Raw genomic sequence first — 121,896 nt, 5'->3', positions numbered from 1 at the left:
TGTTGTCGTTGTGTGCGCTCACACGTGTTGCTCCGTGGGTCTATAGTACAGTGGTGGCAAAGGCGTCGTGGGTACAGGACTGCGTTGGTAACCGTGTTTTGTGCCGCTGCGTTATCTAGATTGTGCTCTCCCATCCGTTGTTGTGGCCAGGTAAGACTGGAAGTAGTAAAACGTAACGCCGTATACCACGCCACGGAAGAAGGATGACGTGGGGATATGTTTTCCCGTCATCGGTGGATTCAGTCTAACGTGTCGTCACATGCTCAAACCACTGTGCTTCTGATTACGTGCGATAAATACCCTGCACGTCAGTGACAGCCGTGCAGCGTTCCTGCTTTTGGCAGCTGATGGTGAATTCGTGGCACGTAAGACAGCCGTGTGGAAGGATGGGAATGAAGCGGCTGCTGTGAGTAACACAGGGACAAACTCACTTTACTGCAGTGATCTTATCTGTGTGTTCGAGAGGCTCAGTGAAGCGAAGGTTGGCGGATTCGCTGCAAGATTGAACAAGGCTCGACAGAAGAACGTACGCCTGCACGTACGTAGGCCCGGTGAAGGCGCTAGCAGCACTTATACGCGCTTACTGTTCCGAACCGCAGAACTTTGTTTCCGCGAAGCTCCACTTATCGTAAGAGCAATATACCTCGGTGTACTTAAACCACAGCGGTGGTGTATTCACACCACAGCTCTGAGTGGCCGCCCGAAACGTGTTCAGTAAAGCAAAACGATTCCGATGAAGTCATGACCAGGATGCGTGCTTGTTCTCATAAACTGCAGATCGGCTTGCCATAGGTTATATCGCGATGGAATGCGCAGCGATTGGACCGTTGGTCCGATCTCTACAGAGCGCAGCCCGGCCTGGTTGTGCCTATGGTACTGCGCCGTAGGCGAGAAATGTAAACGAGAGAGGAGAATCTAGCCCGACACGATGGCGGTGTAACGCCGACTTCCGGCGTCACTTTAGCTTCGCAAAGAGTGACGTCAGGGTCCCTCCTCAGATTTGCCTTCCGCCATATTTAAAACCCAACGTCAATTGGGCTGTGTTCCAACACTCGCTGTAGACGGCTACGCGGGCAGCAGCCATCTTAAGACTCGTTCCAATTCTCACGAAGACGTCAACGTAGACAGCTTAGCGAAAACAGCCTCGAAGCCAAGAACGATGCAGGCTAATTTCCTGTCCAAACAAGATGGCGGCTGAGCAGCACGCTTGGAAACTCGACAGGAAGGTAGTCTGGCCACAAGAAAACGTAGTCAGGTTTTCCCATGGCCTTAATGTAAGTCCCATGTTGTTTTTCATAGGTTCGCAGGCGCAAATACTTAAAATGCAGAAATAATGTGTGCTTTTCTCAACTTTTTCTTGTCGCCGCGAAGCGACCTCACGTCTCAGAAGCGTCTTCCATACGTTTCTTTAGACGGCTCGAAACGTGTTCCAGTACTTAGCCTCGAAGCTGTCTCGACTGTCTCATTAGCTGTCTGCGTAGCCTGTCTCCGATGCTGGCCAGAATTGGAACACGCCCTTGATGTGTTTGTGCTGTCACGTCGCTCATAGAGACACGTGACTTGGATAATCATTCAAGGCAACATCTGTTATTTCGTGTAATTTGTTGGTTCAATAGACAAATTAAAGTGTAGAGAAATAATAAAACACACAAACAGTATGTCTGCGCGTTTTTGTATTACTTCGTACTGCAGCAAGAGTGATGTACTTCCGTTTCGTCTGCTTGTTCCAACGTCGTGCAGTCGCGCGCGCGGACATCGAAACTATGTCATTTTATACCGTGTTCCAGCGCGCGATCATGCTCTGTGATTCGCTTGTGTCTGCCTTAGTATTCACGTAACACAGACTTATACCGCTAGTAAGGTGTCCTCGTGCACAGCGGGCAAAATCGTGCGCTGCGCGAAGCAATGGCAACAGCTCGCGCACAACGCCGTCAGCGGAAGTGCGTCGCGCCGCAAAAAAATCGAGGAGAAAATAAAACGAAGGCGGGGCCCGTGACGTATATGCGTCACGCGATCCTCTAGCTCCGATATGGGAGAACGCAGGGAAAGAGCTTCGCTTGCGGAGGCTAGACGGGGCGAGTGGAGAGAGTGTATATCTTGGCCGTGGCGCTCGACTCCTGAAATTATGGGTTCGCGGCACAGAAGTATTTCTATCTAGGCTTTTAATGAAGCGATTTCAAAAACTTTTGCCGCAGAACGCTCCCCCTAAAGGACACGAAATAATTTCCAGCGTATAACTGAAATTTGCTATATGGCCTGCTGAGGGGCCCTTTAAGATTGGAACGCGACAGCGTTCAAAGATTCCTGACTGATTGTAGAGCTTCCAGGCAACCGTAGCTTTCTTGTGAATGCACGGAGGCAAGCATCATCTGGATGGAAGCGGGGCCCGCTTGGTTCCAAGGAACCAAGCGGGCCCCGCTTCCCGTTTTTTTTTTATTTGAGAAGGGGGGGGGCGGTTGGAGTTCAGGTTTAGGGATGGTACTGCAATCTCTAAAGTGCGCCTATGTTGTGGTTCAGCCGGCAGCCGTTGTGTTAGATGACGACAAAGACGAGCTGCATTCCTCAAGCCGAACGCGCGTGACTTCGCAAGAAAAAAACACAATCAAAACAGCACCCATCGACCAATGATAGGAAAGCACGCTGACATTCGGGGACGAAAGAAGGGGAGGAGAATGGTAAAACAGGTGGTGGGTGACACGTGGATCGTGGCTCGCAGTAGTCAAGGCATCCGGGGCTCAAGAGTTGCGGGTCACAGACGGGACACATGGCCCAGAGACTGCGAGATCTCTACCCAGTCGGCGAGGACATTACCGACGGCGACGTGGCCTTCTCCTGGAGCTGCCTGCCGTCGTCCCCTGGTTGGCAGAGACCCTGCAGAGGAAAGACGGCAGGGCTGAGGAGCAACGGTAAGCCCCTGGATCCATACCAAAAGAGATTGCACGCCGCCTTGAGTTCGAGTCATGGTAATCATGGTGTTTTTTCACTATAACATAGCGAGAAATTATGATGGCAACGACGTCAACACAGCGATTCCGCAGGTCCGACCGAGGGTATGCTCCCATTCAAAACAGCAACGAAGACAATCTACCTAGACAGTTATGGCATATGGGGTGCTAGATAAAAAATATTCATGAAGTGCCTGCTGGAATTTATCGCTCACGGCCAACGCCGCCGACGCCGACGACACCGGCTTTTCTGCGACACGTGCTCCTTAACGCTGTCGCGTTAAAATTGGCAATACAGCAGCCATGGCTAGGGAGACAGCCGAAACAGCTTCGAGCCCAAGTAACGGGAACGCGTCTCGAACCATGTTGAAGACGCATGAAAGACTCCGCAGCGACGTCGAGAAAAATCTAAGGAAAGCACACACTATATATCTATGAATTTTTAAACTCTTCGCGTCTGTGAACCCACGAAAAACGCGACGTGACCCACATTAAGCGCACAGTAACGCGTGTCAACGTTTTTTTTTTTTTTGCGCGTAGTCGACCTTTTTGTCGAGATCGAGTTTTCAAGCGTCCCGCTCAGTCGCCACTTCGTTTGGGCAGGAAAGTATGTAGCCTGCATCGTTTTTGACTTCGATGCCGTCTTTGCGGAGCTGTCTTCTTTGCCATGTTGTTGTGAATTGGAACTTGAGATGGTCGCTGTCTGCTTAGCCGTCTACTTTGCCCGCCTACGGGGTATATCAAACAAATTCCGAGACTGAAACTGAACTAAGAGACGGCAGAGACCAGAAAGGGATTGCGCCCTCGAATCAGAAACCCTCGAATCATTTAGTTCTACTGGATATGTCTTGGTTCCGTTCGATCCCGCCTACATTCTTGATACCCCGTTGCGACCAATGCTGTGGACTCTACGCAAGAGGTTCGGTCACGAGAATTTATCAGTCCACGCGTTCTGTCTGAATCCAATCATCCAGTAGATGTAGCTAGATGGTAGGCTGCGAAATCTCAAGCGAGGGCAAAGTTTCCTGCTGAAACACTGGAGCGAAGGCAGGCCAGACTAGCACGGCATAGAGAAGCTTACGAAGCGCGGAAGCGTGCCAAGATCGAAGCCACAGCAACACGAAAATTGTGACTTCTGTACGTTACATGTTCATAATTACCGATATACACCGCAGTATAACTTTCCACGGCTCGTTTCGAAGGCAACACCGCATTCACTAGAGGCGCGTTTGCACCGCTTGGAAGCATCGAACTCGTGGCTGAGTGGTAGCGTCTCCGTCTCACACTCCGGAGACCCGGGTTCGATTCCCACCGGGCCAATCTTGGAAGTTGCTTTTTATTTATGAAGCGCCTGCCGTGATTTATCGCTCACGGTCAACGCCGCCGACGCCGACACCGACGCCGACACCGACGCCGACGACACCGGCTTTTCTGCGACACGAGCTCCTTAACGCTATCGCGTTAATAACAAGGAGACCAAGCCTTGGATACAAGCAACGGCACCCGCAGCGAACACTTGACGAACCACAGCCTTCGGCTGGCGGCAAGCTCGACTGCGACGGCTAGGTTTCATCGCGACTTGACGGACAACCCGTTCGGCAGCGTGTGTAACGTTTGTGGAAGACTATGGCCTAACTTTAATGAAACGCTGTGTGCACGCAGTCTTTGCAAAACCAAGTCAAACAGATCTTTCACTCGGGATAACTAGGTTCACAAGAGTTCAACCTCAGCCAATTTTTTTCTTTCCTCGAAGTTCCCGTACACACTAGCCCCAAAATTCTCTCTGTCAATTATTGCATGAAACTTTATGGTTTCGCGTAAAGGTTGGCAGAAACACCAAACTGTTTCTTGGCGGGAACGCAGCCTCTGTAAAAAGGCGCAGTTTCGCCCGGAAGGCGAAGCATCGGTTGGGATAGCAAATTAGTGGGTGAGCGTGTACGCACCAAATAATCGCCAGAACGTCCGAGCCTCTGATGCAATCGAAAGAAGCCACGCACGGCGCAGAGACTGCTGCCGGTTGTGTCGTTACTGCTCTCCGCTGTACCCGAAAAAAGTCAAAAGCGTAGAGAGAGCGTGTCTAAGAAGGCTGTGAGACCGTCAAGAGCGTTGTCAGAAGAGGAAGTTATTGTCGCGCATAGTTGAACGACGGCGCTAGTTCTCGTTGCCGAGAAAGCGTCGGAGTGACTGAAATGGCATCTACTCTGCTACTCTGCTAGGCCTCGTGAAGGCACTAGTAGTACTTAAAGCCCCTTAAACTTAGTAAAGTAGCGACACTCTCCTCCTCCGCTTTCCCTCCTCCTCGTTTCTCCTCTATTTCACGCTCCCTCCTCGACCGTGGCGCTGCCTACACTGCTGGAGCGTAGCAACGGCGCCAACATGCGCTCCTCGCCACTCCGTACACGCTTCTCGAGCAAAAATGGCGCTGATGCAAGGCGCGAGGGCCCACGTGATGCTATTGGCCAATAGCGACGCGGCGTCGGCCTTGGCCAGAGCGCGCGAGGAGGAGGCGGTATTCTTCAAAGCGTGGCGCTACTTTACGAAGTTTAAGGGGCTTTCGTAGTATTAGCGCACGAGGCGGATAGGAATCACGTAACCACTTTGGATTTCTGAATGCACCAAAAATTTTGGCGGGTGTTATGACACCGAAAACAAAAAGCCTTCTCGCACTCGCCTAATATTCGATGCATTTCAGCCTCTACAAGCAACGAGACTTCCAGAGAGTTTCGCTACCCTAGACGGCAACGGAAAGAGGTTAACTTCGTGGAATGCGAAGAGGGACCGGACCAAGAGTACCTGTGTAAGCAAATGTTTTCGAGTTTTTTGGGCACACGCCTGTACACAAACACACACTCGCACACATATATTCTGTCTGCATTTCACGCATGCGGGAATGTGCTTTTTGTACGTAGCCAGGTTGCATAATGACGGAAACGCACGTGATTTTTCAGCATGCAATTCTCTGCAGCTAGCCGTTAATTATTTAAAATGAAAGACACGACAGAAATGAAGGCTGTATTGAAGCTGAGAGTTGCTCTTACAGGCTTAGAAACTACTCGCTGCAACGCTTAGGTTTAACTTCAGGCTAACGTTAAACATATATAGGTTTGCCAAGTTTCAATATGTATGGAAGTGTTCTTCCGTTCATGGTCGCAATGGAAGTAGAACGCAAAAATAAGGAAGAGGTGGTGACACCGCCCTGCATGCAGCGCACCATCTCATCATTACGTCACAGGTTTTCACAGCGTCTGCTCGGTGGTAGTTGCGTACCAATAGTAAGCAACAATTAGACAGAAGCCATCTCCCGATGACTGTCGACGGTAATGCTTTTAGCATTGCAACGACACAGGGGCACACGGTATTGCTACCGTCGAAACGCCTTATGTATGAGGCGTGTACTGCAGCAGGACTCCTGTCTCGCGCTTCCCTATGGACACGCTGCACCCTCTAGCGTCGACTTCACGAAGCGTGAGCATGAATTCCGAAATGCGTGGTGCTGCGGTGCGTGCGCTGAGAAGCGCGCGCACCGTGCGGCCGCCGGGCTCTTCTATCGCGCATTTTTCTGGACACGCCGCGCCATCTAGTGGTGCTGCCATGAAGTCCACGCGTGGCCTCCGAGATTAGAGGCATAGCGCGTCACTGCGAGCGAACGCTAACAAATTGTTCGCCCTCAGGCCGCACATTCGGTGGCACATACACAGTGACCAAACTTGGCCAGCAGTTCACTGAAAAGCGGCACATGCTCAGTGCATTTGTGGTGCGGCTTGCTAAAGCGTCGGGCTGTTATCCTTGAAGAACCAATGTGAAAGTGGGATTGATTGAGCCCAGCATTCGAGAAATTTAAGGAATCTTCTTCTTGACTCGGCTTGGAATCAAATATGTTCATTGCAGAGCACCACAGGCCGAGTGGTACATACCCAGTGTCCCATATTGTAATCGAAGCGTTTCTTCGAACGACGGTACCTTACTGGTCCTGCATATTACGGTGGCCAATGTCGGCATGAAAGAGGCTCGTGGAAGAGTGGCACGTATGCACACGCTGCCACATACTCAGCGACCCAAGTCGGTCCGATTGTTGCCTTCAAAACGTGTACTTCAGCATAGCTGCCCAATGTGCTTCCCATCCGACCACGAACTACCCGATAGATAGATAGATAGATAGATAGATAGATAGATAGATAGATAGATAGATAGATAGATAGATAGATAGATAGATAGATAGATAGATAGATAGATAGATAGATAGATAGATAGATAGATAGATAGATAGATAGATAGATAGATAGATAGATAGATAGATAGATAGATAGATAGATAGATAGATAGATAGATAGATAGATAGATAGATAGATAGATAGATAGATAGATAGATAGATAGATAGCCCCCTAGAGCAGTGCGCAATGTACCCAAAGGATGTGAACGCATTAAAAAGAAATGAAAGTAACATTCAAATTTCAGCAAAGGTTACGTGGCAGCTAGCTTTTGGGAGTTTCCTGACGAGAGAGCACACACATTAGGAGAATGCCTCATGGAGTCAGTATGGCATCATCGGTGCCCGGGCTGGAAACAAAATTATGAAAGGCAAAGCTTCGCTTTCATTTTTTCGGTTATGAAGGTGTTTTTCTCTGCCAATGTGGTTGTAGAGTTTTTAGCAAATAAGCATTTGGTTAGTTTAATTCTATTTCTTTAGAACTGTACTGACAGTGATGGATTAAGGACGAGATGTGAGAACATAAGCCTCTACCTAACGTTCATTCGTTTGCAGCAAAGCTGCATGTATATGACTCAGATCCCGGGAGGAGGAGGACGAGGGAAAACATTTAGTGAAAGAAAAAGTAAGCCCAACTTTGGGTTTCGTGGCGTCTGTGTGCAGAAACTATCATGTGGGCCGATAGTGGTGATAGTGGCGAAAGGTACCAAGCTCAATGGCACGTACCCCCATGGATTGGGAGACTTGTAACTCGTTCTTGAACTATCCTTGTCACACCTGGGACCCAGAGGTCCCAGGCACAAGGGTAAGAACAGTTGTTTTTGAAAAAAAAGTTCAACTTTTTTTTCAAAACTTTTTTTTGCACAACTTTTTTCAAAAAGGGCTGTTAAAAAATTATTGGAGCAAACCGTGCGAACGAGCTGGTGCCACTGGTCGCGCGTTCGTCGTCGCGTAGTCTTCTTCCACAGCTGGCCCCGTTGCTACCCGTCACGTTGTAATGGGGAGGCTGCGTTTATGGGGGTACGAGTATTCATTGTCTACGTTACGGACAGATTTAATAACAAAGGTGATACGCGTATGTGTATGCGTACCTATATTGTCACGATAGCCACCGATCAGGACAATAAATATGTTCGTACCTTTTTTCAGAATTCTGCGTCACATCTGTGTCGTGACCTGAACAGCTTCGCTGGTGATTAACCTTCACAGAGTGATATAGCTCATGAATTTTTGTATAAGGTGTCACCGCAGGCAAGTAGACAACCAACGTTCTTCTGTTGACTCACGCTCTCACACACGAAACATATTTTGCATCATTTGACCGTCGCCCCCTACAGGGCCATAACTAATGCTTATAAACTGTGGAAGCATCTTTGCTGATACAGAACAATTTAGCAAACGCAAATGTCGTAATTTCTTAGCCTTAGAGGTATCCCAACATGTTTCTGAATTATACTGCTCCCAGTTTGCGATGACTGCAATATGGACTACCCGGGAGACTGTCCCGTCCATGGACCCTTAACGCCAGTCAAGGACACTGCGGTAAGTGAAGTGCACTTATATTAACGAGTTAACATTCTTTGGATACCTGCCGTATTTTTTCCCATCCATCCATCCATCCATCCATCCATCCATCCATCCATCCATCCATCCATCCATCCATCCATCCATCCATCCGTCCATCCGTCCATCCGTCCATCCGTCCGTCCGTCCGTCCATCCGTCCGTCCGTCCGTCCGTCCGTCCGTCCGTCCGTCCATCCATCCATCCATCCATCCATCCATCCATCCATCCATCCATCCATCCATCCATTCCATTCCATTCCATTCCATCCATCCATCCATCCATCCATCCATCCATCCATCCATCCATCCATTCCATTCCATTCCATTCCATTCCATCCACCCACCCACCCATCCACCCATCCACCCATCCATCCATCCATCCATCCATCCATCCATGCATCCATCCATCCATCTACCTACCTATCTGCCACCCTACCCACCTGCCCACCTACCTACCTACCAATGCGCCTACCCACCTATTGGCGTAGTCGTCATCGGGGGCGGGACTGAGCAATGGTACCAAATATGGCCACGGCGCAAAGAGTTAAGACACGTCAAAATATGCTCGGATTGAGTCGAATTTCTCATGGAGGTTTCTGTAAAGAAAGGAAAGTAAGGACATTGAAATGAAAATCTGAGACATTTTGGTCTGGGAGGGAATCGAATCCGGGCCTCCGTGGATCGAGACGAGCACGCTTCCCCGTCGCCACGGCGGATCCACGGTTCTGGCTGTCTAAAGGTGTCCCTAGATTATGTCTTTTCCAGATTAATATAGCAATCACCAGGACCTCAAGAAAGCGCGTTATAGCTTTTTGCTAGTGCTGAAGTCCTGTAAAGGCTCCAAGCATACAATATACAGCTCGCGCTGATGATTAGCGGGACTGCAACTGTTTCGGCAATCACGTGTGCTCGAGTTCTTACACTTCAGACACTCATGTTGCCTCTAAAAGAGAAAGCTTATAGGAAAACTTGATACCTCTCCCTTGTCACGAAACGCTTCCCTTCAACGACCACTCCCTTTGTAATGGAAGTTGGTGCAAGCGACGTATACGATGCGATAATTCAATATGCTGCGACACGGTTCTTCCGTGGTTGACCGCTGTTGACACAACCACTGACGCCACTCACACTTGTGGATGTCGGATGTCTTATTTTCTTTGCCGCAATGCTTTGGAGAGAGCGGTATAATTTCTTCATCCTTATTGTTTTGCGCACATCATGCTTTAAAACTCAAGTCGAGCTTATAGCTTCAGCGACAAATTCCTTTCATACACAGATACACTTTCGGCAAGTGCGTAACTGCTCCATACATAACAGGTTTAGGACTGTACCGTAAAGCAAACAATCCTGGATAACATAAGTGCGAATAACAGGAAGTTATTTTTTTATTTGCACCGAATAGGCCGGATGACTATACTTTGAGGCAACGTGGTCGTTTTTCGCAGTGATTATGGACATACCTCTTACGCACCTGTGCACATTTCGCTGTAACTGTTGACACTGCCGTTGACATGTGTTCACTGAGGGAGACGTGTACATAAACTTTTAGTAAACTGCTGTCTTACGGTGAACGACAAGGATATTGTGAGAGCTTGGTGTTTCCTATGCTTCATTTTGCCTTCAACTTTCCTTACTTTCCGGGTAGCCACCTGTGAAAGTCCGGTTTCTGGAATCGTTACATTTTGTGCTCACCACTGCAGGTCCTTGCAAATCATCCCGTGCTCGACGGCTGGCTATCGTGACTCGTCGGGACAACGTTTAGCGACCTACACCGCTGTATCTCATCATAACTGAGTGTTGGCGAGCTTGCTTATTAACGCTACCTGAAAGGTGCCTGTCAAGGATATAGCTTTGATCTGCCGGCTCTATTGACGCTGTGGAGCAAAAGGAACAAATCGCTGTAAGAAAACAGCTGTGCCCGGAAGAAATACTCATTGTATAGTGCAGCCACTGTTTAAGGAAATAGTGTCTATATGCATTCATTGCAGGTTCCCTTGGGTGACCCCCAGCGCGCAAACAAGACAGTGCCCGAGGGGTTGTGTGTGCGCCGTTCGACGATCAAAGGCGCCCAGTACGGCGTGTTTACCATGAAGCGGCTGCCCAAGAGGCTGTGCTTTGGGCCATACGAGGGCGTCAAAGTGGACAGCAGCGCCGCAAACGGGTACACCTGGCAGGTGCGTGTTATGTGTGATCTCACGTGTCAGCGTACCAAGCCAATCACAGGCACCCGATAGATGCTAGTGCAGTGAGTGTAACGATTAACGGTTGGCTCTTTCGTATCGCTCAGCAAGACAGCACGAAGGGACTAAGCTCATACAGTGGAGTGTCTCGTCCCTTTGTGCTGTCTCATCTTCAGCGAGTCAGTTGACAGCTGAAGAGAACTATAGTTAACAAGTGGCTCAGGTTTAGACCATTCGTGCGTTGTTGCCCGTTGCAGGTCCGCCACAGCGGCCAAGAATTCCTGGTGGACGGCCGCCCGTTAGACCGTTCCAACTGGATGCGCTACGTCAACTGCGCTCCCGAGCAGAGCCAGCAGAACCTGGTGGCGTTCGTGCGCCAGGGTGCCGTCTACTACCGCACGTGCAAGGTGGTGAACGCCGCAGAGGAGCTGTTCGTGTGGTACGGGGACGACTTCGCCAAGCAGCTGGGTCTCATCGGCAATTCAGGGACACAGAGCAAAGGTGCGTATTCGTTCCTTTGTGTACCGGTTGTTTCACAAAACTTAATAACATTTTAAGGATAATTTTGTTCTGATTAACTTTCCTAATCGACAAGTTGTCACTACAAATGTTGTGGAGTACGTAGAGAAAGGGCTGATAGCAGCCTTGAAAGCAACTAGCCTAGGACTTGCGTGGTCTTTGGACAAGAAATGCAAGGCCAAAAGATAACAAAATGAAAAAAAGAAATAGCACGCCGCAACACGCCCTCGCCCCCCGGTCATCATTTAGTTATCACCGATCGTTCCTGCACAGTGTATTGCATATTTTTTTCTCTGCTACATTTGCACTTGGTAGTAAACAATATGCTGTCCAGGAACCAGCACTGTTGTGCTGCCTATGTGGTGGCTCGAAGGGCCAAGTCAGGTGACCGGTGGAATCGCCTTTAGCTGCGAAGCCACCTGAATATGTGCTGCAAGGTTAAAATTTTAAGACTTCCTTAGACTTGTTCGAAACAACTAAGGGGAAGAAAAACATAACTTTTGAAATATAACTAAGTCGTGATGACTTACCGCGTTTGTTTTCGTTTCGCGTCTGTCTTAAGTGGCCGAGGAGGATGTTGCTGCGCCACGTGAGGTCTTCTCGTGTGAGGAATGCGGTGACCTGTTCACCGTGAAAGAATCGCTGGACAACCACCGGCGACGCGAGCACAGGCAAAAGACCCAAGGAAAACACAAATGCGCCCACTGCCCCTACTCCAGCAACAAAAGGTGAGCGAAGATGTAGCGTCTGCTCACATCTTGAAATATGTGGTAGTACACGCGGTTTTCTGCTGGCTGATGTGTAATAAGTATTCCTTCGTTTTCACTATAGCATGTTTAAAACGCGCAAATGACATAGGCTGGGATTGTAGGTATACCTCATCAAATATTGTGGCACATGAACGCAAAATAATCTTTATATATATATATATCTATATATATATATATATATATATATATATATATATATATATATATATGCATACGGGTGTAATTACCGCGGAAGTGTAGGCAACCTGCACATTCATGTGCAGAAATGTTAACCATTGCACCTTTGAAAAAGAAAGTTCAACTTCACCGCAATACACCAGCGTAACTAAATGAGCGGCATATTTGGCAAGATCGACCTATCTTAAACAAGCTTCAATTAGCAACACGTAGAGAGTACTTCCTTCTAATAATAGGTGCATTTACGGCGCTCATCCTAACTTTGCTGCTGTCTTGTAGAAATGTGTTGGTCAAGACCAGAACGCTGCAACAACACACAAACCTACATAATGCAACTGGGTGTGGTCTGCCCGGGACTACCGTTAGTTACCCTTTGCTCCTCGAGAAGGCAAGTTATGTGTTGAATGAGCTCCTGAACAGGTGTTAATCGCGTATCCGGGACCTCAAAGAGGTGCGACGTAATGCATTTCCCTCGCATTTACAGCTAAATCGCCGCTGATATTCTTGGAATGCCCCGAAAGCTTGTAGTTTAGTTCTCGTTCGTGTCCTCTTGAACCTTACGTATAATCTGGTGCGAATACGGCGGAATAAGCGCAATTCCGGCATCGAAAACGTTCCGTTTGCCTTTCTGTCGCACGCATTCGCAGTCACAACGTAACCAATCACGAGAGGATCCACACGGGCGAGAAGCCGTTCGCGTGCCACATCTGCCGCCGGGGCTTCAGCCGGCGGGCACACGTCGACCGGCACCTGCTGATTCACACGGAGGATCGTCGCCACGAGTGCCCGGTGTGCGGCCAGCGCTTCACGCAGGCGTCAAACATGGCGCGCCACCGTAAGCTGCACTCGGGGGAGAGCGTGCGCTGTCACGTGTGTCCGGAGTGCGCGAAGCGGTTCGCGCAGAGGGCTGCCCTCGCCACTCACCTGCTCACCCACACGGGCGAGAAGCCGCACGCCTGCGCCGAGTGCGGCGTGAGGTTCGCGCAGCGCGGCCATGCCAGACGACATGAGTTGGTAGTCCACGGCCGTCAGTATCCGCTGCACTGTCCGCACTGCGGCAAGGGGTGTGTGAACATGAACGCCCTTAGAGGTCACGTGCACGCTCGTCACCGAGACGATGAGGACGACAATGGAGCGACGACGACAAGTGAACCGACAACGAGAAATAACACGACGACGGCAAATGTACCGGTGACGAGAAATAAAACGACTACGGCAAATAGACCGACGACGAGAAATAAACCAACGACGAAAAATAGACCGAATACGAGAAAGTAGACCGACGACGACGACAAGTAGACCGAGACCGATGGCGACAAATAAAACGACGAGGACAATTTGACCGATAACGAGAAATAGACCGACGACGAGAAATAAACCAACGACGAAAAATAGACCGACTACGACAAAAGAACCCACGACGAAAAATAGACCGAATACGAGAAAGTAGACCGACGACGACGACAAGTAGACCGAGACCGATGACGACAAATAAAACGACGAGGAAAAATTGACCGATAACGAGAAATAGACCGACGACGAGAAATAAACCAACGACGAAAAATAGACCGACTACGACAAAAGAACCCACGACGAAAAATAGACCGAATACGAGAAAGTAGACCGACGACGACGACAAGTAGACCGAGACCGATGACGACAAATAAAACGACGAGGAAAAATTGACCGATAGCGAGAAATAGACCGACGACGAGAAATAAACCAACGACGAAAAATAGACCGACTACGACGACAAGTAGACCGAGACAGATGACGATGAATGAACCGACAACGAGAAATAAAACGACGAGGTCAAATTGACCGATAAAGAGAAATAGACTGACGACGACGAATAGACCGACTGCGACAAATAAACCGACGACGGCAAATGAACCGACGACGACAAGTAAACCGACAACGAAAAATAAAACGACGAGGACAAATAGACCGACAACGAGAAATAGACCGACGACGACAAATAGACCAACGACGACAAAATAGACCAACGACGAGCAATGAAGGGAAAATCACACAGCGAAGAAAAGCTGGGCGAGGAGACTGGACTTCGGGCTCTGCTATTTAAAAACGTATGAGAATACCAACCAGCGTGGAACGGTTAAGTGCACCGACGCGCGAAGTGGCATATACTATATATGTTACGGACGAACATATAATCGAAGCGGCTTCGCGAGGATTGTAATCGCAATGTGACTGCATAAGGGAATCGTGAAATGTGTTTGAATAAAAAGAAGCTTGAAAATAAAAACTCATCATTGAGTATCTGTGCTGATCGTGTTGTCGGAAATTACTGTTTAGATTGCAAAGAAACTCCTAAAACAATAAAATATACCAAAAAGATCTAAATACAATTCAACCATGTCTCTAAAGTGTTCTTGCCCCAAGGACTCTTTGCCAACTTTAAAACTTTCAAAAATCGTGCACAAAGCTGCAATACAGTATCACGTCTTTGCAACTCCACTTTTTTTTGTGCGTGTGTGAGACAGAGACAGAAAGGGATGGCACGAAATAAGAAATGCACCGCCTGTTATTTCGGATCAGCATGCCTAACAAGGCAGCGAGTCATTTGGTGAGAAAGTGGCTGTAGCTTCGAGGGCTTTCGCTTCAATGCCACTTCATGCCACTCCCTAATGCTATAGTATTTGTTGAGAGTTTACTGAAAGAAAATATTTCTGCCTTGACTTTGTGCACTATACAAATTCAGAAGATGGCGACAGCAGGCATACTTCTTCTCCTTAAACAGTCCCGCTTCAGTATTTAGCGTGAACTTTGTGCAATCATTACCAAATGTTCAAAGAGATTGAGCATCAGGTTGTCAAGTCAGATAGTTCAATTCAAATTGAGAGTATCTAAAACGTTGATTTAAAATGTCAGTAATTTATAACACCTTTTGTATAGTCGTTCAGCATTGTTTCCATCATTATTATGGCTGCACATTTAGTACGTACTTTAACCCCCCCAACCTAAGTAGTGCCACATCATTATACTTATTTCCTGTTTTTATTTGCTAACTGCAGCAAGAGAGTTGAGTTTGTGCTACGCGCTACATGTTGAAGTTTACATATGTGCTCATTGAATGACGCTTTTATTTGCTAGTTCGCATTATGTGAACAGTGGTTTGTTTCGAAATCATTACATTTTCCCTTTTGTTTTTCATTCTTTCGGCCATTTTTTGTTACATCACCCGTAGACTTGGCGCCGTTATCACTGGAAATGGTAAGTGAGCCGCACGGACAACGTGAAATTAATAAGATAGGAGGAACACCGTCTTTACAAAATACATAATCAGATTTTATCTGCGACTGTTCTTTTTTTCGCCGAATGGCTCATATAAGAATGTTCGCATAAAAAAGTAATTATCGGGGTATGATATAATCTGGCAGTTTTTTGCAGAGTGCCATATAAAGTCGTGTCTTATCCCCCCAGCATTCACGGTCGTAAAGACTCTTGCAGACCCTTGGGACACCTGTGCCCACAGTTTTGTCCGTTTGCAACAGTTCACAAGCTGCAAGTGAAACAAAAAATAGAAAAGTTGCAGAGTAGTACGAATTTGGGCTGGTTGCATGGTTCATGATTACGAGCAATAAAAACAGCGCTAAACAACAGGACGAGTTGTCTGTGTCCCTCGGCTCGTCCTGATGTTTAGCGCTGTTTTTATTGCTCGTAATAGAAAAGTTATCCTGAACTCTTGAAAACGCATTGTGCAGGTATTGAAGGGCGCATTAATTTGCTTACGCTGTATGGGCTAATAGCGCGTCTACAATGATAAAAGAAGCGATAATAAGGTGGCACAACGCTGGACAAGTCAGAAAGGGTCCAAGAAAAAAAAATACAGAGGCCAGCACCTTTCGGAAGTTCCTCAACCTTCGGCGTTCTGGAATCTAGCGATTGCCTATGGACCAACAAACGAGGTATAAAGATTATAAACAGGGATAACGTGCCTCAGAAAGGCACGTTATCCCTGTTTATAGCCTTTATACCACGTGCGTTACTCCATCTGTCAGCCCCTTTCTTTTATTTATTATGAACCGGCAAGGACTACACTGCATTCGAAAGAAACAAAAGTGTAAAGCTGGCCAGTTCTGCAAACTTCGAATGTGCTGAAAGGCCCAATTAAATGCCGTATGACACTGTGAAATTCTCGGCGTTCACTTCTATGTACTTCTGCTGGTGTTGTTGTTAGTTAATAGAAGTTTGGCTACCGACGAGTTCGATACACCAATATTGTAGGTAATGCACACATATATTAAAAACACCACCAGAGAACAGTATAAACAGAAACATCAGAAGAAATAATCAAAGTATTTCACAATCGTACAGAGTGAAACTCCCTAAATACAATCTATAAATAGAGAAAAGTCTCGCTATAACCTACAAACATACACATGCATAATATTGCGTCAGCGCATTACCAGTCATTTCTTTTTCAATTTTGTTTCGGTGCGAAATATTAAGAAAGGATAGTTTGTCTTTCTTCAGTAATTGTGAGTCTTTTTGCGGCACATAGACCAACATCTTGTTTTCAAATATCAAATTACCAGTGGAAAGTGATTTACATTGTTCCTGACTGTCCTTAATAAAGGGTTGAATTTTGTTTTCTGCATGTACCATCACCTGTGAATATCAGATGCGCATTCTAAACGCGTATTCTAAACGCTTAGAAACAGAAAACGTTTATGTTAAACGTTTCTAAAGGATAAGAAAACCAAAGCTTATTGAATAAATTCACTTCGCCTGTCTGTCACGTGGCGTCAAAAAAAAAAAAAAAGAACGCGAGAACGCACAGCGTCAAAGAAAGTGACGTGCACGCAATAAAGATGCATTAATATGCCGAACAGCACTGAACTCTTTGTGGGATAGCCGGAGACTAGCCCCGTTCCCAAAGGAACAGAGGATGGTTGCCAGCCGATCGCTAGGGCACTGGGTACTCGCAGCTGTCGGGTAGAATGTATTTGTGTATATTGACACGTGTATTTGCGTCGCAGGATAATGTTGCTGAGCATTTTCGGCACGTATACGACATTGGTCTGCCGACTCTTCTTCGCTGAGGATTCGTTTCAGCGACATTTTTTACCTTCTGTTGCACGCCGCCGCGGTTTTCGACCAGCCATCGCAAGCTGGGCAAGGGGAAGCGGACCAATTGCAGACGCCGGTGGGGCCCTCTTCAACCTTTCAATCCTTCATCCTTTCATCATAGATCCTTTCATCTACTTTCAATGCGCTAGCTCGGCCCCACCGAAACCATCTCCACTTATGCGTGCTCCTCACTCTTGCCAAAAAATTAAAATAAGAAAAAATAGTCAAAGTAGGCAGTACTGTTCGCTTTCAAGGCAAACAAAAGTAACCTCCTATAAACGAGGAAAGAGTTTGATTGGGCAATTCAAATAATGGTGCGGGCCCGGGGCACCACCCGAGGCTTGCGCTGGCGGTTACTTAAATTTGATGTCAAGGCATTGCAACAACAGATTATAATAGCTTTACGTCATAGGGCCCTTGGTTGGTCATACATATGAACAATGTTGACAAACATTTAAACGGAATGCTTCTTTTTTGTGAACTCTGGTTAGACAAAACTGGCACCGAAGCTGTGCCTGCCTCATCAGTTGTAATACTGGATATAAAATAGGATGAAGTTGACGAGGAATTCAAATGGTGTTGTCAAATAGCTAAGAAGATCCAGTGTGTCAGTCATTTGCGCTGTCGTAGCATCAGTGGCTGCTACGAAGCGTTATGTTGCCTAGTTTTCACGTTTCTTTGTGTATCGTGATGGGCGACAGTAAAAAACCGAGAGTTTCTGAACAAATACATTGTGCGAAAGAATACTCCAAGCAGAGTAACACGAATGACATTCTTTTTTTTTTTCGCCGCAGTGAAATTAAAACACTTCATGCTTTCCAAATAAAACAACTTTTCGTAATCGTTGTGTCCTTCGCATAAATTAAACTTCAGATAAATGAGTCTCTATTTTCTGTTTCTTAGAGTTCCGTTTAAACTGCGTCCGCTGAAATATGGTTAATGCACGGAGGTATTATAAAACTTAGTTTATCTCTAAGCCTGTGCAGTACGTTAAAGGAAAATACACGTCATTGTTAATCTATGGCTAAAGGTTTGTTTGATCCCAAGGTTGCGATTAAATCGATGAATACATAAGAAGATACATACCTCTCCTGCCATCCTTAAGACGTATGACTAGGATCATACAACCGTAGTAAAGCGCATAGCTCATAAGCTTGTGGGTAAATCCGGGATATCCTGCCATAGTAAGACAGATGTTTCACGCAACATTAATGAGAGTTAGTAGCACAGATTGTTAAGCAACTTTTGCATATTGGAAGTAAGTAAGGGCTGTTTAGCAGCAAATCTAGTCAAATGTTAGTTTATGCAACACACTGATCATACATGGCTCTTCCATTCACCCAAATCAGTTGGGTCTTTTCCGAGCTTTGTTATTGATCGGTAATAAATAAGGTTTCGGGGCGCATGATTTGCGAAAAGGATAAATCATGATGCCTAAATTAACTGATAATTTGGTTACTTGTTCTTGCTATTTATTGGTCTATGTTCACTGAAGCATGAGCTGGCGAATGAAAACTTAAAATCTTTAAAATAATATCAGAATTGGTCACTTTATTGCACATACAAAAGTGACATCTTCTGCTACATTGCCTGAAACCACCAAGCACTATTTTTGGTAGCTGATCAGTCTGCAAAGCGACAAACCAGAACTTCAGAACTTGCGTCCTGGCGTTGTGCCTAGTTATCGTTTTGTTTTCTTTCGTTTCTGAGTTTAATTTACAGCCGCGAGTTATGAAAACGTTCTGGAGCGATGGGTTGAGTACTTAGTTGTGCTTGGCTGGCTTTCTCGAATAATGTCGGGAGCCGGTGCTCATCCACATATAAAGGGTGTTTTCTTTTTAGCTGCACCAAAATTTTAAAAATCACCTATGGCAGAAAGCACAATTATTAGCCTCGAACGAAATTACTCGATGACGTGCACATTACGTTCCCGGGAAATGAAACGTGTAATTGACTAATTAATGAAATATAACTAAATACGCTTTTTACTTAATAATTTACCATACATATTGCCATTTACAAGCTTTCACCAGGAATGTGCAAGGCCTATCGACTTGCAATGAATTCGGAGGATGACACCGGTTTCGAAATATGTGCCGTCAAACTTTCATTTTACTGTTGTCCCACTTACTTTAAGAAAATGTTAATTTATGCATTGAAACTAGCACAAAAGTAACTGGAATACCAATGTATCTCGTCACACATTTTGAAAATTAATATCTTCAAAGTGGCGTCATCCTGAGAATTCGTCCTAATTGGTTACGCCTTGCTAACTCAACGACTACAATTCGTAAATGGTAATATGGGGCGTAAAGTAATTAATAAAAAAAGTTAAATAGTCATAGTAGGGTAATTATGAAAAAGCATTTTAATTTCTTGTAGAAGTAATGCCCGCCTCAAAGAGTAATATTGTTCAAGAGTTAGAGATGCAATATCTACCATAGGCGATATCTTAAAATTTGATGCAGCTCAAGAAAGAGGCACCCGGCCTAGTCTTATAAACCACGTGTTTTTCATCTACTAGGAGTTCTTAAAATCAGAACAATATGAATGACGCTGAAATTACGTTCACCGTTCGACTGTACAGATTAGCAGCTTTTATAAAAGAAGTAATTTGTTAGTTTCGTAAGTAATTACCAAACTAACATAAACTTTTTAGTCTAAGTATCATAAGCGTCTCATGCAAATGAATATTTTTGAGGAGGTAGCTCTCGACATTATCGAAATGAGCAAATAGCTCTTCTCTAAACAAGCTATCGTAAGCGCTTTCCGGGCAAAGATGTTGCATTCGAAGGCTCGTCGAAGCGAAGCTGACGCCTAAAAAGAGTGCCTGTGTCGTCAGTACCACCATTTCGTCTCGCTGGCACTAAGTTGACCCAATCGCCTAAGCTACGGCCAGTGGCGTAGCTAGGTCGTCTGGCACCCGGGGCCCGTAGGTCTTCTGTCACCCCCCTCTCCGGGTGTAGCCGGCGGAAAGAGGGGTGCCTTCAGACGTATATGACACCCCCCCCCCCTCACTGGCCCCTTGCACCCGGGGCCCACGGCCCCCCGGCCCCCCCTGTTGCTACGACACTGGCTACGGCCTCTTGAGCGGTTGCATCGGGATCGCCCTCTGTATAGTTTCGTTTTCGGCGAAATCGTAATGCCTTGAAGCCGCTGGCCTTGTATATCTGTGACAGCCTTCCGTTCCGTGTCCCTTCTTCACCGTACAATAATTAACATCCTTAAAAGTAAATAAGGGTGCAAGTCTGTCTACAACTCGCATTTCTTACACCCTTCTTTCACTGCAAGGGTGCGAGTTATAGAAAGATTTGCACCCGTATTCACTTTTAGAGGCGTAAATTAAATTACAGTGTGCCCCGCAGCAAAATTTCGGCAATCCCCAAAACTCGATGCCGTTTGCCACCTAAAAAAAAGTTTATGCAGATTCAACCACGGGCTTCGAGATTTGGGCATGAGCGACGCGTGCAAATCTCGGAGGCCGTGATACCAAGCCTTATTATTTCAGGAGGGGGGGGGGACGTAATAGAAACTGGCGCGCGCGCATGTGCTCTCGCGCACCCGTGTTAGGCAGTGTGACACCCGCGGCGACCACCTCGAAGAGCTTAGGCATTGGTACGATAGAAGTACACGTTCGTGCGTGTTTAAAATGTAATCTAAATTATGCGCACTGTGCATTGCTGGCCTTATTTCCATGCAGTAGAGAAAGAAAACAAAGAGAGTGCTATAGTTGCTGAATTGTTAGCTGCGCAGCTCAGACTCTGAGCTGCAGCTCCGCCTCGTCCAACTGGCTGAAGAGGCTGCTGGGACCCAAGACCTCCCAGCCTGCATCTGAGGCGGTGGCACTCGCCCCCTGACCTGCGTCTCGGGGAGTGGGTAGATCACCTTTTCCGTTGGACATTAAAGTTTATTCTATCTATCTAGGGCATCGGACTGGTGTGCAGGGGGAGGGAGGTTCAAACTCATCATGGGGCACGTAATTTTATTTTATTTTTTTGTGTATGATCTCTTTGGCAGGACAGCGACAGCATGGAGCAGCCAGGGTGAGAAAATTCCGGAGTGGTTCTCAAAAAAAGCTTCGCGTTAATGAAATCCCAGGACACCTAAGCACTGCTTATGATAGTGAAGTACTAAAGCGCCAAACAGACGAACAAGAAGGGACACGGATGGGCGCTGTGTCGTCTGTTTGGCGCTTTAGTACTCCAGTACCATGCACCAACTAGCCCAACAAAAAGTTCCACTGCTTATGAGTTGTGGATGCGAAAGCGTTTATGTCCACTTGAATGCCGCTGAGTGGTCCTGCGAGTTTTCGATTCCTCGCGGTGAATTGAGACTGTTGGCGCGTTTTGATTATGCCTTTACGAAGCATGGTTAGAACGTAGCCGAGAGCCTGCACGGACAAGGAACTCGCGCATAACACACGCTTCCGAGAGTGAGAGCGAGGGTGACGTGGCGTCGAAGCGATGTCCTTTCCCCTCAAGCAACACCTGGCGCGCTAGCGGATGCAGGTATTCCCTTTCGCCCACTTTTGCTCCGTCGAGCAGCGCTCGATCGTGAGGTGGCGTCACAGCCTAGAGGAATTTACCTGCCGTTTCGCTACTACAGATGACAGACGCCGGCTTTTTCGCTCAATGGGCCATTTGACGCTTTCGCATCAAAATAAGCAATAACCAGCCGACGTTGTCGACCTTGTATTTGCACTCTTTTTCCGAGCCAGTTTCGGATTCACCAAGCTTACGAATGTCAAATTTGCGTAGTTTATGTTCGCATCGAATGTCATTGTTCGTGCAGCTGTCACAAGGTATATGTTTAATTGAAACTTCTGACGGACTCAAAAAAAAAGAATTAGCAAAGCTTTATGATGATGGACTCGAAGGTTCTCAACTGCAGTAGGTACCGAGAATATTATATTTACGTTTATTTACGATTACTTTGTTTATGTGCTCCTCGCGACGCTTTCCATTTTATGCTGTCGAGGTTTGGAAATGTTTTCTTCGCACTATGTTGTTCGGTAAGGTAAGCCCCATGACTGTGTCTGCCCTCTACCTTTGCACAACACTAAGGAAAGCTTGGCTTACCATAATGGCGTAGTGGCATTGGCATCGCGCTAGCTACTATGCCCAAAAGCGCAGAATCAAATCTCGGCCGAGGGCGGCCAAATTTTCGATGGGGGCGAAATGCAAAAACGTCCGTGTACCGTTCATTGGCTGCACGTTAGTGAACCGCAGGTCGTCAAAATTATTCCGGAGCCTTGCCACTACGGCGTATCTCATAAGCGCACCGTGGTTTCGGCACGTAAAGCCCCAGAATTTAAGGAAAGTTCGACAGCGGGCTAGTTTGTTGAACATCTAGTTTGAGAATTTCTACGCAAGAGCCTCGAAAGGACCGGAGTGGAACTAGACAAGTACTGATAGAATGTTCTGCGTTTGTTCATCTGCTCCAGTGTGGTGCTTTCCAGGTTGCTGAGCACACACTTTGCATGCAGCTGTCGTGAGCGGTCTGTAGAGCAGGATGAACGGGTTGTCACCTTCGCCCGTGTCTTCGTCACGCGGATGTCGTGCTGTTCTTGCGACGGTGAATTAGACAATTAATGGACCAGAATGCTCTGACGATGTTGTTGTTGTTGTTGTTGTTGTCCTTAGTGGCCGTGGCACATACCCACAGTGGGGGATTGGCCAAGAATCGGGCGGTTTAATTAGGTGCCTAAAATAATAATCCCTTGCCCACCGACATTCACTCTGGTGCTTCTTTTTCTTCCGCCTCTACTACATAGCTAGCTGTGCGAGGGCGTCAAAGTCGCCCTTCTCGCGGAGGTTTCCTCAGAGCCGAGCGTCACCTTTGTGCCACAGCAGCGACGATTTACTTTTCGTCGGGCTTTGAGCACAGCTTGAATATCAGTGCCCCGTCTTTTCTTCCTATAGCCGCTCCACCACGCGGATCAACCAGGACATTGTGTTTATTTTAGAGGGTCGCAGGACGTGCACGGTCACACCCGCGGGAATATATGCGCCGTCATGCCGAATTTGATTTGCGAATCTCACAGACCTCAACTTTGTGTTTCGTTTATTCGTTTCTTTCTTTCAGTGTGAATATGTACGTTCGGAGAAACTTACGCGATGCCCACCTGAGTGCTGAACCACACGATAGCTTTACTATTCCTGCTTGCATTTACATCTAATGGTATTCCCTCCAATGCATTTACGACCGCCACACTATTCTTGGCCAATCACCCTTAGTGGATACGCGTGACTGGCACCAAGGTCATGATCATCATTTACGCTGTAACTCCCTTCGAAGATATAGGAAAGCGCACAGCTTCTGTGAACTTGTGGTGTCGACGGTCAACAACAATTTACCATCATCCTACAAACCTGCAGCCACGTTTTTTTAATTAGGTAGACAAGATACACATATGTTGATAACTTATTTATCTTTTCATGCTTGATTCTGCATGCAGGAACAGAATAACCGGTCTTGGTATTGGTGGTGATGAACACTAGCTCACCTTTATTAAACGTGTAGACTGCTGCATTTTCCACTGAGTGGTTACCAGTTCTCCGTATACGTAAGGTCGCATTGAACGCCGTGCTGCACAAAGCGAAAAGTGAGATAAGAGCAACCGTTCCTGCAATATTCACTCGATACCAAGAAATTACTCACAGTACGTCTGGCCGGTACGGATCTCTGTAACGAAATGTGTACACCCACTCTCGATAGCCATATTCGTATTGTCTCTCTATTGAGTAGCAGCGTCTTTTGGTCATTATGTTGTAACTACGACTCTTAACCCAAATTCTGCCGTTGATCTTGACCACCTGAAAGTAAAAATACGGCATGTAAAATATACAATGTTTAAGCAGCCTTGAAGCTTAATTGCTTGAAGCCTGAGGAAACTCTCAAACATGCTTGGAATGACTGAGATATCATTCAACTGTGGAAATAGCCGTCGGCTGGCGTATACTACTGAACAGGCTTGACTTTATTAGGTAGCCCTAGAACAGCGTGCTACATAAAGGTGTTTTTCCGAGCGTCAGAGAAGCCCGCGAACACACGCAAAGTGCCTCGAGCGGCCAGTCGCACGGCAATATTTGTGTGTACTCGCGGGCTTCTTTCACGCTCGGAAAACACTTTTATGTAGCACGTATTGAGCAACAGAAAGCTGTATCGGGAATTTTTCAAGTTGCTCCGCAATTTTCTCATTGACACTTCTCATCTACATATAATATTTGAGGAGTTGATTAGGCGCAATGTAAAAAATAATCTGAGTATTTCCAAGCGAAGGCAAACAGCATTACCTTGGTTCTGTCTAAGTACGTGCATGGCATTTGCATATTTTTAAATCTTGGTGCATGATAGTTGGGACAGCCTGTATAAGTTCTCACGTACCTTGTTAAATAGATACATGTGACAGCATCACTGGTAAGAACTGTTGCAGTCTTTCTGTACTGAAGATTGGCGAGCATATAGATTGGGAGTAAACTGCCAAAGGTAGCAAGCAATTTGTGTGTTGTGTTAGCCGTACTTTCCACACCATGAACGGAGTAACCAGCCAATTTCGCAGTGTTTGGAAGTTGTGTAGTGTTCCTCGTCAGAGGAACAAGTTAGTGACATGTAGTTCTGGACTATTTTACATATAAAACGCGTATGTTTATGACTATCTGAGCGTACACCCGTAAGCATGCGTATACGGACCACAGGGTCGCCGAAAAAAAAGAACAGAATGACTTGGTAATTAACAGGCATAATGTAAACTGACAAGTGCACTAAAAAATTCGCAACGCCAAGTTTGGACTGCAGTCTAAATTTCATGTTACACTCATAGGCCGAGGAGAAAATCAGTTTTATCGCGGAGTCCCTGGTCCGTATACATTTGTTCACGGGTGTACGTTTGTCAGAAGAAAGCATTTAAACTCGGTAAAATAAGAATAAGTGCTTTACTTACATCACGAATATGTTGTTCATCGTAGTGCGCAGGGTCATCTTCGTAGGGGACTTTCAAAACTTTGTTGTTGTCAGCCAGCGCACCCAGACATTGTGCAACCATGAATATCGTCCAGAACATTTCCTTCAACTGAAGGCATCTTTGTGGACGCATGGCCCTGCAGAGCCATTTGTTGTAAACATTTAATGCACACTGAACGTACACATTTACTGTATATCAGGTTTGTTACTGAAAATGTTTAGCAATTACCAGACACTGCACAACCCATATTACGAGACGATTTTTCATCTAACACATAATTTGACGACGTACTTCAGAATTTATATATTTAATTAGTTCTTTATTTATTTAATTATTGTGCCCTGAAGTCGTATAAACATTAAAGAGGAGAGGGGTACAATCAAACATACAAGCAAAAAATGAACAAAAAGAATATAGACTAACACAGAACGCAACCAGCAAACAATATTGTCATCAAATGAATTCCTCGCGTCAATAAGATCAGGTATTACATATGCAAACAGGGCAAAATAAAACAAAAGAATACGTAAACTGAACAGATAAGAGCACATGGAAAAAACAAGAAAAGTGGCTATTCAGATTATGCTGGCCAGTCATCGGCGGAGACGATCAGTGTCTGTAAACCAGGAAGGTGGTTCCAATCGGGGTATGCTTTAGGAGCGAAGGACTGGGAATAAATGACAGTGTTTTGACGCGGAGCGCTAACTTTGAGCACGCGTTCTAGACGTGGGGAAATTACGAAAGTTTGTTTGATGCAATGCGTGTTTAATGAGGCGATAATTACGATACGTTGTCTTCGTCAGGTAAAGGAAGGTTATGACTGGATTTCGAGCTGGTTACTCCAACTATGCGATGATAGTGGCATAATGAAATGAGCGGAGCTATTCTGCACATTTTATTGATTACTGTAACGTGACCGGGGCCTGTTGAGCCGTTTAGGTTAGGGCAAACATAAGTGATGTATAATTGTGCTTTAAGCGCTGTTGAAACTTTAGGAACTGTAGCAACCGCAACTGTAGGAACCATAGCAACCGCAAGATAAAAAATTGTTTTAGAAAACCAAGCATATGATTGACTTAAGGTATGACTGAGCGAACAGATTTGTAAATGTCTTATCGGCGATGTTAACGCAGCAGAATGCCGATGTAGTAATAATAACCAGTTACAAAATTAATTGAAATACCGTTAAGAGAACACGTAGGAAGGGGATCGACAGTGGCAAATTCTCATTAATTTACTTCTGGCTACGTTCAATTACATATTGCACATTTTACACCAGGTAACGATGGTGTTAAGGTCAGTTTGGGGATTTAAGGTATCAGATTCGGAAGAATTTTTGCTATTAAGTTAACACGTACACTGCCGGTTTCCTATACTCTGCGCATTACATGACCGTACCAAACTACACGCTTCGTTCCTCCTAAACCTCAGCTAGAACATCGGCTATCACCGTTCGATCTCTAATCCTGCATGATCGTCTTTTCCCATGCCTCTTTATTTATTTATTTTCACATACTGCGGCCCCTGGTGGGGATGCAGTAACGCTAAGCCTATCATTGATTTCGTTACATCGCTCGTGGAGTTTTACACTTTTGCAGGTGTATAAGGGATGTTCGATTGTCCCATATGGCGCACACACTCACGTTTACAGGGTAAGATCGAATAGTTGGTGCAGAGCAATCAAGGTACCTTGTTCGCCTGCCTTCTCTGTAAATAATTACACATGCAACATAAGAAACGAAAAGTACATCAAATAAATCTTCAAAGCTATCGCTGTCAAATTCTCCTGTCAGATATTTCTGCTCGGTCCAAGGCTGTCAGAATTATGACACTACATTCAGCTACGCCTTTTCTCATCGAACGTCTAGTTCCTATTCGTTGTCGTTCGTTGTAAAAAAGATAACAATGTCTTAATGGTTGGGTTGTTATCCTTGGAACGAGCGATCACCCGTAAGGGTGTAACATTTTTTTTAGAGTGACAGTGTCTGCTCAGGCGTTGTCCTCCAAGTTTCGGCCCACTATGTTAGTACTCTTACGACGCGCTGATTGTAAAATATTATCTTCACGGATATCTTTAAGCTGAAGATTACCACACGGAAGTGGATTCCATACGGGCTCCAACGAAATTTTGATCTTCTGAGCATTTTTTCCCCTTGCGACCACGGTCTCCCTATGACTACATCGCCTAGATAAATGTGCTTTACATCTTTAAAAGATTGACTGCAAACACCGAAGTATATATCCGCGCTATCCAAAATTGTCTTAGTCTACATTTCAGTCGCCTGGAAAGCCGCCCATTGAAGTCTTCAATTATTGGTTATACTGAGAAAGAGTTTGTTTATTGCAAGTACACGGAAAAAAACAGAACCCACAAGACAGAATACTTTTGTTTTTCTTAGGCCTGGAAACATATTTCATTTCTTGCAAGAACATCTTATTCCTTTAACGCACGTACCATTGTAAGGATCGCGACATGCTGACGCGCGACATTGTTGAAGCCGAAATAATTTTAAGACTTGGGTCAGTTTGTGTAAACAGCCCTTCTATGATTCTGAGCGATGAAGAGGTTGAATTTCTTAGAAGGCGATGCAAGCATACATGTCAAATGTTGTCGCCGAATTGCATAAATCACTGTTTTCATGAATAAAGAGATGTTGGAAGCCACTGCTCTGTCTTGTGTACTCTTTCTTTCTTTCCCAATGTACTCGCGCAAAACAAACTTTTTTCCCACTGTTGACATACCGACATGTAATCTGTTACTGAATACCCCTTTCTAAAACCGCCTTGTTGTCTGGGTTGATATTGAACGTCAAGTGTTAACCTGTTACTATTCGAAACTACTTTAGTGAATATTTTGTACCAAAAACAAGCTCATGGGCCTACAATTCTTTAATGACTCCTTTTTTTATGAATTCACATTTCGTTGCCATCATGGTAAATCTCTGGTAGACTTCAAGTCACGAGGCATTGCTTACAAAGTATCGCAAGCGTTCAGAGTAGGGCAGTTCCGTCAACCCTTGCCACGTCAGCTACAGTTGTTGCATCTTCTCTCCGGGGCATACCTTGCAAAGCCGTTCTACCCTCCTCCCTGATTACAAACCAAAGTTATATTTCTTCTTTGATATCACGTTTTATCGTGTTCATGTGGCTATTGCGAATTATACAGTTCATCATGGAATTCATCTGCTCTCTTTATTACGGCATCAAAATTTCTGTTTTCGTTTGTTCTTTGTTACTTTGTATACGTGCGCATTGTCCCTGCAAGAACCGTCTACTTGCTAACTTTATGCATTCTCCTGTAGTAACTGCTTCGTAAGTTCCTCAAATGTTATTTCACCCTTTCGTATATTTTAGATTATAACATTGAACATGCATCTGCTAGAGTCTGAACACGTACATTTGGAAACTGTCTTGTATATACACACAAAATTCTGAAATTGTGCGATCAAAAGTTGAAGATGCACTCACATTGAAAAGGAAACGCAGGCGGCAAACCTTGCTCTGAGCCACACATGCAAAAAAATACTTTACAGGATGGCCTCCCATTTAACTAGTTGCACACACTACAATGACCATTGTCGTTCTGTGGAGATCATCACACAATGTTGCTCCTAAATTTACAAATACGTCGCAGCACCAACTGTCATACAACTTCGTCGGTTAGCATAGTGAACAATGAACTTAGGATATTTAACATCTCACAGCGTATACCTGGTGCCCCAGGTAACTTGAAGCAAATTTTACAAATGCGGAATTGCCGCGTGGCTGTATAGAAACAACGAAATGTTATTTGCCGTCGCTTGAAGATACTCAGAGTATTTTCTGTATTCCGCCTAATTACATAATTAGTCTTAATTCATTAATCAACTTCCCAAATGTTATACTTAGAGGAAAAGTGCAAACTGCCGTGCGACTGGCCGCTCGAGGCACTTTGCGTCTATTCGCGGGCTTCTCTCATGCTTGGAAAAACACTTTTATTTAGCACCAGGGGCGTAGCCAGGGGGGGGGGGCGGTGCTTATAGGGCTCAAGCCACCCCCCCCCCCTTCGAAATTAATTTTTGCTGTCATGCACCACCGACCAAAGCAATCACCGGCGCTGGAAATCATTCTGGATTTTGTCTAGAACGTTTTTTTTCACGCTCGAAATATATTTCTGCACGAACATTGCAAACTCGGACGGGATTTCGCGGCAACGCCCATGCACCGGGAGTCACGTAACGTAAGCAGCCCCATCCGAGCACAAAGTTTCATGGGCGTTTTGATGACGAACGGGCTCGTCGCGGCATATCGCGGAGGCTGCGGAATCTACGGAAAGCATGGATTTCGATTCCTAAACTTTAAGGGTATGGAGTTACCGTGAACTTTTCATGCGAAAGGTACATTGACCTTTACAAAGTCGTGCTTTAGATTTTCAATTCCGGAACTTTGTGGGTTTACTGCAGTTATGAACATTTGACGCCAAAGGTACATTGACTTTTCTAAAGTCGTACATCGGAACATGCAACGAGCAAGCCAAATCAACACACTACCAGACAAGTTGACAACGCGCGCAGCGAGGTCCGATGAGACGAAGCGTTGTGGTGTTTCATTTGTGCCGCCATGTCACAGAAAAGAATATCATTTTTTTCCTCTGCGCCAAAGTATCCATGTCAAGACACTAAAACCAGCAAAGGTAACTGCGTTCTTATTCATTTTTCTACTTTGACTTTTTTCGCGAGGACACATTGAGCCTCTTCATTCCTTTTTTGTTCTCGCTACCCCCGGGCTGTGTGATCTGTGGATCTGTGATTGAGTAACATGTTTATTTGCCTTGCTTGGCGTATTATATACAGTGACCTTTCCTTAGATACATAAATGTATTCGATACTTATACGTATATTTAAATACCTTGTTGCGAGGTATCGTGTATACGTGTAGTGAACTTTGTTTTCAGTGGCACTTTTTTGCTCTTTATCAAGCTGTATCTTCGCATTTGTATATTCCATTGGATCATCACATTTCTAATGTACGAGGGCGAGTCAAATGAAAGTGAGCCAACCCACCCCGCGCAATAATGGTTCGGTTGATTATCTGCGAGGCATGCGCGTAGCAGACAGGCATCTCTCATTGACAAAAGTGACACGCAGGAGGGAGGATAAATGCTCGTTAATGCTCTCATACACTGGGTTGAACATTGTTGCATGACATAATGGTCACTCCAAAAGTTGAACAGCGTCGTGTCGTGAGGTTTTTGACAGCTGAAGGTGTTTCCCAAAAACAATTTAGTCGTCGTATGGCTGCCGTGTACGCTGAACCTGGCGTCTCATTGGCCACTGTGAAGTGTTGGAGCAAACGGTTCAAAGAAGGACGCGAAAGTTGCAATCCGATCTAAGCCCGGCCCAAACCCAACGTGCAATCACCCCAAACACAGCACAATTGCAAAGGTTGATAAGCTTATTGAACAAAAGCGGAGGATAAGCATCGATGAACTCGCACAGCCTATGAACATCTGTCGCGGTTCGGTTCACACTATAATTTATGGACATTTCGGTTATCAGCTTTTTTGTGCGCAATGGATGCCCAAGATTTTGAACCACCGCCAGATGACGGAGAGGTTCGGCGCTGCCTTGACTCATCTGATCCGGTATCACAATGAGGGTGACGACTTCTTGTCTGCAATTGTGACCGCGGACTAATCATGGTGCCACCATACTACGAGCTTGAAACACGACGGCAAAGCTTACAGTGGAAACATTCGAATTCACCACCACCAAAGAAAGCATAGGCCATCATTTCTGCCGGAAAGGCGTTGTTGACTTTCTTTTTTCAATCGTCAGGGGCAATTACTGATAGAATTTGCTAAACCTGGAGAGTCTATAAATTGTTTCCGATATTGTGAAACGCCGGATGGGCTGCGTGTCGCAATCAAGAAAAAACGACGTGAAAAATTGACGAATGAGGTCATCTCGCCCCATACGACAATGCACGTCGCCACGTCGTTGATGTGGTTAACACAAAACTGGCGAAATTCAAGTGGGAAACTCTGCAGCATCCGCCATACAGCCCAGACCTGTCTCCTTGCGACTTCCACATCTTGGGGCATTTGGTAAAACAGCTCAAGGGAACCAGATTCGTGTCGGACGATGACGTGAAAGAGTCAGTTACAGACTTTTTGAAGCAGCAACCCAAGGAGTTTCATGAGACGGGAATCACGCGACTCGTTATTCAGTGAGAAAAATGTCTAAGTGCTCGTGGAGCCTACCTTTAAATAAAGTGCCCCGTTTATCATATATTCGCAATGACTCACTTTCATTTGACCGGCATTTCATCATAATATCAATCTTCAGAAATATTGAAAAAATAATTAGTTAATCTGCGAGTTTCACTCAGTTGTAAATGTCCCCCACTGACATATAATGATGCGTTGCCTAAAAAGAAGAACGTTATCTACAATAACAATGGCCATACAGAGATTGTACCTTCCGCGGTCCGAACAGATGCGCGTAGACTAAGGAAATAGAGCTCCGCGAAAACAACGCATTTTTCACACTTGTATAGACTTTTTTTTCATAATGTCGACAACCTTGTGCGCACAATGAGTCAAGTCACCACAACAATTGTGAAAGCATGTCCTTGAGCTCAGGACCCGCGCAAGTTTTTTGTGAGCGACGCGCCCTCTGCTACAGGTGTTATTGAGCCTGCTGCGTTGTTCAGGCACGCACTCAGCGTTCTGGCAGCATAATATGGCTCCGCAGACGGGCGTAGCTTCCCCGCAAAAGGGTAGGTAACAATAGGCAGTTTAAGAGATAGCGCTTCTCTGCGTACTCAAACCATTAGGCCGACTCGTTTTATTTTATACTCCTTGCCTTTATTTATTAATTTTCTTGCACGTCTTTCTTTTTACTTTTTTTATAGTGTTAGTCAGTGCGTGCGCAGGGAGCTCGCTCAATGAGCTCACCTAATTGCTTCAATACTTCGTGAGAAAATGGCGGAGACTCCGGAGATTCGGCACTATGTCCGATTACTGATTGATTGATTTGTAGAGTTTATTAGCGCAAGGGCCAGATGTGGCCAAAGAGCCCCAAGTCGATGATCCGTGCTTCTCTATGATATGTGAGTGTTAATTGTGGGGAGTATATGATATACACGGCTGCATGGTGGCCTAAAAATATTCGCTAAATAGTGCAAAATATACGTATGGTGCATTGTGGCTGTAAAAGGGCCTAAAATTTATTCGCTCTGAAGTGCGTAAAATACAAGTATAAAAAAATGACAGTGATTGATCGTTTCTGCGATGACAATAGATGTTTTTCGAGATGAGGGATGATAAGTAAAATATGTAGCGTCTCTAGCACTAGTGCCTCAGCAAGGCCTTGAAGGCAAAGGCTGGGAGGTACGTGCTCTAGAAAGTGTTTTCATTGCAGCTACGACCGCCAGGTGGAGGCCGTGCTACAAGTAGCCTGGCTTTGACGTAATAGATCTGCTGAAACCCGCAAGGTGGAGATGAGTAATTAATAAAGGGAAAATCAGACATCCACCTGTTCGTAGGGTTCCTCGAAAGAAAAGCCTCACAGCTGGAGAAAAATTCTTCCCGGCCCGGGACTCGAGACCACCGCCTTTCCGGGGCAGCCGCTCTACCATCTGAGCTAACCAGCCGGCTAGCAGATGGCAGGGAGAAGTCGAATTTGTCGACAGCACGAAGCAACGGCACGAGTTTGACATATTAGTTCTGTGGAAACCAGCAAGGTGGAGAGAAGTAATTAATAAGGGGAAAATCAGACATCCACCCGTTCGTAGCGATTGCTACAAAGGAAACCCATACGGGTTCCTCGAAAGAAAAGCCTCACAGCTGAAGAAAAAGATTCTTCGAGTCTCAAAGGTCTCATCGAGCGAGATGTGTTCATGTTTACTTGTGCGCTCGTGAAACTGTGCTGATTAATTTACTTAAAACACGTTGACGGGCTAGTTGGTTTGAATCCATGATAGAATGTGTAAGCGCGACTGGACAAGGTCGTAGAAAGAAGCAAGCACACAAAGACAGCGCTGCCTCTGTGTGTCTGTTTCTACGTCCTCGTTGAGTCGCGCTTGCACATTCTGTCATTGTTAATTTAGTTAGTAAGCGAATATTTGCAAGTTTGTACGGCCGATAAAACTACTATCATTACTTCGTACAGCTATCTACTAATTTGCTATCGCAATCGGTGCTTCGCCCTTCGGGCGGAACTGCGACTTCTTTTATGAACTGATCCCCTCATCATCAGTTGTGGTTAACACGATCCGGACTGAGGTAGAGGCGCGCCATGAGTAGGGCGGCAATGTTCTGTGCATGCAAAAGAGGATATATAGCCTCAATGGCACTCCCCCCCCCCCCTTCAGATATGCGCTCAAATCTGTTCACAATACGTTTTGAAATAAACGCATTTTTATATGCTGCAGTAAGCTTTTCCCTCTTGCGTTCTGCCTGAGCTGTTGCACACATTCATAATGAAGTCCACGGAAACTACAAATAAAGCGCCTATCCAGTGGTTGCACTTATAGTTATTTACTTATTTATATACTGCAGTTATCAGAGGTGATTTTAGTAGGGTGGTATAACAAAGTCATGCGTCAATGGCAAGCATATGCTGCATAAAATTGGGCTAGTGCGAAAGCTTCTACGTGGTCACAAATGCAACGGCGCAAATTTGCGACTAGCCGCGCCAGGAAAACGAAACCGAAACTACACTAGAAGCATCCGCCGCACTATTTTTTGCTCGCGGAAGGAGCTCAGCATGCGTTTATACAAACGTCACAGAGTTCACCGGTTTGTAGGCATCACGTGATCCGTCATGGCGGCCTGAGGCTGCTAGCCTCCGTAGGTCGTTCGAAAATTCTCAGCCTTCGCTTCTAAAGAAAATTCCCCGTCGACGCCCGCATTCTTCGCCGTCACCATGGCAGGCACCACGACGTCCAAGTGGACCGTGACCGCGACCACCCTCATATCCGTGCTAGTCATTTTCTACGCCATATACTACAAGAGACAGGCCGACGACGTTCTACGTGAGAGGCTGCAGCTAATACTCGACGGGCTGCTCAAAGCCGAGAGTCAGGTCTCCGTGGCGCCCAAAACCCGCATAGCCATCGGCTTCGGCTCCTGTCAGGACCTGATTGTTCAGAGTTCCGAACTGTTCGCGCACATCCAGCCGCCCGACGATCCGGAACACATCGATGTCATCGACACCGAGCGCGATCTTCAGCGTGTCTTCGCCTACTACTTCCGTCACGGGGCAGCGGCCGAGTAAGTTGTTTACGCAGGATAAACATTCCGTTGCAGGAAAACACCGTTCTTTGAGTGTTTCCTGCTGTTTCTATGCCTTTTGGTTGAATTGGTTAACTCGTTTGAAAGCGTCCCACTGCGTTGTGACTGCGCCTTCTTGCCTGCGTGGCGTTTATTCAAAACAAATCGTTTTACTGCCTTGTTTTTTTTTTTTTTCTGCAAGCGAGCGCGCAGCTGACGCTATCTACCGACATTTCCGCTTGGCGAGGCGCCCGCGGATTAGTGCCGACTGTGCGTTAGCTTGCTGCCGTTTCGTTTAGCCCCTTATTTTTTCTGCACGATCGTGCTTTCCGAGCAGGTTCAAGAGAGCTTCGGTGGCATCAGTAGTTGTTTTATTGCTCTGATCAGCGCTTGCGGCCATGACCGACTTAGCAGCGACGTGCGCGTACGTTTAAGTTGAAATGCCACTGTGATATTTGTCAGGATCGTCGTCTCCTTCATTTCGAGCCGTCTGCTCAGAAGTCAGTTTGCCGCGATTGTTGCATACTCTACGTGTGCAACTTTTGCTAACTTGTTCTACTTGTTCGATGAACTTCTTCGACGAAGCCAGTTGTTCAAGCTCAAATGAAAGAGAGGTGTGTCGAAACACCCACTGCCGACAAGGTGACTTACAGGTCTTTTGTCTTTTTCCGTTATCTATGCAGCCCAAAGGTTGAGAGTGGTTTTGCTTTGGGTTCGGTTTTGACGCACTTCAACTGAGGCTGCGTCGACCGCGTTATCGGGAGGGTTGGCACGTTGTCAGCGCTCGGTGTGTCATGTCTATCATTCGAGTGGCCGTTGAGGTTATCCGCCTGGTGATAAAGGTCCAAGGTGTCCACCTGTGCAGCTGACGTGTTCTGGCTGTGAGGGGTGTCTTCTTTTCTCTCTCTCACTGACACTCAAGCAACGTTTACGAAGTTCTTTGAAAACCTTCAGTGGTCACTGTCTAAGTTTTACAAGACCCTATTTTCTTTGCTGCTCCGTTAACCCATCACTAACACCAATCCTAAATGGTGGAAATATTTGCCTTCACTCCGCCGTCCAAAGCTGCAAGATAACGGGCGGCCTTGACACTCTTTGTCGCCCACATAACATTGTCATTGACTAAAATATAAGCTGACACCTATCGTTTACGTGAATCCTTGTGTGTTGAAAAGCTTCGGCACTTGTGTGTGTCTGTGCATTGCATGCCAAATCCTTTGCACTTTTGAAAAGTGGTCACCGTTTTTGTTTAAAAACGTCACGGTATATGTGCACTTGTAGTCCAAGAATAAATAACGGTCAGTCATAGAATGAGTACAGTGAATATGAGCTCCTCAAGGGGCGCATGTGCGTCTTTTAACTAAACTATGCTCATTACAAATCTTTATTTTTGCATGCGTCATAAATAATTGCACATGTAGAAAATGCAGTAAATGTTGCTTGTTATTTCCTGCCAAGCTGCTATCACCTAATGTACTATATTGCAGATCATAGCAATGCAGGAGGCACACGGGAATATATTAGGAAATATATACATAGATTCCACAACAACTGACTTGTTTCTCTGCAATAAAAGTAGAAAGTTGCCTATCAAGAAAGCGGTCAGGTGAGGACACACAATCTGCAATGCTATTCACTGCATGCTTGGAAGTATTCAAGCTATTACTGGGAAGGCTTAGGAGTGAGGATCAACAGCGAGCATCTTAACCTTAAGTTTGCAGATGACATTGTCTTGTTCAGCAACACTGGGGATGAATTGCAAACAAATGATTGAGGACCTTAATTAAGAAAGTGCGAGAGTGGGGTTGAAGATTAATATCCAGAAGAACAAAGCTATTGTTCAATAGCCTGGCCAGGGAACAAGAATTTGCTAGGCAGCCTCTAGAGTCTGTACAGGAGTATGTCTATCTAGGTCAATTACTCACAGTGGACCCTAATCATGAGAAGGAAATTTACAGAATAAAAATGGGTTGGAATGCATATGGCAGACACTGTCAGATCCTGACTGGAAGCCTACCACCATCAATGCGTTCTACTGGTACTAACATATAGAGCAGAAACTTGGAGATTGTCAAAGAAGCAAGAGAACAACTGCTCAAAGAGCGATGGAACGAAAAATGTTTGGCGTAACGTTGAGAGACAGGAAGAGGTCAGTGTGAACCGGAGAGCTAATGGGGATAGCCGATATTCTAGGTGACATCTATAAAAAAAGGGGAGCTGGGCAGGCTGTGTAATGCGTATCTAGGTAACCAGTGGACCATTAGAGTTACAGAATAGGTGCCAAGTGAAGGGGGATGGGGGGGTGGCACAGTAGAGGACGGCAGAAAATTAAGTGGGGTGAGGAAATTGGAAAATTTTCAGGCACGAGCTGGAATTGGCTAGTACAAGACGGGAAATTGGAGTTTGCTAGTAGAAGTCTTCATCCTGCAGTGGACATAAAAATGGGCTGCTGCTGATAGCAAATGATTCAGTAGTAGATTGCAAAACTAGTGTAATCTATGACAATGAAAATATAAAATATTGGGCAATGCACATAGACATAATCTGGAGGTAGTGTTGACAATCACACGCTTATGCTACCAGGTGCCTGAATTAATATGGATTTTGACAGCGTCTACACGTGTATACTGTTCATCGGTAGAAAAGCACTACATTGTACTCTAAAAGGAACTGCAAACTCAACTTTGCATGCTTTGAGAGCTTTTCCAGTGACAAAATCGTCCAAATAAAGAGAAAAAGGAAAGGAAGAAAAGCTTTGAAATCTGAGGCTGCAGTGGTACACCGGTGTTGAGGTTTTACGTGAAGTTCACAAAAGGTAACCTTCGCTGTCTCATCAGCCTTTCTTCAAGCAAATGAATACAGCAAAACCTTTTTAAGTCAAAGTTGAAGGGGGAGCCAGAATTAGGTAATTTGTTATATCCATTGATTTGATATGCCCACTATTGCATTTACTGCACTTTCACTGGGAATTTCACTTCATTAAATCCATTATTTTGTTATATGCCGCTTCTTTATAACAAGGTTTCACTGTAAAAGTCTTGGGAGGATCCATTACTAGCCTAAAATTGTTTTGTGTTGCCCTTAGGCCTTCCTCTTAAAAATAGTAATGGGAATTGCATTAGTGAATTGTGCTTCTACAATACTGAAAATTCCACTTGGTGCAAGAGGAAGCTTAAATGGCCAGAATAAATGCAACAACGAAAGACATGCAGTGATGCCACCTGGAAGTTTCCGCACTGTCTCACTGTTATCATGTCCATTTTTGACGATGCTTGCTTGAGCCGAGTTAATTTTAAGTTAATTAAATTTTGGGGTTTTACGTGCCAAAACTACGCTCAGATTATGAAGCACGCCGTACAGGCAAATTCCGGATTGCTTTTAACCGCCGGGCATTCCTTAACTTGCATTTAATGCAATGTGCACGAGTGTTTTTGCATTCAGACCTCATCGCTAGTTATTCTTTTATTGTTAAGAATTTATGACACTGTACTCTAAAGAAACCAGAGTGAACTTAGCAAGCTTCAGGAGCTTTCATGAGCTGCAGCGGCTCAAATAGGGAAACATACTTTGAAACCAATTATGTCACACTGATGTGCTGGGGCCACGGTGTGATGTTCAAAAAACTTTGGTCACCACAATAGAAAAAGAATGTCAAACTCTCACCAAAAATACTGCAGGCTACAGGGCCTAATCAGGAGGGGGAAATACAGAGCACAATGCAAGATACAACAATGAACAGCAATAATGAGAACAGAAGTCAAAATTGAAAAATTGCTACAAGGCACCAAAAATCAATGCTTCTTTTTCCATTTGTTCTGTTGCCATGTGGTGAAAGAATATTGTTATAGCCTTTTGTTGTGAGAACAACTGTCTTTCTCAAAACATGGTTTGGCGTTCAATGTTTCTATCAAGTTCATGTAATAGAGTATGTTTGACACATCTTTTTTACAACATTGAACGCAGATTTTGGGCGTTGAAGGATTAAGAAAAAAAAGAACTAGCAGTGCCTGTGGCATCAAGTGATGTCCAACATCAGTTTGGAAACTGCTGGAGAGTCTGTTGCTTTTGTATGTGTGTTTACGATGGGGCTTTCACATGAAAGAATATGCTGCTTTTTGTTTCTTCCTTGCAGGCGATTTGTTTCCAACACAACGCTATTTGCCGAGCTCGTCAAGGCGGCAAAGAGCGCCGACAGTGCCGAGTTCCACATTGGGGGCAATGCACCCTTGATGGCACGGCGCTTTGCCTACGAGGGCTGCGAAGTACTCCTCGGGGCTCACATGTCACCCAAGCTGCGTGCCGAGCTGCCGGAGGGCATAACTGTGGCGGGACCGGAAGTGAGCGACGACGAGGTTCACCTGCTCATTGAGTACCCGGCCGGCGAACGGTGGGGTCATCTTCACTCTCCACGTGCCAACAGGTCAGCAACAGATGCCTGAATCTCAGTTTCTTACCAGGCAGTTTAATAAATCCGAGGAAAAAGGTTGTCAAATTTCATGTTGATGCATACAGCCAATGCATCTAAGGCATGTCCGATAGCTTATCACTGTCTTTGAAAAGTGTACAATTATTGCATTCAGCTAGTGCTAACATGTGGAACAAAATATAGGCGGTTAGCAAAAAAAAAGTTTGAAAAAAGCTAGAGACTGCACAACAAGCAATAGAACGAAGAACTGTAAGCATGACTTTAAAACACGGGGAGAGAGCAGGGTATAACAGGGAGCATACAGAGGTAGCTGATAATCTGATTGAAATTAATATTAAGGTGTGGATTTCTACAGATTGTGCAATGCAAAGGGCAGATAACCAATGGGCCCCAAGGGAAGGGAAGCACAGTCGAGGACTACAGAGTGTGATGAAATTAGGAAATTCGCTGGCATAGGATGGATGGAAGACAGGGGTAATTGGAGATTAGTGGGAGACATCTTCATCCTACTGTTGATTAAACTTTATGATGACGATAAGTAACGAGCTAAAGGGACATGCATGCAGCGCTCATGTCTTTCCTGCCTTGTAATTTGTATGTAGGCAAGAAACGGTGAAGCCCACGAAGGCGTAGGGAAAATTCGAACAGTATAAATTATTAGCAAAAGGGAAATGATAGTGGATAAAAAGACAACTTGCGACCGGTGCCATTTTTAGTTACAATTAAATACAGTGAACAGGCAACAAAGACAAAAAAATGTATTGAGGAAACCAACTGTGTTTTCAGTCGAAGGGTGGAAGTAATGCAGAAAAGGGAAATTAAAGTCTAAAAACTATTCCAGCACAAACCATCTCAGGATGACTGCCGACTTTAATGCGATTAGCATTCAAGCAATGTAGCGAGACACGGTATTGCCACCACCAAAACATGTCATGTACTATGATTGTATTGCGGCCAGATTCTGCCCTTGCGCTTGCCTCTGGACAAACTGCGCCATCTACTGGCATCACCACAAACGAAGTCTGCGCTTGGTGTGTGTGTGAATATATATGATGCAGGTTCGATTGCGCACAGTGTCAGAAAATTGTATGATTTTTATTTTTTTGTCTTTGAAGGGTTGCACACATCCCATGGCAAATACCCAGTGGCCCCTGTTTGCATCAAAGAGGTTCATTGAAGAGTAGCACATGCCCATTGTCAATACACAAATGGCCCGCATTTTTAGACTGCACTATCTTTTGGATCAGCCCATATTTATGGTGAGATAGGTGGATAGCTGCATAGCCAGAAAGAAAACTGGTTTGGGTAGGCTAAGAATGCTTACCGCCTTTTAAGAGATCAAGCCCCTTGTTATTTGTGTGTCCTGCACAGGATTCATTTTTCAGCTTTGGGACTCCAGCAGTAATTGTGCTGTGGGGCTATCTGAATAAATGGTCCAAATTGCATGACGTGCATTTTTTTCTTTTCCCTTCATCCTTTGGCATTGACTTGTTCGCTGCTAACTCTGCCCCAGGTTCATAATCCACAATGACCACACCAATCCCAAGTTGGCCTCCATCGAAAGCTTTGTGCCGGAGCTGGAAAAATTCAAGCCGAAGCTGTTGGTTGTGTCTGCGCTTCAGATGATGGACAACTTCCCATTTGAAAAAGGTAGGCATGGTGCAGGTATCTTTATGGTTTTCTCTATGGGCAGCATTATGGAGCTTACAGTGTTGGTATATTACTGCAAAATTGTTTGCTCTTAAAGTAGCCAACCAATAATTTGAACTCGACGGACACCACCAGAAAGTCCAAATCTTCAGAGTTGAAAATATCAGAGTTTCCAGAAAATAAGTAACTTTATTTCGTAAGGGGCTAAAAAAAAGTTTGTCAATGTGTTGCTATGTGTAATACACTTGTCCACTACCCGGTCAGTCTGTAGTAGCTCCACTGTTGTCATGCTGTTGCTACAGATAGATGAAAGTACGATCAATTCATGCACCAAACCTCCAACCCCTGGTAGCATAACAGAAGTCAAGCACAATGTGATAGCTGCATGATTGACTGTTTCTTTGCAAAAGGTATTGTCCAGCACTGCCGTTGGTGCAAACATCAAGGGTGAAGTTGGTGCCACTTGTAGGCACTTGGTAATACGTAGTGATAGACAAAAATTTACAGTGTCAATCAAAGTTGCCCATGATCGATCTGGACGCATGGAACTTGCACGGCAAACCACAGATGCAGCTTTTAGAACTTTTCGGCCTGGCTCAACTTGCCTCGTGTTTTAGGTGCAGCCAGTGACTACTGGATCGACTAGGTTTCTCAAATTTTTGAATTGAGAAGGCACCAACAACAATCCAGCTACCATGATCTATTCTCCCACCAAGCCAAAAATATAGCTCTTTTTGCTCAACTCGGTAGCTAAATTATCGCACGGATGTGCAGGCAGAGTCTGAATTATGAAATGGCTTGCTATTAGACGTCCAAACTGTTCTTCGTTCTTATAGATTAAGTCAGAGCCTATGGCATCAGTGGTGGTCCCACAAAGCTGTCTGAATGATCGAGCACATCCAGAATATTTCATTTTTCATACCTTTTGTTTTTTCACTGTTCACAATATTATAACGGTACACATTTTGCTGCTAAAGCAATAAATTCAGGTGCCACGAATGGCTTTTATAGCCATTGTGCATTGCTGCATCCCTTCCAGGTGCTGGAGACTCAATGGAGACTCACTTGGAGGCTCTATAGCCTCTATAGCCAACAAGTGGTCCCAGTAGCATATCTTGGCAGGTCCACTGGGAAGCAATCTTCCTTTGATGTACTATTAAGGCGTGCTATATGTTGGGCTAGTTTGTTTTGCATAGCTGTCGAAGATAATTGGTGTGTAAATGCATGCAATATAGTGTGCCTTGAACTTTTTCAGCTACTGTACAGTCTACGCTCGTTACAACAAGCACGTGTACAACAGACTTTCGAATATAACTGATCATATTTCAGCCTTAGTTTGTTGTACCTATTTAGTTAACGCAATGAAGTTCGCTTTTAGTGGACTGCTCTACAGCAGAGGAAATTAGCCGAAAAACATACTTTTGCCATGTCGACACGGGCTGACTACTGACTTGCGAGGGCCAGTTGATGATCCCGGCTCAATATCGCACTCGAGAGAGAGAGGAAGGCGGAGCGGAAACGCAATGTCTTCTTTCGCAAGCAAGGCACAGGAGATGAGGGGAGACAAGAGAGGGTGGTTCTACTCCGATGGCTGCTGGTTCCCAAGCGGCCGCCCCATCTTGAAAGTGATCTGCGATGTGAACAAAGTGCGCACCCGTGGGGGCCTCATCTTCAAAGCGATCTGCGATGTGGCCAAAGTGCACCCAGTGCCGGTAGCTTCGTATGCGCTGTGCTTTCAACGTTTAACTCTTTCGTTACCACGCCTATTCAAATCGATCACCGGTGATCGATGCTTTAAACGGCCGATTTCGACATGTTGGAATCGTTTCTCGTGCAGCTAGCGCCATCCAGTGGTTAGTCTAGGCAGTGCACTTGTAGAACCAGTTTAAATTTTCCCGCTCTGGCGACGTTCTGATTTTTGATGCGCCTTTTTGAGAACTAATGTGCGCGTGTTGTTGCAAAAGGGGGCGTGGCGGCCGCGCTTGAGAAAAAATACTGCCACTCGTGGTAATTCAGCATTAGCGTGAAATTTTTGTGATCAAAAGGCTCCCAGCAAGTCAAATATTGAATCATATTGTCGGCTTTGTTATCTGGCGGCGTTGAGTGGGGATAATTACCCGAAAATGACGCCAGCTATTCACTAGTGAGCTTTGACTTGGAGTTCGGGTCGTTTTATTCCACGAAAACGCATTCCTGAAGGTCCGCCTCATGTCCAACATGTATACCTAGCCTTTACAGCCAGTTTGCAGCAGTTTTGGTTTCGCTTCTCTTGTTAAATCCGCCAGAGGGCCGCATCCGGTGTTACTATCGCAACAACGCCAGTCGCTCCGGTCTCTGCCATGGCGTCGTCGTCGGACGCAACTGCGCCGCGCGGAAAGCGTTCTGCTCGAAAGTATTCTTCACCCGCACCTGATTTTAGTGACGAGGATTCGAGCTTCGAGTCCGAAGATGACAGTACTTCTGCTTCAAGCTCTGACGGCGACGATGTTTCGAGTCAGCCCGGGACATCCGCAGCTGCTCACCGGTGAGTTACCTTTACGGCCTTGAGCAGTCACCGGCGTCGCGCGCGCTTATCTGCCGACCTTTGTGCACAAGCTTAGAGCTGTTCTTGCTATCTGCAGGGTCCGTACGTCGCTAGGCCAGGATGTGCTGCCACCGGCTGTGAAGAAACTTCAGTTCACGCCAACAAGGCCGCCCGGAGCACATCTCGGCCCAGCACTTCGGAGCAGCGCAAGACGCTTTACAACGGCGCGCGATTTTTTCCTCCTGTTCTTCACCGCAGAAGTAATAAATACTATCTGCAAGAACACGAATAAATATGCTTGGATGCATATTTTGGAGCTTCCAAGCTATGCTGAAAGAGATGGGTCGTGGAAGGAAGTGACTCCCGACGAATTAGTGAAGTTCATTGGACTGCTCATTTATAGGAAAGGAAAGAGAAGGAAAGAAGAGAAGAGGCGGCGTGTGGACTATCATCCCAATCGAAAAGCCGGTGCTGATTGACGACTATAATTCCGGGATGCTTGGAGTTGATAAGTCGGATCAGCTGATTGCATCCTATAACGTTTTGATGAAGTGCGTGAGGTGGTGGAAGACGCTCTTCTTTCATTGTATTGACATGGCTGTTGTGAATAGCTTCATTCTTTTTCAAGAGCACCGCCAGCAACACCTCTCAACACCGGAATTGCAGAGGAGCGCCCACTTCGACCAACTTTCTTTTCGGATGGAGCTCACCCAACAGCTGCTCGAGCTTGATGATGAAGAGGTTCCCAGAGTGCATCCTGTCCCAAAAGAAGTGCCGCACCATCCGCAAAAGATGCCGAAAAGGCGAAACTGCAGGATGTGCTATCAGGAACGCAAAATCGAACAAAAGACAAACGTTTTCTGCGAAAACTGCGAAGTGCACCTGTGCCTCACGAAAACGCGCAACTGCTTCACCGCATGGCACGAGCGCTGAAGCTGTTCCCGGTCTTTACTTTTTTTTATGTAGCTGAAGAACGGCGCGGTACAGAGAATTAATTTTTTTAGACAGTATTCCTGAGTCATTGATCTTCAAAATGTATATTCTAAATTTTCTTTCTTAATAATGTGTATGTAGATATTGTGCCTTTTCTTTCTTGTTTTTATCAACTCGCCACAAAAATGGCACTTTTCCGAATTTTTTGTATGTTCCCTAATAAATTGTTTGCTTTGTAACTTATGTTTTTGGAAAGAGCATTTCATTATGTGCAATTTGGCATGCTGCAACGTGTTCTGGAATATTATTTGTACTGGCAAAAAAATTTCTTCCGAGACCTATGAAAAACGGCCATTTTCTCGCGGTAACGAAAGAGTTAATTTGTGTTGAAGCAACAGACAGCGTAGAGGTCAATTTGCTCGCTGCAGCTACTGCTGCACTTATCTTGCTTAATTTGCTGTCACAATCAATGCTTCGCCTTTCGGGCAAAACTGCGACTTCTTTTTTTTTTATTTTGGGCGTTCGTCACTCTCTTTGCAATAAAGTTGTTAGACATTGCAATGAAATTTTCAGAAGTCACGCGTTTCGGATATTACGGACTTCGGATAAAATGGACATTTTTCGTTGGGTTATCGGGGTCCATTTACTTATATTGTGCTGCTTTATGGCCCGTTGTTATATCATGTGTGATTTGATCTTGTTCGTTTTTTTTTAACCACATGTTTGATTTCACTTATTTCAGTTTGATGGCTGTCAGATTCAGGTCATTTTAGTGCCTTTGTAGGTGTGGAATATAATAACATTACTGATTCATTCATTGATCTAAATTTAAATTCTCTTATGTGCTGCTCAGTTACCTTCATACTCGTTGCTCCTTCTCGTGTCTGTCAGTCTCATGCTATGATTTTGCTATGCTATATATAAATTTTTTCTCGTTAACATTTTAGCGCCCAGAATTGTGTTTATATCTGATAATTCTAGTCCTAATTAAGCTGCATATTCACTTCATAAATTTCACTTTCTATGATGCAAATATTGCAGACAAGCAACAATTCCTTTTTTCTTGTCACATCGTCGGAGCTTTTTCAAACAGGCTGAGACTTCCCCAAGCTGTTTATTGTGGCTCTTAGCTTATCATTCTTATCATTGTCATAAACACTTGCAAAACAAAGGCCTCTCCCTGCAGTCCTCAATATCTGAAATTTCTGATTGGCCGACTCCATTTCCTGCCATTTTCCTATTGGCTGACCTGTTTTCCTGCTGTCGCCATGCTTGTCTCCACTTCCCTGTTATTGGCACCCGTTTTGTAGCTCTGATAGACAACTGGTTATCTGTCCTACACATTACATGGCCCACACAATTCCATTTATTTGTGTAAATGGCAAAATATATTGATTGACCTGTTGATTAACATTGCCTCATGCCATATTCTATGAGCCTTCTACAACGAGTATGCGCTGGACAAGATGAACATTTTTTGTTTGGTGTTGAAGATGTTGGAACTTAGCTGTTTCTGTATACCCGCAACATACTGGCGAACTTTTTATTATATCATCGTTATTCTATTTTAATATAGGAGGTGGACAATTTATGTTCCACTTTTGCAGCAATGCATTTTGAATGGTCAATTTGTTTTCGTTTTTTTTTAAAGGCCAGAGACAGGAGCACGTCCGTGAAGTCCAAAACCTGATGAAGCGCACTGACCAGTCCGTGCCACTGCACTTCGAGATGGCCTCGTACACGGACACGTCACTGCTGCACGAGCTGGTCGAGCACGTGCTGCCGTACGCCGACTCACTGGGCATGAACGAGCAGGAGCTGCCCAACCTGCTGAGCATCCTCAAGTACGGCAACGTTTCGTACGTCTCCGACTCGTACCCCCGGGTCGCCACCGTTCTCGACGCCATGCGCGACGTCTACGAGTGAGTTTCAGACAACATCAGTTCAAGCTGGTTCCCAAGCACTTCGTGTGACTGTTGAAAAGCTTAGTTTTGTTCGTGGTTGGTGCTACTTACTATAGGAGATATCAAATGGAGCTACATCTAGAGATTAGGCTTCCATAATCATTCATGATTCGTAGCCATAAAGGAGCTTTTATACGGGACAAAATGACGAAAATGGGAGATTCTAGTGGTGCCACCTGTTGTGGACTATAGTTGCTCTTATGTGATGTCAGCACTGGCTGATTCAGAGAGAGCAGCATAGAGGGAGGTCATGTCGATTCATCCATTTTTGCATGAGGGGTTCATGTTCAGGAGTGGCAGCTCAACTTTCAATGGTAGTTGTTAATGCAGCAAAGTGATTTACTGGCACACTGAGACATGCGATAGCCTTCTAGACAAATAACCTGTTGATCTAGCTTGACTACGTATTTTCCTTTGGTATTCTGTTCAAGTACAATTAAACCAAACCTATATATATAACTAATGCACGTAAGGCGAATTATCGGATATAACAAAGTAAGTCTAAAATGTCTCTCGCCAATACTAGCGTGTAAGGAGCATAAATATAAAGAATTATTGCATATAATGAAGTCTAAAAAAATGCTTGTCACTAATATCAGCGCATAAAAAGTATAATATGCTCAAAACAAATATCGGACGTAACAAAGGTACCATATTTGCACAATTCTAAAGTGCACTTTTTTCCTCTAAATATGGCCCCCAAATTCATGTGCACATTACGAATAGGTTCGAGGAATGCGAAAACCATTGCAGTGACCTTTTTAAAAATAATGCTGTTTTATGCATTGAAGCACAGAAGTAACTGGAACACCAGCGCATTCATCAGACACTTTGAAAATTAGTATCTGGAAACTGGTGCAGTCCTGAGAATTCGTTCCAATTAGATATGCCTTGCAGATTAATTAGCTACAGTTTGTAGATGAAAATATGTGTCCTAACTTAATTGAAATGTTAATTAGCATAATTGTGTTGATTAGTCAACTAACATTAGATTTCTCGCAAAAATGATGGATGCCTCATCGAGTAACTTAGATCAAGAATTACACTTGTGCTGTCTGTCACAGGCAATTTTTAAAAATTAGGTGCAGCTAAAGAAACTGTACAGTCAACATCCAATGAAGTGGGCAGTCCAACCCAAAAGAAACGAATGCATGCCTTTAACTGCCCTCAGTGACTCAAATCGCCATCGCCACGTCTGGAATAGCCTTAAAGACCTGCCAGTACCATTCGAAGGTCTTGGTGCTCGTGTGAAAGAAGATGGTGGGTGCGCGCATATGTCAGTATTTAAGTTATAACGTTTTATGTCCCTTGACAGTGGCCCCTTTGCAGTCTTGGTATGCTGCACCGCAATACATTGCGTATGCTTGACCGCGTAACACCGCTGTACAGCGGCCAAGCTGACTTTCGGGAACCGGCACTGTGCAATGCTTTCCATGCTTCGACGCTATCACCATAGATGGCGGAGTCAGCGCCATTGCTGACAGCAGCGAACACATTAAGTGAAAAACACAGCACCAAACAGCAGGAAGCTCGATAGGGAATGTCGAAGCAGCTAGGCCGTACGACAGCTCTAAACTACTTCTGTATTTACTCGATTGTAATGCGACTGCGTTGTAACGCTAGGGGTGACTTTTTATTGTGTGCACAGCGTGGAAAAAGAATTGCAAAATGACGTGAAGCCAGCCAGTGCAAAGGAACATTAATTTAATGAACACTGTGACTAGTGATTATCACTTTCAGCAAGTAGTAGTGCCTTTTCTAGTCATCATCTTCAGACGATAAGTTTAAGAAAATTTGAAACCAAATTGCATATTGAATAATTATATTCACATGCATTTAATTAGCAAGTTGAGCTATTTGAACATCTTTGAACATCGTCATTGGTAAACAATTATACACAAATAGTCGTTAGACCAAAAGATTGTGTACTTGGATCATGATTAGCTTGAAAAGTTGAGCAATTCCCACTAGCTTTCTGTTGTCGCCAACTTGTGCCACAGCATCAGTTGCCCATGAACTCAGAAGCACTTGACCCTGTGCCAGCTGTCACTCGTCGCATTTGCTGTAACCATGGATTGTAGGTGGCGCATGCGAAAGAGTGCACCCTCGCTGTCCACAATCCCGTGCCCCTTGTTACTGAGAGGCTGGCTTTCTGGCAAAGCTTAGAAATCTAGTGGCTAAGCGCGTTTTGCAGGCAAAATTTCACTCAACACGTAATTGTCACTAAATGCAGCACAAAATCTGGCACATATTCTTACATTACAGGGAAACAAACACAAAGAACTGTGTTTGCTCTCGCGTGGACAGCATTATATTCGATTCGTTTCGAATATTTGAATATCTTTAGTACCTAGTTACTGAATACAAATTTAAAGGTATACTATTCGATAATATTCGAAATTTTCGAATATTCGCACACTCTGTATATGAAGCATTTGTTGAAGCATGAGCAACCATATCATGAAAGAGGTCGTACCACGCGGCATACATCTATTCGACAATCTGCAATGTGCTCGGGTGCTTGACCCTTCCCACTTGTGTCAGGGCCTGACCTTCGTGGATCCAGTCAGTGTACATCTTCTACATCCAGTAGTTGGAGAATGGGTGTCATCCCGCAAAGAATCATGGTGAAGTGCGCCTTTGTCTCTGCCAGCTTCATCGACTAAGAGGTCACGTACCCGTGAAACGAGTCCAATACCAAGATAGACTTAGGGTGAAGAGCACCTGGTCACTGGCACCTTCTTAACCTCATCAAGAAGTAGTGACGCGTCCATCGACTCCTCTTTCCGATAGCGAACAACCACATTCCTGGGGAAGGTTTCGGAATCTGCCAGGCATTCAACTTTGCCTTTTCATTCCTAGTAGTCCTAATGCAGACTTACGGGGCACCAATGCTGTGCACATTCGTGGCCATCAGCATGGCGAGGTATACAGCCGTTTGATCTGCATTGCCACTGTGCCCCAGTTACATGCTTGGCAAACAGCGCAGTTAAATCATGTGACTCTGGATGTTCAGTAGCTTTGATTTGAAATCTTCCAGCAGCTTCTGTCATATAGACATTGGCCGGAAAGAAAAACCATTCCTTTGCATAAACCTTTACACCCACCCACGAGACACTTGGAACTTCTCCCGGGGTATTCCCATATCGCGAGCAAAGTCACTTGCCTTCCTGTGTGTCAACTCAATACTGACTCCCATCAGGCAGCTAACGTTGTTCATTAACAAACTCCACAACACTCCGCTCTAACTCGGAGTGCCAGCAGTGGTGGGGCCCACAAAAACCTTTACGGTCAGGCTCGCTCTGGAAGAGCATCTCCTGCTGGAGACGCAATCTGCAAATGGTGAAGTTATTGAGATCGAGGTGTCAAGCAGCAGCTGAGTTACCGATCTCTTCGGACATCAAAGTGGCTTTCCTTTTGAATCAACCATCACACTGGGTGTGACGCGTTGCCATCATAGATGAGATGTAGAGAACACAGTAAAAGATTGTGACAAGGACCAATGCGACGTGCCAGTTCATATAAAAACAAAGAAACGTTTCAACTTGTTCTAGACTTGGATTTAGATTCATTATAGGCACAAGTTGCCAACATAGATCGCGAAATGGCCAAAACTAGCATCAACTATTCGAATTGCATGCATTGCAGCATATCTTAGTCGACTTGAATTTTGGTATTTGCTGTGTGAGGGTCAACTTCAAGCCATGAAAATCTGGAAAAAGATCATGTTATAATCAAATAAATACAGTACTATGGCAGATAGCGGATCAGTGCACAAGAGCGCTGGTTCAAGACTGAGATAAAGAGGTGGCGGTGGTAATCCCAATGCCGTTTGAGACCTCCAGTCATGGCAAAAAGTCTGAAAAATTGGATGGCAAAAGGTTTTCGTGTCTGAAATTTTAGATGTCCTTATACATTGGCTCAAAGGGAATATATGGTGGTGCCGGGAAGGCATTCAGATTGTTAGGCATGCCCGAAACATTGGTCGTTGACTGTACGGTTGTTATAGCACTAGCTTTGCGTTCTCTCCCGATTTCCATTCGGTTCAAGCTCATTATGTGCTAACGAAGTTGCCTCTTTGCTAATGCGCAGGTTGCTGAAGGCAAATTCCCCGAAGAAAGGCAGCACCAATCCAGATGACGAAGGTCGGAGGCCGCTCACCCGCCTACACATCCACACGCTTGCCTTCCAGGCTATCCTCGTCGCCAACGACTCGCCGTGGAAGAACTCGCTCGCTGCGGCCGCGAAGGCAGCGCTCACTGCCCACCGTTACACTTGTGGCTCGCACGACATTGATACAACACATGCACGGGTAATCATGGATGACTCGTTCACAACGAGCCGTGGCAATGGTGGTCGGCGCATACCGTTCAACAACGAACGGCCCGTCGCCTGCTGGCAGGAGCGGGACTTCGAGATCTGCGTCGCACCAGTACTTGTGTGCACCAAGGTCCTCCATACTGGCGGAGGCGGGGACAACGTGTCAGCTGCTGGTATAGTACTGCAAGTCTAGCAGCAGCTCCGGGCTGACCGTGAGCCAACGACAGCCAAATCGCAAGCCATTTCTCGAGTGGTTGTATAATAGCAAACTTTTGGATGTCACAGGGCGTTTTGGACCCTGCCACCAGTGTGGAATAATTGGTTTCATCAACTCCGTGTTTTGGTTGTTTCTTAACTGGGGGGAAGTGACGGCTGAGGTTTAAGATGTTTCTTGATAAGCAGCATTGGGAGCCTATCATATCACTACTCCAAAATAGCTTGTAAACTTTATCCCTATCACAAGAAAGCTGATAAAGATTGTTTTAGTTGAGCTAGTTACGTTAATAGTACCAGGCATTGGCCACTTGCTGTGTTGAGGGTATCTGAAGTGGTGAAATGGTAGCACTGATTGCTGCAGTTATTAATTGGTCATTGTAGAGGTAGTTGTACATTGAGGTTTATTCTATTTGTTGTAATATATACTTTGAGAAAAACTGTTTATCAGTCGCATCTAGATCCTGTCTGGGTTCACGGTTTTGATTGGTTTCCTCTACATATTGCCCTATTGTGCGGAAATTCCTTTTTCACCTTTTGGGTGTTAAAGTATACATTCCTCTGCAGTGTAAGCTGCATTTTCTTAGGCTAAATTCGTTTTTCACGACCATTCTTGCTTTCTTGTTGCATTCAGCTTGAGTGACATGTATTGCAGTTCATTATAGAATGCATAGTGCTCCCAACATATGACCAGTTCTTTCTTATTTATTTTAAAAGTGTCCGTAGATTGGTCTTGCAAGCTAGATCCACCAAATCAAATCAAAATTTTTACCATTCTTTACGTGTTGGCAGCAGTAAGGTTAGGTTAGACAGCCATGCAAAAGCACAGGAAGAGAAGCAACATATTGCTAGACCTTGCCATTTACCATATTTTCTGGACTATGTCGTTCGCAGGGGCAAATTTGGAACTGTAGTGTGTTTCTTTATTATTTATTTAGCTAGCAGCCACTGTATAGTCTAGGATGAATTCCGATTGAATATATATATATATATATATATATATATATATATATATATATATATATATATATATATATATATATATATATTTTCCATCCAGTATACTATCAGCAAAATATATGTATTATCAGTCAGTAAAACTGTTTCCTTTATTATAGTGCATATTATTAGACTTCGATAAATGAACGCACTAGACAATGCAACATAATAAAAGGTTCCAGATGCATTTAAGCCAGGCTTATTTTTTTTAAGATGTGTCTACGAGGGACACTAAATAGAACATACCGTATTTACTCGCATAATGATTGCACTCGCGTAATGATCGCACCCCTGAATTTTGTCGTCAAAATTCGATTTTTTTTATTTCCCGTGTAATGATCGCACCCTGAACTTGCCGCAGCGATGTGTCGTGTGCCAAGCCTAGCTAATAATGATCGCGCTTACCATCTGTCGAATGCTACGCGAACGACTCGTCTGCACGCACCAAACATGCTTAAGTAGATGCCTCATTTCATTACTTTCATCACTTTCCGCACTTCCATGGCAAAAAGAGGTACAACCAAACTTGCCTTTATTATGGGTAGGCTTTATAATGGTTGTAGTCAACAAAAACAAAAAAGGCACCTTTCGATTCTTTTCATCTGCAGTCGTGAGCACGCAACAAATCGCGCGCGGCAATGATAGTAGCCACGTTTACACTGATACGTTAAAAGTGTGCCCTATTCATACGCCAACGCTTGTAACACAGCTAAGATATTCGCCCGCCCTTAGCGGAAACGTGCCGTGTTAGGATAGTAGTGAAAACAGATGCTGCAGTTTCCGCAGCACGCCGGCCATGGGTTTCTGTCACTGGCAGCTAAGCGCGCCCATCTGTTTCTGTCCCCTCTAAGTGCACATGGGTACGTTATTGCCGCAAACTTGCCGATATTAACTATATTATTCATCACTGACACGGAAGAAACTGGTTCAATGCACGTAATGTACTCACGAGAAGAAAAAAAAAGATAGCGTTCGGCGCGTTCGGCTTGCTCCGCAGGCCGCCATTTTTGTTTTGGCGTCCTGCATCCCGCAGCAAACGCGGAACGAAAAAAAAAATTTTTTTCTGCGGGAAATTTAATTCGCGTAATGATCGCACCCCTGAATTTGGGTCAATTTTTTCTGACAAAAAAGTGCGATCATTATGCGAGTGAATACGGTATATTTGTGATGGGTTAGTAAATTGCCCATCCACAATATAAAAAAAACTGCTCCTACTGTGAGAATATGGTTCGTTATACAGAAAAAGGCAAAAACACAAAACTAGAGCCAAGCCTCCTGAAAATTTCCATGCTAGCTAGCCATGACGTCATGAATGTCAACACCGCCTCCTAAAACCTAGGTAAGCTTTTAGGCGTAAAAATTAATGACGTATTCCGAAAGAGCCAAAGACAACCTTAGCAAGTTTCATAGACATTTACTGAACCACAATTGCCAATCAAAACCACAATCAAAAGCGTGCAGTATGCTTCTAACGGTGCTATGCCACATGTGTTGTGAAACAGATAGGCAAAGATGCTTATGGCAGTTGGGTTGGCGGCGATAGCTGTGTACGCAGTGTGCGAGAACCTGCAACGAGATTTGCTGGAGCCTAAGAGGAAAGAAGTTAGTGCCAGCATTTTTGCATGACATGTGGGTGAGCACTATGGGCATGCTACTGTGGCAGGCACCTACAGCTCACAATTGCACATGCCTCGCCGTTCTTCGTTCGCATGTAATCTAATGACCAGAAAACGTATCATTCGACCGTGCTTTGGTGATGAACTGAACGTTCGTACCGAAAGATAGTGTTTTCTGGGAAGGTATTAAGTGGCAAAAGAGAAGCGTAACTGTATGGGGTCATTTTTTGTGTTCTCGATCATTAACGTTGATGCCAGGGAATTGTACGAAATGGGATTTTATCAATGAGGTTCTGCTGTAATACACACATGGCACTAACAATTATTTTGAAATACCATGATCGTTTTTACACATAGCAGGTACTGTGCATCTGATGAGGTAGAGAACCATATTCACTTTGCGAATAATCTGCTCTTCAGAAGATTCCCTTCCTAAGAATGCTAATTATTTTGCTGACAAGCGCGTATAATGCCACACTGATATCCTCGCATATTTTATACGATACAATCTACAGACCTACGATCCAAATGGGTTATTTTCCTTGTTCTCTGCTGCAAACATGAACTGGGAAAATTAGTAAGAGCGAGGAGTGTAATCAACAATTTTCTACTGCAATTTGCTGTTTATGCTAGACCTGCTTCTTCACGGTGTCGTTTTTGTGTTGTGTTGAAAGGTTGTCAGGCATACTGTCGAAAACGCAAATGGCAAGACAGTAAGCTAAAAGTGAAGGGCTCTTTACTTTCTTGGTAGGAGGCAGCAACAATTTCCTCTAGTAACAATATATATATTTTCTTTTGCGCATCAGATATGGCACAAATGGTGCTTATGTCGGAAGCTGTGCTTGAATGCCATGTTTTGTGATGAACAGGATCAGGCTTTCTTGTGAAATGCCACCACCCTTTCTACTCGATTTATTTTTCCAATTTATTGCTTTCTAATTGCTTTTTTTAGATAGGGGTTGAGTATGTGAAATTCTTTTGTGGGGAAAAGTGGGAAAATGTGTTTTTTTTATTGATTGTGTGTGCTTCATGTGCGAGAGAGAGGATGCAGCCAAGCAGTTGGGCATTGAATTTTGTAATGACGAGTTTGTATGCATCATTGAGTGTGGGTTGTTGGATATGTTTGCAAGTGTGTATGTACTCCTCACCATAAAAGTTTCTTGGAGCGTGGCATCTGGGAAGGAATAAAATTTGGCCGTAGCCGATGTGTTCACGCCTGAAAGGGAGAGGTGTGCTGTAGTCCGATCATAAAGTAACAGAAGAAGTAAAGTGTAAAAGGTTAACTAAATTTGCATAGTATAGGCTGTAGCAAGATGTGTATTTTGCAGGAATGTACCAAAAACGATACAAAAAAAAGTTGGGGACATTGATGGGTGGTGCTTCATTTGGGTTGCAACTTCAGTTGGGCCGCGACAGTGCCACCTTTTGAAGACAAATCTCTGGCTATAAGATTTTTTATTACTGAAAAAAAATAGTCTACATTTTCTTTATTTTTTTATTCCTGTAAAATCACACCTTCTAATGGTTTATACCTTCCAAATTTAATCAAATTAAAATTTTTCTGTTGCTTTTGTAAACACAGCACTTCAACATAGCGCTGTCAAATTCCAAGCTTCAGTTCCTCACCTGTTAAAGCAGCAACAGAATTGAAAATTTTTCGTAAACTGCATGCTCCAAAACTTTTTTGTGGTCAGGTGTGCATCTATGAAATCTACAGAGCCTCGACTCACTATGCTGTATGTATAGTGAACCACATGTTTCAGCAAACAGCTAAACAGCAGTTCTGAGTTGCTAACTTGCTAAGGAATGAGATGTTATAACTGGCCCGACTTTCCTTATTGACTAGGCTCAATATAGCTCACTTCCTGCATGGAGATCTAATTTCAGAGTGTAGTACTGACAACTTCAATAATATTACCCCATCGGGATGAACAAATTTGCGTTACACAATATTTCAATTAAATGAAGTGTTTTAAAAAGCGTGAGCACCGTTTGGTGCATTGAAACAGGGTTGAGTTGAAAAGAACATAAAGATAATCTAACGTCAAATTAATGGAAGCCAACTGTGCCCGTACATATGGCTTGTATACTTGCCTGGTTCTTCAGGTAGTTCATGGAACAGAATTTTTAGAATCGGCAGTAGTTCAAGGTGAAGGCAAAGTTAGCAACACGAAAGATTAGCTATGTTGTGGCTATGCCAATAGACGGCAGTACTAGTTTAGTTTGCTAGGCTATTTTGGGCCATGTCCGCAGGTGGCAACCTTGTTTCACTTGCACCATTTTAGTTCTTGCAGGTAATTGTTAACATGGAACATGATTGAGCTGTTTGTTTGAATGTGTCAATCAGTGTACATTTTATTTTATTCTTATTTTTAATTTTATTGCTGAGTATGCATTGGAAATTAACCTTGTACTTGCTTGCATGTTGCAACCTGTAAGTTTTGTTTTCAAGTGGTACTAAGTGCTTGAAGGTATACAGTGCTGTACAATCTATTATACTTTTTCTGATTGCAATGCAGCCAAACAGAAAATATTGACATTCATTGTCAAATAGAAAGCAATACAGTCAAATCTCAATATAGCACTGATATAACAAATTATCTGATATGCCAAAGTAAATCCAAAATGTTTTTCGCCAAGACGTTTGTATAATGATCATATGCTTATAATGAATATTGGATATAGCAGATTTTTTTTTGTTGACCGTTGCTATAATGAGGTTCTGCTGTACCAGGGCACCAATACCGAATGTTTCAGCTCAGTTCCGTCTTTTGGATCGGCTTGGAACATTTTTATGGCACATACTTATGAAGATCCTGCTTAATGGACTTTTTTTCTACTATCTTAGGGCATTTTACATTGGCATCCATTCCCAAGTCTCATATCGTTGCTAAGTGTTTTTTTGGGAGGCCCCTTATTGTTCCCAGAATATTTTATAAAAGCTGAGCAATTCTCTGAGTTCGTCAGGTAAAGAGATGGTATGTGTTCTTTAAACTTAGAAAAAGCTTCTAAATGAATTGTGCTTAACTTGGCAAAGACTGCTAGTGTTCTAGCACTTTCATTCTGAATGTGGCATTGTAAAGTGCAAGCTTTTACCATATAGCTTAGTGCAATGTGTGTAGCATTGTGCTTTCATATTTTTTAGAATGTGAGTAAGAACTTTTCAATTGAATCTTGCAATGTGTGAGTACTGCTTTTTGAGGACTTATAGTTACAAGTATGGAAACTTGTTGAGCTGACAGTCATCTTTTCTGCTAGCTTGTTTCTAGTAATCCAGGTGATATGAATTACTATGTGTCGCATGGTAACACTGCATGTTGCACGTTTTTTTTTTCAGACAGGTATATTTTAGAATTTGTGTATTATGCTGAAGCGACAAGCCGCTTCAGCATACCTTAAACAATGGTTTTGCCATGGTTAGTGTAGGCACTTGCGACGGGAAACGATTGCATTGGGAAAAACCAATGCGCTACCGTAGTTATGTTTATACGTGGCTCAGTTGTGGCAAGTGTGTTTAGGCTTGAGGTGTAGGGACCATGGGAGTCTTTGTATTACCTGTCATTTTGCTCTTAGGGCCCAAATATTTTGTATTGTGAAACTTTTGAAATGTGATAGATGTCCCGAGTCCAGTTCTCTTTTTCTCCTTTATTGGGATGGTAAAGGCATTTCGCGAGGCTGTACTATAAGGGAAACCACATTTTGTGGACCGAAAGCTGTGACCAAAGTAAGGCACAATTTCAGAGCTTTGAACTGAGTTTTGGTTTGACATTCTTTTTTGTACGATAAGAGTGAAGGTTGAAATAAACACGCCTTTGAAATTATTCATTGTTGGTTTGTCCTGATTAATTTTGAGCTTCTAGTGTATACGGTACACAGGCTTCTTTTTATGTGTGTGTTTCACCCCCGTCGGAGTGTGACCACCTCGGCCGGGATTTGAACCCGCGCCCTCAGGCTTAGCAGCGTAACGCCGGCCGTAGCCTCTAAGACGCCGTGTTTTGCGCGATGTTTAACAGTAGTAAGGACTTTATTTCCTCCAGTGACAATTAACCTTTTTCTGCTAAGTTAACGAAGCTAGACTTAAGTACAGATATTTTATCGTTTTAAACTGACTTAAGTGTTGCTATTTTCTGTCAGAGTGTGCATAACTTACGATTTATCTACGCTCAGCTAAACTTTGCTTGATACCGCTTTGTAGGTGGTAAAAGAAAATTCTACCCACTCGACCCTTAGCTCAGTCCCGGTCCCGTGACATATGAGCTATCATGTCTTCATCTTGCCTAGTTGTCGTTCTATTGCCATCGTCGTCGCGCTTACAATCAGTTAAAGTCAATTGGCTTTGGTGACACCTCAAGACTTCCTGCAAATGGCGTACCATTTTTTTTTTTCGGTTATCTTATTGCAAGAAGGAGGAAACGTTTATTTGCTGTGAAGCTTTACGAAGCATCGCAGCAAATGTTTTCTTCTTCGATTTGTCTTCATTCTTCATGTCGCAGACTTCCGCAGTTCGCTCATTCATCGTTCCCATGCCCACCACCTCTGTTCCTTCGCTCTTGTCGCGTTTGCTTCACCTTGTTCACCGATTCCGTATCACTTCCTTTGCATTCTTTCTTCGTTCGCCCTCTACATCATTCCCTTCCGACTCCCGCATGCGAGACGGCAAGGTCCTTCCTGGGACGCGCGCGCGCATTGTGTACGCCGCCGCTCCAGCGAACCGCGGCGTGAATCGGCCAGTTCCGGTGTTGCAGCGACGTGTCGTCGTCGAGCGTAAGTGTGCGTCGCAGCACCCAGCCGCGAGCTCCCCCTCCGCGACTCCGGAGACGCCTGGCTGCATTCGAAACCTTCGACAGAGGTCCGTGGAAGCAACGCGTGCCTCCATGGTCGCTGTACTGTGAGACGTGTGTACGATAGCCAGCGCCACCAGGGACGAGAGCGCGCAGAAACGTCCCAGGCACGTGTAGTGATCGCAGCGCAGTTTGCGGTGACTCAGTGACGGATAGTATACGTCTTGCCTCGTCTCGGAGGCAACGTTGTGTTCGGTATCCAGGACACTCGGTCATCGCGTCTGTACTTGTGTGTTCTTAGCTGGCTCGGTCGAGACGCACGATCGTCGACAGCTGGAATGTCCCAAGCCCGAGGTGTTCCGCGCAGAGAGTGAGTGGGTTGTTCAGCGACTATAAACAGCACTGTTGTGCGAGAGTGCGGCACCATTTGGAATGACCAGAGTACTGTAGTGAATGCGCATAGTAGGTGACTGCGGTAACAGCGAACATTGTGTTGTTAGCTCTTTGACAGAAGCGTTATCAACGCCTGATTGCAGCGGCCGTTGTCAACTTGGCTTTCCCATTGTCAACGGGCCGACCGTAAAGGCCTAAACAGAAATGCGGGGATCAATGGCGCATGACTGCCTTCTCAAGAAGAAAATTTCCAGCCCTTAAATAAGCTTGTCGGTGAAACATAGCGTCGCTGTGCCTGCTGTATCACACCGATATTTTGGTCGCTGAAAATTCGTTGTTTGTTACTACGCGACCAACGGGCGTCTGGAAGCAGCTGCTCAGAAATTCGGAAAGCCTTCTTCAACTGACTTGCTGAAACCTTCACCGGTGAGTTCAATGTAGATTTGTGATTGAAAAAAAAAATTGTCTCAACGACCAAGCTGCGTTTCCTGTTCAGAACTCTTTAAAAAAGGAAAGCACGTTTGGAGACCACAGCCTAAAAAGCATACAAACGGTGAGTACTTTCACTTACGCCGCTTTTTGTAATACATGTGGACAGAGGAGCCCGGTGATTGTAGACTGTTAGCAGCTAGCAGCGCTTGGCGACGTCTTCTGACACTCTTAAACAAAAACACCGTTTCGGTCGTATCTTGCCACACAACGATAATCGTCATCTGGCTTGTCCGCATTTCCTTTGAACGCTGCGAGCCCGGTACTTGCAAGTCACGAACCGCATGGGCGTTATCAGCATGACAGTGCGTTCTCGGCAGGAAAGCAGCAAGCGGTTTCCTTTCTTCAAGCAAGGAAGCGCAAGCAGGGCAGACGACAATTATCGTTGGATCGCAGATATACACCCCAAAGGGTGTACAATTGTCGTAAGAGAGTACGTTTGCACTGTAGAAACTGTGTAATAGCGCGCCACTGTGTATCACAGAGCTGGACCATACCCGTCAGACCTTCAGCACATATGACTCAGTTTGGCCGCGACCCTACAGGGAAAACAAAAAGTACCAGATCTTTTGCGATTCGGGAGTGACGTCATTTTCATGTCTACTTCAATCTACGACAGAGTGCGCTGGCAGCTCTCCTTGCGGATGTAAGTGATTATGCCATGCTCCGACTCCCCTTTTTTGTTATGGTGAAGCGCGTGTACATCCTAATATCGTGCATTCACCAAGTTTCCACCCTTTGGAGCGTACCTTGTCCCCTAACAATAATTGTCACCTGTCTTGCGCGCCTTTCCTTCAACGCTTCGCGCGGGATACTTCGCCACTAACGGTGTGCGCGTTGTCATCATGACACAGCATTTTCGACAGGGAGCTAGCGCGCGCAGAATTTTCAAGAATTAAATTATGGGGTTTTACGTGCCAAAACCACTTTCTGATTATGAGGTACGCGGTAGTGGAGGGCTCCGGAAATTTCGACCACCTGGGGTTCTTTAACGTGCACCTAAATCTAAGCACACGGGTGTTTTCGCATTTCGCCCCCATCGAAATGCGGCCGCCGTGGCCGGGATTCGATCCCGCGACCTCGTGCTCAGTAGCCAAACACCATAGCCACTGATCAACCACGGCGGGTAATTTTCAAGAATGGAAACGCAAGCAAGACGGGTAACAATTAGTTTTGCGGGACAACGATACCCCCCAAAACATGTAAACAGTTTTTAGAGTGTGCTGGTACATATTAAGAAAAGTTTACGCCCTTTGGGGCGTACCTTAATAGTCCCCAATGACAATTGCCATCGGTCCTGCAAGCGTTTCCTTTTTTCTTTTTGAAAACTCTGCGCGTGCTACTGTCCTGTTGGTGCAAACTTTTCTTCGAAGGTATACGTTCACACTGATCGAGCAGAAGCAGGGTAAATGCGCGCAAACTCAGCCGGAGAGCTTGAGAATCGAGCCGAACACAAATGTGCCATACACACAGGCAGTATACAACTAGTGCATCTAACCTACGGGACAGAAACTTGGATTTTAAAGGGACATTATAGGGAGAAAAGATCGCATCTGTTAGTATTGTAGAAGAATAATTTACCCCCCAAAAAAGGCTCTCTTACCGTGGGAATCAAGATACTTGGTAAGCCAGAAACGAAATACAGTTAAACCTCGGCATAACGAAGTGGATAAAGTCGACAATTTCGTTATATTGAGATCATTTATAAATGCACTTTGTTATATTGAGGTTCTGAATAGATGGTGCTCTATGAAGAAAAATTTAAATACTTCGTTATATCAAGGAATTCGTTATATTGAAGCTCGTTATATCGAAGTAGCGGCGCCACCTTGAAGTTACGGCACAAGCTTGCCGTGGCGTCACAAATTTTGATGGCGTCTGCTAAGGCTGACGTAACATTTATCTGTAAAAATGGGCTACACTGTGTTCTAAAATAAAGGAGCTAAAGCTTGAACATAGCGAAATACAAAAACACTTACTGAGCCACATTGACCAGAGTACGAAACAAATACAACTTTGAAATCAGTGACGTCACACTCGCGTATAGGAGCTGGGCTTCGGTGTGACCAGGCGCGACATTAGGAAAATGTAACGTTTGCCTAACTTTTTTTCTAGTCGTCAAGGAAAAAAAAATTGTCATACTATTACCGCATGATCAACGAAAATGGAGTATTAAAAGAAAGATTTATCCGTCTAAACTCACTTAGATTATCTCTTTTGTGTCCCTAAAAAAAGAAAAACTTTGAGAAGAAGCTAAGAACTGCTCAGTGAGGGATGAAACGAAAATAATACCCAATGGCATTAAGAGACAAAGACTCCGGCGTGCATTAGAAAGTAAACGGGTGTAGACAATAAGCGATAATATAGAGTTGAGATCAAGAGTAGCTGAAGTGAAACAGGTCACGTGATGCGTAGAGCGGGTAATTGGCCAGTGGTCTGTATTATGGCGTAACCGAATGGACTATGCCAAGGGAAGGTAGACGTGCAATCGAGGGCGGCAGATGATGAAGTCGATCGATCGTGTGAAGAGATTAGAAAAATCTGCAGATCTATAGGATGAAGCATGCGCGCACAAAAGACAGGGTTAACTATAGTAAACATAGATGGCTAAAGGAGGTCTTGGTCCGGCGGGCGGCGCATAAACTTAGGTTGATGACGATACCCTAGTGTGCTTAGTTCACCATACTAAATATAGTAAAGTGTGTGTTTCATTTGCGTGCCAAGAATTCGGGCATAATTGTCGCCGCGCTTAGAGTGCGACCATGCGTGGCCAAGGTCGCTCTAGGCATGCCAATGGCATCTCGTCGCCGGAAACGCAGCTCGCGCGAACTGCTCGTCGAGTCCTCTTTCCGGACTGGGCTGCGCCGTTATTAGTAAGACAGGGGTTGGAGGGAATTCGAAATCGGTGCGTGGGACGCGGGTGTGTATTCTTCACTGTTAGCGCCGACAGTCGTTCTACATTGCCGACGGGGCGAGATTGTCTCGTTCGATAAAGGGAAGAGAGAATGCGAGAGCTGCGTCGTGTGTGCCAGGCGCGCTAAATCGGGATGCAGTGGAAATAAGAAACAGCTTCGCAGGTCCCCGTTCGGGCGGGGCAAGCAAGCATTCGGGGTTCTCCGCGCTCTAGGGCCCTGCTTTGTTTAGAGCCAAATCTATAGCCGTGCGTTCACGAACCATCCGACGGTCCTGTTGCGCACGTCACCATAAAACGAGGCGTTGTTTTTTTTTATTTAATCGCTTGTGTGTAAGTGTGTGTGCACGCTTTGCCACATCACCTGGGCGATATTTGCGGTGACTAGCGCAGGATTGTTAGTATAACTTCAATTATGTAAAAAAAAAATACTGCTGGCGTACGAATAGCTAGGCTTTTGGCTGGCCCCGTATGTGGACTATGCCTCAAAATGACTTTTTCGGGTGCAGTGCTACGAAGCACACTGTTGTAAGTTCGATTCCTGATCCCAGCGTACCCGTTTAGAAGGTAGTGGCGTGAAAAAACCGCTTGCATTGCGTTTATAGTTACGTGCGAACTCAGGTGGTCAAAGATATATACCAGCCAGCTGAATTTGCAGGTCACATTTAAAATGCTTGAAAAAGGGCTTGAACGTACATTGATATACATATATCTGATAATTACTGTAGCATCTTAGCATTTAAAAATCATATGATGATGATGAATAAATTTACTAAGATTGCGAAAAGATTGTCGGATTGCCAGTTGCCAAATTCGCCATCTTGTGAGCTCTGATTGGCTCAGAATGCTAGCGTGATGTCACGGGAACGAGCAAGCGTAACTGGCTGGAGCATCCGTACAAATTATCGGTGTTGGAAAGCGGCGGTGTATTTCTCACTGCATGCTTACGTTGTCACCGACTACAGACGTCTGTCGCTATCTCAGTGACTCGAAAATATTTTCCTGACGAATCAAGGAATCCGGAAAGAATCAATAGAACAGTTATCTTGAAAGTAGACGCTTCTGGATGCTATAAAATCATTGCAATGATATGGCGTGGGTTAAGAACGTGAAATACCAGAGCCGTGAATTTTTCCGTAGCGGAAAAAAAAAAGCCCACGGGACACACGTTACAAGTACACACCCAACATCCCCGTGACGTCATGAGATTTTGACAGTGTCTTATCGGGACAATAGCTAATAGTTCGTTGGTAAACAGAATTCACTGCATTATAGAAGAGCCTAGAAACTCAACATATATATGGTATTGAGTAATCAATACCATATATATCGTAATCAATGAATATATTAACATATTCTCATTGATTACGAGAAAGCGTTTGATTCTGTCGAAACCTCAGCAGTCATGGAGGCATTACGGAACCACGGTGTAGACGAGCCGTATGTAAAAATACTGAAAGATATCTATAGCGGCTCCACAGCCACCATAGTCCTCCATAAAGAAAGCAACAAAATCCCAATAAAGAAAGGCGTCAGGCAGGGAGATACGATCTCTCCAATGCTGTTCACAGCGTGCTTACGGGATGTATTCAGAGACCTGGATTGGGAAGAATTGGGAATAAGAGTTGATTGAGAATACCTTAGTAACTTGCGATTCGCCGATGATATTGCCTTGCTTAGTAACTCAGGGGACCAACTGCAATGCATGCTCACTGACCTGGAGAGGCAAAGCAGAAGGCTGGGTCTAAAAATTAATCTGCAGAAAACTAAAGTAATGTTTAACAGTCTCGGAAGAGAACAGCAGTTTACGATAGGTAGCGAGGCACTGGAAGTGGTAAGGGAATACATCTACTTATGGCAGGTAGTGACGGCGGATCCGGATCATGAGACGGAAATAAGAATAAGAATGGGCTGGGGTGCGTTTGGCAGGCATTCTCAGATCATGAACAGCAGGTTGCCATTATCCCTCAAGAGAAAAGTGTATAATAACTGTGTCTTACCAGTACTCACCTACTGGGCAGAAACCTGGAGGTTTACGAAAAGGGTTCTACTCAAATTGAGGGTGACGCAACGAGCTATGGAAAGAAGAATTATAGGTGTAACGTTAAGGGACAAGAAAAGAGCAGTTTGGGTGAGGGAAAAAACGCGAGTTAATGACATCTTAGTTGAAATCAAGAAAAAGAAATGGGCATGGGCAGGACATGTAATGAGGAGGGAAGATAACCGATGGTCATTAAGGGTTACGGACTGGATTCCAAGGGAAGGGAAGCGTAGCAGGGGGCGGCAGAAAGTTAGGTGGGCGTATGAGATTAAGAAGTTTGCAAGGACGACATGGCCACAATTAGTACGTGACCGGCGTTGTTCAAGAAGTATGGGAGAGGCCTTTGCCCTGCAGTGGGCGTAACCAGACTGATGATGAGAACTTAAGCTCCTTCTGAAATGAAAAAAAAACGCAAATATTCGAATGTATACAGTGAAATACGCGGAGTCATGCATAATGACGTGCCGCGGCTAAGACACGACCGCGAAGTTCAAAAATGAAAACTTCACCTTTGATTTTCTTTTCTAATAGCTAGGCCCCTCACTTTTCCAACAAATAAACGTCGAATCGATTCTGAAAAAACGTTTAGTCAGAACTCATCTACGATGGCTATCAAGCGTTCCAATAGCCGAAACGCGTCATGTATGAGGCGTGTGCTACAGCCTGGCTCCGCTCTCGAGCTTCGCTCTGGACACGCTGCGCCTTCTGGCGGTGCCGCCATGAAGTCCGCGCGAACCCAGAGGCACGCGTACAGTGACCCAAGTTGGCGTCAGAGATGTTTATTCAAAAACGGCAAAGGTCCAGTGGCGCATACCCAGTAATCCCCGGGGTAAGGAGAAGTAGAAGCTCTCGTCACTCGTATCTTGTCATTTAATTTAAGAAGTATTTAATCCCCCGCCTCCTATCCAGTGATATATACCCAGGTGAACGCGTCTCGATGCTAACTACCTTGGAAATCAGACAGCGCTATCTTCGGGATCGGCCCAAATATTTATAGCTAGATAGCCGAACGGAAACTGGTCTGACCATGCGAAGAATGCTATTGGCATTGAAATATTTCACCAGACAACGCTAACGTTTATATCCAGAGTCCGTTTAGGATTAAAAGAAAAACGCTTGAAAGAAGAGGGAGCTGTAGAAAGTACTTCTTCGTTTACTTCTGCGAATAAAGCAGTGTGAGTAATATGGCCTTCAAGTCACAGAAAGGTCGATGTGGACGACGCATGAGTGCTTGCATATCCAAATGGCGTCCGTGAAATCGGGGTCACCATCACAAATTGAAGATGTCACGGGGAAGAACCCACGCGACCGAGGACAAGCTTGACGCAAAGGTCGGCCTCCACGTGACTAGAATTGTTTCTCCACCAAACTGACACCGTCGGGCATCGTTGCAAAAGTGGTTGAAGTTGAACATTCGTATTTGAGTCATCATACCTTTCTTGCAACATGGCCCACCTTGCAGTACGGAGGTCTCTTCCAGAATTCTCGACCATTCCTAGCCCTCAGCCAGCGGACATCTTGTTGCATCTCATTGTTGTCTTGTTGTCTCTAAATTTTAATTCAGCGAACATCTGTGCGCCAGGAACGCCCACAGTTGCGTCGCTAAAAATGAAATTATTTACAGGGGAAGTAGATAATGTCTACAAGTGCGCTGATGAGAAATGAAAAAAAGAAATGAACACTGAAAACATTGAATAGCGCGGGTGATACGCGTGCTTGTGGGGTGTAATCTCGCCTCATTTTTACTCTTTCAAAAGGTTACGGTTTTTAATGCGTAATTGCGCCGCAATTCTCTCGTGATGTAACCCAATTCACCCTTCGGTTTGCAATTTTGTCCCGTACAATATAATGGTCCGTGATGTAACCCAATTCACCCTTCGGTTTGCAATTTTGTCCCGTACAATATAATGGTCGTCGTTGTGAACGTACATTTCATTTCCCTTACAAATATGGAAGCCGCGCGTACTCTTTCTCCGCGAAGGCTGTTGAAGAGGGATAACGTTCCCGTGAAGACACACGCTCTAAAAATAGTTTACTGCCTTTGGAGCGTATCTTAATTCGTCCCACAGGAATGATCGCCATCCGTCATGCTTGCGTTTTCTTAATTGATAGTTAACACATTAGTAGCTGTTTTAGTAAATTACCCAACTGCCATATCAAAACGGTCACTCCTAATTTCAGGAAGGTGAAATAGCAGACGTATTTTAAAAGCTTATAGTGAGCACACGCCTCCCGTGGGATACATGTGACGTTTGTTATACGTTTATTTAAGTTTAGATGCAGCACATAATAATGTAGAATGAAACTTGTAACTTATAAGACAGGTTTTTCATCACAAGGTTTTCTTCAGCAAATATACTCCTGTCGCCTGTATTGCCTGCTTCACGAACTTGTCTGTATATAAACTTACTCGAGGCAGACACCTCTGGCGTCTTAGCTTTCACCGTCATGAGGCTTCAAACGCATAGTGAGATAATGGGATAAACTTTCCGAAAACGAAATTTATTTTTCGTAAGAGCTGACGCAACGTTCACAAAAAATAGTGAAACAAGCCCATATTGGTAAACTTTACGGAGAATTAATCGTACGCACACAGCAGAGATGCATTAATATCTTACGCTACATGTAGCTTCGTAACATCAAATATGCCAGCCAGTCGTTATGCTGGACATCTCAAAGTTTGTACTCTTTGCGGCTTATCTTAATTCTTCCAAAACTATAATAATCGTCATCTGCCTTACTTGAGCTTGCTTTCTTGAAAACTCTGTGCTCGCTACTTTCGCGTGAAGAATGCGATGCCAAGAATGTACCAGGCACACAGCTCCAAAGGAAGGAAAGGCGCGCAAGATATGATTATTGTTGTGAAACAATTAAGGCATATGCAAGCCCAAAAAGGATGCAAAGATGTGCTCGCAGCCCGCCATCGTGAAACAGCACTTACGAACGAAAAGCATTATGGAATCGGCCGCACGTGCCTTGATCACCGTGACCTCAATATAAAGTTTTGAATTCGGCCTCACGAACATGACAGTCATCTAAATCCAGTTTAGTTGACGTGCGATCGAGTGCACCGCAATCGCCACCAGCTGCGGTTCGTCAAACATTTTTGGTAGCCCGTTGACTCACACCATTCGGCACACCACGAGGAGAAATAAACAACAGAAACAAGAAAAAAGTTTGACTTGGGTGCTTGGCGTTGTGCCTAAACCCTTGACCATTCATTCATCGCCTTCTCGCTGGCGGCGGTCGACAAGAGACACAAGCTAGCGCCGCACGCGTAGTCGAGTTGTGTCGCGCATACCTTTTGGAATGCATCGAGGCCATCGCAGTAACCTACACTCACGTTCAATTAAAGTCGCCGGTGGGCGGGTTGTATCACTCCGTATCCCCAAGGACATCCAGGGGCGTTCATTGAACGCAGAAGCGAGGAATTTGATACGCCGAAACACATGTTACTGTTTTAGCGAGAAAAATTGCCGAGGTGTTCGTACCATATGGTAACGTTCGGTCCGATTCACATTTCAGGGTGTATCATCGCTGAATCTTGCGACGAAGCACGGAAACGTCTGCCGTGTTTCGGGAAATTTGGCAAAGTAACAACCGAAACTGATTCGTAGACCGAGGCCCACGGTAGGCAGCGCCGGCACAAAGCTGGCAACGATTGTGGCGCCATCTGGTAGCAAACTTGCGCACCATTGGCGCGCGCGAGAAAAGACAAGCGGAGGCTGTGACTGGGGAACTGGAATGGAGGTCACAACTTTGAAAACAAAGTTTGTTGGTTTCGCTCGTCAACGGTCGATACAGGAGCACCTCGGCGATGCGAGGTGAGAGCACGGGTGACAAATCGCGCTTTCAGCGCTCGCGTTCCGCGTTGAAGGCGTTGGATTCTCGCATGTCAGCGGCAGTTTCCAGAGCGATCGTGTCGGCCGAAGGCGCTAGCCTTTAGTAGTGAAACTACTTTTTCATGTGGGTGTCCGTGGGGTAACCGTGGTCGTATTCGGACGGAGAGTTGGCGTTGACAGAACTCCCGCCGGTGCCGGCTCATGGTAAGTTTACGCGACTGTTTGTAGCAACCTGCGATCTCTTCCTCTGTATTAGAGGTACTGGAATAACTTTGGTAGGCGCTCACAGAACGCGTGGATGAGCGCGTGTCCGTGCTGTTTGCACCTTCTTTTCGTTTTTCGATGTGAAATGTGCGCGACCGTGAACGCCCATAATTTTCGATGCAGGTTCGTGCACTCTCGATGTAACCGCAGGATGACAGAGGCGCAAGAGCGGAGAAGGAAGGAGTCGGTTCATCATTCAACGAGTCGGGTATGATCTCCGGCGCACTGCCGTAATTTCAAATCTCTTGATGCAGTCGGTCACGCAAGTTTAAGGGACACCGGATTGGCGGAAAAGCTGAATTCCCACGAAGCCTTGGCACATTACTATAGGTAGCTCGAATTGATAGTTTCTATCTGTATTGGCCCTTGCAGCGCCTACACAGTGGCTCATATTATATTAAAATCACCATGCATAAATAAAATCAGAAATTCATCATATATGCTGTGGGACTCGTGTCGCGTAAACTTTTGCGCCTGACTGCACATTTCTTGTTACTTAGCTGAACTGTTAATTAGCTTATTTTTGGTGCACAATATTTCCCTTCCGTTGGTTTCTTAATATTTTAACTGGTCTACATTCGAATAATAACCATACGGAAGTTCTATGACCCATTTAAACATATGCTCCTGTAATTTTAATGCAAAACTTAAGCACTCTTTGCCTCATTCTTGGCACATTGCAATAGATAAGTTACTGTCTCGCCTCACTTTTATAGAAAGGAAGTAAGGTGTGACCGATTCTCGAATTGAACCTTTGCCATCGAGCACAGCAGCCGATGTTCTAATCATTAGACCACGATCGCAAGCACAATTCTTGCGTTCCAAAGCCAGCACACTCTTTCAAACTTTCTCATCTTCAGTTGTGCCAACTCGCACTTAAGGCACCATGTTAGATTGCTCTATCTCTAGGAATGGCCCACTTTTCCCAGTATTTTCTCATAGTGGCTAATACTACATGCGAGTTGTGCAGTGTTGTACTGAATTCATGCATGATCACCCATGTTAATCATGTTTTCACACTCCATCACTGGAGTAGAAATTCCATTATTGCTTTAATATACACCACATGACATAGCCAGAGGCACGTATGATTGTGAAACATGTGGTCGCTGATGACATCTCAATCAGTGTTTCTCTCACGCTCGTCCACTACACATGTAGAATCCAACAATTGTCATGTTGCAAGCTAGCGTTCAACACCTGGCGTATAAATCATGCCGTTGCCACCCTAAGATCATCTTGGATGTGGTTGACGTTGTGCTCCTGTTGTCATACACACATACGCTCGCAATCCACAGGCACAATTACTAAATTCGCACAACCACATTGGTCCACCTGGTATCACTTTGCGAAAGCCCAAGAAATGCCGGGTAGCCAGGTACTTGCAAAATGCTTTGCACAACATTAATTTTCATAGTGCGTAGGATATGCGCAATATTAAAATTAGAACTGTAGCGTAAGGGAACGCGAGTGCTAGTATGCATCCATCAGGTTCTTGTCTTGTACCTGTCTTTTAGTGTGTGTGTTTTGTGTGTATGCATATTGCTTCATACAAATCTTGTTTCCTTGTCTCTAACATTTTATAGAGTAAAATGCTTCTAGTATATGATGCAGTCACTTCAGAGTAAAGGTTGTGGAGGAAAAAGTGGATGCAGTATTATTGTCTACTTGATAAGAAATCCTGATGCATATGGCAGTTAGAAACGCAGGATTAAGTGACCTTTGTTTCATTTGAAATTATTGTACTCCATGTCTGATTTCTACCTATCAGTAAATGCCTTTAATTGCATGCATAATTGCATAATTGCATAATTCAGACGTTCGCTGGTCTCGAAACGTCCTGGCGTAAATCAATAATGCCCAAAATCTGGTTACTGAAACTTACATGTGCACATTTAGTTGTTTTAGAGACCCATTTAATGTGTTTAGCCACTGGTGCTAGGTATCGCCCATGAGATGTGTCCGTTTGTTTTGAAGTCTGTTTTTCATATAATGTACTTGTTTTCGTCTACTTTCACTTCCCGTGATCGTTTCTGCATTTCAGTTTAAAAATATCAGTTAACTTCTCCTCTGCTTTTCTTGGCTTCATTGCCTGTTGGCTTCGTATGTTTGTAAATATATGTGTCAGTAGTATTGAGGCCACATTATTTGTGTCAAATGCAGGCGTAAGATGTTTAGGAGTGCCAGCATGAACCTGGGCGCAGTGGCGTTGCCGGGATGCCAGGTCATCCTGTGCTTCATCAACATTGTCCTGCAGCTGGTCTCACTGCCTCCGTCCTACTGGGGAACCTACATTGCAAAGACTGATCAAGGTTGGTCGTTATTGTCATTAGAATTTTTAAAATAATGTGGTATCTTGCCGTGTAGCTTTGAAAACTGTGCCTTTGTTTTGCATTTTCTGTCTGCCATGAATGTACACGAATTTAGCCAACTTGGGACCTGTTTGGACTACAAAGTCTGAGAAATCGGCAAATAGAAACCTGTCCTGGAGTGGGCCTTCGGCTGCTCTACAAGCAACAAACAGTGATAATTTTCAGGGCTGTACAACAAACACACAGCGGAGTGACAGTGCAAGTGAAATATGCAAATGCTGACATAGTTGCTATTTGGAAATAGGTATTTACAGTAGAACTCTCTTATTACGTCTCTTAGTGGACCACGATAGAACAAAATATTAAGGAAAACATAAATTTGCCAGTCAATTAAACGGATTCATGGCACCGCCATAGGCTTAATTAGAATGTAAGGACAGCCAAAATTTTTGACACCTTACAGCGTGCCATTTGATAATTCAGACTCTGCGGCATGGCCGCATGCTGATTTAGCCACTGAGTGAGCAGAAAGAGCAATATTTTTGTTTTGATATATTGCTGGCATGGTCATTGGTTATGTTGCCAGCGCCCTCTTGAAACCACTGCTAGTGAAGTCCAGTCAGTCCAGTAGTCACCGGCTGCGCCAAAAGCATGGGACAAGCCAAGCCAAAGTTGCCAAGTTATCTAACAGTCACTTAATTTGAAAAGTGTCTGAGTGTTTTGATATCGCTGCGGTGAAAAAATGGAATTTTCAGCGTGCTGCTTCAAATATCGCAGCTTCTTTTGGGCAAGGTTGTGTTCATGTGGGAAATAAATGTTGATAATTATGCGCAGCCCTAATTATGCACAGTCGTAAGTTTCTAGATAGTATCGCACTCTGGAACAGTAGATGTCTTCATCAATAGAATCATAGTCTTCATGACGAACTTCACTGGCAATATTTTCAACCGTCTCCTCAGATCAGGTAACAAGGGCGTCATCTGAGGTCTGTTATTCCTGGCGACGCAAATGAAGTGGTACAGGGGTAGCCTAACTGCAATACCATTGCAGCTTCATCTTTTTTTATTTGTATGTGTAGTTCCCCGCGACTGCCTGATGGATTGAATTTTATTTATTATATATAGCATAACCATTTAATATGTTTGTTAGGCTTTTCCTGTTCCATACATTGATTAGGCCAGGGATCTGTCTGTCCGTCCGTCTGTCTGCCTGTCTGTCGTTTATTCAGAGTCCTCATTAGTCGTTTATTTTCTTGCAAATCCGATATTTTGGACTCTTGATTATTCTGACTTTTAGGCAGTTCCCATGAAGTCCGAATTATTGGTCTGCGAATGTATTTGTGGGCTGACGTGTTGCCAAAATAATCTACGAACAGCGGCTTACACAAGACATTGTTTTCTAGTTTGCCTGTAGTTGCCGGCCGTTTGCGCCTGTCTTTGTAGCCACTGTCCGTGCTTGTTGTCGACGTATGCCAGTAGTCCCATGATCTTGGCGGCCATACGTCGTGCTTATGCAGAAGCCCGCTCTTCCGTCAGCACTAAAATGTTCCCTCACTTTCGATTGTTTCTATTTCACTGCCTTTCCTTTTTGCTAACTCTCCCGAAACACACATGCTTTTTCTCCACTTCCCAGTGTACCTTTCTCTTGACAATAAAAGCAGTCTATTCTACTCTCTACTCCTTTGTCGGAATCAACCTCGGACATGCTCATTATCTTTCACATTGCTTCATATGATGAATTTGTATGTTATGAATGCCTGTATTTACTACGTTGGATGTGTCCAATGTATGCGAAATGTATTTTTTGAAGAATTAACGTCTTGTCATTAGGACATATTTATTTTGTCAAAATCTTTGTCTTTATGTCTTTGTACTTATATAGAGGTCGAGGGCTGGTCAAGCTCACTAGCTGTTGTCGTTGACCCCCTTCATCCTCATTGTGAAAATAAACCTTCTTACACGCCATCGTGCTATCCCTGTACTTGTTGCCACAGGAGCCATTCTCGAGCGTGGCCACTTCGGATTGTGGTACGTCTGCAGCGAGCGCGTGCCGTTCTTCTTTGAGGACTGCGAGGCTCCCATCACGTACCTGAGGCTGACCGGACTCAGCACGGCCGCCGGAGCATTGGCCATCATTCACCTGCTCATACTGTTCGGAGCTCTACCGCTCATCGTCATACGCTTGGTCCAGTCTATTCGAAACATCGAAGACGGGTGCCTCGATGTGCGATTCCTGTGTTTGGCCAAGACTACTGTCACTGTTGTTGCATGTGAGTCTATAGGTCCATTTACTTTGTGCTCACATTGCCGAATGCCGTAGCATTTAGAGGTTGTTAGTGATAAAATGAAAAGCTAGACCACCACCTTCGTGTTTCAGAAGGCAGTGATATGGACTGGGCAGCAAACGGGTAAATAGCTGATATTCCGGTTGAGATTAAGAGGAATAAATGGAGTTGGGTGGTCAGTGTAATGCGCAAACCAGATAACCGGTGATTATAAGAGGGATTACATTTTAAGATTAAAGAAATTTCTCATAGAACACATTCACTCAATTTTTTCCGAGGTCTATAAAAGCATGGAACTGAAAGAAGCTATACATAGTATGTATAATGAACTATTTGCATCATAACTGTGATGTTCTTATGGTTTGCTATTTGTCACAGCTACTTTGGTTGCTTTTGATCTTCTTGTATTGATCAATCATGTCTCCCCTCCCACTGTAATGCCACTAAGCACTGTAGGTAAATAAAAAAATAGATGAACTGAATGAGTGCCAAGGCTTGGGAAATGCATTCAAGAACGGCAGAGGCGGTGTGAGGTGGTGAAAACGCAGGTGATGGGATAAAATTAGGACATGTATTTGCAGTCATAGGATCATGCAACTTCATTTGAGGGAGATTGCTTGTTTATCTGTTTGATCATGAGGAGCAGGGTCTTTGTTATAGCATTGTTCTGACCTGGCACATATTCAATATCACTGGGTATCACTGGATGTGCGATGGAATATGTTGTATATCACTACAATAAAGTGAATTTTTGGGCTAGTTGCTAACCCATGGTAACAAGCTAACAGTTCGAGCACAAGGCAACGATTACGAACAGATATGCCAGGGACATAGAAATTGTTGGTCGTGTTGTTTTCTGTGTCCTTATTTTTGCTTGCACTGTTAATTTGTTATCATGTCACTGTGTTTGGTTAAGGTCCTAGGAGTTTCATTTAATGCATGACTACGCTATGTGCGTGGCTGTGGTTGGACTGCTGTTGCACACGGTATATTTTTTGTTTCATGCTGCAGACCACTACAACACACAAACAGGGCAGGCACCATCGTGGAACAAAATATAAAATCAAATTAACACATTATACAACTAGTAAACACAATAGGTAAAATACAGAAGAAACGATGTTATTAATAATTGTTAAGTAAGGTTCAGTAACATTATTCGACTCACTTACTGTACGAGTAAAAAATTAAAACTTAAAAGCTCGTAGCTTATAATCACATAGTAGCGCCAGCTGCCGTGTGATTGGCTGGTTTCTTTTTTTTCTTCCTTTTTTTACTTTTGTTGCTCTGTATGTTTATTCAATATGTCTTGCATTAAACTTTACTTGAAAGTTCGTGCATGTGCCTGTTGTTTCACGTTTCAAGTGTCATCCTAAAATACCATGCTAAAAATGAAAGAACTTGTAAGCATCAGTGTTTGCAAAATATGGCGTTAATACATGGGCCTTATAATGTTGTGTACGTCTTGTGGTCAGCAGTGTTAAATAGGCACAAGGTTTAAGTGCTGACTCATAGTTAAGAAGCAGGCTGAGAAACTCGAGGTGTAATTTTTATCTTTCAATTTCAATTGGTACAATGTTATTTGGATGTCATAATCTCTGTGGGAGAATCAGTCCTTTTAAATTCAGAGTAAGCTAAATTTAGGGTAAATGAGTATGTGCCAACACCTCCGACAGTTTCTTTTTTCTCTCCAACAGTGATCCTTGCGGTGATTGTGGTAATCCTTGGCAGCATGGGCACAGATCAGCCAGCCTACTATGAAGTGCAACAAGGATGGGCATTCTGGATTCAGGTAGGGGGCCGCGCCCACCTCATGGACTTTTGTTCCAGCTGTGTTCGTTCTGAGAACTAAAGCCATTGTAAAGAACACTTCACTCTCTTACAGTAAAGTTCTTAGTGCGACTAGACGCACTTGAAGGTTATAATGTGCATGTTTTCCTGTTGTTCTGTGAGAAGTAAATGGGGCAGCAAGTTTAGATTTGGAAGGAATGAGGAGGGGCATGTTAAGGGGTGACGCAAGGACAGCCTAAAGGACAACTGCAGCAAAATTTTAGACTGTGTAGGAAGCCCAGTTTCAAATATTTTAGATTAAAGCAGCATCCGTGGAAAATTTTGTTTGAGATACGAGTGGATGCAGCATGAAAAGATTATGAAAGAGACGTTTTTGATACTGAAAGTGAAAAATACGACACCATTATTGCTCACCAGAAGTGACATATCACCCGAAACGTTGACAACCAGTGTGGATCTTCGGCATGACCTTCAAAATTAGGTGGTGCCCACAGCTGTCAATGGTGCTCTGAGAAATCTTGGAGGCAATGTTCAGGGATTGTATCATATCCGCTGATGACCAGGTGGCACGCGTCATCTGCTTGGAGGGCTATTTAAAGCTGCTAATAAGAAAATTAGATAATTGTCAGCGTTGCGGCTTTGCAGAGATTGCTTCAATGGTATATACTACTCATATATAACAAATTTAGCCAATGTTTCTGTCTTTCCTACCAATAAATTCGATTTATCGAAAGTGAAAGTTCATTGCAGTTGGCCTTCTTTAAAGGGTGCGTATTTATTATCGGCTTTGGTGATAATTGCTAAACACTCATTATTTCCCCCTTCAGTAAACAAGCAGCATGTTTGCAGTGCCCTGGGCTAGCAGAATGTGCCAGCGGCTTTAAATTTGGGAGGACCAGGAGGACATGATAGAGGGGATATGGAGGCAAAGTTTAAAGTTCATGCGTTAGTTGTCTTTGGAAAAGTTAGTAATGTATACGAGTGCTTCAAAGCAACCGCTTCACTGGAAGTTGAGTTGCAATACTTCAAGGTTGCACAAGTCTGCTGTGTTTTATATTTCGTGACTACTGTGCTGCCTTGAACTTTGCTGCAAAGCATGATCATAAAGAGCACTTGTGTCCATCCCACTTTTCTTCTTTCTCTTCATGTTCTGAGCTGTAGTCTTCTAGCCACAGATGGGCAACTACCACAATACTTTACATGGCTAGGGAAGCGAAGATTTCAAAAGGCCTGACTGAAACTATGCTTATAACCTCGTTAGTGTCAAGCCTTCTAAAATGATGGCGTATGAACCAGCTGCCTGACCCTGAGAGCGTGTTCTGTGTAGTAATGGAGCATGTGAAACGCCCATGGGTGTGTCACTCCCGTTGCCACGGCAGCAAGTGGTGTGGCTAGTGCTCTTAAGTCTAGGTCGCATAAACGTTTATGTAAGTACTTAAAAGTTTTCAAAGCTGTAATCAAGCTGTAGTTTGATGGGAAAGCACCACCTGCATTGTGTAGAGGCTGTGGGTTGGACTCCTGTTTATTTCCTTATGAAGATGAAGATATGCACAATATGAAGATAATGCGCAAATCACTTCCCTGTAATTATTATACACTCAAAATTAGTACTAATAAAAATAAATCTACTTTCCACAATTCCTTCCTTCATCTCAGTGTCTTTTTACATGATACAGTGGTTGTTATTTGACTAAATGTGCCAATACTGAGGCGGTCTGAGGTGATGTGGTGAAGTTAGTAAATTTGCAGGCACCGAATGGAATCGGCCAATGTAAGACAAAGAACATTGGAGATTGTTGGGCGAGGCCTTTGTCCTGCAGTGTACATCAATTAGGCCGATGGTGATGATGACTTGACGAACTATTGCGCCTTTCTTTTGCACTTTTGGACAGAAGGGCAAATCTCCTTCTAGAAATTCCTTGACTGTCATCAATTTTACTAAAATATAAAATAAATCGCAGGGTTTAATATACGAAATGTGCATAGTACGCTGTCAAGGCTGCCGTAGTGGATGACTCCGGATTAATTTCGGCTGCGGGGTTCTTTTGAACGTGCACCCAAGGCACTGTATACAAACATTCTTGCATTCTGCCCCCAGCTGTGGCCGGTAATTGAACCTGTGACCTCATGCTGAGTGTGACCTCGTGTCTAAGATATATATTTTGTGGTTGCTGTTTGCACAGGTTGTCATTCTGATCATCGACATCTTCCTTGTGCTGGTTGGCGCACTGGAGAACATTCAACTTTGGAAGCTGCAGAACATGCAAGAAGCGGCAAACACAGGGACGAGCAGCTACCAGGACGACTTTTCTGAGACGTACAGTAATCCCGGCTTTGGCCGACAACCCGTGTACGATGTGCAGCAACGCGCGTACGACACCGAGCTTCCAGCACCTCCACCTTCTCCACCCGCAGAGTCGGAGGACTCGGACTTCAACGGATCGACGGCCGGATTGCCACCACCACCTCCCCTACCGCCGCCAGGCGACAACGATAATGGGTACCCGGAACCCGACGCTGGTTCCAGGAATGGTGCCGACCTGACCTATCAGAATCCCACATTTGAGGACAGCTCACCGACCACTCAGAGGAGGACTGCCAACAATGAACCGCGCTATGGCAACCTCTGAAGTGCCAGTGATTGTGGTGGACCGGCAAGGTTTGAACGCTGGGCCGATCAGCCCAAAGCTGTCTGAGCAGAGGGGTGTGAAAGACTAAAGGCTCTGTATGTAGCAGACACCCTTCAAAACAAGTTATGCTAACGTGAATTTTCTGTTAAGCTGAACACAATGGGGACCTTGGCTTTGGTGATCAGTTATCAAGGTAAATTTTGACAAGAGCAGATTTCTGCTGAACGTATAACGGTTTCCAGCAAGTACGGACGTGAGCACAAGTAAGTAGAAATGGACAGGACAACGCTGCACACCAGCGTTGTCCTGTCCGTTTCTACTTGTGGAAACCATTATACGTTCACCATGCACCAACTGGCCCAGCAAACTACTCTACTAAACAGATTTCTGCTGTTCCTTTATGTTTGATTTAAAGGAGCATTGGAGCATTGTCATGACACCTTCAACTTGTCATTTTTTGTGTAAATGAAGGTTTAAACTCCTTAAACCCCAGAAAATAAAATACCGCAAGGCATCAGAGTGCCCTATATAGTTTACCATAATACTTGTCTTCACGAACTAGTTTCGGTTTCAGTAACCCGGAGGTAGATGTGCTGTAACGTCTTGATGCCTTGGATCCGTCCTTGTGTCTTTCCCATGGCAGGGACAGGCTACTAATTCAAAAAACAATCGTCTGTCCCTCTCCGGGATCCTCTTGGCCTTTCTTTTCGCACATTGCGATGCCAGCTGTGTGCTGCACGTGATGTCACCAGGGTAAAAGCTGTCGATTGGTCGGTTGACTGCAGAGGATAGTGCCAATTTAACAAGAGCCAGCTGTGTCTTATGGAAAGGGAGAGGTGGTCGCCCATCGTGTACCACTGTTCTGTGAAGCTTCCATTCAGTTGGAGTCACGCGGAGAGCAATTAGGGGTGGACAATAGAGGAGCTTTTCTGTTGGTGCGTTGATGCGACCTGTAGCTTTTGCTGCACTAAATGGGATTGGTGAGAGTACATAATGAGGAGGCGAAAGATTAAATGGGGAGGGTAGTGTAAGCGAGTGAGAACCAGTAGCGGCCGCATTCTCGTTTGTAAGTGCTTGCAGCACTCCTGTTACTGCACCATTTCAAACAATTCTTGCAGCTCTATGTTCATTGTAGTCTGTTGCATAGCTGACACTACATATAAGAAATATTTGAGCTCAGAGTGGTTTAGAGCCCTTTAAGACAGTGTTTCCCTTTATGCTTGCTCCCTGCTGTAAAATTATGGCATGCTTGACACACGAACAACATGGGGTAAAGTTTTTACAATTTTAATAATCTGTGTCAGTTCTCCGTTAAAAGTCCTTTAAAAGTTGTTTAAACATTTCTTAAGGTCAGTACTCGTTTAAAGGGAGCCTGCTGTACAGGCATGTTGTGGTCGCATTTATCTGTTCAGCGTCTTGGCTGTTGTGATGAAATTTGTAAAGATGTTGCTTGGAAATGTTTGTGTATAGAAATGAATGAGACTCTCCTGGTGCAAGTGCCCAATATTTGAAGTGCAATTAACGCTCGCAGGATCTTTTATGCTGGCATTGTACTACTCATTGCCGGTTCCCTCTGCGGAACTTTCTTCAGTGTTCAGAGGCTTCCTACTTCCAGTGGATGGACAGCCAATCTGCCTGTGTCGTTTCCGCTGGAATACCCGGTGATCAAGGCAACAACTGCACAAGCCAAATGTCGAAGCCATAAATTGTGCCGATTTGATGTTGCCAGCATCTTGCCTTTGATGAACTTTTCTATCACTGACTTTCAATTTGAAGAGTCGTTACGGTAGTTATGATGGTGACAACTAAAATGAGCAGAACCTAACAATCGAGCACAGTGCGCTCTTTAGGTACAATGAGAACTGTTGACAACAAACATTGTCATGGCAGCAATGGAGATGGTTGAATTGTCTGGGCTGACTTCAGTCAACAGGTTGTAAATCGGGGTTAGCCAAATTAGCTCGAGATTATTGTAGCCAAGCTGCATGAAAGATTGTCCAAGTGAGGGCATATAATGGCCATAGTATGCATTAGTGATTTTGGGTTACAGCCATCCACAACAATGAGAATTGCAGGATCTGTCTAGTACCCTTTGTATTGGTAAAAAATGGAACAATCCAGTGATGCGAGTTGAAGCTACTCTTTGGTACTACACCGACTTCCTACTTTAACAATGTGTGTCATTCATTATTGTAAATTTTTACATGCTGGTTCAGAATCGAAAAACACTGTCTGTGACTGCATGGAAGCATTTGTACAAGTTGTCCTCCTTTCAAAGGACTATTTTGAGTGTCCTTGGCTTTCCTGCCATGCGAACAGGACAGCGGGGTCACAGGCGGAGGGAGGTGTGGAAGTGGTCGACAATCAAGCTGGAACAATTGTTTTGACAAGGAGTCTTGTCTTGACTCCGATTAACACAAATCTCCTCACTGAAACATTGTTTCCAGTTTGAGGCCTCTCTTGCTTGCCCATTTGGTCACTTGCCATGCGAGGTTGAAGCTATGCATTGTCAAAGAGGGCCCAGTGACGCTTGTGGCCTCTCAAAGCCTTTGGGTGCTTACAATGCGCTCCCAACATTTAGACAAGTTTTGGGGAGTTCCTAAATGTCAACGGCACAGCTGCTAGAGGCAAGGTTGAAATGTTTTATAGAACATGGTTTCCACAAAAATGTCGTATGTCAGCCCAGTTTTAACTTGCAATCATTAAACGAGTGCAACGATAGGTTGGTTGTATATGCAGGCACACATAGCACATCCGAAATCCAGGCTGTGTGCCCTGGTGCTGGAAATCGACCTTTTCCCGGATTCTGGTCCCGTAAGCTTTTGAGCCTGGCTGCACATGGGTGGCCATTCTGTGTTTACATTTAAGCATGAATTGTTCAAGAGAATATTAATTGTAGCACCCTCTTGTTCCCTAATTGCCTCTCGTGATGTTTTTTTTTCTCACATTGGCCATGTGAGTCCTCTCTCCTCATCACTACACATTGGTGACGTCAGCTTGAATGGCTGTCAAATTTTGTGTGTATTTCTATTATGTAGGTAACGGGAGAAACCGACAGAAATGTCAGTCGAAACAAGCCAATAGGGACGTGCAGGCAGAACAGTGTGATGATAGCGTAATGTGCCAGCTGCCTTATAAGGTGTAGAGTAGTAGCATAATATTTTTCTTGCATCCTCAGCTAGCTTTCTTAAACATGCGGCTATGCACTAGCTACTTTTCAAGCATAGAAACTCACTTTGCATACATAGAACCCAAGCAACTGATTCATAATTCATTCAAGCAATTAATTCATAATGTAATAGTCCTTGTACCAATCATGTTTTAGTAAGAATCAGACACTTCTGATTCATTGTTTCTGATTCATTGTCGTTATTTCATTTCACTGAGTCTCTTACTTATTTAATGTTTATCAGATGTGTTAGTCCACGAAAGTTGTGGCTGGTTTGGCCGACTGAATACTGGAGCGTTTCTTTTTCTCTAGACTCCTATCTTGTACTGTTGTCATCATATACTGCAACAGCACAGCAAGAGGGACCAAAGTGCGCCCATCTTTTCTGACATTTGAATCTTCAAACGTTTGCCACGGTGTAGTATACTTTCATATCAAATGTGTTTCAAACGTGTTCGCAGCGATGTCAGTCGTGGCTGATATAACACCTGTACGGGGTTGTGAAAATGCATGTCTTTCCTGTAGTGTGGAAGCGGTAGCTTTATGAAAAGTCAATGCAACTAAATAAAAGTTGTAGTTTGCAGTCGCAAGTGCAGCGGCGCCATCTTTCTGGTGTTGAAAGAAAGATTCAAAGTTGCACAACTGATTAGTGGGTCTTGGCGCACTTGAAGCATGTTGCCACGACATGTGACTCATAAGTGAGTAACGACGCACAGGGATGGGTGGGCGTGAAAATGTGCTGCCAAAGGGAATGTATTAATTTATAAAGGCGAGCTGCTTTTGAAGCAGCTTGTTTGAATGTGTGCGAACTTGAATGTGTGCTTGAGCATAAGTTCTGTTTCCTTGCGGTGTTTTTGTGTGTTGCAGTGTTTTCATTTTGTATAAGCAAGGATGTTTTTGATGGCGACTTAAGGTACTGTGGTTGTGGTTTGCACAGTTACGTGTGGTTTTGTCTGAGAAATCTGAAAGAAGATTTTTTGTTTACTTTGCCTTTCTTTTTGCTTAAAATTTACCATGTGACTTAATTTTTTGGTCCATGTCATTTAATGAAACACTTGGCACCATTTGCCTTGCTTGCTCTAGCATTTAGTTGCCAAAGGGCAGTGGTGCCATTGTAGCAGCTGGTTTCTCCGATGGTATAGCCTGTATATGCCAGTGTTATTAAAAACTTATCCAGACAAAACTGCAAGCACAAAGGGCAAGCATTTTACTTAACTATACAGGTCAAGAAACATGATATCTTTGTGAAATTTAAATGATAATGAAGTAGTGGTAAGCACAAAAAATTGTTTCAATGTTGTTTAAATAAGAACGCTGACCATTGTGTGCTAGTTAATCCTTTGGCATTTTGTAGTTAAATGTCACCTAGGCAGCTCTCTAATGGCTCTGCAAGAGTGTTTGCTGTGATTGCAAGTTTATTGTTTCGATTAAGAGAAGGAATTAGGCACATTTTCTTGTACTGAGCCCTTTATTTGAAACTTGAAAAAGTTGCTGTTGACACAGTGTGTCTTGGTTTTGCCTGTTAATGTAATCTATTGATAATAGTGTGTGTGCGTTGCAAGTAGCGCACTTGCCTTGACAACTTTATTGCTGGCTTTTATCACTGGCTTGATAATGTTAGAACATCTCAGAAAACTGGATTTGGTGCTCGTAATTGCCGGGTTAGTCTTTTAGGGGTGACAATTTGTGGAGTCTTGTGCAATGTGCGAGACTGCATGCAGTGATAGCCAAGCACATGCTTTTTTGTGAACTGCTTTTAACTCTTTTGTTACTGCTACAAATGTGCTCATTTTCAGTGCTTTTACGTTTTAACATATTATTTCAAGACATAGTAGTCGTAACGTATAGTGCAATACATAAAATTATAGCTGATAACTGGTGTTTTGAATGAATGTATAGCAGTAATAATTGCTGAGAGTGTTCTTGAAAATCTTCGTGTGGAACTTCAAAGAAGCGCCTTAACGGACCACAGATAAAAGCAATAATTTGCTATTTTTAACATAAATACTGAGAGTAAAAAAATCTGGAATACAGTCATATTTCATTTATTTGATCTAGGGACTGACGATACTGGTCGAATTATCCACCAGTTCAAATTAAACAAAAAGCTGTAAAATCTCCGAAACACACCATTGATTCACTTGGCAGCATTAGCATGTAATAAAGTTAGCTTTGCCACAGTACAGTCGTGCAGTGAAACATACCAAGCAAGGAAACTGTCATGGGCCATGTTTGGCACAATTTTGGCACGTGTCCCTTAATTACACACGCACATGCACCGTCTCCTGTAGCAGTATGAGCTCTGAGATGCGTAATAAGGCGACTCCCAGAAAATGTAATGAATTATACGTTAACTGAACAGTTGAATGCCTTTTTTTTTCGTTTGGCTTAAATGTGAGGAGAGATTTTAAAAATTTTCTCATTCCAAATTTTGGGTGTCGGTCTAGAACTGAGCACGACCTAGAGTTGAGGGTAGCCTAGTGTTGTGTAAATATAGTACATTGCCTTCCACCGAAAAAAAATTGCTGTATGTGACTGCGAAGCCTGGTTTGTTATTATTTATTAGAAGAGTGTATATGGGGGTCTACGAGTCCAGCCGAGCAAGTATGGGGGTCAGTTGCATCTTAATAATACGATCTATAAAAGATTACAAAATGTTTTTTTCACGTAAAATATGAGTGTAGCCTATGCTGAGTGCAAGAATATATTTTGCTGTCGCCATACAAGATGTACACGTCAGAGTTCGCTGAATCAGGCGTGTTTTTTGTGCCAACAAACTATGGCCACTGAAAAAAAACTCCACACATTTCCTGCTTGTGTCTGCCACATAACCCGGTGATGAGCGAAGCAGCGTGTGCTTTTATTCTGATGGGACTTCAACAACATTGTTAGTGCAGGATGTGAAGTCAAGCGTGTATAATATTTGTCACATAATTGGCCGATGAGGAAAAGAGCGTGAATATGTTTTTATGCTGACAGTACTACAATCCTTCACTCTTAATGCATTTCGTAACCATGTAAAAGTTGTTTCACAGAAAGTGTTTATGTACATGTGCCAGAAGTTATTGCGTCTAGTCTCGATGCTATTCATCGTTGTCACTTACTGCTTGTTTTGTTTGCGGAAGCTTCTTCATAACTGCCATTTCTTTGTGCCCTAAACTGTAGCAGCTGTCATTTATCAGTGCTCATCTTTTTTTTTTCATCTTACTGCACTTTTGGTGTGAGAACAATGATTCACTGGTTAGTATGGTCCTGATTTTGCACCAGAAATATTTTGCCATGAAATTGCATTTCCGGAGTCTGTGAGTCTGTGGATAAGTGCTGGTGGATAAATGCTGGAAGAGTTGAATCTGTGTGTATAGATGGATGAACTGTGGTGGGGTTTGAATGCACGGACGCTGACAGTTGCTTAGTTTTTCTTTTTTCTGTGTGGTAGCATTTATTTAAATGTGATAGGCAACTATGGTCAACCTGGAACAGTTAAAAATTTAAGTTAGCTATCGAGCAGCATCGAATTAGTTTAGTCTGTTCAAGAACTATGTTCATTCATTGTTTAAAGGGACACTAAAGTGAAGAATGATTTCTTCTGCATCAGTAAATTACCATTCTACAACACCGAAAACACCACTCTTGCAACGATAAGACGTTTGGTAAGCCAGAAAAACGCAAGAACGAAATACAGGTGGCGACGCCTACTTAAGTTCCCACACCTGGGGGCTGTGATGTCTGGATTTTTATGGCATCTTCTAGGGCCTACTAATTACATATAGCGGTACAAATTGACTACATTGTGTTCTAAAGGAACCAAATAATAAACATGGCAAGTTTCGGGAACCTTTATTTAGCCAACGCGGCCCAAATGCAAAAACATACTTTGAAATCCCTGACGTCATGCTGACGTACCGGCGCTGGGGTTTCGGCGCAAATTCAAATACTGATACTTGGCCTTTCATTTTCTCATCTAATAATCAAACTATTTTTTTGAAATTACTGCCTACTGGGTTCTCAAACAATGCTTCATTAGTCTAAATTGATTTATTGTTTCGCTTTAGTGTCCCTTTAAGAACTATGTTCATTTGTTTGCTGGATTAACTATAGAGCCAAACTTGCCTTTCTTGTGTTTTATGCTGAAATGTCAGCACCAGTATGTTGGTGTGATGTCATGGGATGTGAAATATTGTCTCCAACTTGGGCAATTTGGGAGAAGAAAACTTTTTTCAAACTTGATAGGGTCTAGTCCTTGGTTTCTTTAAAGTGCGCCGTAGTCCTTGCTTGCTGATAAACAATTAACCACACTCAAGTAGGCAGAGTCCAAATCCCCGACGTCACAGCGTACTGGCGTACAGAAACTTGAGAATGTGTTGCTACCCATCTTACCTGGCTTACCAAGCTTTATTTTTTTTTTTGATGGTAAGAGTGACCATATTGCTGCTGAAGTTTTATACAGAGATTTTCTAAACCGGCCTTTTTAATGGCCTTTTAATTCAAGCAAGTCACAGCTTAGGTTAGTTTGCTATGTTGTCAAAGCATTTTGAAGCTGCCTAACAAACAAATTTTTTGGTTAACTTAAAACTCATATTTCTTAGAGCTAGAAATATATGGCAAAAAATAACTGATAAGGGGACATTCATAAATATCGAATACTAGTTGAAGCATACCCTTGTTTAATAATTCTGTGCATATTGGCAGGTGCCATCATGCCATTAATCTAGTTGTAGTAAGGCAACCTATCACTTACATATTCACATACCTATCAAGGTCATGCATGCATTCTGTTTGAAATTGTCGAGGTGCATACGTGTGAGTTTTCTTGCATGTAGTTTTGTTTTTAAGTGCATTGAAACCTGCAAATAGCAAACCTGGTAATAACAAACCATCAGGTGTAATGAAGTAAATTTGAAATGTTTCTCGCCGAATCAGCATGTAACAAATATATGTTGATAATGAATATCAAGTATAACAAAGATATTTTTGTGTCACACACCACTTAATCATAAGGAGATTTGGCTGTATGTCCTGTTCAAACATTGGATAATTCAGGCAAAATTCTGTAGCTCATTAGAGTTTAAATTAGGGAGTGTCAACTGCGCTTGTGAATGTAGTATAGTGCTGTCCAAGCAGCAGTAGCGCATCTGTTCATGTACATTCCAGTTTGCATTAACGTAAAGGTGCACCAAACACAATGTCTCGTGAAGTTTGTAGATTTTTTGTGCAACCTCAACATCCCATGTTATGCGTCACTGGTGGCACCTGTGTACTAAAGGCATAAATTAAAACACGAATAAATCAATATTGACTAAGCTGTGTTATTGAGTTTCCATCTTTGCCAGCATTTGTAACAGTTACTTAATTCGAGCTTTACAATGTGCATTTGGGTCCCCACTATACTTGGTGACTGCAGAACTATTGCATATAGCACCTGCTTGTAGTTATGAGGAACAAGTGTAGGGATTAGTTTTTATTGTTCACGTTTCAATTTATGCTGATGGTACGGTTCTGTTAAAGTTTTTTCCTGTTGCATATGTAATACTTTCTATTTGTTTTGGAAAAAAACATTCTGTTGAAAGTTATGAGATTCCTTGTTATTCACTGCAGTTGTGCCCATAGAGGTGTTTTTTGATATGTTCCCGGTTCCATGGTTAATTGTGTTGAAAGTGCCTTATGTTATTGAATTATGGAGACTCACAGCCCTTTTGATGATTCAAAGTACTACGTACTATTTTACACAAATATTTCTGTTACTATGTTTGCTATGTCCACTTATGTATTGGAACACCCCCTGCAAATCCACTTATCTTCAGGATAATGTGTTCATCGTCACTTTACTTTTTCAAGTTAATCATGGAGCAAATTTAAAAGCAGCATTTGCTAATTCCTCGAAATGCGTATTTTACATGCTGTAGAATGTTTTGTTTTGTAAGTGAAGTTTTTGTGAGCCATTATGGATGCATGTGGGGTCCCTTTTATAAGGTGTAGCGTATTGACCTTTGACAAAATTCTGATAGCATTGACAATGTCTTGCATTATCAGCACAGAAATTTGCAGCTCCCTTGATGCTTCAAAGTGCTACATAGAATTGCCTATGGGGTTGTTTCTTTTACATGAATATTTTTGTTTGTGCAATTCCCGTGTGCACTTGTACTGTACTATAATTTTTTTACACATGCCACTCCACATTATACAGTGGGAGTGTCTGTTTTTCGTCGCACCAGGTACAATACATTTGTTTGGTTATTGTGAATTCCTACACAAACATCCTCAGTGATACCTTTTATGTTTCACATGACTGTTTTCAATATGTTTTGAATTGTTATTGTTCATGCAAGTACATAATAAACAAAATTCAATTTTATGGACACTGTTGCCATCAGAGAGTTCATGCAAGTATACTTTATATATTATTGAAAAGTTAACGAGTGTGAAATAAGAAGAAACATCTAAATAAAACTAACGAAACGAAATGATTTTGTCTCGTCTACATGTTTCTAGCTCTGTCTTTGTAATAATTTTGTGCTCAATAATCTCTTCAATAAATATGAACCAACTAGTTTAGCGAGGAGCAGTCAGGTTGTACATTTAGTATAGTGTTAGGTACTGCGAGAATCAGTATAAAAGTAGTATGTGATTTCCAATAAACAAGCTGAATATTCTTTCTCGATTTTACTGAAATAAAAAAAGAGAGTGCAGTGGAATTGGTTCAGAAAGCAAGCTACTTCGAAAGCATTAATGAAGTCAAATGTCGCATCTCTTAAGTCATTGCTTGAGTAATGAATAGGTGTTTCCTTTCACGTAGCGCTAAAGGCAGGTCGATCACAATAGACAAATGTGGCTTTGTTCGTCTCTTCTCATCATTGTCCTGTGTTCAGTGCTGTTACCTTTGATTTAAGGTAGGTACCAACCAGTCCAATTCAACACTGTTGCATATGGGTCGCAAGCCCCAAGGGTAGCGTTGGCCTGGCGGCCTGGGGCACAACTGGAGCATCCGAAGGTCCTGGCAAAGCATGAGTCGACTGCTGACAGAACAACTTGTTTATTCTAGCATCGCAAAAGAGTGGCCGGTCAGGTCGACCAAAGTGGAGAGATGGGAGAGCACGTTACTCAACCGAAGAAATCGGAGCCCTTCTCGGCGTCCGGGGCAGCTGCTTTTATACTCTCGGAGTCGAGGGCTAGAAGGAACGGCTTGCGAGAGGCGCCCGTGACAGCGGAACACGGACGCGCTGAGAGACACGTTGAGACAAGAAGTGACGCATCCGCCGGGCCGGCGCCGGTCAGACCTCCTCGCTTCACACTTGGGGAGCTCCTCTCCCCGGCTGCCGCGCTTTGACAAGCGTGGGCACCAACATCCACCCACACACACACGCACACACGAAGACACGTGCATTGAAACATGCCTGGACGCGCTTGGCGGGGAGGCGTTGCGGCAGCGCTGAACGGGCCAAAATGTCCGCCGCTTTGAACGAAGCTCCGGCGTCCGTTGCATCCGCGCCGGCTATACCGCGCGTCGTAGGCGAAACGTAACAACACACTACTGTTGATGAACCTTTGCACATAGTGTTACGAGTGGAATCTATTGATTTCCTTGAAAAGTATTCAGCCTCCACTAACATACGGGGTTGGCGCTTAAGCATAACAAAAACCTGAGGAGATGGGAAGGACTGTGCAACTAGCGATGAAACAAAACATGGTAGGTTTAACATTACGAGACAGGAATGTAGGTTTGTATCAGAGAGCAATCAGATGCAGCTGGCATTCTAAATCAGATTGAGATGAAGAAATGGAGTGGAGTAGGTTGGTGTAATGAGTAAGGCAGATAACTGATTAGTGCTGCAGAACCGATGCCAAGAGAAGTGTTGCCAAGGATGGAGAAGAACTAGGTCATACGATCAAATTGGGAAATTTGTAGGTGTAAGATGGGGTCAGCTAGGGGGAGGGGCGTGGTTGTTATGCGGTGTAACGGGTGCACTGATCACCGCAACTAAGATATGCTGTGTCATGGTATCATTAGACATTGTGGCTGGCAGCAAGATGGTGACTTCGCGTGTCTTCTGATGTGTTCATAAGGATTTGTGATTCACTTTCATTCATCTCTAATAGTATGTGCCACACCTTTTAGCGAATTAAATCTAGTGGGTTGTATACAGCACATGGAGTGACATTAGGCAGAGGACGCTTGGAACAGGGCATAGCAGTGGGGAATAGCACAGGGCTGCTGTGAATATCCTTCACAACATGCTTGAACACAATGTTGCTACATCATGGGAACACCAGACAAAGATCTCATGGAGGTACACCCTTAGATCTGCAATATATTAGTGTTGTCGAACTCCTTTGTGTCATCACCACAGTACTCCGCTTGGACGGGCTTTTCTGTGCAGCTTGGTCGCCTACTGGGCGAGTTATTCAATCTTGAATCACGAACTCGTAAAGAAAAAAAAAAGAAAAAAGAACTGCATTATTTTTATTCTCTCTGAGACTGACAATTACTCGAAAAAGAAAGGGGGGGGCAGGAGGAGTGATAAATACCATGTTATAAGAGGTACTCACGTGACGTCATCCGCTAGGGGCGCTAGCGCCCGGCGTGGCGGTCGCCATACTCGTGCTCGCCAGCGCGGGCGCCGCAGTACGACTACCACCAGTGTGCTAGGCTGTGCGTACTGTTTTGATCGTTTTAACGCGATAGCGTTAAGGAGCTCGTGTCGCAGAAAAGCCGGTGTCGTCGGCGTCAGGTGTCGGCGTCGGCGGCGTTGACCGTGAGCGATAAATCACGGCAGGCGCTTCATAAATAAAAAGCAACTTCCAAGATTGGCCCGGTGGGAATCGAACCCAGGTCTCCGGAGTGTGAGACGGAGACGCTACCACTCAGCCACGAGTTCGATGCTTCCAAGCGGTGCAAACGCGCCTCTAGTGAATGCGGTGTTGCCTTCGAAACGAGCCGTGGAAAGTTATACTGCGGTGTATATCGGTAATTATGAACATGTAACGTACAGAAGTCACATTTACACGAGTTGCGAAGTGCGTTTCCGCTGCATTTCTTCTGCGCTTTCCGCACACGCAGAGCCATCTTGCGGCAAACACAGAAGACCCCCTCCTCTCAATGTACGGCGCTGCCCCGACAGGAGGCGCGCCGCGCGCGCATTGGGACCGCTGCCAGGCGCGTCGCAGGACTCCCTCTCCCCTGACGACGCTTCGCCGTGCATCCGGTTTAGATTACTATCTATCTCTCTGCCCGTGCCGATCACGACGTTTGGCTGGCGTAGATCGTTTCCCCTCCGAGACACCGAGTTCTTTGGTTCGTTTCGTTCGCTCAGGCGCACGTTTCGTTGACGCGCCGAACGCTGCGTTGCTCGACGCTCACCGCGTGATAGGTGGGCGCTAAGTCCGATGCGGGGCGCATCGTAAGTGATTGCTGTGCCGTAGCGCATTGTCTTATACCCCTTGGCGGGTCGACGGGAACGCTGTCGCGTCCCACTCTTGAAGGCGAAGCTTAAGCGTCCTCCAATTTTTTTGCCTGTGGACGGCGCATTGAGGTGTTCGGAAGATTTACTTCCATCGTGGTTCGCTCAGTATGCGGTTAAGCGCGTACGCGCGTGGACTGAAAGAGCCTGAAGAGCCGCGCTATGAAGAAAGGGTGCGCCTGTGCAGCGGTGTTGACCCTCTTGAACGAATCAGAAGTGAAGTGCCACGTTAACCTTTTGCCACGTGTGGATTTCACAGACATTAAGGATTACCTCGTCCATGCAACGAGCTTCATAACTCGAGAGCAGCTGAAATCATACATTTGCAATCATACATTCATAATTTTGCAAAAACAGGTACACAATTCATCTTCCTGTAACGCTCAAACTTGCCATGTTAATGTGTTGTAACACCCGCGTACCAACTTCCTGTTACAAACACTTCAAGCATTCGTAAAATATTTTTATTTCAATCCCACGCACGCGCTTGTATTGTCGCACCATATGAGACTTTCAGTGGCAGTACAAAAGTAAGCACATATGGCACCGCTTATCACTTTAAACATCCCTACAATGTGAGATTCCACGTAAGTAGCACGCAAGAGAAGAAAAAAAAAACGAGAACAATGGCAACAAAATGTAAAAGATATGCGCAAATTAGCTTATTTTCTTCTCGTCTTATTTATTTATTATTTTTTTGTGCACGACGATATGCTTGAAATCACGCATTACCAATTCGCCCAAACCACTGTGCATTTGCAATGAAGTCGGTAAACCACCCTTCAAGTGCTCGACACACACGACACTGTCAAAAATTCGACTTTTTCACGCGTCTGTCGCGCGTCGGCGATAACGGGATTCCGCGCTAAACCACTTTCTCACTAGTCGAAGTTCTAACGCACGGTGACAGATGGCGCCACGGGACCAACGATTGGCCTGCACGATTGCTGCCGTTTGGCCCATCGCTACTAGATCTAGTAACGTTGGTTTGGCCAGCCTTTCAGGGCGGCCGAAATCGATTCCTACAGGATGGTTGCCTAGCGGGCATGCGGGTTTTGTTACCTGAACAGAAAATTTGATTGATCAGTTGATTGATAGCCAGTGCATGATCAGCTTTGCACCGATTGGTTATAGACTACGCCCTATGACATATTGTCCTAGCTTAAAATGGCCCCTAGCAATATATGTCTTATGATTAAAATTAAAATTAATTAAAGTATGGGGTTTTACGTTCCAATACCATCACCCAGGGTTTTTTAACGTGCACCTAAATCTAAGTACACGGGTGTTTTCGCATTTCGCGCCCATCGAAATGCGTCCGCCGTGGCCGGCATTCGATCCCGCGACCTCGTGCTTAGCAGCCCAACACATTATCTTGTGATATATACAAGTGTTATGTATCCAAGTGGTATGTATCCAAGTGGTAACTTTGTCGTATGTTGCGCTACTCGGCGTTAGGCTTTCGGTCTGGCCCCTACATTCCATGGGGTAAAAAAAAGAAAGGCAAACCTCAGTAAGATTGCCACACGCCACGCCTCATCTAAATTGGCTTTGACATCCAAGGGGCCGTAAAAGGGCGTCGTCTTCAAGTCGATGATCAGTGTCGATGTGAGGCTCCCAGTACGGGGTTATTATTCTGCGTAATCCGGAAGCGTTTAAGAGCGTAAGTGCTACGCCCACTGAGTTTCGAAAGACGTGATTGGTGATCGCCCACGAAGTTGCCCGGAGGTGTCGATCCCAAAAGGAAGCTAACTGATGGAGCCATATATAGCGTATCCGCGACTGAGACCACAACGACAAATGAACAATTACGAAATTAGGCAGAGTAATGAGACCACCCAGAAGGGCTTCTCGTCATACATAGATTTTACACTCGGCGAAAGATTGCCGTTTGCCGAAGCAAAAAATAATAGGGGGAACCAAGAGGCTCCGTGTTGATACTCTGCCATTCCGTTTGCCAAAGGGCATTCAGAGATCCTGGGGCTGCCGTCTCCATGCCGTGGCATACAGCCGACCAGAAAAGTATACGGGACAGTTGCACAACATGCGTGAATGTCTGCTCGGTTTTTAGCGCGCGGCGCTTGCAGTTCAACAGATCATAACTACGTCTGTCACAAAAACCACCTACAGTCTGAAATTTTAATGCGAAAGAGTTATGTGCCCCATTAGGCGAAAATTCGTCGGCATGATCGAAAGATGCTACCAAAACTGGCAGACGGCACAAAGAGCAAAAACACGTCAGAAATTATCCGATGGACGTCAAATGTGTCAGGAAGTTTACTGTAAGCAAATTAAAGTAAGGGGTTCTGAAAGAAAATTTGGCACATTTCGGTCTGGAAGGGAATCGAACCCGGCCCTCCGGGGTGCGAGAGGCCCGCTTCCCCGACGCCACAGCAGCTCCACGGTTCTGGCTGACTAAACGTGTGCGCCCAGTGCATGCGTTCAGGAGCGCGTTCATGCGTGCAGTGTGCGCGTTCATGGCTTTCCGAGGTCTACAAACGGTACAATGCTTTCGCATTCCCCCACGTAAGCAGTTTAAGTGTCTGTGCGCTTTTTCAATTTGCGGCTCTGTCTGTGCGAGAATAATTTTTTACAGCGAAGCTGTATGCCTCTACACCCCAATGCGTTTGTCGTGTCCGTGAGCAAAAAACTCAACCAATCACAGAGGGAGGCGCGCGCCGCATGCGCCGGTGGGTTCCTCGCAACACCACCAGATGGCGCTCGCCTCCGCACATGTGCTTGCTGCGGTAAAGCTAGGGAAACTATGGAGCATGTTTTATTAGAATGTGAAGACGTCTACCCAGCGGTCGATTTAGGCGCCACTGGCCTCCTTGAAGCACTTGGGCTCAGCGAGAGCAGTGTAAAAGTAAACATGTCCGCAGTAGGCATTAGTAAGAGGCGATTAGAGGATTGGTGGAAGACAAGTAGGGAAACGACAAAAAGCGGAGACGTACAAAAGCGCAGTTCGCAATAGGGGATAATAAAATTTGGTAGTGGGAGTTCATAGTGTTTTTTTTATTGTTTAACCTAGGTAGGACATTAGGCAGTATAATGGCAAGAGCTTGGTGGCGCAACCCACCGCCCCGTTCCAAAGGGGACACTCATAACATTCACCCATCCCCGGCAGCGGCGGCGCCGGACGTGCGGTGGAAAAATTACAGGGTCTCTTAAGATCTCTGTTAAGAGGTGAACCACGAAAGCCTACGCTTCCTCCTCTTATCATTCGCCTCGTTCTCTTTGTCTGTTCTCTTTCTCTTCTTTCTTTCATTGCAGGTCATTAGAAGTAACTAGTTATTATTAGTCATTACTAAGAACTTTTAGTCATTTGTAAGCAGTTGTCGTTACAAGTCGTCGTTAGACATATAGGTCATGTCGTAGTCATTGCAAGTCATTTCAGCCATTATTAGTCATTACTGCTCATTAGTAAGCATTTTTAGTCATTTGTAATCAGTTGTGGTCATTACAAGCCGTTGTTAGACATATTGGTCATTTCGTAGTCATTAGTAGTAATTACGAGTAATTAGTAATCATTTTAGTCACTACTACTCATTACTAGACATTTCTAGTCATTTCTAATCATTCTAAGCCGTCGTTAGACATATCGGTCATTTCAGAATCCTTAGTAGTCATTACAAGTCATTAGCAGTAATTCTTAGTCATTACTAGTCATCATTAACCTCTACCAATATCAATTGTAACGTTATCATTCACTGTCACTATCAATCATTTTTCATTGTTTAGTCTGTCTTCATATGGCGTGATGACGCTACGGCGGACACTCCGGCGAAACTTCACCATGGGCCTGAAAAGGCTTTCGCCCTAAAAAAGAACCAGAAAGCTCGCCTTCGCGCATAGCATTCGCCGCAAGTGTTTACCGGTAAATATCATGGCTGCATAAGCTGCAGTTTCTGACAAGCGGCAACTATAGCACACGAACCACGGAGTGACGTAACTACAGTTTCGTACGTAAAAGAAGAACCCGCCTAGTAACTAATTTCTTCTGTGTTGTGATAGCGCTATGGAACGGACCCGCATAGTTAGGGCCCTCGAAGAACAGCGCGAGAACGATGAGCGACGAAAGAACAGCAACGTCAATATTCACAACGCTGGGGCGGCGCCAGTATTTTTTGACTAGGGTGGCACCCAAGACAAGTGAGTTCCATCGGGGAGGGGGGGGGGGCAGGAAGGCGGGGAACTTATGCGTTGTGTTTTGACTATGTTTACCTGGGTAGAAGGCACTCTAAACAATTAGTGTTTAGAGTGTTTAAGAATAATTTCCAGCATCGAATTCAGATATACATTAAAATTTAGAATATTTAAACAGCAGTGCTTCTGTTAAGAAAATGAACAGTTATATAATACATGTTACAGCACATACATAAAAAACAGTATTAAATAAAGAAAAATCAGGTATCCAGCAGCAACAAAATAACATCAGTTAACTAGTTCACAGTGTAGCTTCAAAAGAGTAATTTCACAACAGGAGAAAGAACTAACATTATACTAAGCAATGTCCATATCAATTCCAACTTTGATAAAGACGCGCTGCATTACAAAAATATACACCATTGTGGCGCCGGCTGGTGATTCTAAACGTTGGAGATGGGAAAAAGAATAACAAAAATGTATATAGGAAAGGAATAACCAAAACAAATAGAGAGGAAAGAACTGCAGAAATAGAGCACGCAATAGGCATTTCAGTCAGTGTCACATTTGGCCATACAGTACAGCAGGTTTCGCAAACACATATAACAGCTCTCCGACGATAAACTGTTCAATACACAAGCTAAGCCACCGACGTGGCCTCGAACAGCACCCTATATATGGAGTCTCTATCAACGCGATGAAAGGTACAGAGGGAGGTTTCGTCACAATACAACCACAGATGCCAATGTCTACGCTGTGACAGTGCAAGACAAAACACCGCCGGGATTTATTCGATGGTAAAACGGGTGTTCTGTTATCGGTATAGGTATCGGTCCTACGCCCGTGCCGCACAATTTTCCCGCGAAAGCGCCGCAGAGATAGGATGGGGTATAATTATACCGGCATACTAGCGATGACGTATACGTCGATTAGTGTGCGGAACATCAAACATGTCGACAACATTCTGAAGATCTTATTGGCAAGAGATCGCTCGACCGCAAGCACAGCTAGGTTGCTCAGACGGTTAATAGTCATCTTGCTGCAAAGATAAGTCTTCAATCTTTGAAGGCACATCAACGTGCACTCGCAAGGTGATGATGACGCCGGTATCGTCACGGCGATAACACCACTTGTGCGGTTCGTGGAAGGCTAGCTTATATTATCCCAAAGCAGTCACCAATTGCAGCAGTGTCTCTATCTTGCACTTCCTTTCGGCTTCGATGCGCTGAAGAAGTTTCGTTACCAGCGTATACTGATTGCAACTTCAACGCTTTCGGTGCCACATGCATCGTGCTCGGCGAAAGGCTCAAGTAAGGAAATGTACATAAAATTCTCACTCCGGGGGTGGAGGGCGCTGACTTCGCAGAGTACATCGTTATTCTCCGTGAACCGCTTAGTCAGCTCCGCAATCAGGTGGACCAAAACGGGTGGAAAAAGTTACTCTTAACGTGTCCTTTGAATCTGGAGACTCCTCATCAACGGGCTGTCCTTCGCTCAATGCATAAAGTTCTAAATGAAGTGGAAGGTGCGTCATTATGTGCGTTTTTCTTTGGGACACCCAGTTCTACTCAGACATACTGCAGGTTTGCGCTGAGACAGTGTCAAATGCGTTCTGCAAATTTCTAATTTCGGAGAACTCGTCGATGAGTGCGCGTGCCATGAGGCATGCCTGACTAATATCGCAGGCTCTACTTTTCAATAGGTCCGAACGAACCTTAAGGCGCCATAGTACCTTGGCAAATAGGCTTAAATGGAAGAAAAACGAATAGTTCATTTGCTTAAGCAGACCTCTAGCTTCCGTTGCCCGGCGGGCTGCTGTTTGTAGCGATGACTTTGGCGATACATACAAGGACGGCAGGAAAGCTTTTCATTGCCGCTGTGCACGTCGCTATCTGGCAGCCCCACCGCGTATCGCTAAGACTCTGAAGCTCTATCACTTGCAAACCCAGCCTTTCCTGCACATCTACGCGTACAGTGAATGAATTGCAGATCCACTCAAGAAAACATATAGACATTCTGAAAGATAGAAAATATCCCTTATTGGTTTTGTCACCTTGCAGATGCATTCACGATGAATATAGAGTGAGGCGTTGGTTCAGGCAGTGGACGTACACTGCCTGCGGTACTTCCTTGCTGAAAGCACCTGGACGAGGTACCGCTCATGACACTTGCACCGTCATCTGGTTGAGTAATGCACAGCCGAGCATCCATGCATCAGCGATTCAACGTTTCCCTTACATAGCCCAGGAGCGACCTTGCATCCAAGTACCCAGCGTTGCGGAATCCAAGAACCCGCTCTGACGTAACATGTTACTGCAACTGACACTACACTGACGTAGTACCTTACTACAGCTGATAATTGTTCTGTCTTGCTTAGGTCCTTGGTTTCATAGACAATAAGTGCAAAGCACTTGGAGCTTGTTAATACTTGTTAATGTGATGTGGCTGAGAATTTCTAGGATCTGGTCTGGTATCGAATGACGAACATACTTCGCGTTCGCTGCTCCACCATTCAGTTTCTTTCTAACAATATCATCAAGTTTGCCAAAAAGTTCAAGAGCTCAACGAAGTTTCCATTGTTTTCACTTGTGGCACTTTCATCGTGGCCCCTCTGAGCGATTCCCTGAACGGCAGTGAATCGCAAAGTATCTGCCAAACTTGCTATAGAGGCGATTTCCCTGCACCTCTTCGAAGTACGCGTCGCTAAGATGTGTTGCAACTGACTTGCTCTGTCTTCTCGACTTCATGTGCATGTAGGAAACCAACGATGTCTGGAAAGGCTTATGTGCGAGGGAGTTCTTGCGCTTTCAAAAACAAATATCTTTTTGTATGTTTCTTTTCAGTTACTGAATGCACCACTGGCAAATGCAGATTTCTAACTGGCGCCAGTATGAAACATTCTGCAAGGGTAACAGAAAGCTGCGTCAGCCCACGCGCTGTACTCACACCAAGGAAATAGGCGCCGTACCAGTCCGAGTGGAAGCTTCTGCTCAATTTGCCGTCCTTAGATGTAAATGGGTTCAAGAATGGCTGTGTGGATGACTCTTAAATTTGGAAATGTCCAACTGGCCTGCACGATCGACATCCACATCCGAGGCGGAGAATTCGGTCACAGAATCAGGTTCATCCTCTGCTGCACACGATGCAGAAAGCTCGTCGCATTCACTGTCCAAGGCGAAGAGCATTTCTTAGACGTTTACCCACTCATACATCACTCGCCTATCATCAAGAAGTCAACGCAGCTTTGTCGCCGACCGTTGATGGGTCAAGAAAATTACTTCTACCTGAAAATGACAAGCGGAACTAAGGCATGTAAGGGGCCCGAGTAGACGGCTACCGAAGAGCAGTGCCGACCTTGGATTCCCAGGTTGCTACTCGGTCACATATTTCATACCATCGGAGGAGCAGTTCGGTGGAACGGCGTGAAATCCTGGGCCGGATATTGCGACCGATTCGACATTTGTGATTGGCCGAGATGCAACGGCTGAACACATGCACGTACCGCATGAAAGTGAGAAATAAATAAGACAATGTTCAACGGAAAGGCTACTTGTTACGTGTAAATATGTCCGGTATGTTCGAATCCACGCATCACGAGTGCCCACAAAACTTATAGAAGGCTTCTTGAAGTTACTTGTTCTACCTCGCTGTATGGCCTGGCCCGGCCAAGCGACGTCGTGTGGCCCAGATAAGGCTTACTATACTGCTTCCGACTCCTGCCTTTAGCTGCTCCGGGATGGCTCTTCGGCCCTGCTTCGGCCGGCGGTGGTGGTGCTCCGCACAAGTGCCAATAATGACGAAGAGGCCAGTTGTGTGGGAAGGATGACAACGATATGAAGGTAGCGTGGGTTGGGCCTTCTGACGAAGTGTAGCATATCCGTTTGTACAAAGCCTGTGCCTTTCCACGTGACGATATTGTGAAACGCTAAATAAACATTTGTGGCAAAAAGCTTTTTTGAAAACGTTTTTAAGACGTCCACTTCGGGAGTATTATTTAGGGGTAAAGTCTTTGATTGAATATGGTTCATCCGAAATAATATCGGAAATTTCGTAACCGAGAATGGAACCTGCGACCTCACACGCTCAGAAGCAAAACGTCCGACACCCCGGCAGGTCGGCATGCATGAACCTACTTGTAACCTGCGCTCTAGAAGCTCTACGCAAGTCCTGGCCCGCCCGACTATCGTGGACGGCGATGAAGAAAGATTTCGCGTTTTAAACGCCGGCCAGTGATCTTAATTAAGAGAGACGCCCCGGGTGCTCCGTCAACTCTCCACACCACACCCATTTCGAAAGCGTAGATGGCGCTCAGTTCAGTCGCTGTGCCCGCGGCTTTTAATAAAGCACATCGCATCGGAGACGCCTCGAGTGCGCTGCTTGCGATGCGGTCGTTTTTTTTTTCCGGCCGAAAAATTGTACCCCGCTCCATCATACACTAGAAACGTTTAGAAATTTTACAGCAGCGCAGCTTCATCGGTCTCCCAAGGTGGCGGGAAGCTTGTGCGATGATGATCACGTGTGCGTGCCATGAATTCCGAGGTATACGTATTGACGAATTCGTGCTCGCAAGATTACGTTCGGTTCCAATGTCGCGATGGGTGTTAGCTGTGCTTTCATCGCTTATCCATAAAAGGAACTATAAATATCATCAAGCAAGATTTGTGTAGTGATATTAAAGGAGCAGATATTTATATTTTGAGTGATTTGCCTTTTGGTGCTGGTCTTTCCACATACCTGCATGTGCAGCATTACACACGCGAACTGATTGAACAATTGGTTGGCTTAAATGTTCCAGGGAGTTGTTGTGGAAGGAGTGTTGCTTGCCGCAGGCATACTTTGCCTGCGGCCCCAATCAACACTCTTCTACAACTATTTATCAATCTATCAACTTTATTTGTCACTGCATGGTCAGTTCCCGGAATTTTCCGGTGGAGAATTGCGCGGCACCGGGGATTTATAGGAGGTTGTGGCCAAGTACTGCACCAGGGTGGCCAATCCCGCTCTGGTGAGAGAATGCGTTACCGGTTCTGGTCACCAAGATCAGGCCGCACTCCAGGCCTGTTTGTGCAATTTTCTTGTTTGTGCAATTTCCCTATGTGCGGAATATAACCAACCCTTATATATAGCCTTCACTGATTACGAAAAAGCATTTGATTCAGTCGAAACCTCAGCAGTCATGAAGGCATTGCGGAATCAGGGTGTAGACGAGCCATATGTAAAAACACTGGAAGATATCTATAGCGGCTCCACAGCCACCGTAGTCCTCCACAAAGAAAGCAACAAAATCCCAATAAAGAAAGGCGTCAGACAGGGAAATACGATCTCTCCAATGTTATTCACAGCATGTTTACAGGAGGTATTCAGAGACCTGGAGCGGGAAGAATTGGGGATACGAGTTGATGGAGAATACCTTAGCAACTTGCGATTCGCTGATGATATTGCCTTGCTTAGTAACTCAGGAGACCAATTGCAATGCATGCTTACTGACCTGGAGAGGCAAAGCAGAGGGTGAGTCTGAAAATTAATCTGCAGAAAACTAAAGTAATGTTTAACAGTCTCGGAAGAGAACAGCAGTTTACGATAGGTAGCGAGGCACCGGAAGTGGTAAGGGAATACATCTACTTAGGGCAGGTAGTGACCGCGGATCCGGATCATGAGACTGAAATAATCAGAAGAATAAGAATGGGCTGGGGTGCGTTTGGCAGACATTCTGAGATCATGAACAGCATGTTCCCATTATCCCTCAAGAGAAAAATGTATAATAGCTGTGTCTTACCAGTACTCACCTACGGGGCAGAAATGTGGAGGCTTACGAAAAGGGTTACACTTAAATTGAGGACGACGCAACGAGCTATGGAAAGACGAATGATGGGTGTAACTTTTAGGGATAAGAAAATGGCAGATTGGGTGAGGGAACAAACGCGGGTAAATGACATCTTAGTTGAAATCAAGAAAAAGAAATGGGCATGGGCCGGACATGTAACGAGGAGGGAAGATAACCGATGATCATTAAGGGTTACGGACTGGATTCCAAGGGAAGGGAAGCGTAGCAGGGGGCGGAAGAAAGTTAGGTGGGCGGATGACATTAAGACGTTTGCAGGGACAACTTGGCCACAATTAGTACATGACCGGGGTAGTTGGAGAAGTATGGGAGAGGCCTTTCCCCTGCAGTGGGCGTGACTAGGATGATGATGATGATGATGATGATGATGATGATGATGGTCAGTTCCCTCATTGTTGCGTGCCATAATTCCAAGGACTTGACGTATCAACGTTTCCAAAGGCTGCGCAAGCCATCGAGCTCGTTCTCTGCTTCCAACGTGACGGGGGACCCGCGAGCTTCCTTTCTATTTTTTGTCCCTTCTCGCGTCGCCCGACGTTCGCGTAATATGAAGCAACAAACGGCGAACTACTGGGCGAAACAAAAGGCAATTTACGTGCTGCAGAGTTTGCTCCTCCCTCCGTACCGTTCGCTCGCCGAAGGCCTGCTTGTCTGTCGCCTCGGTGCACCGGAGGAAGCAATTCATCACGACCACGCAGTGGGCGCATTACGGAGGAGGTTATCACCCGCAGAGGCGAGGCGGAAAGCGAGCTGAAAGCCGAGACGACGGCGTCGACGGCAACGACGACTCACGGAGCCGTGGCGGCAACGCGTGCAAACGCGCACGTCAACGAATGTGCACGCAGAAGCCGTGGCCCGCCACGGTTGCGAGTCTGGCAGCATTCGTTGCGGTAAGCAATCAACGCCTCGCCCTTGGAGCCCGGTAGTTGATGTTTCTTTTGTCGTAACGCATAGCCCGAGGCGCGTGTATAGATAGCCGTGAACCTTATAGCTGGGCGCCGACTAGCCGGCGACGGGGTCTCCCGGCGCGAGAGAAGCTGTTTTGTGAAAGGAGGCGCGCACCGCTTTCTGACGTCACTTCGGGAATGTAGGCCTCGTGGAACGTCTGCCGGGTCCGCGGACTCGAGGGATTGGAGCCATGATACCTACGTTTTCGGCAAATGTTTGTCCCTACTTGTCGCTTAGCGAAAGTCTTTGAAAGTAAAAGTGCAAAAGACCTTTGCTTGTGCACTCTTACTCTGGTTCCACATAGGTTGCACTAATTGAAACAGTTGTAAAAATGTCTGACTTAGTGAAATTAACCCACGCGGTTAATGTACATGAGGCGTCGGCCCTTCCTTTAGTGGAGCTTCTTGCTACTGCTGATATGTAACGCTTAATTTGGCTCCACACAAGTCCCACTAAGTATGTAGGACATCTTCATGCCATTCCCATATAGGTTCCACAAAGTGCAACATACGCGCAAAAATGTCTCCCTTACTTAAAGGTGAAATAAGAATGAGGGTGTGACTTTAAAGGTCAGCACTCGGCGTGTGTGCCTGTTTGCCACCCGCAGCTGTGCCATCTTTTGCGCTAATCGCGTCGAGACACTTTTCCGGGATAGTTGGCCGGTACTTTGTTTTGATGTAGAAAAAATATCGACGTGACTGGAAAGAATGCCTAAGAAAGTCGTAAGATTGTCCATCGACATACCTGCTGACCTCTCAAAATGACCGTCTGCGAAGCCCGACTCCGTTTGTCGAGTCTGCGGGCAGCGTACGATCACGATGCACGCGTATTGAGAATGCCCTGCAGTGTGGCGGGCGTGTTCGTATTCGAACTTGGATAACGGTCTAGCACGAGCAGGAAAGTACACAAGGTGGTCGTAGACACCATGATGCTCTATGAGAATCTCTCCGCGCCCTATTTATCTCGCCCGTTGTTACTCTACCGATAACCTATCCTTACAGTACCCTTCACCTTACCCTCACTTCATAATTGCTCACGCCAAATTACAGCATCAAAAGCTAAACCATTGATGAAAATAATAATATTTAAAACATGTCGCTTACACATTGAAACACTTTTTGATTGGAGTGCATGCGCTGCAAGTTTGAATATGAACAAAGTCTTTTAGCAAAACCAATTGGAAGGTAGACATATGGGCGTTTCTTATCAGTGTCAGTACGGCTGTCATGTAGTGGGTTCACTTATTTCATTGCTTCATCTTTTTTTATGGTTGCACGGAGAGGTGGTTTGCAAAAAGTGCGCTAGACACGGAGCAGTTGATGTTCTCGTATCCGTCTTTCCTGTAGAGAGCTCCCGCACGGAGTCCACATTCACTACATGTGGTTAAACTCACTGAATAAAGTAAAATTGTTGGTTCGTTCTATAGTTGTTCGCTTTTATGATTCTGAAGATGCAAGAAAAGGGGTGAGAGTATGTTTTCAATAAACATAATTAATTAGCACCTGAAGGGGTAATCGTGTGCGCCAATTAACATCCATACTTGAATGCATGACTTACACCCGTGCGATCTGGGCCAGACCTCCCGAGGACGTGAGCCAGATTCTGTGATTGCTCCTGGCACACCAATTCTGTCACATACAGGGTACGATGGCCGTCCAATTATCCACTTCAACATCGCCGCCACATTGCCACATCCATGAACGAAGACGAGTAAGACCACAGAACCGTGATTACGTAAAGATTTATTCTTCTTCATTTATTATTTATTGATTTATTTGATACTGTCAACCCCGTTCTTGGGGTCATTACAGGAAGGGTGATGTGTCAAGAATACATGATACATAATTTTCTTTCTGTGCAAGATTCTTTTACAAATTTCTTTCCGTGCAACAAAAAAGCGAATACTCCATTTATTCTCAATTCTAGACCTAAGAGTAGACAACATTTGTGCATTCGGCACAGAATAAAGCAAGCGCTCAAGGTCAACTGAGAAGGCAGAACCACTGGTGTAGAGGGTATGTGTGTGTATATATATATATATATATATATATATATATATATATATATATATATATATATATATATATATATATATATATATATATTGCTAATGTTTAGTTATTTGTAGCGAACGGACCTTGGAATGTAAATACAGTCAGCTACAAAAGTTTCCGGGACGCTAGTTCCAGGGACATATATAAATCGCTGCTCTATTAAGGTATGCTTCTAACTTACTGGATCACAACGTAAGTCGAAAAAGCAAGCGCAGACGGAAACTTTGAAATCGAGGCTATACGCTCAGGCTTCGAGATAGTTTCTTTCGGTGAAATAATGAGAAAAAAGAATTAGGTTGTGACTGTGAAAGTTTGTGAATTCACAGGACTGTGAATGGTCCTGTGAACTTTTGTGGGCGACTGTGCATTGGGATGTGTGGACAGATAAGGACTAACGCTTTTGCTTCTCAGAATACCTTGCATTTAAAATGCATATTTTACCTCATAGTACCGCACTCTTCTATGATGTACCGAATTACGATACTACGACCCTTGAGGACTTAAAGGGACCCTGAAACGATTTTGGCGATTTTCTACAAACGTACTGAGTCGTTAGAGTAGGTTCTCCTGATCATTATTTGATGCATCTAAGTGCTCTGCGTAAAGCGTGTAATTTATTATAAGGTTTTAAAAATACACATCGCTGCCGATCGCAGCGCACTGCTCGGCGGAATTTTAAGCCGCCCCTACCCATATGATGCAAATAACCCATATTACGTCACATGGGCGAGCTATCTGATTGGCTGACCAGGGCGCGTGGTCGATAATTTTTCCAACTTTATGGTGAACAAATGATGCTCGTAATAGTTGGAATGTTAGTTACTTTGTTTTTGTAAAAAGAAACTAACTTAAAGAGAATACACAAGAATAGTTTTTTTAGTACACTTCAGCACTTCCGGCACACAGCAAGTGTCGTCTGCTTGTGTTACAACGTACTCCCTTTTGACGAGAGCTCCGCGGTCAGAGTCGGTCTCAGTCTTTTCGCGAGCACTATGATTCGACTTTGTTGCCTCGTGGACTGCAAACCTAGCGACCTGCAAACCGCGAGTCCAGTATTAGGGCAAACGCAAGCGCAAGGGGACAGGGTCTGGCCGCTTGACTGTGCCGGGATGAGCCACGAGATGAGCAGAAGGGCAAATGTGAACGGTCTGCACGGTGCAGCCACCTGGTGGCACAGAGCTCAACCATACACAGTAGCAGCAACGAAGTGTATTCTTTGCTGCTGGTGTGTATTTTTCGCAGGAGTGTAATCATCAACACGTTGATTTATAAATGTTTAAAATGCTTTACACTTGGTTAGAGTAATATTAGCGCTTTGTTTGACTGGTTAAGCGCTGCGCCAGCAAGTGTCTGGACCGTGCAGACCGATCAGGCTGCTCACGTACGTCTACGCTAAAGTTCCTTCATCAGCTTGAGTTTATGCCTCCAGTGATTTGCCGAAATGACCAGCTTGCCTGTTTTTAGCGGAGTACCGGACACGTTCGGCGCTACGACAGAATGCTCGCAACGCACGCTGCTTCGATAGCTCTCGGTCGACGGCCAAGCGGCTAGCGGAGAGGTCTCGCGCGGGAGGGGGCGTGCTCCTAAACAACCGGAAGTGAGCGATGTGACGTCGCATCGTGACGCTGAACAAGTGAAGGCGGAGCTTAGCGCCGCTCGCTCGGCGAGCGAGTTGAGGAGGAAAAGCATAGCTAGGGAGGAGGGTAACTTCTAATCGCTTGCAGCTCCATTAATACGTAACGCTTCACTTAAATTGTGGTGCGAATGTTCTACTTAAGCTGTACCCTACGCGCCTACAAAATTTGTCCGAACCGTTTCAGGGGCCCTTTAACGTATTTTTTTTTGTTTGTTTCCTGTAGTCACATTCTTGAGTAAACAGTATACTTGAGGCACAAGAACTTCTTTTGAAAGGAATAATATGTCAACCATTTGACGGTAGTCGAAGCTACAAAGGAAAAGCATTGGTCTCACATTCTATCAAAACTTTTTGTTGGGCTAGTTGGTGCATTACTGAAGTACTATAGCGCCAAACAGACGACACGGGAAGAAGAGACACAGACGGAAGCGCACGGAAGACACGGAAGCGCTCGTCCCTGTCTCTTCTTCCCGCCTCGCATTCTATATCTGGAACAAGGCAAATGTTTCTTCAACTGCGAAATTTTCTGAGAAAACCTCATAGGTTTCCTTTGTAGTTTCAGCTACTGTCGGGTGGATAACAAATTTGAGCTTTCATGATATTTTCTCCGTCTTGTGTGTTTTCGCAGAACTGATTTGCCAAGACGTTTTTTCTTTCTTTCTAGACATGGTGGCACGGTTGTTGTGGGCGCACGTTTACAGCAGAAGTGGGGGCGCAGCGAAGATGACAGATCGCTGGCCGTTTGTCCAATGCTACGTGTCTTACTGTTCGGGTGTCATGCGTCTGCCAATATTGAGTTCCCTCTTCCCACAGTCTCCCTCTGTTTCTTTGCCGTATTTCTTTCTGCTTTTTTGGGGGGTTACAGACGACGGTGCTATGGATTCTCGTGCGAACCCGCAAAGCAAACGCTTTGGTTATATGTTTTGTGGTTCTAGTACTACCACTGTCGCTGAAAAAAAAAACTATCAAAAGCCCTACGCACTTGAAATAGGGGAGGACATAGTTCAAGTCGCTGGGAAAGCCTGGAGGGAATGATTGAGGGTCGCGGGAATTTTAGGAAGTTTAGAACTTGTCGGATGAATCTGTCGTTCGCTTCTTCGTCTGCTGCTCGCGTCACATTTGCCGAGGGCGGTGTAGGTCACGGCCTCTGGCTCCCGGCGCTTGCATGCGAGCGACTTCGAGTTAAAATTGGTTGCCATGGGAACGCACGTGGCTGGGCCATGATTTGAATCCACGGAGTTAACCTCAATTTACTTGGAAACTACGACTCGAAGCTACTGTGGAGGTCAATGGAGCGTCTGTCACGTTGGCCGATGTTTATGGGGCTGAGTGGCGCGGTGTTTATCATGGTGTGCATGTGCCTGACAGATTGCATAATTGAAAGTAATTTTTTGTTCCCATCTAAAATTCTTCGCGAAGGCTTTTCGATCATTCCTTGCTTGCGACATTATTCATTTTTTGTTGTTGTTAGAGAGCGAGGTATTAGACGAATTGTATTTTTTTTCTATATTTAAATCACCATAATATGTGAACCCAACGTCCCACAAGGTGTGTTGGATCATCAGGTGACACTAGGATGAAAGTTTTTTTTAGAGTTGCCAATTGCAGGACTGCCCATTGGCTGTTTATGTCATGCCAAATGCGATGATGGGGAAAATAGGGAGCTTTATTTCGCAGATAAACACATCGTGATCTTAGCCGCTGGATGTTATTGAAGTGCAATGACCCCGCTTCAGTCAAACCAGAAATCTATGAGCATTTGTTGCTATAGTCGGGTAGAACTGAAAAAAAAAAAGGGAGGCACCGCCCAGATGACCGAGGCGCGACAGCCGATTGCCTCCGCGACTAAAATAGTCCCGCTCAACAAACTTATTTTCAAGAATGTGATAGATTTTTTTCGTTCTTTTTCAAGGTTTTCTTCTTTTTGCAAGCCTGCAGTCTCGCCAGCTCGCGTAGCATAGCGTCAGCGATGCTCACTGCAATCTTTTGTCACGGGTCAGAGTAAACGCACGTGGTACAAATGGTGCACCGTAAGCTCGAAATAATATTTTCGGCATGACATACCACCACAAACAGTTCGGGAATCCACTCTGACGAAGGGCAGACGCACACGACTGACGCGATTCGGCCTATTTCGAAGCGCGGGCGGCCATCTTCTCCATCGGCGGCGTCACCGGCTATCCGGCTCGTGACGTCAGCCCAGAGTGCGCGCCCATTGGTGGAAACTCGTCTGCATCCGCCTTTGAGGAGTAAGGGCACATTCACACCGGCGACTTGAGGAGGTCGCGCGACCGAGTTGGTCGCTTTGCGACCAGTCGCAAATGGCCGCAAACGGTCGTCTTTCTCGAAAAGCGACCATTTTGGGCGAGTCGCTCTCTGCGCGATTTTTCAGTCGCGCGACCGTGGTCGCAAAACTGATAAACCAATCAGCGGCGCACCGGAAGTAATCTTTCGTGTGTCTACATCCGGCCTCCTCCGGCGTCGCATTCAAATTCCGCGTAGATTCCGAGAGTTCTCGCCGAGAACGATAATCTCCGGGATTGCGACTTGCGGGTCGCGCTCAGCCGGGCTTGCCGGTGTGAACATCAGTCGCCTTCGGTCGCTTTTTTTGATTGCGAGTCGCAAATGGTCGCGCGACCTCCTCAAGTCGCCGGTGTGAATGTGCCCTAAAGGCCCCCTTTTTTTTCTAAAGTTGTACCCGACTATAGACGCTGCAGTAACGGGCGACTGGCCTTAGAGAAATGAGCCGCAATCGTAGGCGATTGGGTGAGCCCACTGTCATGTATGCAGTACACGTCCCAAAAAAGTATCAATAAGACGAGGACTGCCGGCAGATAAGGAGTGCAGGAAATAATCGAAGGTTAGTCTGCAGGTAAAAAGCCGTACACCGCGTCCGCGCAGCCATTGAAATTGATGCGATGCTTTAATTGCATTGTATTATCGAGCACGTGGTATTCGCGTAGTAAAGGCAAGCCCATAAATACATTTAGAATGTCTTAGGGAATATTTACGTGCAGTATATAGGTTGACTACTACAGTATATTAGTTGACAGTCTACAGCCTGTCTACTAATGTCTGATGTTGAAATTTGTCAACAAACAGCCTCTTTGTATTTTAATAGACAAAACGAAAAGCCCTTAAGAAGAAAAGGCAATTAAGTTGTCATTAATAGATAATCTATGGATACCCCAAAATCGCTTGTAAAGAGCTGGGCTAATACAAGTATACATAAAGGATGCGCAGGCATCCCTTGGAGTCCATAGGTTTTGTGTATCTGACCTGTAAATTAAGGTTTACAAGTTTTGTGTAAATAACCTGCTGAGGATTCAACGTAGTACAACAAAACAAAGGAAAGGAAACTTGCTGTTGCCATGTGTATGCACAGACAGTTTGCGTGTTTTCGATGAACAGGAGAAATGACAAATCTATATATGGTAGAATAGACAGTAAATTTGAAGTCGACAGGTAATCTACAGACTGTCTAAATTAATTTCTTCAGGGGCCGATAAACGAGAGAGCACGTTATATGATATAGGTGAGATGACTGACTTTTCTTTTATCCGTGCTACGATAGCTGTGTTTTATGTTTGCGGTGAGCGGCCCAGCCAGACTTCCGGTCACACGTTTTTAAAAGGAAAGTTCGCCACAAACAAGGACTTTGCCTGGTAGTCACCTATACGTAATGCTTTTGATATGTTCAAACGCCGCATGCTTCCAGCTCACGTATGCAGTTTCGTTGTGTGTTCAGCCGTAATATTCACTTATCAACCAACGTTTTAGGTGCGTAGCCAACCTGGAACCAGCTGACGACGGCAAGGTGTCTAGTTCGAAGGGTCCTGTCTACGAGCGCTATACTGCAACTTGTTCGTTACCTGCTAAATTTAGCGGGCTGATCCTCGTCGGGAAACCAGAAGACTTCTGGGATCTGTCTACGTAAAAATTAGAGGAGTCTTCGCAAAGGTTTTCGTTCGTAAGAGCTGATAGGCCCTTGGCCGGACGGCTTTGCTGGTATCTCCAAAGTGAAACACGATGGGTCAGGGCTTCCTCTTGCGAATAGTCCTAGCTTAAGAAGAATGCGAATGCTGGCTCTGATTCTCATTCCATGGCGTTCGCATGCCGTATATATACATATACACGCTATATATGCACCCGCTTCAACCACAGAACCAGCGTGACATTTTCGAGTCGAGTCCTCCACGCGGCAAATTACTGCTTGCGCAAGCATTATTGATGGCAGTGATCGCTTATAGGAATCCATCACTCTCCAAGATGGCAGATCACGTGTCGTCTGCGGCGGTTCTATATATCGCTCGCCGCGTGCCATCGCTTCTGCCTGGGCCATTATTCCCCCAGGGAATCGTTTCACATTGTGCCGGATACATGTGGCCTTCACAGTTCAATAAACAGAATCGTATAGGCTGTACACGTGACGACGCAGTTGCTCAACAGACCTTATCAGCCGCAGTGAACGCGGATTATCAGACTTTTCCGGCACGACCCGGTGGTTGCCACATTCTCGAAGTGTTCCTCGTCATGAAAGCGTTTTAATTTTCTGTTGTCCTGGACGCAGTCGCTTATTAGCTCCAGACGGGAATACATGGAAGAGCAGGTTACCCTAGAGCTAAGTGAAGACGACAAGAAGTAATTATTCAAAATCAGAGGAGGGCCGAAAACGAAACAAGCATGCAAACTAAGATAAAAAAACAAGAAGAAAGAAAAAGAAAAGTGTGCACGCATTGGACATAGAAGATGCACGTAATCTAGGCCCATTACGCTAACCTAGAAAGTGTTCTGCACTTGCGCACTGAAACGTTAAAAGAGCGTGAAAGTAGCACCAAGGTAGATGTACTGGTAGCGAAGGCTCCATAGACGCCCATTGGTCCAAAAAATGGCGGCTCGTGGGCACTCCAGCGCCCCCTAAATTTTGGGGGGCAAACTACGCAAACGTGACGTAGAATGACGTCACGGATACGTATGCTTGTGGCGCGAATTATAAAGCGGTCTTTCTGTAGAATCCGCGTGTTCGAGCCCGTACCTCTCGAAGGTTGCTGCCTTTCAGCGCGCCCCAACCTTTGCCAGTCAAATGTGATCGAGTTCCTGCTAGTTATGGCCTTGTTAATGTGCAATTGGGAACGCAATGAAAGTGACTGGTAAAGGAGGGGCAGCATAGAAAGGCAGCAACACTTCCAGACACTGGCGAAGCATACATGATTCGTAGTGCAAATACTGGTGCTAGTACTTTTGAGAGCTTTTGAGTACAGCAAAGTATGATGCACAAAGCACTGGCTCAAGTGCACAGTTCGCAATAGAGTGTACGGCAAGTATGGTTTTCATAGTTTTATATTCATTGTTTATTGCAGCAACCAAACAAATACAGTCACAAAGCACACCCTTGGCACACAAACAAAAACAACATTTCACAGGCAGCACAAGCAGTATTGTTTAAGTTGGCTAATCACCTCAATAGTCACAGTGCAGATAGGAAAAAGCCCTGAAGTGCCACGAACGTTGTCAGTTAGGAAATTGAAAAGTATAGAAAACAGTGCTACGACAGCTTCAATTGAAGCAAACATAACATGACATAAGTAGGCGCATCAACACAGACCATAGAGAACACTGGGATTATTCTTCACATTTAATTTCTTCAGCTGAAAGAATATAGCAGGTGCGTTTACATCTGCAAGGCAATGTTAAAGCCAGCTTTAGCACCCTCAAACGTGCTCAACGTAGGAGCAAATACCATACATTGAGCCGGCGTACCATCTCCAGAGTACTTCTAGTCGTTAGCCGGATCAATTTGAAGTAATTTTACGTCAACAAAAGTACACATGAAGTACAGCGTACAGTGAAGTGCAAGGAAATTCGCGGGGCAGTAAAGCATGTAATCAGTGTACTGTACGCTACAATATAGCCAGATAAAAGTCCAGCGGCAATCGGTGTAGCGTGACACCAATGGTACTATCCACGCTGTCGCAGTGTACCACGGAGCATCGTTTCTTCACATGCCGCAAGCTCATCTTGAAATGAAGCGCTGAGCGCTTCAAAAGAAGAGCGCGAAGCGTGCAAAGACGGAAAAAGACTTCGCACTGGCCGCACGCCGAAGGAAACGACAAAACCGAGAAAACTGCCGCAGCGGTGCAGCGGGCTGCAAATCTTACCGAACGGTGGCAAAGAAGCGACGTGCAAGGACGACGAAAACTTCGCAAAAGGAGCATTTTGAGACCGGCGAGCTAAATTTATACGCTTTACCAGGCGCGCCATCGCAGACAGCTGGCGATAAGTAATCGCTTCGTAAGCTCCCGCCACTGTGGCCGGGTTAGCCGGGTATCGAAACAAGGCCTGCAAAGACGCGCTGTACTGCACCGCACACTCATGAATAGGGGGCAGGTCAAGAGTGTTGCAAAAATACAAAATTTGCCAGGTTTTAATAAAATGACTTACCTCTTTCATAAAACAAGGTGCTAATATATTTTTTCTTTTCTATTGGCAGATTACATTCCAATTTTGTAGCTTTATTATTTCTTTATATGAGTGTTTTGCCCCCCATCCTCTGGTTGTGCTGCAGTCGCGCTAAACCACTTTTCGGCCCAGCCTTCGCCACCACTTTAAATCCGCCTTGGTAGCACTACCATAAATAACTTATGAAAGCACAAAGAACGCACGCACTCTTGCTCCCAGCTACTGACCTCCCCCTACCCCTACCGCTCTCCCCCAAGAAAGAGAAAATTATTGCATACACAAGGTCACTGAGGAATCCACGATGTTATTGGCATGTTACTCAGGGCGCGAAATGGAAAAATAAATGCAGAAGGCTGGTCCATTTGCTCAGTGAACAAAAAAAGAAATGTTTCCACCAACCCCCCGAAAAAAGTTAATAGAACGATGAAACACAAAGAAACCTTTTAAAACGTAACAAGCTATTCTAGAATTATGAGCATGTCTCTTAGAACCCCAGAATCCTTAGAGAAAGAGAGAAAGCTCTTTATTGAAATGCGGAGAATTATTCCATCGTATATGTAGGCGCCTGTGCACGCTATTCTGCATATGTAAAGGGATCGGGGACAGAAGTGCCCTGGGGGAAGCAGGGAGGTAAGAGGGAAAAAAAGAGAGAAAGCAAGAAAAGATATAATCATGGCATGTATATAGGAGAGTCAGATGTGACGATATTGACTTAGATAGGCTAGTGTTTGTAAAATATTGGAATCTTTTGAGTAATACCTTTCAGGACTGCGAACAACTGCGCATACAATAATTGTTCGCCGTTACTATGACGTAACAGCCAATCTGAGGCGAAGCCCGATTTTGTGGTAAGTTGACCGGTCACACCTAATTGCCTGGAAGCGCGATATTTTCCGCCACCACCGCTGGACTATACGTCGGGCAACCTTCAGCGCACACCGTCTTTGACGTTGCGAAACTTTCCCCACGGGGCCCTGCACGATCCTTGAGTGGCTTACGACTTAGCCGCGTTGGATGGGGCGTAACATTCCGCGGCCTTCGCTGTATCATTATATTATCTTCGCTCGGATTGGTGGCCATATCAGCGTCATCGCTGGAAGCGTTGGCCGTTGACCGCGATCTTCATTCGTTAAATGGCGGCTGTGAAGCGAACCGCCCCTGTTACGCCTTCCTGGCGATATGAAAATGTGCGCCACTCGGGGCACTGCCTTCGTGTACGAGAGTTGCACGAGACTTCGTCTTTGATGGCGGCTATGGAATAGCCTTCGTCACGCAGCCGACGGAACAAAATCTCCATTCGTTGCTTCCCACGACCTTATCCGTGAAGGAATTCGGGCTCACGCGCTCGGCGCAATCAATTATGGCGCTGACAGGCACGCGGTTTTGACGGGTTCGTAATGACTACGTCATCGAAGCTGCGCCCTGCTTGCTTGCTTGCAAAGTACTGCGGTACGTAACGTTCTTCTCGGCCTGAAGGGCAAGCTACAAAGCACGCCATCGTAGTCTTGTACTTTTGTTGTTTTTGAACAGCCAACTGAGTTCTCTATAACAGAATAGAATAGTCAGGGACTAAGATAGTAGCCTATCCTATCCCTAAGCTAGCCTAATCAAATCATCATCATCATCATCATCATCATCATCATCATCATTTTTTATTTTCACCACTCGATACAAGGTGAAACAACAAGATCGCTATTGTTCGATTAATTTACAAGGAATGTAAACAATATAGAAACATTTATTCACATTTTTATAATTTATTATGTCGTTCACACAGACAGCCACGGCATACTAAAGCTCCAAAAAAGAGCCGATTATAGAAACCACGCATTTTTTCCTGACTTTGTCGTACATGCCACGCGAGCGTGATTATGTGCGGCCTAGAAAGTATTTAATTTCAATTCGTGCTTAAAGAGGCGTAGACCCGACATGTACCACTGCACTCAATAGTATAGGACAGCGTGGGCAAAACATGTTATGAATGCGAAACCAGTGCCTGCTGTGCCCTCTGGGAGTGCCGATGTCGTCTGGACATCTCGCAGTTTCTTGACCATGCATATTTTACCGCGTTACTGCGGCTACCGGCATTGCGCCGACGCGGATGGTGGGCTTACTGAAATGAATACAGGAGCGAGACCAGACAACCAGAAGACGCCGAGCAGAAGTAGGTTGGAATGGTCGCCAGAAGTTCGACAAGCGCGTGAAGACAGAGCACTGCCAAGTGAACATCCAGACGATAACCGAAAGTGACAGCTTGCCATAAGTGAAGCAGACGAGTGAGAAAATTTTCGCCATGCCAGTCACGCTTGGACGACCCACCTTAGGTTTCAGTGAAAGCGACTGATTGCCGGTGCATTCAAGGCACGCACATCTAGAGCCAAGGAGCCTTTCAATTCCAACAGGAGCCATTTCGAGTATGCGGTAGCACGAGCAGACGATACAGTCGCCGATGCCACCTATAAGCAGACGATACCTACTGATGCCAAGCAGCAACACACACAGAAGTGTGGAGACACATGCCCTTTTGGACAGAATAAGCGCAAACCAAATTCTCGACAGCACTCTATCTCTCGGATATACCGAGACCGGTGCTATACTTCTCCATCACCTTGGTCGGCGGCATCGTCGTTTTCGCTTCTACGCGCGAAATTGAACGATCGCGTTCGGCACTTGCCGCTTTTTATCTGAACACCGCTGGATGCGATGGACGAACACAGAAGCCAAATGGTAGAACGCGGTCGAGAACCTCGGTGATTTATGGCTTTCGGCAGGCGCACCGCATTCGTGAGTCCGCCGTACATGCCCACTAGGGGGCGCGAAGCATCGCACCATTTTCGACTTATCTCGCTCAGATTAAGAGCTCTGTCGGTTAGAGACACTTCGTTACCTCTACGCAGCGGAAGGCGTCGAAGAGGCGCCAGCGTGATGCATAGGCGCATACGTGTAAAGATTTGACCATAGAGGTCGCATTTTTCTAATGTACGTTTCTGGTGGTTGCTGCTGGTGGTATTTCCATTTGCAATGGCGGTTTCTTTGTTACGATCTGCCCGACTGTGGTGGAAGTCCGTGCCGCATGTTTGTGTGCATGTGCGTGTTACGTGCAAGTCACGCGAGACAGTTTACTTTTGTTTGTGAAATGCAGAAAGTGTGTTTCGCGCGCAGGACGTCCTGGCAAAGCTCTGTGTGCCGTGAAATCACACATCTCTCTTCTCACTTCTCCGCCCTTCTTTTTTCGAATTTAGGTCCGTCAGATTTCCCTCTCATGCTATGTTAGCGTAGGATAATTTTAAAGGTACGCGTTTGTTAGTCTAGAACGATGACGACGACGACAACAATAAAAATAAAAGGAACAAAAGAAACACTCCCGTGAGACAATAACCGTAGCTCATCACTCAACTTCCTTTGCCGTTTCAAAAAACTTCCTGTAGCCCTTTTTGATAACCATGGCCTCATATAAACATGATTGCATTTGCTTTCAACAACAACAACAACAACAACAACAACAACAACAACAACAACAACAACAACAACAACAACAACAACAACAACAACAACAACAACAACAACAACAACAACAACAACAACAACAACAACAACAACAACGCCGAGGAAGGCAGCTTACAGCGAACGTTGCCGAGTATCATGTTTCATCACTTGATGTTATAAGTGTATGTCTGAGTGTCCTTATGAAAATATAAAATAATGATGATGCCACGGTGATGTTTCAATATATGTGAAGCGAAGCGTTCTTTAAAAAATATAAAAAAATGCGCCAGTTTAATTCGCTACATCACTTGTTGCGCGGTCGTTGACTGCCTTTCAATATTCTCTGCTAACCTCCGAGATTTTGCTCATATATTATTACCGGTAGAAATCAACGATTGTACAGTTTTTCAATATAGCGGTAACCTACCTCTCTTAATTTGGCAACGCCTGCAGTATGCGCTCCAACCCACTTCGTTCTGATGGAAAATATTTATGGATACCTCCATACCATACCATACTGGAGGTATGGATACCTCCATACCTCCAGCCTACCTACAAAGCTATCACATCAATATTTCGGAAGGTACTGTGACACATATACTTCGTCCTATCGACTACCTGGAGCGCAACCTAACGTATAAAACTCGTCAGCCAATCAGAAAAACGAACACACAGCCACACGGAGGCCTTCGGCGGCGGGTTGGTCTGCGGATGTGTAGTTAACTGGCGAAAGCAGACTATGTATACACGCAGTTTCGAAGTCCATTGGAAAGTATTTCCTTGGATGAGAGCTGGATAAGAATGCTGTGTTTTACAGCGAAGCTCTTATGCCACTAGAAGCGCAGAAAGAAACAACAAAAAATATGACTATTTTCACAGCTAAACAAAAGGGCAAGAAAAAGAAAACTACATTACTCACAAAGTTTACATTTTGAAGAAAAGTGGGGTACCTGAAGGGCGATATGCGGAAAAATTTTGAAGTATGTGTATCAATTAGGGGTGGGAGGGGAGGGTGACCTTTTGGCCAATGTTCTGGCGAAGTTGGATGAATTACTGTCTTTGTCAAAATTTCTTAAAAAATGCTCCATAGCGTACGCTACATGCGGGAATGTGTAAAACGGGTAAGTCGTGTACGAGCAACGTTTTAAGGTATGCGATTTGAATACATGCAACTGAAATAATTCTTATTACAACACTCCAGGGAAACGGCTTCGCTAGAAATCGGGTTCGGATTCTGCATGACCGTACTAATCTGCTGCCCACTTTTTTCCTGCAAAGGCTCTATTTAACCGGCACTTTGGACACATTGCGCATGTGTTAAGCATAATATCCTCCTCATTCCTTCAAAATTTCAAATCTGTATCAAGTTGAGACCTTTCAGGGTATTGAAACATCGTTTCAGGTTCGTAATATGCGCCTGCAAAGTTCTAGAACTCTTGTATAAGTAATTTTCTAAGACGGTAGTACATATCTTCACGCTTTAAGCTTTCGATACACATCGCCTATAATATTGCCCCATTCTCTACAAATGTAGAATAGCTGCCACCTTTGGTTCTCCGAGGGCAGCAGGGAAAACTTGGAAGTGTTTCATGGAACGCCTTCATTCAGGCAGGAACTGACGGTCTATCAGTTTTCATTTAGCACCTGACTGACTGACCCGCTTAAAAGTGTGTCTTCCTATCACACCTATAGGCCGCCTCATATTCGAATGATACAATTCCGTCAGGATACTTTGAAAACTTCATATAATGTTTTTTTCTGAAAGAAAGGGATACCTTCTCACACAACCTTACCTGGTACTCACTAGCGGAAAAGACTTAAACATCGCAGTTTCAGAGGTATTAGCTTAAAGGACGTGAAGCTAGCCCAAAGGTTTTGATAATTAAATGTGCATGTTAAGTTGTCCCGCAATGCTAATTATATTTGCAGACGGTCGAAACTTGCAAACTAACGAGAGCAAGGACCTAGGCTTTTCAGTAACGTTTACGTTAACGCCGTCTGTTACGTCTGTGAACAATTGGCTCCGTTGGAAAATGGTCGAATTCTAGCCGTTTCGTTTTTTGTATATGTCCTGGTGGAATTGTGTGTTCGTATCATCTGTTCTTGAAATAAGCTTTTTCTAAACACGAGAAAATACACAAAGTAAGATAAAGGTTTGGCCATGGCTTGGAGTCTCGCCACGTTTGGTACGGCAACCAAATTTAAGTCGGAGACCCCATCAATTTTAAAACGGAGAGAGCGAATGAACATTTCAACGTGAAGTGTATTTCATTTTCTTCAGTCAGGTAGGTCGCTTGCTAAAACTTTACGTAACGAAAAAAAATATAACACTAGTACTGCTTATATCATTTCAGCCGTACTACCGCTATCCACTCATGTTATTGTTGTGTAGTGGAAATAAGCAATTACTCGATCAAGCATGTGTAGCGTCAGCAGAGGCCGCCGTGGTTGCGGCACCCATGACCCAATCGGAAGTAAATTTAATCGCGCGGGTGGCGTTCGCGGATTAATAATAATATTTGGGGTTTTACGTGGCAAAACCACTTTCTGATTATGAGGCACGGCGTAGTGGAGGACTCCGGAAATTTTGACCACCTGGGGTTCTTTAACGTGCACCTAAATCTAAGCACACGGGTGTTTTCGCATTTCGCCCCCATCGAAATGCGGCCGCCGTGGCCGGGATTCGATCCCGCGACCTCGTGCTCAGCAGCATAACACCATAGCCACTGAGCAACTACGGCGGCTTGGCGTTCGCGGATTCAAAACTAGGCAGTATGTTTGTCAGTGGCTGTACGTTTATCCGCGCTTGTCAGCGTTTGTCCCCGTACGTTCGACCATATGGAATGGTTGCCTTTGAGGAAGCTCACTCTGCCACAGTATGTATTATCCATTGAACTCAAACCTGTCCTCACCACGAGCGCTTACAAGTGAGTCGTTTGGTGGAGAATTGGTCTGCATGGAAATGCGCAGAATCGGTCTGAATGGAAATGCGGCCGCCGTGGCCGGGATTCGATCCCTCGACCTCGTGCTCAGCAGCCCAACACCATAGCCACTGAGCAATCACGGCGAGTCACAGATTTCCAACTGAACTTGTGTGGCATTCAATAAACTTCATTTAGTAAAGACATTGCATTTTTTAAAAATATATAGGCTAGCACAGAACAAGCCGAGCCGATTCTAAAGGCATCGTTTAGCCTAGCACTCCCCTTAGGCTTCAGTAGCGTGAAACCAGCTCGCTACTCCACCTATCGCTCTAAATTCTTACTAAGTTACGAAGTGCCGTGCTGTGTCGGCGTAACATTCTGATGGAGTATCCTACCGACAGGTCCCTGTGGGCCCCGTAATTCTATAGGGCTTCAACGGTTGCGCTCCTGAACGCCGCTGAACGTCGATTCCGTGTTTAATTCTATGGACGCGGTGGTGCGGTAAGCGTTTAACTACCGTATTTGCCACGCTATAGCTCGCTAACTTTAATACGCGTTTAAATTGCTGGAGTTTCGTGCTGTGCGGACCATTAAACGTTACGGAATATACGATATTTAATTTTTTAAGATAGTAGGAAAACTACAAAAAAGAAAGACGAGGAAGCAAGACTGTTCCTTGGAATCTTTACCGTCTTAAATAGCATATGGAAATCAGCACATAAATCTAATATGTAGTCATATAACGAAACGAGTGTGTTACTGTTTGAAGAATGAACATTTTCTGGCAGCAGAGTGGTTGCGGACAGGTTAAATATGCTATTTTTAAGCCGGAATTCGTATAGCTGCGGACCATACAGCGGGCGTGCGCGGACTATATTCAGAGAAATACGGTACATCCTAGGCTTCGTATACAGTGATAGTATTTTGGACGGATGGATGTGTGTTGTTTAGTGGCGCAAGGACCAGGTATGGCCAAAGAGCGCCATGACTGATAATGTTGTGTTAAGCGCTGATTTGTGAGTTGCGATGGTGGGATGTAACATATGGCTGTAAAGTGGCCTAAAATCAATCAGTGTCATGGAAGCGTAAAAATAATATATAGTATAAAATTATGATAGTGATACATGTAGTGCCCTGTGGATATAGTACGCGTGATAAGTGATAGCACCTATGCTTCCGGGGGGGGGGGGGGCCTTTGAGCCCAAAGGCTGGGAGGCAGGGGCTTACTTTTATTGCAGTTACCGCAGCAGAAACCTCTGTTAAGAGGCTGTGCTACGGATTTCATGGGGCTATAACACGGAAACTACGTATATCTTTTAAAAAATTGAAGCAGGGATTGGTATTTCAAGAGAGGTTCTATGCCTATGAACATTTGAGGATGGAGTGGAATTCGCTGCCGGTGTGGTAATGGAAAATTCTTTTTCCTATTTGCGTCTAATTCCCTGCATTGCATCAGGATGTGAAGCACGGTAAGTGGCTCACCACATTTATCACACATGGGTGGATCACCACCGGACAAGAGGTATGCGTGTGTGCTGTATGTGCGTCCTATCCTGAGTCTGCAAAGTGTTACTTCTGTATGGCGGTTCTTTGATACCGGCGGCCAGTTGCCGAGGTACGGCTTGATAACATGTAGTTTATTTTCCGTTTCTCTGTCCCACAAGCGCTGCCAGAAAGCCCTTAGCATTTTCCTTATTGAGGGCTTGAGGTCCATTACAGGGACAGCCATGGAAGTGTTGGAAGCGCTCGTGTGGACGGATGTGGCTAGCTGGTCCGCCAACACGTTTCCATCTATCTCTCGGTGCCCCGGCACTTAGCATACCACGATATGCTGCTTGGACGCATAGGTGGTTAGTAATGCTGAGTAAAGAGATACAATGATACGGTTTTGATATTTTTTGACAGTTTTCAAAGCGTTGACGACGCTCAAAGAATCTGTGTATATAACTGTCTTTTGGATATTAAATTATGTAATGTGTTTAACGGCGGCCCGTGGGCCTCTGCCGTGAAAATACTTGTGCTAAGGTGCATAACACCGGAACCCGAAAAGGATGGACCGACCGCCGCGTAAGACACGCCAGAATAACACTTCGATGCGTCTGTAAAAAATTCAGGAGAGAAGTATTTGTTCTGTAATTCGAGGAAGTGCATTCGGATATGCGCGACAGGCGCGCGCTTTGTAACAGCTACGAAAGATGTATCACAATGTATAGGTTGCCATTGCCAGGGCGGGGGCCGTATAACAGGGGGCATAAGGTGGTATTCAAGCAGTGGAACCCTTGCTTCTTCAGCTATGTCTCTAACAAGCAGTGAGAAAGGCTTTGCCACTGTGGGCTGGTTGCGAAAAAGTTGAGAACTGAACAAATCATTTATAGTGGAATACGCGGGGTGCTCACTGTTTGTGTTTACTCTCAGAAAATACATGAAAGAGGAATATGTTCCCTGCAGATGAAGTGACCACTCATCCGATTCAACGTAAAGGCGTTGCACTGGGCTTGTTCTAAAAGGTCCTGTTGATAGGCGAATTCCTAGGTGGTGGACAGGGTCTAGCATCTTCAGAGCAGTTGGAGTAGCCGACTGGTAAGCTATGGCTCCATAGTCTAGTCGTGTGCGTATGAGGCTTTTATACAAGTTCGTGAGACATTTTCTATCACTGCCCCAGGTTGTGCGTGACAGCACCTTTAAGATATTCATTGTTTTCATACATTTGTTCTTAAGATACTTTATGTGCTGTATAAAGGTTAATTTAGCGTCTAAGATTATGCCTAAAAATTTATGTTCCCTATTTACAGGCAGATGCTCCCCATGCAAGACAATTTCAGGATCAGAGTGCAGGCCTCTTTTTCTAGAGAAAACGACACATATGCTTTTTCGTGGGTTCAGTCTGAAACCGTTCTCATCAGCCCATTTGGAGACCTTGTTAAGGCCAAGCTGGACCTGTCGCTCACAGATTGCAAGAGAACTTGATTGAAATCCTATCTGCACATCGTCAACATATGTTGAATAGAAGATGTTACGTGGTATGTGTAGACGAAGAGAATTCATTTTTACTATAAAGAGCGTGCAGCTGAGCACACCGCCCTGCGGCACTCCTGTTTCCTGTACAAATTCCCGTGACAGAACATTGCCCACTCGAACATGGAATGTGCGATTCGACAGACAACTTTCAATAACACTAAACATATTGCCGTGTATACCTAACTGTGAGAGGTCTCTCAATATCCCAAACCGCCACGTAGTTATCATAAGCTTTCTCCATATCTAAGAATGCGGATAAGAAAAACTGCTTATGAACAAAAGCTTCACGGATACGTGCCTCGATACGTATGAGATGGTCACTGGTGGATCGACCCTCGCGAAACCCGCACTGGTATGGGTCGAGGAATTTATTTGTTTCGAGGATATGTAGTAGGCGACAGTTAATCATTTTTTCGAATACTTTGCAGAGGCAACTTGTTAGCGCTATAGGTCGGTAACTTGATACAGAGGAAGGATCCTTCCCGTGCTTCTGAATTGGAATTACAATAGGCTCCTTCCAAACAGGGGATCTCGCCGGAAAACCATATAACGTTGTATAGGTAAAGGAGGGATTCTGTGTTTCGGATGGTAGTTGTTTTAACATCTCATATATTACGCGGTCTGAGCCTGAGGTGGATGTATTACAACAGTTCAGTGCTGCCTGCAGTTCTGCTATGCAGAATGGTTCGTTGTACGCCACACTTTTAGCAGATTTTCTTTCTAACTTTTGCTGCTCTATTTGCGTTTTGTACTTTAGGAAGGTTTCCGAGTTGTGTGAAGAGCTCGATATGTATTCAAAATGCGCATCGAGAAAGTTGGCTTGGTCTTCAAGGCTTTCTCCGTGGCTATTTACTAGAGGTAAGGAATACGTTTGTTGCCCATTAACTTTCTTCACTCTCTTCCAGACTTTTCCCTCATCTGCATACGAGTTGATGCTTGATATAAACGTTGCCCAACTCTCTCGTCTTGCTTGTCGGCGCGTTCTCCTTGCCTGGGATTTGACATGTTTAAAGTTTTCCAGGTTTTCTGCTGTTGGCGAATTGCGAAGCAGCGCCCACGCTTTGTTCTGGTTCCTCCGTGCTTGCCTACATGCATCGTTGCACCAGGGAACACGCCGTTTGGCACCCATGCCGCTCGCTTGAGTAATACATTTACATGCGGCATCAATTATAAAAGCTGTAAAATATGCAACAGCGTCATCTATGGTTATACCGGACATCTCAGACCAGGTCATGTGTGTAAGAGTTCGGTACTGTTCCCAATCGGCTGAGTCAACTTTCCACCGAGGGACCTGCGGGGGAAGTTGATCTTGTTTCGGCGCAGTTAGGATTATTGGGAAGTGGTCACTCCCATACGGTTTGTTAAGCACATTCCATTTAAAATAGGGTAAAAGCGTCGGCGATAAAATGCTAAGATCTATGGCAGAGTATGACTTGTTGGCTAGGTTAAAATATGTGGACTCCCTCGTGTTCAAGAGACATGTTCCGGAGGAAAAAAGCACCTGTTCAATGACGCGACCTCGCGCATCACAACCTGAATCGCCCCACAAACTACAGTGCGCATTAAAATCACCGAGAATCATATAGGGCTCCGGGAGCTCATCTATTAATGATTCTAAGTCGCGTCTGTGAAGCTGATAATGTGGTGGTATGTACAAAGAGCAGATGGTAATGAGTTTATCTAAAAGTACAGCTCGAACG

The 121,896-nt window shown here is 44.8% G+C and overlaps 4 protein-coding genes and 1 long non-coding RNA gene across 10 annotated transcripts; 4 read left to right on the top strand and 1 right to left on the bottom strand.

The window, feature by feature from the left end:
- The first annotated feature begins 2,478 nt into the window (after positions 1-2,478).
- LOC135915829 (histone-lysine N-methyltransferase PRDM9-like) lies at positions 2,479-14,599 on the top strand. Its single transcript, XM_065449011.1, has 7 exons — positions 2,479-2,906; positions 5,638-5,742; positions 8,619-8,695; positions 10,706-10,891; positions 11,155-11,398; positions 11,979-12,144; positions 13,011-14,599. The coding sequence occupies exons 1-7, from the start codon at positions 2,765-2,767 to the stop codon at positions 13,639-13,641; spliced, it is 1,551 nt and encodes a 516-aa protein (XP_065305083.1). The 5' UTR covers positions 2,479-2,764; the 3' UTR covers positions 13,642-14,599.
- Positions 14,600-15,650: 1,051 nt separating this feature from the next.
- On the bottom strand, positions 15,651-28,918 carry LOC135915848 (uncharacterized). The gene is made up of 7 exons (XM_070527334.1): positions 28,889-28,918; positions 27,110-27,127; positions 25,400-25,556; positions 24,118-24,272; positions 23,963-24,045; positions 18,544-18,633; positions 15,651-15,886 (listed from the first exon to the last, which is right to left on the bottom strand). The coding sequence occupies exons 3-7, from the start codon at positions 25,550-25,552 to the stop codon at positions 15,738-15,740; spliced, it is 630 nt and encodes a 209-aa protein (XP_070383435.1). The 5' UTR covers positions 25,553-25,556; positions 27,110-27,127; positions 28,889-28,918; the 3' UTR covers positions 15,651-15,737.
- Positions 28,919-34,195: 5,277 nt separating this feature from the next.
- LOC135915828 (ADP-dependent glucokinase) lies at positions 34,196-57,142 on the top strand. Its single transcript, XM_065449010.1, has 5 exons — positions 34,196-34,676; positions 38,809-39,096; positions 40,616-40,752; positions 45,861-46,131; positions 50,266-57,142. Exons 1-5 carry the CDS (start codon positions 34,330-34,332, stop codon positions 50,684-50,686), a joined length of 1,464 nt encoding a protein of 487 aa, XP_065305082.1. The 5' UTR covers positions 34,196-34,329; the 3' UTR covers positions 50,687-57,142.
- Positions 42,506-44,452, top strand: LOC139050684 (uncharacterized). Its single transcript, XR_011509012.1, has 2 exons — positions 42,506-43,276; positions 43,374-44,452. It is a non-coding gene; the product is annotated as an uncharacterized lncRNA (long non-coding RNA).
- A 565-nt stretch (positions 57,143-57,707) lies between the features above and the next one.
- LOC135915827 (uncharacterized) lies at positions 57,708-86,586 on the top strand. 6 transcript variants are annotated; one of them, XM_065449004.1, is made up of 7 exons: positions 58,505-58,921; positions 58,992-59,048; positions 68,166-68,250; positions 70,206-70,354; positions 72,348-72,623; positions 74,336-74,430; positions 76,613-86,586. In XM_065449004.1, exons 4-7 carry the CDS (start codon positions 70,213-70,215, stop codon positions 77,057-77,059), a joined length of 960 nt encoding a protein of 319 aa, XP_065305076.1. In that variant the 5' UTR covers positions 58,505-58,921; positions 58,992-59,048; positions 68,166-68,250; positions 70,206-70,212; the 3' UTR covers positions 77,060-86,586. The 6 variants fall into 6 exon arrangements, with proteins under 6 accessions (XP_065305081.1, XP_065305076.1, XP_065305078.1 ...); XM_065449009.1 differs by lacking the exons at positions 58,505-58,921; positions 58,992-59,048 and adding an exon at positions 57,708-58,472; XM_065449006.1 differs by lacking the exon at positions 58,992-59,048.
- Positions 86,587-121,896: the final 35,310 nt, after the last annotated feature.

Source organism: Dermacentor albipictus, chromosome 10 (assembly GCF_038994185.2).
Source record: "Dermacentor albipictus isolate Rhodes 1998 colony chromosome 10, USDA_Dalb.pri_finalv2, whole genome shotgun sequence".
NCBI lineage: Eukaryota > Metazoa > Arthropoda > Arachnida > Ixodida > Ixodidae > Dermacentor > Dermacentor albipictus.
The sequence above is the reverse complement of the archived record's forward strand: the minus strand, read 5'-3'. Positions and strand labels throughout refer to the sequence as shown.

Excerpts from the sequence above, each read along its gene's own strand:
- LOC135915848 (XM_070527334.1), bottom strand. The coding sequence starts at position 25,552 with ATGCGTCCACAAAGATGCCTTCAGTTGAAGGAAATGTTCTGGACGATA. Across the intron at positions 24,046-24,117 it reads CCGTACCGGCCAGACGTACT|CACGGCGTTCAATGCGACCT; the intron begins GTGAGTAATTTC and ends CGCTTTGTGCAG. Across the intron at positions 18,634-23,962 it reads AGTCTACACGTTTAATAAAG|GATATCCCGGATTTACCCAC; the intron begins GTGAGCTAGTGT and ends TTACTATGGCAG.
- LOC135915829 (XM_065449011.1), top strand. The coding sequence starts at position 2,765 with ATGGCCCAGAGACTGCGAGATCTCTACCCAGTCGGCGAGGACATTACC. Across the intron at positions 10,892-11,154 it reads CAAACGGGTACACCTGGCAG|GTCCGCCACAGCGGCCAAGA; the intron begins GTGCGTGTTATG and ends TGCCCGTTGCAG. Across the intron at positions 11,399-11,978 it reads TTCAGGGACACAGAGCAAAG|TGGCCGAGGAGGATGTTGCT; the intron begins GTGCGTATTCGT and ends GTCTGTCTTAAG.
- LOC135915827 (XM_065449009.1), top strand. The coding sequence starts at position 70,213 with ATGTTTAGGAGTGCCAGCATGAACCTGGGCGCAGTGGCGTTGCCGGGA. Across the intron at positions 70,355-72,347 it reads CATTGCAAAGACTGATCAAG|GAGCCATTCTCGAGCGTGGC; the intron begins GTTGGTCGTTAT and ends TTGTTGCCACAG. Across the intron at positions 74,431-76,612 it reads GATGGGCATTCTGGATTCAG|GTTGTCATTCTGATCATCGA; the intron begins GTAGGGGGCCGC and ends CTGTTTGCACAG.
- LOC135915828 (XM_065449010.1), top strand. The coding sequence starts at position 34,330 with ATGGCAGGCACCACGACGTCCAAGTGGACCGTGACCGCGACCACCCTC. Across the intron at positions 34,677-38,808 it reads CGTCACGGGGCAGCGGCCGA|GCGATTTGTTTCCAACACAA; the intron begins GTAAGTTGTTTA and ends TCTTCCTTGCAG. Across the intron at positions 39,097-40,615 it reads CACTCTCCACGTGCCAACAG|GTTCATAATCCACAATGACC; the intron begins GTCAGCAACAGA and ends ACTCTGCCCCAG.